At 37.6% G+C, this 144,179-nt stretch overlaps 6 protein-coding genes, 3 long non-coding RNA genes and 4 pseudogenes across 26 annotated transcripts; 9 read left to right on the plus strand and 4 right to left on the minus strand.

Moving 5' to 3' along the window:
* The first annotated feature begins 1,788 nt into the window (after positions 1-1,788).
* LOC111210628 lies at positions 1,789-2,478 on the plus strand. Its single transcript, XR_007328214.1, has 2 exons — positions 1,789-1,957; positions 2,033-2,478. It is a non-coding gene; the product is annotated as an uncharacterized LOC111210628 (long non-coding RNA).
* Positions 2,479-4,821: 2,343 nt separating this feature from the next.
* On the plus strand, positions 4,822-7,870 carry LOC106361524. The gene is made up of 4 exons (XM_013801273.3): positions 4,822-5,639; positions 6,074-6,852; positions 6,958-7,244; positions 7,326-7,870. Exons 1-4 carry the CDS (start codon positions 4,929-4,931, stop codon positions 7,667-7,669), a joined length of 2,121 nt encoding a protein of 706 aa, XP_013656727.1. The 5' UTR covers positions 4,822-4,928; the 3' UTR covers positions 7,670-7,870.
* Positions 7,871-15,128: 7,258 nt separating this feature from the next.
* LOC106359992 lies at positions 15,129-15,941 on the minus strand (annotated as a pseudogene).
* Positions 15,942-21,935: 5,994 nt separating this feature from the next.
* Positions 21,936-24,598, plus strand: LOC106359990 (annotated as a pseudogene).
* A 3,947-nt stretch (positions 24,599-28,545) lies between these two features.
* On the plus strand, positions 28,546-36,838 carry LOC106359116 (annotated as a pseudogene).
* A 2,745-nt stretch (positions 36,839-39,583) lies between these two features.
* Positions 39,584-40,645, plus strand: LOC106361523 (L-type lectin-domain containing receptor kinase I.7-like). The gene has a single exon (XM_048768094.1). The coding sequence runs from the start codon at positions 39,584-39,586 to the stop codon at positions 40,643-40,645; it is 1,062 nt and encodes a 353-aa protein (XP_048624051.1).
* Positions 40,646-41,605: 960 nt separating this feature from the next.
* LOC125592720 lies at positions 41,606-42,925 on the plus strand. Its single transcript, XM_048768095.1, has 2 exons — positions 41,606-42,287; positions 42,408-42,925. The coding sequence occupies exons 1-2, from the start codon at positions 41,606-41,608 to the stop codon at positions 42,923-42,925; spliced, it is 1,200 nt and encodes a 399-aa protein (XP_048624052.1).
* Positions 42,926-60,789: 17,864 nt separating this feature from the next.
* On the plus strand, positions 60,790-61,650 carry LOC106350498 (L-type lectin-domain containing receptor kinase I.7-like). The gene has a single exon (XM_022715013.1). It carries the CDS (start codon positions 60,790-60,792, stop codon positions 61,648-61,650), a length of 861 nt encoding a protein of 286 aa, XP_022570734.1.
* A 13,877-nt stretch (positions 61,651-75,527) lies between these two features.
* On the plus strand, positions 75,528-80,214 carry LOC125592348 (annotated as a pseudogene).
* A 1,532-nt stretch (positions 80,215-81,746) lies between these two features.
* Positions 81,747-87,934, minus strand: LOC106355942. The gene is made up of 10 exons (XM_048767319.1): positions 87,711-87,934; positions 84,189-84,781; positions 83,915-84,118; positions 83,767-83,856; positions 83,575-83,673; positions 83,235-83,489; positions 83,115-83,153; positions 82,731-83,036; positions 82,248-82,634; positions 81,747-82,155 (listed from the first exon to the last, which is right to left on the minus strand). The coding sequence occupies exons 2-10, from the start codon at positions 84,762-84,764 to the stop codon at positions 81,895-81,897; spliced, it is 2,217 nt and encodes a 738-aa protein (XP_048623276.1). The 5' UTR covers positions 84,765-84,781; positions 87,711-87,934; the 3' UTR covers positions 81,747-81,894.
* Positions 84,764-86,872, minus strand: LOC125592349. The gene is made up of 4 exons (XM_048767320.1): positions 86,218-86,872; positions 85,858-86,142; positions 85,667-85,772; positions 84,764-85,586 (listed from the first exon to the last, which is right to left on the minus strand). The coding sequence occupies exons 1-4, from the start codon at positions 86,811-86,813 to the stop codon at positions 84,981-84,983; spliced, it is 1,593 nt and encodes a 530-aa protein (XP_048623277.1). The 5' UTR covers positions 86,814-86,872; the 3' UTR covers positions 84,764-84,980.
* A 6,670-nt stretch (positions 87,935-94,604) lies between the features above and the next one.
* On the plus strand, positions 94,605-95,679 carry LOC106414519. The gene is made up of 3 exons (XR_001282895.3): positions 94,605-95,202; positions 95,285-95,391; positions 95,463-95,679. It is a non-coding gene; the product is annotated as an uncharacterized LOC106414519 (long non-coding RNA).
* Positions 95,680-102,567: 6,888 nt separating this feature from the next.
* On the minus strand, positions 102,568-109,554 carry LOC106411807. 18 transcript variants are annotated; one of them, XR_007328215.1, is made up of 14 exons: positions 109,194-109,542; positions 108,868-108,949; positions 108,676-108,768; positions 108,478-108,555; positions 108,238-108,402; positions 106,976-107,039; positions 106,802-106,888; positions 106,631-106,717; positions 106,247-106,315; positions 106,027-106,144; positions 104,146-105,242; positions 103,916-104,000; positions 103,597-103,776; positions 102,568-103,167 (listed from the first exon to the last, which is right to left on the minus strand). It is a non-coding gene; the product is annotated as an uncharacterized LOC106411807 (long non-coding RNA). The 18 variants fall into 18 exon arrangements; XR_007328217.1 differs by having other exon boundaries at positions 106,247-106,721; positions 107,139-108,402; positions 109,194-109,547; XR_007328227.1 differs by having other exon boundaries at positions 106,247-106,721; positions 108,868-108,931.
* Between the last annotated feature and the right edge of the window lie 34,625 nt (positions 109,555-144,179).

Genomic DNA, 144,179 nt, shown 5'->3' on the forward strand with positions numbered 1-144,179 from the left:
CTGCAACTGATGTGGACACACGTAAAGATAAGCACTTTGTCAAGTGGTTAAAATCACAGGTACGTAATATATCTCATACATTGATTAATTAAGTAAGTGTTTTGATACTTCAATATTAATTAAGAATAACTGCTTTTTGCAGGTTGATTACGACGATCCTTATTATCCCGTATGGTTTCACGAATTGGTTCAAGGTCCAGTTGCAAAGGTCACCACATCACCTATGTATTTCACACGAGGATTTACCTTTCACACATACGAGTATGGGAGACATCGGGCAACGAGTAACTACGGAATATGTGTGAAAGGTGAAACGGACTTTTACGGGATCTTGCAGGAGATTATTGAAGTGGAATTTCCGGGGTTATTGAAGCTAAAATGCGTCCTCTTCAAATGTGAATGGTTCGATCCTGTTGTGAACCGAGGGATTCGGTATAACAAATTTGGTGTTGTGGATGTCAATTTTGGGAGAAGATACAACAAATTTGAGCCTTTCATTTTAGCTTCACAAGCCGAGCAAGTAAGCTTCCTTCCTTATCCTCGGCTTCGAACTTCCGGGATAAACTGGTTAGCTGCTATCAAAATTACACCTCGTGGACGCATTGTCGCTGGAGAAGAACCGCCCTTGCAAGAAGAAGACGCTATCAATGAAGTTGAGGTACCAGAACAACCAACTGATGAAATCCTTTTGATCGACCCGCAAAACTTTCAATATGAAGATATTCCCGAAGATGCGACAGATGAAGCACGTGAAGACGAGTTCGAGAGAAGCGACGATGATGATTGTAATGATAGTGATGAGAACGAAAACGATTTAGAGTGATGTAATATTGATGAGAACGAAAACGATTTAGAGTGATGTAATATATGTCTCTGATGTTGTATTTCTCTATTGTAACGTATGTTTAAAGAAATATTGTTTTTTTACCATCCTAATGTATGTGTAACAAATGTTGTTTTATATAATATGTATTTGTGTTAATTTTAAAAAAATTATTTGGAGTTTTAGGGTTTTAGAGTTTAAGTTGGAGAAAGAGCACAAAGTAGTAGAGAAGAAGAGATATGATGTTAGATGATATGTGACTTTGGGGTTTAGGGATTTCATTCTCGGTGTTTAGGGTTAAGCGTTGTAAAATCGTCGTAAACCGATTTTTCGACGTAATTTCGTCGTAAATGGAAAAACGCGGGCCTGGTAACTTCGTCGTAAACGTGGGCCTTGTAAATTCGTCGTAAACCAATGTTTCGACGTAATTTCGTCGTAAATCGAAAAACACGGGCCTGGTAACTTCGTCGTAAATTAAAAAACACGGGCCTGGTAACTTCGTCGTAATGTTACGAGGAAGTTACGAGGAAACCGTTTTTATATATATGGGAGAAGTCTTTCAGACGAGCACTGCTCGTATCTTCCTCCCTAACTCCTCTCCCCCTCTAAGGTAACTTTCTCTCTCTATCTTTTTTTTTTTTTATAGTTTAGGTTGTTAGTTTAGGTGATTAGTTTAGGGAATTAGTTTAGGTGATTAGTTAACGGAATTAGTTTAGATGATTAGTTTAGAAAATTATTTTAAACAATTCGTTTAGGATATATATTAATTTAATTTTTTTAAATTTTCTAGATGGCTCCTAGACCGAGACCAGCAGCTCCTGCACCTACGTATGCGGATTTGTTTGGCGATGGATCTTCCTCTAGCGGTCCATCGTCTTCTTCCGGGACAGTTCCAGACTCTCACACATCTCGGAGAGTTCCTTCGACCCCTCCTCCTCTTCCATCTCAGATGCCTCCCCCACGAGCTCCACCTGTCGCCCCGGATCAGCCTGCCCCACCGGCTGCAGTTCATCCCGATTTGCGGGTGCCAGCTCATGCACCATTCGCAAGATACACCGTCGAGGATTTGCTTGCCCAGCCCGGACGAGAGGGTTTACACGTTCTGGACCCCGATAGACCCCCGGGTACTTATTGGTAAGTACATAAAATTATTAATTTTAAATTTAAAATCTTTGATCAATTTTTTTAACAAATTTGTTATATTTGCAGGTTTGGGGCTAACAACCGTGTTAGCCGGAGCGTTTCAGAGACGATGAAGGGATATTATGACGGCCCTTATCCCAACTGGACCATGACTCCCGATCACGTCAAGACGACGTGGTTTAAATGTTTTGCGGTAATTATATTTACATATTATTAATATTTATATTGTTAATTAAATAATTATTATTATTTTTTTTCTAATCTTTTAAAATGTTTGTTTTTTCAGCAAAGGTGGAACTGGTCCGTAGGAATCACCGAGAGGGTGAAGAGCGAATTTATTGCAAAGGCGAAAACTCGTCTTTGCAACACCGTCTCCGATTGGAAGGACAAGTGGGAGATTTACGGCTATGAGGGGAAGCCGAGCGGGGTCACAAAGGAAGCATGGGATGGCCTCATCACCTATTGGAACGAACCCAGCTCCATCCGCAAAGCCAACTCCTGCTCCGCTTCCCGAAGAACGAGGGATAAAGATGGCCATTTGCCCATGGTTCATAGATCCGGCCAAAAACCCCATGCCGGAATTCGTCTCGAAGCTGTAAGTTTTATTTAAATTTATAATTTTCATTATTTTAAACTTGTATTTATTAATTATATTTAATTTATTTATTATTGTTGTTTATTAGTTGGAGAAGACGGGAGTTTTGCCATCTCTCTCGGACTTATTCAAGATGACTCACGCCTCACCAGATGGGGTTTTTGTGGATCCTGCATCCGAAAACTCTTCAACGCTGTGGCGTCTCGGGTTGAAGAGCAAGAGACGCAACTTACCCAACAGTCTGCAGATGGATTACCCGTCAAGTTGTCAACCGTAGAGGTCGACCGGATCTTCGAGGAGGTAAAATTTAATAATTTTAATTTTTTTTCTTTATTTTATTATTAACTCTAAATACGGTTTTATATATATACATATAGGTGGCTCCTAGAAAGAAGGGAAGGACGGTTGGAATAGGTTCCGTTAACGAAGTTGCAAGGGCGACTTCGTCATACTATTCGAGACGGGACCAGGACAACGACCGGATGCAGGCTCGCATGGATACCCAGCAGCAGCGTTTGGACTCTCTCGAGGGTTTGCTGGATGTGATGGCGGTGGGAAATCCAACTTTGCAGAGAGCTTTGGCGGAGAGACGAGCAGCTCTCGGGATGAGCCAGCCGGATCCCGAAGCAGGAACGTCTACAGACCCGAACCCCTCAGCCAACTACTTCGATGACCATGATGTTGGCCTTTAGTTTCCTTTTTTAATTTCTTTTGTTTTGTATAAAAAATTTAAATTCTATTTAATTAATGAATTTATAGTTTTTTTAAAAAATTATTTGGTTTCATATTTAATTTTATTTCAAATATTTTAAATTTTAAAATTATTGTTTTATAAAATTTATATAATTATTATAATTAATTAATATTTTAAATATGGAGATGTAAATTCGTTGTAAAATTCCACGTTAAGTCCTCGTAACGTTTACGAGGAATTTACATGAAGTCGTTGTAAAGTCCTCGTAAAATTTACATCGACTTTACGTGGAAGCCTTAAGTGGCTTTTACAACGAACTATTACGAGGTATTTACATCGTCATTTACGAGGGCATTACGACGAATAGTTTCCTTCCGCTTTACGAGGAATTGACTTCCTCGTAAACATAACTAGGACTTTACGACGAAACCTCCGTTACGACGAGCGTTTAACAACGAAACGCGTATCGATGTTAATTCGTCGTAAAGCCCCTATTACGACGAATTTACAACGAATACCGCCCTCGTAAAAAATATGTTTTCTTGTAGTGAATTAGAGTTTTATAATGCCGATTTTTGGATTGATAAAACATAAAATAATAAGTATTCGTAAGATTATTATGCCCGCATGTGCGGGCTAAACACCTAGATCTTCCTTAAAAATCTAGTCTTAAATGATATTCTTCCTTAAAAATCTAGTCTTAAATCTCTAGACTATTTTCTATTGATTGTGAGCTGTCTTGTGACATTCACAGACATTACAATAAAGAAGGAAACACTGTTATTGGGTGCTCACTTTAGTCTTTATTCACAACATTCATAAACTCTTTCTCTTGTAGATTCATAAATTGGTTCCGCAAGAGCATTCGTTTCAGCACCTTTCCATTTCCATCTCGGTGCCATGGAATAAAACTGCATATAGCATTAAAAAATCAAACAGTTTGAGCATAAAACATATATAAATAAAGCAAAATATTAGCAGCCACAACTATTACACACTAGCATCATGCGGGCATTGTCTGTAACTCATGTTTCTAACAATTGACATACTTGGAAGAACCCAATTTAGAGCTGAATTGAACAAAGCCAAGAACTTTTGCGTTAAGAGTCAAAGGAAAAGTGCAGAGTCAGGATTATTATCTATTACAAGCAGAGAGGCATACATAGACACACCAATTTCATCTCACATAACATAGCATAAACACGCAAATTGCATCTTAGCGTGCCTATACATACTTAATTAAATGCACCAAATAAACTCAAACTTCATGGAGAGTCACTCACACTGTGATTGATTTGATACTTTGAAGTGTAATAAAATGAGCGGAATCAAAGGTTATTAATTACCTTGATTATCGTAATTTATTTTGATTTTCGAAAGAAAAACCAGTAAATTCTTTTGACGAAGGTAAGGCAAGAGGCGTCTTAACGTAAACCATTCGCAAAATTTCCGGTTAAAGTTTCGATTACAATCCAATGACGCCCGGCCCACACGTGCGTTGACTTACTCCACGTGCGGATTTTGAGGGTCTCCTCTCTAATCTCTCTATATTAAAAAAAATATGTAGGAGACGACGTAAAAGCTTAAAAAGCACTCGTCACGAAGAGAGAACAAAAAAGGGAAAGCAAGCACGCACAGTGTTTTTTGAATCGCTGCTGCTACCAAAGTAAGTTATGGAGTTCTTGGGAGGTCGCGATTCCGATTCCGATTCCGAATACGCTTTCCGATTGCAGATGGAGGAGGCACTCGCTGCTTCCCTCGCTTCCCGATCTCGTGCTCCGCCGTCGCCTCCCGTTGTCGCTAGGAGTGGATTCGCTATCGTGGTGGAGGATGAGGAGATCGGTTCCACGCCGAGAGGTGAATCTGAGAACGCGCGTCAAAGAAACACCGGCGGCGGAGAAGGTAACTCGAGAGGAAAAGGGAAAACCCACCACGAGACAGTCTCTGGTACACGGAGAGACGATCGAAACCCTAACAGTAAAGTCCAGAATGCTTCTGCGTACGTTGGTACTGTTACTGTTCTTCCCGCGCAATCTGTCGGTGAGGGAAGCTCGAAGAAGGTTGTTGGTGATGCCGTAAGGAGGGGGAGTTTCAGGGGAGACTTGATGTACAGGCTTTACTCCAAGGGTTTGGTGAGCGAAGAGACTGGGAATGGGAATGGGAATGGGAAAGGGAAGGTGGCTGATGTGGTGGCTGGGTTTGGGGTTGCGATTTGCGACCAGAGGGATGCTCTGTTGTTCGAGTCCAAGGGACAGCTGGCTGGCCGTGGCGCGAATCGTCAGGGAGCGGAGATTCAGGCGTTGACTCTAGGGTTGACCGAGGCGTCGAAGCTGGGGATCAAACACGTCGCTATCTTCTGCGATTCTTTTCCCATTTTCCAATTCGTTAAGTTTCCAACTCTTTCCCTTTTCTTCTTTGTTACGCTTCACTCTTACTTGCTTTTGTTGAATGGTGTGTTCGTTTTACTTTTGTTTACTCGATGCATCATGTAGAAATAGTGATGAGCTGATGAGTTGGAGTTCCCCTGTTCCTGTTACTATTTGATGTAGCTAATTTGTGTGTTTGAGGATGTGCCAATGTGATTGAAGAGTTGCATTGACTACTCTATCATTCTATATTCGTGAACCATTTTGTTAGCTATTGTTGTTTCTCTTTGCTTGGCGATAAAAATAAGTTGTTTGTTGCGCTACCTCCACTAGCTATATCAGAGAGTAGAGACTGTTTATTTGCTTGTGTTTTGTGCGATGGTTTAGAGTTCCAATGTGTAGTGCTTTCTTTACCTAGATTTTCATTTTCTGTTTATTTTATTTGAATGCAGGTCAGGGGAAGCTGGAAGCCTAAGCAAAAGAAGATTGCCATGCTAATGGATGACTTGCAACGGATCAGGCAACAATTCTCGTTTACTCAAGCTGTTCTGGTGGCTGGAAACCAAGTCAAATATGCTTATAAACTCGCTAGGGAATCAATTGTTTCGCAAGCAACCCCTCATGAAAACCCCCGCCAAGCTAAATTAGCTGCTATGAAAGAAGAGTGTCTTATCTGTTTCAACGATATCGATCCTGAGCGCATGTTTTCTATCGGTAAATGCACTCACCGCTTTTGCTTTCAGTGTGTGAAGCAACATGTAGAGGTGAAGCTGCTTCACGGAATGATTCCGAATTGTCCTCATGATAAATGCAATTCTGAGATGGTTATCGATGCGTGTGGCAAGCTTTTGACTCCGAAATTGGGTGAAATGTGGAAGCAAAGGATCAAGGAGAACGCAATACCTGTCACTGAGAGAGTTTACTGTCCTTACCTGAGGTGTTCGGCTTTGATGTCCAAAACCAAGATATCTGAATCCGCCAAGAGCTTACAGTCTGCTTACCCTGCATCTGGAGTCAGGAGATGTGTCGAATGTCGTGGCCTTTTCTGTGTGGACTGTAAAGTCCCGTGGCATGGGAAGCTGTCATGCGCCGAGTACAAGAAACTGCATCCTAATCCTCCCTCAGATGATGTGAAGCTAAAGTCTCTGGCGAATAATAAAATGTGGCGCCAATGTGGCAAGTGCCAGCACATGATTGAACTTAGTCAAGGATGCAATCACATAACTTGCAGGTATCTTCTTAACACTTTGATCAACCTAAGAAACCTAAGCAATTATTCAATCTTTCCTTGTTTAACCATATTGGGGGCGTATTTCCCTTTTGGTATTTGCTTTAGATGTGGGCATGAGTTCTGCTACAATTGTGGAGGAGGATGGAACAAAAAAACAGGGACTTGTGTTAAGCAATGCCCGACCTGGGACGAAGCGTACATCATGCGGCAAGATCAAGATCCAGGGCGTGCGTATGTGGCGCCTAACAACTACTTTGATGATCATGATGAGGAGGATGAAGCTGATGAAGATATTGAGTACGGCTATGGTGACTTCCCCTTTAATTTGGGGCAACATATGAATATTGTTAATCCTGAAGAGCCCTTTGATCCCTTCTTCGACCTGCCAGATGGTAATGTGCCAAATCTCTATATAAAGCCCCTTGAATCTCATAAGCTGTTCCTACTGAAATCACTCTCTGATGCTCCTCTAGGTGTGATCTTTCACCCATCTATGCTGTCTCCCAGGAGCCGTCAGCAATTCTACGACTCGGATGATGATTCTGATGAGGAAAGGTTGCGACCACCTCATTTGAGACAGAGTAATGCCCCGTCTGGTGATGAGACAACAAGAGTTAATGGTCATTTGAGACAGAGTAATGCCCCGTCTGGTAATGAGACGACAAGAGTTAATGCTCCTCCTGAGGAAGAAGAAGAAGTGGACGACTGCCCATACTTCGGAACGTATGGAAAGTACGCTATAGTATATGACTCGGACGGCTATGAAATCGAGGATTACACGAACCCTTTCCATCCAGATTACTATCCTCAGTTTTGAGGTCTAGTTTGGAACCGAAGTTCGACTCTGTTTTCTTTTTCTCCTCAGCTCCAAACACTTTGCTATATGACTTTTTCGGCTGTAATGTTTTTGGAGGTTCATATGTTTTCTATGACTTGTTGCTGCGTCTGAGTTTGGGAGATTGAGAAAAGTGTAAAACTTGGAATTTGGGTTTGAAGGTAGGGCTTTTGTTTCACCGTATTGTTCCATTGCTGAGTTATGTGATTGCCAGCTGAATCACAACCCGTAAGTTGCTAAAACGAACACGGACACGTTTAATCAATTTCTCATAATTAGTTAGTCACTATGGGTCGGATAAAACCCATCTTAGAATACCCACCCATTAGGTGAGATTCAGTAACTGTCCCAATCGTCACCGTCCAGGAGATTTAGCCGTCTTTCTCTCTCCCGGTGACGTTTATCGGCGATTGCTTTAGTTTCACGGATTTCCCAGTCTTCTACGAACCCTCAGGCGCAATTCCACACTTTGTCTATTGTCGTCGTCCACCCTGAAGATGCCTTAGTTTCTGTCACATGTATAAAATTAAGTCGAATGGTATATTGTTCTGTGTTGAGAAAGGTTGTATACTTTGTCGTTATGGTTTTATTCCTTGAATGTAGAGTTAAAATCTCTTAAATTTTTCTTAATGGTAATCACATAACTCAACAATGGATAAAATAAAATTTATTTGTATACTTTGTGGTTATGGTTTTATTCCTTGAATGTATAGAACTAGCTAGGGATTAGAGATGTCAAATAGGTTGGACCGTCCCATCCCGTCCCGACCCGCCGCGGGCTCAGCATCTCGTGGATCTAGGCGGTCCCGTCCCGCGCGGGCTGCGGTCTAGAGAAAGACGGCCCAGTCCCGTACCGCCTAATTGCACAATCCCTTACAAGCCGTCCCGCGGGCTGGACGCGAAAGGAGTGCAGCATGACGTTTCTCGACGCTGCAGGCTGCTCCAGTGACCACTACATACCTAACTGCACATAATGAATGATATATGAACACATGACCCATCTACTATTGGAGCTTAACAAAATTTTACATATATTAGTCTTGTTCTGTATTTTTTTTTTCTATTGAAGACTCTTCAAGTTTGGTGCAGATATTGGATGCAATCAAGTTCACTGTTAATTACTAGCCATTCAATCTGTTTCTTCAGATAACTTTGAAGAACTATAGTTTGTTGTTTGATCGTGAGTATAAAAAATTAAGTCTCAACAAAAGTAAAATTTAGAGAAACACCAAATGGTCCAAATCATAGTATTCAAAACCAAAAATCATGCAACTTAAACAAGAAATCTTAAATTGTAATTGAAGCAAAACACCAAATCAAGATAACATTTCAAACTTGCTCATCTACTCATCTTCATCTTCCCCATCAACAATGGACTCAAATGTTGGTAATTTCTCTTCTTCTCCATCACCATCGATTTCTTCATCTACAAATATCAGTGTACAAGTCAGTAATGTTACTGTTACTAAAACTATAATGTGAGTTATTTACCATGTGCGTAAGATTCATATCCTTTGATCCAATTCCTAGTGCATATCAGAGCTTGCACATTTTCTGGGAGTAGACGACTCCTATATTTATTTAGAACTCGCGATCCAATACTGAAGGAGGACTCCGAAGCCACTGTTGTGATTGGAATACTTAGCAGATCACATGCCATTGCAGCCAAGTCACCATACCGATGCGCATTATCTTTCCACCAATCGAGGATGTCCAAGCTCTGGAAATTAGTAATGTCCAAAGGTGGTTCTTCAAGATAAGCTTCTAGAGGTGTCTTTCCACTAACAATTCCACTGACTTTGCGAAATGCAAAGAAATCCTAGCAAAGTTAAAAAAAAAATATCAGAGAGGAAAAAAAAACTAAACAGCAAAGCAACGTAACTATAATTCTTTCACTGATGAATTGGAGGCCGACGACGGAAGGAAAAAAATTGAACAGAAGAAAAAAATGCTTGTGAAAGATAAACAGAAGGAAAAAAATTTTAAAACACTCACATTGTAGTTCCCAAACAGTCCCATTGATCCTGCCGCACAAGCTTTTTGCGGAACAGTGTCACGTGGCTCAGTGGAAGGTGAGTTATTCTTGGAGTTTTTGTCGTATGTCTCAAACAGAATACTGAGCTTCTCACGCAAGTTCTTCACCTTCGCATCACGTGTACTTATGTCAAGCTTCCCTAAACAACATTTAACAATTGAAAGCTTAAACCGTGAATCAAAGACTGCTGCCATTGCAAAAACACCACTAACTTCATCCCAATATTTGTCAAACTTCTCCTTCATCGGTGGCACCATGTATCTGACAATCTCATCTGCGCTTTCCTCATTTCTCCGAAGCCAATCATGGATCAACCAAACCTGATAGAAATACAGGTTTGCAGTCGGGTAATTCGAATCAGACATCAAGCTTGTGATCACAGCAAAATGACCCAAAAAATCGCAGATATTAGCGGCTCTAGTCCATTCCTCATCTGTGGGCGCTGTTTTATAACCCTTCTTATCAAATGTCTCCAACTTAACAAATGCTTTACGGTATTTGAGAGCTCTTTCAAGCATATAGTAAGTTGAGTTCCATCTCGTCGACACGTCCAGTATCAGCCACCCACTTTCTACTACACCCGCAGCATCCACACATTTTTGGAACAATTGTTCACGTGTTTCCGATCCTAATACATACTTAACACTCTCTCTTACTTTCTGCGAAGATTCTCCAATAACCTTCAACCCATCTTGCACTATGAGATTAAGTATGTGAGCTGCACATCTTACATGGAAAAACTCTCTTCCACACAACAAATCATCATTCAAATTCAGCTGCGACTTCACAATGTCCTGCATGGAGTCATTACTTGTAGCATTATCTAATGTGACTGAGAACACCTTCTTATCAATTCCCCACTCTTTCAGTGACGCGAGGAGTTGAACCGCAATAATCATACCGGTATGTGGTGGTGGTAGAGCACAAAACGTCAGGATCTTGCTGTTCAACTTCCAATTCCGATCAATGTAATGTGCTGTCACACACATGTATCCTTCCCGTTTCACGGATGTCCTCAAGTCAGACGTGAAGGAGACTCGTCCAGGGAGAGTCGCTAATTCCCTCTTGAGTGTGTCTCTCTCGCTTTCATATAGTCTATACACATCTGCTCTCGCTGTTTTTCGACAAATGGTTTGGACATCAGCATTCAAATACTTCCAGGTGTCTCTCACTCTTTCATACTCCACGTACGAGTAAGGTAGATCATGCTAGACTATTGTCTTAGCTACCATCTGCCTAAACACAGTATGATCATACTTTCGAGATACCACTTTCCCGTCGATATTGAGTTGTTGCTGCCTTCCTCGATTCCTTGGATACATTTTACATCTCTCCCGATGTCTTCTCAACCCACTGGTTCCATGCGAATGTGATTGCCATGCATACTCACGTTTGCAATGATTGCATGCAGCTTTCAACTTTCCATTGGGTTTTTTGACCACCTTGAAATCTTTCCAGACATCTGATTTTTGTCTCTCTTCCCTTTCCTCTTCACCGATTTCATCCTCATCAAACTCTTCTTCATCCAGTTCATCACCAAGCTCGGGTATGTCCTCTGCGACCTTCTCCTTCTTCTTTTGCGACTGAGTAGGCGAAACCTTCTTCATTTTGGACTTAGTAGGCGACTTTCTTCTCCCTCCACGAATCACAGACTTCATAGGAACAGACTTCCCCTTACTACACACCTGTCCAGACGAGCCAACGCCACCATCTATAGTGAATTGCAACATGGGTTTCCCCGTGGCTGTTCCGAAACTGGTCTGTCTGCGAGGCTTGTTTTTTTGGATTGGTTGACTGATTTCAACATCAGAATCATCAGTATCATCGACAAGACTGATAAGCCTTTTTCTGCTTCCTTGCTGCTTCCCATCAGCACGAGTTACACCAGCTTCCTGAGAAGCAATCTGATCATCAACCTCAGCTGCTGCAGCAAGAGTAGCTAAGACTTCCTGAGTGGCAAAGTCCACAGTATTTGGCGGGGAGTAATTCGGATCCCACGTCGACTGATCTTCGGACTGGCTCCTTGATCCCATGGTCTCTCTCGCTCTCAAGTTTTGTGTTTTTTTTTTCACGCCGTGGAATGAAATAACCTTTTTAGGGTTTCCTAAATTTTGTCTATTTTTAAAAATTTTTGTTAATATTTTTTTTAAAAATTTGTTACTTTTTTTTTATTTTCAAAGTTCTAAATTTTATTACACAAGTACACAAACACAAATCTCTCGTTCAAATTTACTATATCATCTACGCAATGCAAGCTAAACTAGACAGTGATCCGATAACCTAGTGATTAATGAATCTAAGTTTCACACGTTTAAGAGCTTACTAACCTGAGGTCCTTAAAGCTGCTATATCGGCTGAAGCTGGAAACTACTCGACCAGGTGGTGTATGTACTCATGCAATCCTTCATTGTTCTCATCACAGGACACAAAAAAAAAGACAGTTCAGTTCATAGAACACAAAAAAAAAGAAAAGACAGTTCAGGACACAAACCTTGGCACGCAATCTCCTTTGGCGCCAGCAACCGTCTTGGGGAAGTCGTTGATGAACATGAAAAATTGAAGCACGCAATCTACTACTCCGCATGATCTCTTCTCTGTATGTACAAAAGAACAAAAGATGAGACATATCAGTACTATCAATGCAAACAACTGAAACAAGACGCTACACTACTCAACACAAGACAATAAGATTCACCGAACTAGTCAACACAAGACAATGAGATAGCGAGTTCTCCTATCAATGATTAATAGTTCTGGGTAAGAGAGTGACTAACCTGATGTCCTGAAGCTGTCTAAGAGGAGAAGAAGATGACCAAGTCACCTACTTTCTCACCATCACTCCATCACCTCAACACAGAACACAAAACAAAGCGACAGACAAACATATCAGATACTGAACACAAGTTATTTTTGTTCTATTATATAGAATTTTTATCACTAAATAAAAGCAAGGTTACCTCAGACAATAAGCATTGTCGATCAACACTGTTGTTACCTGAAAGCAAAGCTACAATGAATCAAAGATAGAACACAAATATACAAACAAACGATGAAACAAAGACACGCTTATTGGTCTTTTTAATAGATGGATCTAACAGTACGCTTACAGATTTTGTTGTTCAATTTGTTTACATGGATCGCTAACCTAGATAAGACATAACACAAACTATAGATCGCTAAGCTAGTTCACTATCTTTCGGATCTTGTTGGTCTTCTTATCTAACAACCTGAAAAAAAAACAAGAGTTACAGCAGAGATTATAAGTCCAAAAGAACTTCAATTTTTTGTCTGAAATACATAACTCTGTACATGCATGTCCGTTCTGTGGAGTTTGGAAGCTCATAGGGAAGAACGGAAGACACATCGAAGAAGAAGAATCTACTTTGTCGAACCCTTGTCGTTTTAGCTCCTCTGCTGCAGACTGCAGTTCGAAGACGAAGTAGTGAGCAGAAGCAGTGTCGGGAGAGCGAACCGCCGTCGTCATCGGTGGAGCTCTGTTTCTTTCCATGGTGGAAGTCGCAACCACATCGCCTTTCACTCTATCTCTCTCGCATTTTTTTTTCAGGTGAAGAGCAAATGAGATTAGGGTTGCGGGAAATGGAGAAACCCGCGGATCACTGTGGGCTTGCCCGCTTTGGGTCCGGTTCCGCGACAAGCCTCTCCCGCTAGGCCCGCTTTTTTGCGGGACATGAAATCACCGGCCCAAGCCCGCCCCACCACAGGTTTAAACGGGCCTATCCCGCGGGCCAAACCTTCCTTTGACATCTCTACTCTTATGTCATTCAACTTGATTTCATTTAAGGTTTATCTGTCACATTTATTCATATTCAAGTCAACTTGTATTTTATTTTTAATACCAGGATAAGCCTTCGCTCGCGCAGGAATTTGTTTTTGTTTGCTTGTTGGATTTAATTGTTACAGTTTTTGTTCTGTGTGCATCAATATTTTTATTTTTCTGGGTCTGAATTGATTTTAAGAACTGTGAGAGAATGAAAGAGTGAAAAGGAGGTTTGTTTGATTCTTTTTAGATGGAGATAAAGCTCAATTTTCTTTGCAATACATGTCCAATTAAAAAAAATAGACATGTATTAAGCTCAAGAAAAAATGGAAAATTGAAGTCAAGAAAAACTTTTTAAATGCTTCGACGGCGAGTGGATTCTTTGATATTTTAAAAAAAAAAAATAATTATATATTTATTATATAACATTATTTATGTGAAATCGTTTTATATATAATTTATACATAATTTTAGGAGTTGACAAAAAAAATATAGAATTTTAGGAGCTTACACTTCAAAATTGTTGCAATTAAGTACATTGCATGATAGATGATGCATGATAGATGATTTGTTTTTTTTCTGTTTTTATAAAATTTTAAAATCACAAAAGAATAATAGTTGAACAAAATGAATCACATTTTGATCGGTTAAAAATCTGAACTAAAGTATTTATTTAATGATACAATTTATAACATAATACCATTATACTATGTATTTTACGTTTTATATGAATTCGATGTGTAATTTGTAGAAAACTACTTATAAATGAATCGACATTTGCTTTTACACAAAACAAAATATTAGAGTAGATAAGTGAAAAAAAACATCCTTTTTTCCTGCTTTTTCTTTTTCGGTAAGACTTTTATGGGCTAAGAAGTTATTTTATTTTTGTTATATTGTTCGTTTCATAATTTAAATATTATTTTGGATAAAGACGAATGAATTATTACTCGGAAATCACAGCCTATATGAGACTTTTAAAGCTGTATAAAAGAGATAAATTTTCATTATATTGATGTTCTTGGGTGTCATTGTTTACATGTTTCACATTATCTCTTGATTCTTCTTTGGTGTCACCATATATCTGAACTTCCCATGGAATTTTCATTTTGGTCACACAAAGAATTTTCTTCAATCCTGGTCATAACAAAGAAAGGCCCATTACAATTTGCAGGTCTTGGTACTAAAACATCAAACAAATCTTGTCTATCGAGATGATCTAATATTGGAAATGCAAAGGGCATGTATTGTTGGAGATTGTCAATACCCAATACAGTCAGCTACAACTTATACGTTTTTATTTTCTTTTGATAGCTATGCTCGATTAACATTATAACATATTTGGTCTGTCATTTATTTTTACTTTCACTTGTATGTGTTTTATTAGGAAGCGTAACGATGAAACCTAAAGGAAACAGTCAGATATTAGCACTGAAATATGGGCAAGCTACCAATTAAAAAAGAGCAAATCACCGTAGTCTAGAACATAACAATTCCGGTTAACCCTGTCGGTTTAGGTTCTACATTTTTAAAATACCATCTTAATTTCATTTTGCTTTGAGTTCTATCATTAGCAACAGAGAAAAAAATTGGTACAGATTCTGACAGTCCAGAGGGAGAGAGAGGAAGATCAGAGCGTATTATATAGATAGTTAAAGTATCCTTTCACCACAATAGTTTCCTTTCCACAGCTCAACTCCAATACAAACGGACTTGGAAGGTGTTAACAGAAAGTCATCAGATTAGACTCGTTTAGTAATTTATCATTTTGACAATATCATCACTTTCCCAAGCACCTGCAAGCCACAACAGACCCTTCCATGACCGTCATTGCCTTCTGAAACTTATGTAACTCTTACTTACTTCTTGTACTTTCTTCCAATACAAACTTCTACTCTTTTCAGGGGCAATCAAACAACTGAAACTACTTCTACATTCTTCAGTATCTGTCCAGGATTAACAATTGAGCAAAAGGCTATCGATGCAGCAGCTGACTACAGTAGAGCAAGCTTCAATGCTTTATCGGTATTCTTACATTCTAGGAAGCTTTCTACTCCAGATTATGGCTGTAACAACTCGAGAATCCGTTTAGCCTTATTTCTGAAAGAGCTCATGGCAACAACTTTTCCTATGCCACAATCACTGTCATTTGATTAAGATTCCATTTCAGACATAATCTTCATGGCTTTAGCTTTTGGATTTTCTTCTTTCTTCTGTTTCTACAATAGTTTCTTTTTTGCTTTCAACTGACCCAATCGCTGAACCAGAACCTATGTTGCTTCCTGCTTAATTCAAAACCCAATCAATATCCACCAATAAATCCAATCATTAGTTTATAATGTTGAATAACTCTTACCGATATTTTCTTGTTGTCATCTCAGCAACCAAACCCTACTCTTGAGAATATATTAAAGAACCTTAGCCTTCTTCTTATTCGACATAGAAAGATCATGAAATACTGGGTTACATGAACTTAGTTTAATTTAAAATTAAGTAGTATTTGAGCAGATGATAAGCTGCTTACATTTCTCACGTTGGTTGCTCTGACATCCAAATCAGCTGTGACCAATATAATTTTCAATGTTGTATTAGTGAGCAATGAACGAAGTGGTGGAGCTTGAGGGCATCACCAACATCTATATATGAACTAAAACCCATAATCTAAGCAATCTCACCTCCAAGGTGGAAGAACATCTGCCTGATTTCAAATCTGAAAAAAGGATTGATTTGTTAGCCTTTTGAGAGAAAAGTTTTTTTAACTGTTTTCACGAGTTCAGATGATATGTTCAAGGAAAGAAAGGCTTACTTTTTATAGGAGTAGAGGCACCGCCTTAGGCGAAACGTTTCCATTGATTAGATGAGAATAGAAAACGTCGGGATCGAAGATTCACAAAGCAGTCCTTCACTTCGATTGAAAATCTCAAATATCCATAGATGTATCAAAGAAGGAAGGAGAAGATTCATGGATTCAGTGTGGAAGAAGAAGATGAATCAAGTCGTGCGGCTGGTTTCGCGGTCTCTCAAGCTTGCTCACGGGATTAAACAAAAAGCTCACTAAATAACGAAAAAAACTCGTAAATGAAAAACACAGCTTTGATAGAGGGACACGTGTCAGCCTATAGTCATCCGAATTGATCACATGGCAGCTTCGTAGGAGAGAAAAACTTTTCTATGTATAATAAGATACTAGATTAAGATCCGCACCTTGCGCGGAATAAAAATTATATATATAAATTATTTTATGTATTATATTTTCTTACATATTATAAAATAATAAATATATATTAAATAATTAAAAGTCAGTAACTATTACATATATAATAAAATTGGTACGAACGTATAAATCAATTTTATTAATACAAACAATTTTTTTAAAAAAATTGATAGGATATGTAATTAAATTTAAATGATATTAACATACATAGTATATTTTTAATATTAATGTCTATTTTTTTTAATGGTGTTTTCTACTCATATGTTTTTTTTGATCATGTGTATCTTTAATAGCAAAAACTTTAAATTACTGATAACAAAATTTTCATTGTGGGACTAATAATTTTAGTAATTGATAATTTTAAAAATTTTATCAATGTTAGTTCAAAACTTTTATCAAAAAAATTATTCAAAGTAAATTTTGAAACTAAAATATTTATTTATTCAATATGGTTTATAGTTTAATTTAGAATGATATATATATATACATATATACTTTAAATCTTTAATTAAATTAGACTTTTACTTATATGATTTTGTAATCATTTGTATTTTGTCATAACAAAAATTTTAAACCATGGATCGCAAAATTTGAATGTGAGACTTTTAACAATTTTAGTAATTTATAGTCATTTTTTAAAATTCAAAATATAAAATATACAGAAAAATCTAAATTTTTATAATATGGTTATTTTGTTTTTTTTAAGTTATTTTAATAGTTTTAAATTAAACAAATTTGATAAAAGATACATTTTTTTTATCAGACCTTTTTTATTCAAAATCATTAATTGTCATATATACTTTACCCACATTAGGCAATTCCGTAATCTTTATTTAAGGAAATAATAATTGACATTAATAATGAATTTATGGTTAGTTTAATAAAAAGTTTATTATATAATTAGATGGACCAACCTATTTCTCTAGTAATTCTAAGAATCATCCTAGTGATGACATGTGGGTACAAAAAGAAGTTGTAATATTTCACAAATAATATATAAGGGATAATTTCTTTGTATAATAAGATATAATTAGGAGTTAGGACGGTTGTACTGTGATTATGATATTCTTCCTTAAGCATTTAGTGTTAAATCTCTCGTCTATTTTTTTTTAATTGATTGTGAGTCTTGTGACATTCACAGACATTACAATAAAGAAGGAAACATTGTTATTGGGTGGTCACTTAATTCACAAACATTCATACTCTTTCTTTTGATTTGGTTGCCTCCTACATAATGCTAGAGACTGATATGTTTGTGTTCAAACTCTAATATATGGGAGACATGTATGTTTCATCTCGTGAGAGGTAAGGTCATGACCTCTTCAATTTTGCCCCTTCAAACATCTATCTTATTAAAGTATAACTAGATTTTGACCCGCGCTTAAAAAGCGCGGGTTTGTTTGTTTTTCATTTATTAATCGAAAACTGATTTACAAATTACCATTATTTTTTATTTCGAACCATAACAATTGAGTTTTTAGGTTTTTATCATTTGTTTTTTTTTCTCTTCAAAATATGGTATTTGTTCGAAATATGGTAGCTGTTTTATAATAATGTTTGAGTTTTAAAATTTGTTTTCATATCTGACCTAGATTCATGTTTGAACCTATAGACCCGATACATTGTATATAATCCTGTTCGGATTTAATGAAAAATTTGTTAATTAAAAATCCGATATAACCCGGTAAAAACCTAAAAACTCACTATTAACCCGCGATCTAATACTATTGATCCGATAACAAAATATCTTATAGTACTTTTTTAAAAAATTGATTAAATTACTCATATATTTATTAATATTACATAAATTAGTGATTCCTTAGAATTTGATAAAATTTTATCATGTTATCTAAATAAAAAATGATAATATAAAATAACTTATTGATATGACAATATTAGTTTATTTTCGTTATTAATAACCTATTATAAGTTTGTGTTTGTATTTTAGATTTAAAAATTTATTTTAAGATAGTTTTTAAAATATTCTTGAACACTCGTAATTGTTATATTAATATTATGTATAAAGTGACATTATACACTGAAAAATGATATTCAAATATGTATATGATATATGGTGTAGAATATACGATTTTGGTTTGTATTGAAAATATGTATAATATTCAAATGATCTATTTTGAATATTGATACGTATATTTAAGAAAATAATATTTTCATGTTTCTTAATTCATTTATTGTTCATAATATATTTATACTTATATTAAATTTAAAATTAATATATCTTTTAAATATATATATAGGCCTATTATTTATAGATCCATTTAGGTGTATCTGTAGGCCCAAAACCAAAAGACTTAAATGCCATTAATGAATTTTATTAATTCTTTGTAAAAATAAGGATATTTTTGAGAAAACTGCAATTTTCATTAAGGATATAATTTGAGAATGATTATCTTTTAATGGTATTGATTACTTTAACCTTTTGTTTGGCAACATAGATAACACTTAAAAAAATATAGTATTGTTTGGAAACATAGATAACAATATATTAAAGAAAAAGAGTAATGGGGTTATGTTATAAAAAAAAATTGGAAATTCATTATATTATGAAAACTATATATATGGGTCAGCTTTAAAATATACGAAAATGACTGACCAAATCTAATTACCTAAAAACATATTTGTCTAAAATAATCATAAAACAAAATTTAAATTTTATACACATATTTCAAATCATAATATAAATTTAAAATTGATTTATATCAAAAATTGATTCAAAAATATACATATATTCAAAAACTGATTTTACTAAAATGTTTTTTATAACCATTATAAAAATGTTTTAAATATATTTAAGAAAAATACAATACAAAGCAATTTCAAACACCAACGTAAATTATGATTTTTCTATTTCATATTAAGTTTTAAAAATATAATATATATGATTATTTATGTGGTGGTACATATAAAATACTATTACTTATATGATGGTAGGTTAAAAACACGATTAATTATATGATGACACATATATGATATTTGATAGTGACATGAAAAATAAATAACAACTTATTTTTGCAATATTATATCTTCTATCTTATTAAAGTAGAAGTACTTTTGGGAATGTTTGGAAACAAGAAGGAAAATTGCCAAAAATACTATTTTCAAAATACCATTTTTCATGTTTACACTAACCACTTTTACCATCTTCTTTAATGAAGAGTAAAAGACATTTATAACCGTTTGATTACCTTTCACAAAAAAAACATATGGTTAACTAATCTAAACTTAAAACATCAACTCTAAACCATAAATCATCAACTCTAAACCCTAAACCATGAAACGTCAACTCTAAACCCTAAACCCCGAAAAATCAACTCAAAACCCTAAACCCTAAAACTTCAAATCTAAACCCTAAAACATCAACTCTAAACCCTAAACGTAAACCCTAAACCATAAATCTAAACTTAAAACATCAACTTTAAACCCAAAATCATCAACTCTAAACCCTAAACCATAAAACATCAACTCTAAACCCTAAACCCTGAAACATCAACTCTAAAACCTAAACCTTCAAATCAAAACCCTAAAACATCAACTCTAAACCCTAAACATAAACCTTAAACCCTAAACCTTATATTTTTCTGAAATTCGAACCCTAAACCTTAAATCTTCAAATCTAAACTGTAAAACATCAACTCTAGGGTTTTAGGGTTTAGAGTTTAGGGTTTAGGGTTTAGAGTTGAAGGTTTATGGTTTAGGGTTTAGAGTTGATGTTTCAGGGTTTAGGGTTAATTTTTTAGGGTTTAGGGTTCAGAGTTTACTTTATAGAGTTTAGGGTTTAGTGTTGATAGGTTTAGGGTTTAGAGTTGATGTTTTAGGGTTTAGAGTTGAATGTTTAGGGTTTAGGGTTTAGAGTTGATGTTTTAGGGTTTAGGGTTAATTTTTTAGGGTTTAAGGTTTAGAGTTTACTTTTTAGGATTTAGGGTTTAGTGTTGATAGTTTAGGGTTTAGTGTTGATGGTTTAGGGTTTAGTGTTGATGATTTAGGGTTTAGTGTTATTTTTTGTGCATTTCTTCTAATTTCTAATGTTTCTTTAATTTATGTTTTTTTCAAGGCGGAAGAAAATGATGGCGAGCCGGTTGATGATCTCGCCCTAATGAAGAGGGCGTATACCAACAAGAAGACCGGCCAGATTGATGACGGTCTTGTGAGGGAAGTGGTCACCCTGGTCCAAACTCAGGTGCAAGACGAAGTGTCTCAGCTTCAAACCGAGGATGACGCTTCGACAGCTTCGACCAACTTGTCCCGGTTTCGAATCAACGAAATCGTTGAATCCGTAAGTTCTTTTTTTTTTTAAAGTTCAATTCATTTATTTCTTGATTTAAATTTGGCTATTTTCTATTTCAGTCGGTTCCAAAGAAGAAGGGACGTTTGGTCGGTTTGGGTCGTCGCACCCGGTCGGTTCCTCCTTCTTCTGCACCACCGCCCTTTGTTGATCCAGACGTACTTACGGCTCAGTTGAAGGACAAGGATGATCGCATATCTTTGTTAGAGACCCAGATGGCGGCTCAACAGGCGGGCTATGAGGCACAGAGGAGGTTGAACCATCAAATGATGGAGATGATGCAGAGGATGTACCCGAACGAGGTGTTCCCGGACGTGCCAGACCCGTAGTTTTTTTTTTCAAAAACTCGGAATGTTTTATTTTTATTTGTACAACTTTGAATATTAACTAATATGATTTCAATTTTAATTTTAATTTTAATTTTATATTTTCGAATTTAAATTTCTAAAATTTTATTTTTTTAAAAAAAATTAATTTTTAAAAAAATTTCGAGGAAATGAACCCTCGGAATATACCGAGGGACATGTTCCTCGGAATATACCGAGAGACTCATTCCTCTGAATATACCGAGGGACTTGTTCCTCGGAATTTTCCGATGGTTCAAATTCCGAGGAAATGAACCCTCAGAATATACCGAGGGACATGTTCCTCGGAATATACCGAGGGACTCATTCCTCGGAATATACCGAGGGACTTGTTCCTCGGAATTTTCCGAGGGTTCATTTCCTCGGAAATTCCCGATGAAAATTCCGAGGAACATTTCGTCGGAACTTCCGAGGTAAATTCCGAGGAAGTTCTCCCTCAGTATATTCCGAGGAGCTTTCCGACGAACTGGTGGTCCTCGGAGTTTCCTTGGAAATTTGTTTCCTTGGAATTCCGTCGGAAAATTCCGAGGGATTTCCGAGGAAAAATGAATTTCCGAGGACTTGTTTCGTCGGTATGTCGTCGGAATAACGTTATTCCGACGACATACCGACGACTTTTTTCCTCAGTATGTTGCTGTTTTCTCGTAGTGTTCATGTTATTATGTAGTATATTAATGTCAATGAATATATTGCGCTTCATAGTTCATAGTACCGCTTAGAAGACTTATAGACGTGCTATCCATTAACTTGACAGTTTGAGTGTTTTGACCTCATGAAATCACCCGAACCCTTCAATTTATTAGTAACTTCGGTTGCAGCTTCACGGTCGACCTTTTTTCTCAATGATAAATCTTTTTGGCATATTCCTCTTAAATAATAGAAAAGGCCCATGACGCTACTTTATTACCAATTTCTTTTTGTCTTGTTCTGTTTCATTTCATGGAATTCTTTTTGTTGTCTTGACTAGAACAGGCGTCCTAAAGTTTTGCCCAGTGAAGAGTTTATACCATAAAGATTCTAAAAAGCTGTCGTATATATTGGACTTTGGTGTCATAGTGGGAATCATTGTGAGAAGATAAAAACAAAAGAAAAAAAACGATAAATCGTTCCCAATGATTCGAGGAGCATTTCTGGGAATCATCTTGATGATATATTGTGTTTCCACGTCATTCCAACGAGAGACTACGTTTGTCTTCAACGGTTTCCACCAAAGAGACCATCGTATTCACCTTGCCGATGGTGCAAGAATCCTTCAAAAAAAACATGTCCTGCAACTGACGAATGCAACGACAACCCAAATAGGTCGATCGTGCTTTCTTTGAGCAGCCTATTGAGTTCAGTCCATCTGAACCTGTCTCGTTCTCGACGCATTTTGTGTGCGCGCTGGTCCCTGTAAGTGAGGTGAGTAGCCATGGGATGGCGTTTTTCGTGTCTCATTCCACTGATTTCGAAGAGGCCCAGCCATCTCGGTATTTCGGGCTTTTCAACGCAAATGGATCTGCTTCGACACGTGTGTTGGCTGTTGAGCTTGATATTGCTAAGGCTGAAGATGTGCTCGACATCAATGATAATCATGTTGGGATTGATGTGAACAGCCCAGTGTCTGTGCAATCTGCTAACGCTTCTTATTACTCAGACAACGAAGTTCAGAAGATAGACATGAAACTCGTGAGTGGAGATCCTATCCAGGTTTGGGTGGATTATGAAGGAACAACACTCAACGTTTCAATTGCTCCTCTTGAAAACCATAAACCAAGCCAACCTCTTTTGTCATCAACATCCATCAATCTTACCGAGATTGTGCAAGGTAGAAGAATGTTTGTCGGGTTTTCTGGTTCAACGGGGTCAGGCGTGGTCAATCAGTATGTACTCGGGTGGAGTTTTAGCAAAAGCATGGCGTCGCTGCAGAAGATTGACGTCTCAAAACTTCCCAAAGCCCCTCATCCCAGCAGTAAAAATAACTATACATCTGTGCTCTTTGATGTTCTGCTGGGGTTACTAGCTTTCTTAGTTTTGGGGCTTCTCTTTGGAGCTTATATGTATAGGGGAAACTTGTATGCCGAAGTAAAAGAGGAATGGGAAAATGTGTATGGTCCACTCAGGTATCCCTACAAATCTCTATACAAAGCGACAAAAGGGTTCAGTAGAAGTGAATTTCTTGGGAAAGGAGGTTTTGGTGAAGTCTACAAAGGAACACTCCCTAAGAACATAGAGCTGAGAGAAGTGGCTGTGAAGAAAGTATCACATGAAGGTGAAGAAGGTCTGAAGCAATTTGTCGCAGAGTTTAAAACACCGGAGCTTAGTTCCACTTCTTGGGTATTGCAGGAGGAAACATGAGTTAATATTGGTTTCTGAGTACATGCCAAATGGTAGCCTTGATGGTTACTTGTTTAATCATGATAAACCGACTCTTCCCTGGTGGAGAAGATTTGCAATTCTCAAAGACATCTCACTAGCTCTTAATTACTTACATACCGAAGCTGACCAAGTGGTTATACACAGAGATATTAAAGCCTCGAACGTTATGTTGGACGCAGAGTTTAATGGAAGGTTGGGAGATTTTGGTATGTCGAGGTTATATGAAAGAGGGGCTGATCCAACCACAACAGCTGCAGTTGGGGCTGTTGGCTACATGGCACCTGAGCTTACAACATTGGGAGCTTCCACTGTGACTGATGTATACGCCTTTGGTGTTTTCTTGCTTGAAGTTACTTGTGGGAGGAGGCCTGTGGAGCTTGGCGTGCCAGTTGAAAAACGTTCTGCTCAAATGGGTTTGTGAATGCTGGAGAGGGTCCTCTTTGCTTGATGCTATGGATCCAAGGTTGACAGAATTCTCATCTGAAGAAGTGGAGAGGGTTCTGAAAGTCGGTTTGCTCTGTGCAAACCTTGCTCCAGATGCAAGACCGTCCATGGAACAAGTGGTGCAATACTTAAATGGAAACGTACTGATGCCCGAGTTTTGGCCATATTCTCCTGGAATTGGAGCTCTCACTCCAACATTGTTTTCACCAGAACAGCTCTCGCTCAAATCGCTATCAATGTCGTCTTCCTTATCAAACAACTCGATGTTTATTACTCATACAATCAACTACGGGAGTGGACGATGAAAGTTTCTAACAACCTCCCTTATCTTTGGCCTCTTGTCATCGACTGTTTCTCGACCATTTCTACTCGACTTTTGTTTCATTGTATGCTCAAACTATGTTCATTAATGACATTCTCTGAAAGAGAGCTGATCTTTTGTGAATAAAATCTTGTAGCATCTTTAATAAATACATTGACAATCGGTTGTTGCATTCTTTATTCAAGGCCTGAGCCGATTATGGATTAAAGACACTCAAAGATCCGAGGTTTTCCAAGCTTTAACTTTGTCTTAGGTTCATCGGTTGTTCCTCTGACAAAATTGTTGATATGCCTTGAATCTGGATGTTACATCTAGGCGATGGATGTTACATCACGTACATCATACCGACTCGGTTGCATCAAGAGCGTTGCATCAAGTTATTATGGATGTTACATCGTGGACTTAAGCCCATGAGTCCGTTTAGTCTAAGGTTTTAGATGCGAGATGTCACTATATATATCTTGTATTCGAAGTAACCCTGAACTTGCACTTTGTAAGCTCAATATCGCCTCCAATAATAAGATCTCTCTTTGCCCGTGGACGTAGCCCTAGGGGTGAACCACGTTAAATATCTATGTCGTAGCTACATCGCTTTTATTCATCTGTTTCCGCATCTGTTTCTTCTCACAATTGTCACAACAAACTGGTATCAGAGCTTCGGGTTGTGATCTAGTGAGAAGATGTCTGGAATAAGAGCGAAGATCGACAAGTTTGATGGGAGAAATAGCTTCAGTCTTTGGCAGATTAAGATACAGGCGTTGTTGAAGCAACAAGGCATCTGGGGACCATTGTCAGAGAAGAAATCTGAAGCAGCTGATTTGGAGACTCTAGAAGAGAAGGTGTTCTCAACAATTTTGTTGTGTCTAGCAGACGAGATCATCATCGAAGTGTCGGATGAGAAAACTACTGCTAGTTTGTGGCAGAAGTTGGAGAGCTTGTACATGACAAAATCTCTAACGAACAAGCTACTTCTGAAGCAACGCCTCTTTGCCTTGCGTATGCAAGAAGGTATTGAGCTTCGCGACCATCTTGACAAGTTAAATTCGATATTAGTGGAGCTGAGTAACATCGATGTTACGGTGGAGGATTAAGACGCTGCTCTAATCCTGTTGGTATCTTTGCCGAACTCTTTCGAGAACTTCGTGCAATCGTTCATTGTTGGCAAAGATACAGTGAGACTAGAAGAAGTTAGGTCGGCGCTTCACAGTCGGGAATTACGCCATAAGGCATCCAGGTCAGGGACAGACAATCAAGCTTCGGGATTGTTTGTCAGTGGTGTGAAGGGACATGGGAAGAAAAGGAAGTCGAAAGATAGAAAATCGTTTCCAAGAGGTCCTAAGCCAACTGATACTTGCAACTATTGCAAAGAGAAGGGACATTGGAAGTCAAACTGTCCCAAGAAGAAGAAGGAGCAACAGTCTGGATCTGCTGCAGTAGCTGAAGATGAAGCCAAGTCTGATAGTGACATCGCTCTTGTTGTGCACGGACACACACACTCTTCTGATGTGTGGGTTCTGGATACAGGAGCATCCTACCATATGACACTGAGGAGAGAGTGGTTTTCGAAGTACACAGAAGTACTTGACGACAAGATTAAGATGGCAAATGATTTTGTCTGCAAGATTGCTGGGATCGGCTCAATCAAGCTCAGGACACATGATGGTAGATTCTGCACATTGAACGAGGTTAGGCATGTTCCATCAATAATGAAGAATTTGATATCCATGAGTCTTCTGGACAGTAGAGAGTTCAAATATTCGGGTGGTGATGGAGTTCTGAATGTCTGCAAGGGTTCTGACGTGATTCTGAAGGGTTTCATGAACAGTACTCTATATTTTCTGAAGGGTACTACCGTTACAGGTTCAGCAAATGTTGCATCACCAGAGATCTCAGAGGAAGATATGACTAAGCTGTGGCATATGAGGCTTGGACATATAGGTGAGCGTGGGATGCAACATCTGTCGAAGTAAGATATGCTTCATTCTGATATTGGTTTGGAACTCTGCTCGAAAGAGTTTAAACAATTTTGTAAGGATGCAACATCTGCCAAGCATCTTACAGACAGGGGAACACCACAACGAGATGGTGTTGCAAAATGGATAAACCAGATAATGCTAGAGAGAGCGATGTGCATGCTCTCGAGTGCTGGTTTGGAGAAACGGTTTTGGGCTGAAGCAGTTAACACGGCTTGCTACTTGATAAATCTTGTTCCCCAGATAGGCATCGAGTGCAGGATACCTTCTGAGGTGTGGTCAGGTAGATCTGCTGAATATTCACTTTTAAGAGTGTTTATGGGCTACGGTGATGGAATCAAAGGATACATGGTCTGGTCTCCATCAGAAAACCGAATGGTTCTAAGCAGGAATGGTGTCTTCGATGAAGCATCTATGGTTAGAAGCTCAGGGTCCAGTTCAGAAGCAGAAAAGTGTAGCACTGATAAACAGGTGGAGCTACAAGATGATCATGAAGTGATCGATGTGCAGGCACACACAGAAAATCAAGAGGAGCGTGTAGAAGATGTTAAGTTGGAGTCTACGAAGATTCAACCGCTTGATGCTACAGAGCGTAGCATCTTGAAAGATCAACCAAGAAGGATTGATATCAGGCCACCAGAGAGATATCGCTTTGAGGATATGGTGGGTTATGCACTTCAGGTTGCAGAGGAAGTGGATTTACATGGAAGCTGTTTCTAGTCCCGAGTCTGAGAAATGGCATGTTGCAACGAGAGACGTGGAGTCTCATCAGAAGAATCATACATGGGACCTGACCACATTACCATCGGAGAGAAGGGATGTTACATGCAAGTGGGTCTTCAAGATTAAGGATGGAGCATCACTGGCAGAAGGAGCTAAGTATAAAGCTCGGATTGTTGCAAGAAGTTTCAGTCAGAGAGATGGAGTAGACTACAATGAGATATTCTCATCGATGGTTAGACATACGTCCATCAGAGTGTTGCTAACGCTGGTAGCACGTCAGGACTTGGAGCTTGAGCAATTTGATGTGAAGACAGTGTATCTTCATGGAGAGCTAGAGGAGATATACAAGACTCATCCAGATGGTTGTCGAGTTCCTGAAAAGGATGACTATGTGTGTACGCTTCAGAAGTCACTTTGTGGATTTAAGCAGTCTCTCAGAGGATGGTACAAGAGATTCGACAGCTATATAATCAAGTTGGGCTACATCAGAAGTCCTTATGATTGGTGTGTCTGCATGAGTGAGTTGAAGGATGCGACGTTCATCTGTTTGGTACTTTACGTGGATGACATGTTGTTAGCTGAAGAGAAGTGTGACATCGAGAAGCTGGAGCTTCTGGGTTTTGAAGTTGAGATGAATGATTTGGGTGCAGCAATGAAGATTTTAGGGATGGAGATCTTCAGAGATTGGGAGAAGGAGTTGTTCTTGTCACAGAAGGCCTACATTAATGAGGTGTTGACAAGGTTCGTGATGTCTTCAGATGAACCTATCAGTATTCTGTGCACTGCAAATGTTCATCTCACCATGTATATGGTTTAGCTCGTTGGGGCATCTGACCCATTGGGGCATCTGGCCCGTTGGGGCATCATGCCCGTCGGGGCATCTGGTCCGCAAGGACATCTGGCCCGTTGAGGCATCTGGTCCGCAAGGACATCTGGCCCGTTGGGGCGAATGGCCCGTTGGGGCATCTGGTCCGCATGGACATCTAGTCCGCAAGGACATCTGGCCCGTTGGGGCATCTGGTCTGCAAGGACATTTGGTCCGCAAGGATATCTAGTCCGTTGGGACATCCGGCCCGTTGGGGCGTCTAGTCCGTTGGGACATCTGGTCTGTTGAGACATCTGGCCCGTTGGGGCGTCTGGTCCGTTGGGACATCTGGTCCGTTGGGACATCCAGTCCATTGGGATATTCGGCTGATGATGAACGTCTGGCTCTAGTTGAGCATCTGGCCGTTAAAGGGCGTCTGGTTCGTCATAGCAACACATCTGGTCCGAAGGGACATCTGAGGCAAAGAGAGCGATGGTACATTTGGCGTTGAAGAACACATCTGGTACATTTGGCGTTAATGGCGCATCTGGCACTTCAAAGTGCATCTTGTACATCTGGCGCTGATGGCGCATCTGGTACATCTGGCGCAGAGAAACGCATCTGGTACATCTGGCACTTGAAGGTGCATCTGGTACATCTGTTATTGAGAGGATTCAAGTCAAGGTGGAGAATTGTTGATATGCCTTGAATCTGGATGTTACATCTAGGCGATGGATGTTACATCACATACATCATACCGACTCGGTTGCATCAAGAGCGTTGCATCAAGTTATTATGGATGTTACATCTGATCGTGGGCTTAAGCCCATGAGTCCGTTTAGTCTAGGGTTTTAGATGCGAGATGTCACTATATATATCTTGTATTCGAAGTAACCCTGAACTTGCACTTTGTAAACTCAATATCGCCTCCAATAATAATAAGATCTCTCTTTGTCCGTGGACGTAGTAGCCCTAGGAGTGAACCACGTTAAATATCTGTGTCGTAGTTACATCGCTTTTATTCATCTGTTTCCGGATCTGTTTCTTCTCACAATTGTTACAACAAAAATTGTGCGTTTGAGTTTGTGAGATTCAGAAAAGTGCATTCTTGGAATTTGTAGAAACCTTGGGTTTGAAGGTAGGGCTTTGTTTCGCGTTGTAATGAGCTTTGAATAACGATCTGAATTACACCCTGTAAGTTGCTAAAATATCATATAATCGACATTACTCCCTCTGTTTCTGTTTCGGTTTCCGATGTTTGTGAATAAGTGTGAATTTGACATTTTTTCCTTGTTACATAAAAAAATGTCATTTTATAATTTCAATGCAATTTATAATCAATTTCAACCAAATATTAATTGCAAAATGCTTTGATCTTATAAATAAAACTTTTTATCTCAAATATTATTAGTTAACTAGTTGTAACTAATAAAAATATAAATACATCTCAATTATTTTAGGGTGATTTAGAGCATGAGCATCAAAGGTTCATGGGGAAAGCTCTCACACATCAAAAAAAAAAATATTATAATAATAGAATCTGATGAATTCGTCTCGCAGGGGTACCTCCGGATGAACCCGTTTCATCACTGTTTCGCGGGCTCCACGCCACGTGGCAGCCCGCTATTGGTCCACTTATTTTTACTTTTTTTTAAATCAAACGGAAAAAAATAAAAAATTAATAAATTATTAAAGTTGTGAACCTTTCCCCTCCCCCTGATTCATTGATGCGCATGCTCTTAGGAAATTGTCCCAAATGTAGGTCCAAATCTTAAAAGTGAGAACTTACCATGATTTGACTGAAAGCGGTTGTCTTGTCTTATATCATTTGTGTATCAAACGGACGAAAATGTCCTTCACTCTCTCTCTTCAACCCATGCTTCTTCTCCCTTCTCTCCTGTACATTTTCTTTCCTCCGACCCCACACACCCACTTCTTTCTTCCTACACCATCTTTTTTTCTTATATTTTTTTCTCACCTAAAAATTCTTTCAGTAATTCACTTTTTTTTTCCACCACGACCGTCTAATAGAATGTGTTACTGGAACGGTCAAACAGGGTCCGACTCTATAACTAAAAAATATTAAGATATTTTTAAAAATAAATACATATATTTGGTTTAAAATTTTAAAATTTTAGATATATTCTTAAACTTATAGTTTATAATTTAAAGAGAAACTTCAAATATATATAGATAAGCTATTAAGTTTTAAAACTATTTCATTATATCATTAAATATATAGTTAATATTTTTTTGAACAGGGCCTTAAAATTTTTTGAGACGGCCCTGTTTTCCAGAATAAAACTATAGTAGTATGCTTATGAACAAACCTGATAAATAATTTTATCTGGGTTTACGATAAACTATATTATAATTCATCGATGATTTGACTACCAAACATGTTACAAAATATGTTAACGAGTTAACGAGTTTTATAAAATGATACAAAATTTGTTAACATTAAATATTACTTTTTAACGTGTTACAAATTTTGTTATCGAGTTATATTTTGTTATATAAACAAATCAACAACTCAATAATACACTTTATAATGATCAGCATTAATTGCCAAACTAAGACAATATTTAACAGTTAACATATGAAGTTAACTAACTAATTTTAAAGTTAACGTTCCAAATAAAAGAAATTAGCATGTTATAAATAAGTTAGAATGTTAGCAATAACAGTATCGTATACAATTATGTTATAGGGGGTTAACATACGATCCAAATAAAATAAATTAGCATGTTATAGGCATAGAAGCCAATAATCTTTATTAATATACGTGAAAAGTGTCCAAGGGAATTATTGGTAAATGAATTTTCATAGACTTTGAGAATTTTGAGATTCTATTGTTGTTGGTTCTTGGATTTCAATTTTTTTTTTAATATAATCCATTGTTATTGGTATAAGAATTTAAAAAATCTATTCAAATCTTTTATTATTCAAAAAGCTTATTTATTATTGATTCTCTATTCTAACTAAATATAGTATTATTGGGAGATGAATTCTATTCATTTTTACTCATAAGACTCAACTTTCAAAATATCATATGTATCCACGTGATTTTCAAAATCCATGTGATAGAAAATAACAAGAAAACAAAATAGTTATTCTTACCAAATATCTATTGCAAATTAAATCTAAATTATATGTCCAAAAATTATAATTCATGACATTTTATGTACTTTTACATTTTTGAATATATATTCAAAATACTAAATTGAAAAATATAATTCGAAATTATAAATAAACTTTTTATTTTTTATTTTTATTATTTATATATCAATAAAGTGAGGGGTAAAAATTCTTTTGCCTTTTATATGAAATCTATTTTGGTAATTTTCCTCTTTGAGATTTCTTTTTGTAACAAAAACTTAGAAAAAAAAATATTTAAGAGAATTTTCCAATTTTGAATGTATCACTATTATTTTTTTTTAGTTTGAAAGAAAAAATGTATAATCATGTTATATGATTTAGAAAAAAAATAAATTATATATTTACTTTACAAAAAATATGACAGAAAAGACATAATACAAATTCATGAAAATCTATACCAATCTAAAAATTCATGATCAAATTTCATAAGTCAATGTATATAAATTTTCACAGTCCACATGTAACTTTTAAAATCTATCAACGCTTGAAATTTATAAACTCTACACAAATTTGTCTCCCAATAACCAAATATCTATTGCACATTAAATCCAAACTATATGTCCAAAAATTATAATTCATGACATTTTATGTACTTTTACTTTTGGGCTTTTTTCAAATATGACCTAAAATTTCAAGTCAAACTTAAAAATAACCCTTGTTTTTTTTGAAACTTTCATTTTCCCTATTCACCCTAAAAGTTTGGATTTATTCACGAAAATGCCATTATATTTTTTTTTCTTTTTTTGAAAATGATTCTTTTACCTTATCATCCTTATCTTCACCAAGTATTTACAATATTTTCATTACCATCAATACACTAACCACCATGAACAACCAATTTGAAGCTCTTAATGTACCAAAGTTTCGATTTTTACTCTTCATATCTCATTACTTATGCACACAAATCACATCTCTTTCACTCTCTCTTAAAATTCATCCAAAAAAACTAAGATTTTGATTCCAAGCTTTGTAAGGTTCATAGGGACATTGAAGCTCATGATTCTTGGTCATTAACGACTTGGTAGCTTTTGTATTGAAGTTCTGGGTGCTTGGAGAAGCAAAGCAAGTAATCTCACAAGCTCAAGGTATGAAATCTTTTTTTTTTCTCAGATCTGTTCACGAAAACTTTCAGAAGACTTCGCTAGATGTATTCTCCATCAAGAAGACTTCCCTAGAAGTCTTCTAACTTTCCTTTAAAATCACTTAAACGCAATAACTGCACCAAGTGCTATTTTTATTCAGGGTTTTCCTGCTTCAGGTCTTTTAAACAACATGCCTCAGTCTGCAATATTAGTACCAGCTCTCCAGTCCCAGTGGTTAATGATGCACGTAAGTATGATGATATTCGGCTATGACGCTCTGTTATGCGAATCATTATTATCAATAGCTCTTCTAGTCTTCTAAAATTGGGTAAAACCTAGTATTAATTTATTAATTTTTAACAAATTTTTTATGATTTTTTCAATTTTAGAGCATATATTAACTCATATATCTTTTTCGGGCGTTTCAATTGTACTACTAATTTATTTTTTAACTTTATTAGTTAATTTAGATGAAATAATAGGATAATATGTTTTGATTCATCATATAAAGGAATCGTAATTACGTTTTTTGGTATAACAGGATAATATGTTAGTTTTGCAATTGACCAATAGTTTTGCAATTGACCAAAAGTTTGTTAGAAATTTGACTTTTTATAGAAGACTTCTCACTGTCGCAAGAAGTCTTCTATCAAAAGTCAAGTTTCTGACAAACTTCAGTCAATTGCAAATCTAACCTGATTATCCGAGAAGACTTCTCTCTCGCATTTCGATTTTTTTTCAAATTTAAAATTAAGCCAATATTTACAAATGAAGACTACTCAAGATGTCTTCTGTAGAGTAGACTTCTTAAGAAGTCTTTCTTCGTAAATTTACAATTGTAAAAATGACCTAAATAGAAGACTTCCTAAGAAGTCTTTTGGGAGAAGACTTTCGTAGAAGTCTTCTACTTCAATGTTTAATAAACTTTCATTTTCTCTACAATTAAAATGACTTTTTATTACTTTTTTATTAATTCATGTGTATTAGTCAATATTGAGACTCCTGGATGAAATTCACAACTTATTTGGTGATAATTATGAGATTTCAAATATTTATGTTTACTAATGTTTCTATCTAATCCCAAAGACTTCTTAAGAAGACTTATAGGGAAGTCTTCTACATTAGATTTTCAAGAGTGTTAAGTAACTTTAAGGTATGTTTTTAACTTTCAAAAGTGTTAAGTAACTTCAAGAATATCAAGTCATGTGGTTTAATGTGTCTTTTTAGATTATAAGGTATAATTTTTAACTTACATGAGATTTAAAATTTCAACTTTCACTCAAAATTCAAGTTTGATCTTTTGTGAATTTGACTAAGTTTTCTTGTGAAGTCTTCTCTCTTAATTTTAGTTAATTTGACTGAATTTTTGTTTTATTGTGTTTTGTTACGAGTAGGTAGAATGGTTAAAACAATTTCTTGGTATGTTGTATTAATAACTTCAATAATGTCAAAGTACTTTGGGAAAAACATGAACATATACACCAAATTCTTTTGATTAACATCTCTTCAAGTTTGCAAAAGAATTTATAACTAAAATAGTACACATTCAAATCATAAAACATACCATAAACAAAACTATTACACATGGAGCTAGATATCATTCCTCAACATAGATAAGCTTGGACTCTACTTGACATCATTCCTTGTACCACTTTAGGCAGAAGACTTTGGAAGACTTCCCGAAGACATCGCAGAAAGTCTTCTAGCATAAAATACATTAGAATACTTCCCTAGAAGTCTTCCGAGAGTCTTTTAAGAGTCTTTTGAGAGTCTTCCAAGAGTTTTCTGAGAAGTTTTTCAAAGTCTAACACAACACTAAACCCTAAACCATCAACACTAAACCCTAAACTATCAACACTAAACCCTAAATCTTAAACCCTAAAAAGTAAACTCTAAACCCTAAAACCTAAAAAATTAACCATAAACCCTAAAACATCAACTCTAAACCCTAAACCCTAAACCTTCAACTCTAAACCCTAAACTCTAAACCCTAAATATTAAACCCTAAACCTTAAAACCCTAAAACCCTAGAGTTGGTGTTTTAGGGTTTAGATTTGAAGGTTTAGGGTTTAGGGTTTACATTTAGGGTTTAGAGTTGATGTTTTAGGGTTTAGATTTGAAGGTTTAGGGTTTTAGGGTTTAGGGTTCGAATTTCAGAAAAATATTGGATTTCGAGTTTAGGGTTTACGTTTAGGGTTTAGAGTTGATGTTTTAGGGTTTAGATTTGAAGGTTTAAAGTTTAGGGTTTAGAGTTGGTGTTTCGGGGTTTAGGATTTAGAGTTGATGTTTCATGGTTTAGGGTTTAGAATTGATGATTTAGGGTTCAAAGTTGATGTTTTAAGTTTATATTTAGGGTTTAGGGTTTATGTTTAGGGTTTAGAGTTGATGTTTTAGGGTTTAGATTTGAAGATTTAGGGTTTAGGGTTTAGGGTTTAGGATTTAGAGTTGATGATTTAGGATTTAGAGTTAATGTTTTAAGTTTAGATTAGTTAATCTCATGTTTTTTTTTTGTCAAAGTTAATCAATAGGTTATAAATGTCTTTTACCCTTCATTAAAGATGGTGGTAAAAATGGTTAGTGTAAACATGAAAAATGGTACTTTGAAAATAGTATTTTTGGCAAATTCCCCTTGCTTTTGGAGCTTATAGGAGAAACTTGTACGCTGAAGTAAGAGAGGAATGGGAAAATGTGTATGGTCCACTCAGATATTCCTACAAATCTTTATACAAAGCGACAAAAGGGTTCAGTAGAAATGAATTTCTTGGGAAAGGAGATTTTGGTGAAGTCTACAAAGGGACACTCCCTCGGAACATTGAGCTGAGAGAAGTGGCTGTGAAGAAAGTATCACACGAGGGTGAGCATGGTATGAAACAGTTTGTCTCTGAGATCGTGTGCATGAGGAGTTTAAAACACCGCAGCTTGGTTCCACTTCTTGGGTATTGCAGGAGGAAACATGAGTTAATATTGGTTTCTGAGTACATGCCAAATGGTAGCCTTGATGGTTACTTGTTTAATCATGATAAACCGACTCTTCCCTGGTGGAGAAGATTTGCAATTCTCAAAGACATCTCACTAGCTCTTAATTACTTACATACCGAAGCTGACCAAGTGGTTATACACAGAGATATTAAAGCCTCGAACGTTATGTTGGACGCAGAGTTTAATGGAAGGTTGGGAGATTTTGGTATGTCGAGGTTATATGAAAGAGGGGCTGATCCAACCACAACAGCTGCAGTTGGGACTGTTGGCTACATGGCACCTGAGCTTACAACATTGGGAGCTTCCACTGTGACTGATGTATACGCCTTTGGTGTTTTCTTGCTTGAAGTTACTTGTGGGAGGAGGCCTGTGGAGCTTGGCGTGCCAGTTGAAAAACGTTCTGCTCAAATGGGTTTGTGAATGCTGGAGAGGGTCCTCTTTGCTTGATGCTATGGATCCAAGGTTGACAGAATTCTCATCTGAAGAAGTGGAGAGGGTTCTGAAAGTCGGTTTGCTCTGTGCAAACCTTGCTCCAGATGCAAGACCGTCCATGGAACAAGTGGTGCAATACTTAAATGGAAACGTACTGATGCCCGAGTTTTGGCCATATTCTCCTGGAATTGGAGCTCTCACTCCAACATTGTTTTCACCATCACAACACTCACTCCCTTCACTATCACTGTCTTCTTCCTCATACAACAACTCTATGTTTATTACTCGTAGTTTCGTTTCAGGGAGTGGACGATGAAAATATCTGACAACTTCCTTATCCTTGGCCTCTTGTGGTCGACTGTTTTTCAACTATTTCCATTCGATTTTTGTTTCAATGTAAGCTCAAATATGTTCATTAGTGACATTTTCTGAGTATATATACAACTCTCCTTAACCGACTTCTATGGCTAGGATAATCTTCTCAACTAATTACATCATTATCTTTTGTTAAACATTCTGGTAGCTACTTTACTAGATACATTGACAACCGGTTGTTATCACTCCTTTTTCAAAGGCATGAGCCAACTAAGATTAAATACACTCAAAATCAGAGATTTATCAATCTTTTAACTATTTCACCAGTTGTTGTTCTGAAGCGAGAGAGATAGGTGATGCATAATCTGATTACGTAATTGTGTCTTTTTTAAAGTGGTAGATTATACCAGAGAACTCACAAGCATCAAAGACACTACAGTTTAGTCTTCCACCTTACAGAGTTAAGTTTGGATAGACCAAATTTATATCTTTTTGGTACTAGACAGTTTGTTTAGGTATTCTGTTTGTGGACCCTAAAAAATGAAACAATTAGTTTGTCAGTATGGGCCGAGATGTCTCCGTTTTTCTCTCTCCAGGCGTCGTTTTGCGATTGCTGTAATCCTTCACGAATTTTCTGCGACTGAGGGACTAACTGGTTTAAACGCAGCAGTTGCAGTTGCGGGAGTTTGTGGATACGGATGGTTGCGGTTTCTAGCGGTTTTAAAAAATTTATACGACTGGTTTTGCGGTTAGAAGTTGGTGCGTTTGCGGGATACTTATGACTGATTAACTACTAAATACAGCAGCAGTTAAATAATAAATTAACAATATTATATTTTATATAATTATAAAAATATCAAAAATCTTAATATTATAATAAATATAAAAATTATATTTAGAAGTTATAGTTTTAAATTTTTAAAAATTATAGAAAATATTTTTATTTTTAAATTTTATAATATTAATTCCAATTTAAAATTATATTGTTATAAAAAAAATTTATATTGAATATTTTATTGAATATTTAGTTAGTATATTTATAATTCCAATTTAATTTTTTATTGAATATTTTTATTTTTGTATTTATATTGTTATAAAAAAAAATTATACTCCCGCAACCGCAAACGCTAGCTGGAACCAGCTTTTGAGTTTATGAGGTTTAGAGCGATTTAAAACGGTTTAAAGTGATTTGAGTGATTGTTGCAAAATACCAACAACAGCTACCAAACCCGCTTTACTGGTGGTACTGGAGAAACCAGTCATACCCTTGGTTTCCTGCAGCCATTCTCGTAATGTCCACCCTGAAGATGCCTTGGTGTCTCTGGCTACGGATTTACTGTTTTGTGTCTCTATCTATGTGATTTTCGGAAACGCAAAAGTGTCTTAGTGAAAAAAGCTTTGGCGGAGATGTAATGTGATTCATCTGTTTGCGTGATCATTCCACCAAATAACCTTGCAGGTTCGTCATTTCTTCTAGAATTATATATATCGAATTATTTTGCTGTTACATTTGTAAAATGGTCAATTCGAATTCTTCATTGTTCTGTGACGAGAAAAGGTTGTATACTTTGTGGTTATGGTTTTAGTTAATCTTTCTTAGTGGTAATCACATAATCAAGAATGGGCAAAAGAAAATTTGTTTGTTAATAGGTATAGATTGTACTAGCCACTAGGCTTCTCTCTTATGTCATTCTAGTTATTAATAGATACAATTCGATCTAATTTAAGGTTTATCTATCACATTTATTCTTATTCAAGTCAACTTGTATTTTATTTTTTATACATAGTTAGGAAAGTTGTCCTCTGCATATGATATTGTTCCTTAAAAATCTAGTGTTAAATCTGTTGGAAGCATTGCAGCACCGAATACACTCAAGAACTGGTTAACAGCTAATGTTAAAACATGATGATCTACCTCCTCTGGGATTAACAGATGATGCCCTTTTACCTTGGCTGCTTTGGGATCTGTGGAAAGCGAGAAACTTGATGGTTTTTGAGGGTAAATGCTTTCAGGTAGAAGACATCATCACCAAGGCTGTGGTAGATGCTCGAGCGTGGGAAATGGCAAATTTCCAGACTCGCATACAGGAGAAGAAGGCCCCAAGTAGTAGAATACCCTCATCAGCTCCTGCTTGTTGGATCGATGGAGCTTGGCCGGAAGCAACATTGACAGGAGGCATAGGTTGGATTATCAAGAGTGAAGGTGGAGAAGTACTATGTCGGGGATCCTCCAACAGATCTCATGTTGGCTCAGCACTTATGGCTGAAGCATTGGCGTTGCGTGAAGCTCTCAGAAAGGCAAAGGATTTAAATCTCCATAGCCTCCAAATATTCTTGGACTCTCAAGTCCTAGTATCTTCCCTGTGTAAAGGGTTGGATCTGAATGAGATAGCAGGTGTCCTACACGATATCAAAAACCTTGCCACTCTCTTCTGTCCGCTATCTTTTTCTTTCATTTCTCGTTTAGAAAACTCTCAAGATGATTCCTTGGCAAAATCAGGTCTTGATTGCTTTATGTTAGCCTAAACTCTTCATCTTAAGTAATGGTACTAGTGGTTTTGACAAAAAAAAAGTTAGGAAGGTTGTCCTCTGCATATGATATTGTTCCTTTAAAATCTAGTGTTAAATCTGTTGGCTATTTATTTATATTGATTGCGAGTCTTGTGACATTCACAGACATTACAATAAAGAAGGAAACACTGTTATTGGGTGGTCACTTTATTCACAAACATTCATAAACTCTTTCTCTTGTAGATTTGGTTGCCCTCTGCATTATGCAAGAGACCGATATGTTTGTGTTTAAACTCTAATACAGGGGGGACGTGAGAGGTAAGGTTATGACCTCTTCAGTTTTGCCCCTTGAAACAAGTTATATTATAAGAAAAGTATATTCTAACAGTTTGGTGCATCTTCGTTTCAAATGCTTGACTTTTTTTCTCGTTGTGGACCTCATCCTTAGCTGATCCTTTCAACCTGAGATTGTTATGAATTCGATATGAGGATATAATGATCACATTTGTTTGCCTAGTACATATTTAGATATTTTAGAAATAGCTATGATTGCAATGGCCGTTGTCCAATAAAGTTAATCATTGACATAAATAAATAGAGTACAATGTGCATATTATATAGAGAAAGTTGTCACCTTCATGTTATTCTGTAGTATATTAAGGTCAATATGTATCTTGCGACTCATGGTTCATGCCGTATAGAAGACTTTAGACGTGCTATCATTAACCTGACAGTTTCAGTGATTTGACCTCATGAAATCACCCAAACACTGTCACCGTCAACCTTTTCTTCTCAATGATAAATCATTTGGCATATTCCTCTTAAATAATATAAAAGTCCCATGAAGCCACTTTACTTTCCAATTTCTTTTTTGTTTTGTTCAGTTTCGTGGTATTTATTTAGATGTCTTGACTATGGCAGGAGTCTGCAAGTCTTACCTTACAATAAAGATTCCAAAAAAGCAGGCCTAAGTATTTGACTTTGATTGTGTCATATTCAGTGGGTCTACAACCAGAGGGGAGGAAGAGATAACTGTTAACCATTATGAGAGAGAAGAGAAAAGCAAAAGGAAAAAAACGTTAACTCTTTCTGGTCCCAATGATTCGAGGAGCTCTTCTGGGAATCATCTGGATGTTATATTGTGTGTGCAAGTCATTCCAACAAGAGACGACGTTCGTCTACAACGGTTTCGACCAAGGAGACCGTATTCACCTTCAGGGTGGTGCAAGAATCCTTCCAAAAAAAGATGTCCTGCAACTGACGAATGCCACAACAACACAAATAGGTCGTGCTTTCTTTAAGCAGCCTATTGAGTTCAATCCATCTGAACCAATCTCCTTCTCGACGCATTTTGTTTGCGCACTGGTCCGTGTAACTGAAGTGAGTAGCCATGGCATGGCGTTTTTTGTGTCTCATTCCACTGATTTCGTAGGCGCCGAACCATCTCGATACTTCGGGCTTTTCAACGCAAATGAATCTGCTTCGACATTGGCTGTTGAGCTTGATATATCTAAAGCTCTAGATGTGCTCGACATCAATGATAATCATGTCGGGATTGATGTGAACAGAGCAGTGTCTGTGCAATCTGCTAACGCTTCTTATTACTCAGACAAAGAAGGTCGGAAGATAGACATGAAACTCGTGAGTGGGCAACCTATTCAGGTTTGGGTGGATTACGAAGGAACAACACTCAACGTTTCACTGTCTCCTCTTAAAAACCAGAAACCAAGCCGACCTCTTTTGTCATCAACTTCCATCAATCTTACCGAGATTGTGCAAGGTAGAAGAATGTTTGTCGGGTTTTCTGGTTCAACGGGGTCAGGCGTGGTCAACCAATATGTACTGGGGTGGAGTTTCAGCAAAAGCATGGCATCCCTGCAAAAGATTGACGTCTCAAAACTTCCCAAAGCTCCTTATCCTAGCAATAAAAATAAGTACACATCTCTGGTGTATGATATTCTGCTGGGTTTACTAGCTTTCTTAGTTTTGGGGCTTTTCTTTGGAGCTTATATGTATAGGAGAAACTTGTACATTGAATGTAGGAGATGGATTACATCCCTCCACAAGGCCCATCGAATAACTGGTCCTAATCCAGCAAGTCGGATCGATTTGGTCGGCTCGGTAGTTAAACCTATTGGCTTGACCTTAGAGTATTTTTAGCCGGTCGAGTAAGTCGACTAAAAGTGCCCGGTTTGGAGGGAGCCTTGTTCAGGCCCGTATACTCGGCCTCTCGCATCAAGGCCCAAAGGAGCACGGAATTAAGGCATCAGGGGGGAGGAAGTCCTATAAGAAGGGAAAAGGAAGCAACAAGAAGGGGACTTTTGGACCATTGAACACACTGAGCGGCTAGATCTAGGGTTTTAGGCTATCTCTTTGATCTTGTTACTCTTCGATCTTGTTGCTCTTGAATCTTCTTGTCACTCTTGTAACCCTTCAAACCAAATCTAAATAAAACGTCTTTAGCCATCCCATTTCAGACTTCTTCCATCTTAGTCGACTGAATTTCGTTCAAACAATTGGCGCCCACCGTGGGGCTGACTAAAGTAACGTTCTAGATCTACATGGTTCAAGACGACACCACCTTCGGCGCTCCGGGCGGAGAACCGACACCAACGCCCGAAGCCGCACCACCCATTGCCGCAGATTTTATGAGCTCTATCATGGCTCGACTTGCTCGTCAAGACGAAGTCCAAAAGACGACCAACGACCAGTTAGCTGCTTTGGTCGCGGCACTCACAGCTCCCGATGGCCAAACAAGCCGTCCCCAGCAGATACGCCATCGCCTCTTTTACACCAACCCGACGGCGACCAGAGGCGACCACAACTCAGATGACTCCGAGCCTAATGAAACCCTTCTCGCCGACCACCCCCAGTAGGTTCTGATCTCGCAACCATACGCGAGCTCGCCGAGGTCAAACTCAGCTTCCAACAAATGAGCGAGAAGATTCACCAAGTAACCAGCGCGGTCCCGCAAATCGAGAGCGTCCTCGCCGCAACATCACGCACTCCGTTTACTAGCACTCTGACCAGTGTGCAACTCGGAAAATATAGAAGCTGTGTCTACCCGAGTACAAACCCGGCAGAGACCCAGTGGAACACATGACAACTTTCAACATTGCGATGGCACGGGCTCGACTCCCCGACGAAGAAAGGGACGCAGGCTATTGCCAACTGTTCGCCGAAACTCTCCACGAGCAAGCCCTAACCTGGTTTTCCCAGTTAGAAGAAAACTCCATCGGAAGCTTCCGCGACTTGTCAGCAACTTTTCCCAAGACTTACATTATGTTCACCAAGCGCAGCGCTACCGCCTCTAGCTTGTGGAACCTCAACCAAACCAAAGACCAGAGCCTCCGCGACTACATGGAGAAGTTCAAAGCTGTAGTCTCGAGGATTGATGTTCCAGACGGCACTGCCATCGACGCCCTGCGGAACACGTTGTGGGTTCGTTCTAAATTCCGAGAGGATTTGTACCAAAACCCAACTACGTCGCTCCAGGACGCTATCGCACGATCTGACAACTTCATCCAAATGGAAGAAGATACTAACGCCATTCTAAGCAAGATGAACGCACCCAAAGCTCCGGCGGCTAAAAACGCCAACACTCGACAAGAACCGCGCCAGCATGCTCTAATCGACAAAAATGGCCGCAAAGACGGATACATGTATGTCATCAACGAGAGCAACGTGCCGGTTTCAACTCTCGTAGTTCGCGGAGAAGGATGGAACAAGTGGGTAAGGGAGCTCGATTCATCCGACAAACCAGTCGATGCCGTTTGCTCGACCCACACTACAACAGCTGCAAGTTCAGCGGCATGACCTTCCAGGACCGTCGATCTCACCAAACATTGCAAGTATCACAATGTCAAAGGGCACGATACGACAGAGTGCAAGTCACTCTATGCGCACTACCTCTCATCCTTAGCAAGTGGCGACTTCAAGTTCGAACCCCTGAAGGCTAAGCCGAAGAACGGCAAGAGCTGGAGCAAGAATAAAGAAAGGAGAGCCCAGCGCAAAGCTACAGGCAAAGGTCGACATAGCGAAAATCAACAACGAGATGACGAGGAGGATGCTCCAAAGAGTAACGGCGAGGCAGACTCCTCAGCCGACGAAGAGCAACCAGCTAACCGCAGACGCATTGAGGTCATACTTTCTCAGCAAACCTTGTCGTCGGACGATGAGAACGATGACACACCCGTACTCGAAGATTTGAGAGATGTTCTGAAACGAAAGTTCGAATCCGAAGATAGCAACACCTCCGCGGTCAATGATCTCCGAACAACGTTGAATGCACGGAAGTCGCGGCGTATCTCGGCAGTTGATCCCGATCCCAAAGAACGCTTGAACGGCGACCTTAGGGATAAACTCAACGCAGGAGCATGCGATCTACGATTCCGCCTCAATCGTTCGAAGCCCACTGACCTCCAGAGGCGTTTGGAGTAAACTAAGACGTCAAGTAGTGACACTCCGTCGTCAAAAAACGACAGCAGCGTACCAACCGACTTACGCGCCTTCTTAGACTCCAAGCAGGTACAAACGCGATGTCAACTAAATGTCATCATGGGCGGTTCTCCTCCTTGCGGGAACTCTGTTCGCTCCGTTAAGGATTACCGCCGGCAGGTCGCGACTTCGCAGAGATGGCCGACTAGACCACCAAGTCACCCTTCGATAACCTTTTCGCCGGATGACGCTGAGGGGATTCACGTACCCCACAATGACCCTCTTCTTGTAGTTCTTGGAATTGGGGAGTACGACGTCACAAAGGTCCTCATCGATACAGGAAGCTCCGTCGACCTCATCTTCTGAGGAACCCTGCAGAAGATGGGAGTCGATCTCAACGATATCAAACCATCCTCCAGAACATTAACCGGCTTCAACGGATCCTCCGAAACAATAATGGGAACAATCCGCCTTCCGGTACGCGCATGTGGAGTCACTCGGACTGTCAAGTTTGCCGTTGTAAGCACGAAGGCTCCTTACCACGCCATACTTTGAACCCCCTGGATACACTCAATGCAGGCCATTCCATCTACTTATCACCAGTGCGTCAAGTTCCCCGGTACGGACGGAAAAATCAAAACACTGCGAGGAGATCAAAAGGCAGCTAGGGAACTCCTAGTCGCCACAGTTAAACTCCAACGATCGTCTTTATCGGTTAACTCCGTCACTCCTCCAACCTATAAAGTCTGCTCCCAAGAAGGTGAAATTCTCGAGTTACCTATTGACGATACCGATCCAAGCCGGACCGCAAGGGTTGGTGCGTATCTGTCTGAAGAAATGCAGCGGTCAGTTCTCGACTTTCTCAAGGCAAATGTGTCCACATTCGCGTGGTCCATGTCAGACATGAAAGGAATCGATCTGGCCATAACAACTCATGAACTAAATGTCGATCCGACAGTCAAGCCCATCCGACAGAAGCGACGCAAGCTCGGTCCAGATAGGTCAAAGGCTGTAAACGAAGAGGTCGACCGGTTGCTCGGCGCTGGTTCAATTGCTGAAGTGCGCTACCCTGAGTGGTTAGCAAATCCAGTAGTCATTAAAAAGAAGAACGGGAAGTGGCGCGTCTGCGTCGACTTCACAGACTTGAATAAAGCCTGCCCAAAAGACAGTTATCCTCTTCCCAACATCGACCATTTAGTCGAGTCCACGGCTGGAAACGAGATGCTCACCTTCATGGACGCTTTCTCTGGGTACAACCAAATCATGATGCACCCCGACGATCGCGAAAAAATGGTATTTATCACGGATAGAGGAACCTACTGCTATAAGGTCATGCCATTCGGTTTGAAGAACGCGGGAGCAACCTACCAACGGCTTGTGAACAAAATGTTCGCAGACAAGCTGGGCGTCACCATGGAAGTATACATCGACGATATGCTTGTCAAGTCGCTACACGCTGCTGATCACCTCTGTCACTTGAGAGATGCTTCGAAACTCTCAACAAATACGGCATGAAACTGAACCCAGCAAAGTGCACGTTTGGGGTTTCCTCAGGCGAGTTCCTTGGATACATAGTCACACAGCGGGGAATCGAAGCCAACCCGAAGCAGATCTCCGCGGTCCTAAACCTTCCGAGCCCAAAAAACAGTAGAGAAGTGCAACGGCTTACGGGTAGGATAGCTGCACTCAACCGGTTCATCTCCAGATCCACCGACAAATGCTTGCCATTCTACGACCTCCTCTGAGGTAACAAAAGGTTTATCTGGGATGAGAAATGCGAGGAGGCATTTATCCAACTCAAGCATTATCTGACAACTCCACACGTTCTCAGCAAGCCAGACGTCGGCGACGTTCTATCTCTTTACGTCGCAGCATCACAAGCAGCAGTCAGTAGCGTTCTAATAATAGAGGATCGCGGTGAGCAAAAGCCAATCTTCTACACGAGTAGGCGCATGACCGGACCAGAAATGCGATACCCAACTCTGGAGAAGATGGCACTGGCAGTCGTCGAAGCGGCGAGAAAGCTTCGCCCCTACTTTCAGTCACATTCGGTTGAAGTATTAACCGACCAGCCCCTCCGAACGATACTTCAAAATACAAACAGGTCCGGAAGACTAACGAAGTGGGCTATTGAACTCGGTGAGCTTGATATCACTTACAAAAACAGAACTGCAGCAAAATCTCAGGTCCTCGCAGACTTCTTAATCGAATTGGCCCCGAAGTTAGAGCAAGATCTCACGCTCCCAAACCCAAACTGGACACTGCATGTCGACGGATCTTCGACTAACAGGGGCGCTGGTGCTGGAGTTCAACTGCAATCCCCGACCGGCGAACTGATCAGGCAGTCTTTTAGCTTCGGCTTTCCAGCCTCGAACAACGAAGCTGAATACGAATCTTTGATCGCTGGACTCTGCTTAGCAAAAGCTGTCAAGGCCAAACGTTTAAGCGCCTACTGTGACTCGCAGTTAGTCGCCAGTCAGTTTAGCGGCGATTACGACGCCCGTAACGATCGGATGGATGCCTACCTCAAGATAGTACATGGATTAGCCGCAGAGTTTGAATTCTTCGAACTCGTCAAAGTTCCCAGAGGAGAAAACGTCTGCGCCGACGCCCTTGCAACCCTTGGAAGCAAGCTTCATGACCAAGTTAAACGAACTATTCCAATACACCGCATTGAGAAGCCGAGCATCGATATCTCGACGGACCAAACCGCCATCATAGCTGATGCGCCCTTGAGTAGCGCACCGGGCAAAACAGACATGCATGGCTTGATCATGGAAAGCAGTAATGATATATGTTCATTGTTTGACTCATATCTTCAAAGAAACGAGTCGTCTTCGCATGAAATCACTTGGAGAATGTTCTCAGCTCAATTACGGAGCTCCTTGAAGAAGAATCAGATCAAACGGAGTTCATATGTGATAGTTATGCTATTTACAAATCAGGTGATCTTCAGTTCTCGCGAATTCAGACCACCCGAGAAGCTCGAATTGGCTAACCTTCTTTCTGATGAACCAACGGTCAATTCAATCATGACAAAGGTTATTATTCATGTTTTAAATGTTCAAGAAAGCATTGGGCTTGATGGTTTTCAAAAAGATTCAAAAACGAACTTGTTTGGGCCAAATGGAGAAACCGATAAATATTGGCTAAGGGAAAAGATGGATTTCGACCAGGCCTCAAAGGGACATGTCTTGGCCCATATCAGGAGTATATTATTCACCTTTCAAAGTCCTGGTCGTGGCTATATGAAGAGGTAGTCCAAGTTTCAATCAAAGACTTTATTTAGTCAAGTCTTTGTTTCTATTTCCAATGTCTTGTTTTTAGCACATTTTTCTTTGGATCTCTACAACTTGTAATCCTATAAATAAGGCCTTAGAGCCACGAAATAAAACAGATTGTTTTTCCTTTTTTATGAGTTTCTCTCATTGTTCTTTGTTTAGAACACTTCTTAGTTTCTTGGTGAGGTTATCTCCAAGTTTCGATCCTTCTTTTGTTGGACCGGTGCGTCACATCCGGCAACGATCGAAGTCTGGTAGTATCTTTGGGCTATTCCGCAACCCTTAGTGTCACCCCTCGATCCATCAGTTCTCAATCCTCTCGGATCTGAGTTCATATCAACCTTACCGAAAGAGTGATCCATATTTTGGTCGTATCAAGTGGTATCAGAGCCACTCTTCCGGTATCTCTTTTCATTTCATCTTTCACATCTCCATCTTCTTCAAACACTTCTTCTTCTACCTTTCTTGAATCCGGGCCCCTCATTACCATCCATTTATAAAAAAAAAAAGATTTACGATTTGATTCAAAAAAAAGAAAAAAAAAAGTTCAAAGTTTGTTTTGTGGATTGGTGGTGGAAGAGAAAGCCTGCTGGCTGAGGAGAAATCCAGCCTTTGAGGTGGTTAAAACGGATTTCAAAAATCAAAAATCTCTTATCTATCTATCTTGAGAAAAACCCTTTGTTTGCTTTGGATCTACCCATTGGGATTCTTGATTTGTTCTCTTAGAACTTTGAGGAGACTCTTGAGTGACCACTAAAATCTTAGAGAAACACTTGTGTGGGTGAGATCAAACACTTGAGAGTGTGAGGATTATTTTATCTGTTAACCCTTTTGTGTTGAGTAATTTTTCAGGATAAAGATGTTTGGTCTTCACAAGGGAAGTAGCAAGAAGAAATTCCAGCGAGAGGCTAACTTTAAATCTTCATCTCAAAATTCATTGAATGTTTTTGATGATTTTGTTCCTGTGCAGGAAAGACTAGCCCAAAGAAGACCACATAAGATGCCGAACAGGAGGTGCAAAGAGCAGTTCAAAATGTCCAAAGGCGAAGCTGATCCAAGAAGGAAACATTTTCAGTTTGATGTCAAACAATTTTGTGATAACTTTGTGAAGGGTGTGGACAAAGCCCTCAAGGACGTCAGCAAGAGCCAAAAGAAGAGCACATCCACACGTGCCCCAGTAGCTGAGCCATCAATTTTCATCAGTGAAAAACCCAAAGGTAAATCTGAAAACAACGTTGAAGATCTAAAAGATTTTTCAGATTCTTTACCAATTTTTGATAAGTATGATGAAGAGCTAATGGAAAGTTGGATCACTTGTGAGGATGAATGTGATCTTCCTTCTCCAAAACCTGATCTTATGTTTGATATTGATAATGAAGAGACTAATGGACTAACCTGTTTTGAACCGGAGCATCCGAGTAGTCTTGTTCTAGTTTCACAGGTTTTTGAGGAAGAACCATTGAACTACCAACATCAAGGACCACGTCTTGAGACTAGGAGACCCTTGGACAATGATCTTAGTCCCATCTTTGATGAAGAAGACGAGCTTGATCCAATCTTTGATGAGGAAGCACCAAGCACATCATCCATCATCATAGAGAAACATCTTTGCTTTGATCCAGGCACAACTTCTACGCCTTTGCCTAAAGAGCACTGTGAGAAACTTTATTTACTTAATTCTGTGCCTGAAATGTTTGTTAAGATCAGTTCTCCTGTTGTAAATCGTTTTGGTTTTGACAAAGTTAAAAAATTTTGTGTTTCAAATTCTGGTTTTGATAACATGATTCATTCTTTTGAGAAATTTGAACTTGACGGAATTCTTGATCACAAACGTTTTCAAAATGGCAATGACATCCATTTTGGATTTGTTTTGAGTCTTGATCAGTTTTTGAAACATAGCAAAAGTTTTGATCATCTTGAAAAGTCATTTGAGCTTGATTTGCAACAGTCTGATTTTTGTGCTAGAAAATCGTTTGATTCATCTGTCTTCAAAGAAAATAACTTTAATCTGAGCCCTTATAGACATGAACTGATCACTGGTAATTTATTTGCATCCACTTGTGCCTTGGACGAATTTTTGGTTAAGAAGTTGCTGAAATAAAAATCACATAGAGCTGAAACCGATTTTATTTTTGATTCTGTTTTGAAGCTTGATAACTTGTGTGTTGAAACTGATAAACCTTGGCATAATTTGAAACCAATGTTTGAAAATTGTGTTGTCTTGAGCTTTGATGTCATCTTGGTTTACAACACATTCTTTGATGATTATCCTAAGAGCTTGGATCATGTTCTTGATGTCCTAAGGATAGAGAAACTCTTTGATTATTTCTCTTGCAGATTTGATGTGGTTTCCCTAGTTGTTTTGAATGTACAGGATAAGTATGATCAGTTCCCAAGGAGAGAAAGCACTGGTGAACGCCAAAGTTCTTTTGTATCAGGGACATGGAACTGGAAGTACTTGAGGAAAACAAGTCCAAAACTCCAAGGAAGTTTATGTCCCTACTTTTCCTTCATTGAATTTTATATGATTTTAAAATTCGTTTTCTCTTATTCATTTCCTTTTGATAGAGGTGAAATGGATTTGAGGTCAAATCCTTTTTAAGAGGGAGGGAATGATGCGCCCTTGAGTAGCGCACCGGGCAAAACAGACATGCATGGCTTGATCATGGAAAGCAGTAATGATATATGTTCATTGTTTGACTCATATCTTCAAACAAACGAGTCGTCTTCGCATGAAATCACTTGGAGAATGTTCTCAACTCAATTACGGAGCTCTTTGAAGAAGAATCAGATCAAACGGAGTTCATATGTGATAGTTATGCTATTTACAAATCAGGTGATCTTCAGTTCTCGTGAATTCAGACCACCCGAGAAGCTCGAAATGGCTAACCTTCTTTCTGATGAACCAACGGTCAATTCAATCATGACAAAGGTTATTATTCATGTTCTAAATGTTCAAGAAAGCATTGGGCTTGATGGTTTTCAAAAAGATTCAAAAACGAACACTACAAGAAATATCAACATTAGTAGCGTCGAAAATGTGCTACCGTATCGTTTTCGTAGCGTTTCGATGAACGCCGTGACAGCCGCAGCTATAATAGACTCTCCAGTTATCGTAGCGTATTTTCGTATGCTATAATAAATAAACATATTATAGCGTTATTCTTGAGTTATAGTTTCATGTTTTATAGCATTCGATCTGTGCTAAAAAATAAATTATACTAACATATATATAATGCTATAACTATATAAAAATAACCAAAATTAATTAATTAAATAATTTAATTATGATTAATTAATTAAATAAGCTAGTTATGAATAATTAATTAATTAAAAACTAAATAATTAGAAAATTAAATCGAAATTAATTTATAATTCAAATTGATTTATTAATAAAAATCAATAAACAAACAAAATCTGTTGAACAAAACTAAACCGAAATTTTAAAAAACTAAGTAAACCAGACCCGGTTTGATAATCTAAACATGAAACAACTTAACCTAAAAAAAAATTAACCCTGCATCTAAAGTAAAACTCATCGCCGTCAATTTCTTCTTCTTCTGCCTCATCGGCTTTGAATAGCCACCGTCAAACCTCACCATTGTCTCTCCTATTCCACCACCATCAAGCTTTCTCATCTGTCATGACTGCTCATGACCACCTTTCTCTTTTTCTTCTTGCTCAGCTCCATCTCTACCACCACCGCTACCTTATCTGTCATCTCCACACCACATCTTGTTCCTGCAAAAACCCAAACATGTTAAGTGTGAAGGAATATAATAAACACTAAATAAATCAGTTCACTCCCATTCGTACTAACCCTATTCGATTTAAAGACAAAAACTTTCAATTAGATTAAGAAGAAGAAAAAGGAACGAACTTGCAGAATGAGGCTTCAAGCCAGAGTAAATCTTGATGCTACAGCTACAAAAAAAAAACATATAAACAATCAGATGCAAGTGTGTATGTGTGTGTGTAGAATTAGAGACATAAGCATGTAAGATTTCAGAGAATCTAAGATTAACACGGACTCAGAGAAGATTGGTGAAGAGTTGTGTTAAAAGAGACCACCATTGTCGACATCGAGACCGCCACCATCAAGCTTCTTCAGCCTCCTCCAACTTCTTTAACTAAGAACCCAAAAAACAAAACCAGAATCAGAGAGAGAGGAAACAGAGAGACAGAGAAGAGAGGCGTTAGACCTGTGGAAGAGAGAGGGTTGGATTGTGTGGCCAATCATAAGAAAAAAAACACAAAATAATCTGGACCATTGATTAAATTGTGATCAATGGTCTATAATTGAGATCTTCATTATTATTGTCTCGACCAATAGAAAATAAGGACGAGGATAGATAAGGAGATTGATTTTGGGCCATTGATCCAAATAAATCAATGGCTCAAAAAACAATTGAATTTGTTTTTTTATTTATTTATAGTTATTATAATTAACTATAGAAACTTAAAATAATTTGACGAAAAAAACTTTAGATAATTTGATATCATAATTTCAAATTTTAATACTGAATTTTGTATTTAAATTTTGAAGTTGTGTGATTGACTAAAATATTTAAAAATCAAGATTGAATGTTTTATGATATAGGTTAATATGAGGTATGTGGTTTAGGGTTTAAAGTTAAGTATATGGTTTGAGTTTTAGAATATATTTGTTATTTAAGTTTAGAATTTATATTATAAGTTGAATATATTAGATTTATGACTTTGTATGCAAGATTTAATTTAGGGTATTAAAATTATTAAGTATACAGTTTAAATATGAATATATGGTTTGAAGTATGTATATGTAAGGTTCAAGTTCAGGGTTTGAGGTTTGGAGTATTTTTGGGGGTTTGATGTTTGAAATATATGGTTTAAAGTTTGAAATTTGGGGTTAGAGTTTGGAGAAAAGATTTGAAATTTAAGAAATTGTATAGAAATTTAGGAAAGTGTATAGAATTAATTATATGATTTGAGTTTTAGGATATACATGGAGTTTAAGTTTAAAATTTAAATTATAAGTTTGAAAAAACTACAAAATACAAAACTTTTTTTGTCATCTATACATTATTGTTCTAGTTATTAATTTCTACAAATGTTCATATTGAAATTTATCACAAGTGTTGGATATTGGAGTTTAGGGCATGTTTAGGGTCTAGAATTTGAAATAAAAATTTATTATTATTATTTTTTTTTCTAATTTATTACTGCCAAAATGTTAATTGACACATAAATTGTAGTGCTAAATGTAAATAAGAACATTGCAATTTGATCTATATATAAAAAATTATATTTCATTAAATTTTCAAAACATACATTATTTTATATATCATCCAAAATAAACATAAACCAAAACAATTCCTATGATTGCTAAGTCTAGGAACTTCATCTAAGAACCAATGCCTCAACAAGCTTTAACATATCAAAATAAAAATCAAAGAAACCTAAATCATCCTTTGAAGTGAATGCAAGTCATTGTGGTCTTCCTCTAATGGAAAGTTGCTTTGAGACTAACGCACTGCCAATACAAAAAAGTGATCATACAATCCCCAACGTGTTCTTCTTTTTAAGTACACTTGAAGTCAGGACAAACCGAGAGGATGATAATGAGAATTTGAATCCACAGCCGCAGCCTTCACAATCTCAACCCGACGCGGCAGTGAAGAAGCTCCGGAGTAAGGATTCCGTTTTTTGGTACTCTAGAACTCGCAACCCTTGATGCCTCGTCAATCATCAGGCTCTACACCATTCCTATCGAATCAATACATAGCAGCCTTTAAAATGGGTCCAGTCATCCGCAACAGATATGAAACTTAAACTCAGTAATAAGAGCTACGATCAGATCAGATAAAGACAAATAAGATCTCACCACAAGCCATCAAACTGTAGTTTCAATTCAGTCCAGTCACAGCAAAAGGCGATTCAGACACAAGACAAGCTCCTCTGATGCAAGTAACTCACCAAACAGCAACAAGTCTTGTGTAAACTCTTGAAGAAAGAAGAAATAAACATGCATACCTGATAATTAAGAGAGACATGAGCTTTAAAATTGTTCTAAGCTAAAGGAACGAACTTTGACCATCATCAACGAACCGAACAGCTTTACGCTCCCTAATATAAAAAATCAGCATAAGCTAATGCTTACAATGATACTAAAACTGTCTCTTAGACGGAGATATTCATACAAAACATAACTCATTTTCTCGGGCAAGATATATACGATCCCAAACGTCCATAGAAACAGAGACGAACACAATGGAAAGCAATGCCAAATGCTTTGGCCTTTTGAGATAATACGCTGGATTCATATATCACCATAGCCCAGAACCAAATCGATCTACCTCTTGCAAACAAATCCAATTTCCCCTCAGATACAAACATCATAAGCCAGAGACTGTGTTCATGCTTAGAGGGTCAACACTCGATTTTTTTTAGCTTGACTCTCTCAATCAAGCTCAAGAGCCAAAAGAAAAGAGTCTTACCTCAGAGGCAACAGGTTCCCTGAAGTTAAACTTCTCAACGATTTCCTTAATCTCATCGTCAAAACCATCTTCAAACTCGGGTTGCTCTGGAAACAAAGATCATGAATCACAAACCCTAGAAATCACAAAGATCAGGAATCAGAAGCACCAGAAATGTCCGCTTCTTCTCAAAAGAAACAGAGTAACTAAAAGAAAAGGTGAGACCAAGTCTAAGGGAGCAAAACTAAGCAGAGCTTCAAAGGTACAAGCTTTAGCTTATAAACATACAAGAGACGTTACCGTCACTAAAACTCCGGCAGCATCTCCGTCGTGGCTTCGTCTCCTCCTCCGCTAATACTCTTCAATCTCTAGATTTAGTTTTGCTACTTCGATTTCAGTCAATCGATTTAAGGGAAACTTAGAGAAAGATGACCCATAATAGAAGAAGATGGAGGATGAAGAAGCTCGATTGAAGTGGATAATGGAGAAGAAGATAAAATAGTGAATTGATGTTTTTTTTTCTGAACAAGAAAAAAAATGAAAAGACTTAGAAAAAAAATAGTTTTACTAAAACCAAATATTTTGGTGGCAAAAGTGATTTTTCACTAAGTATTTGGCACTCATGAATGTTACAAGTATAAAAATTGGATTTTTGACTTCCCGCTTCCTAAAATCCCTGTAAAATACTATGTAACGTTGATTTAACGCTACGATAGAGCTAGACATCCAAAATAACCATTTTTAGTAGCAGTTTGTGAATTCGTGCTACCGTGATGTGCTACCAATACTCATATTTCTTGTAGTGGAACTTGTTTGGGCCAAATGGAGAAACCGATAAATATTGGCTAAGGGAAAAGATGGATTTCGACCAGGCCTCAAAGGGACATGTCTTGGCCCATATCAGGAGTATATTATTCACCTTTCAAAGTCCTGGTCGTGGCTTTATGAAGAGGTAGTCCAAGTTTCAGTCAAAGACTTTATTTAGTCAAGTCTTTGTTTCTTTTTCCAATGTCTTGTTTTTAGCACATTTTTCTTTGGATCTCTACAACTTGTAATCCTATAAATAAGGCCTTAGAGCCACGAAATAAAACAGATTGTTTTTCCTTTTTTATGAGTTTCTCTCATTGTTCTTTGTTTAGAACACTTCTTAGTTTCTTGGTGAGGTTATCTCCAAGTTTCGATCCTTCTTTTGTTGGACCGGAGCGTCACATCCGGCAACGATCGAAGTCTGGTAGTATCTTTGGGCTATTCCGCAACCCTTAGTGTCACCCCTCGATCCATCAGTTCTCAATCCTCTCGGATCTGAGTTCATATCAACCTTACCGAAAGAGTGATCCATATTTTGGTCGTATCAATAGCCCTAGTCACCGAAACCTACACTCTTGTTACTGATGAGTTGGCCCGGACTGGCGAACTGAGTTCATCGACTATCTCTCAAAGAGGGAACTTCCAACCGAGAAATGGGAAGCCCGCCGACTAAAAATGCGCAGTGCCCATTATATCGTCCTAGACAACGAACTCCATCGATGGACTGCGAGTAAAGTACTACTCAAATGTATCCACGGCGAAGAAAAGGCCAGGGTTATGGCCGAAACGCACGAAGGCGCTGGAGGAAACCATTCGGGTGGACGAGCATTAGCAATCAAAGTGAGAAGCCTAGGCTTCTTCTGGCCGACGATGAACGCAGATTGTGAGTCCTACGCCAGAAGCTGCGACAAGTGCCAACGGCATGCACCAAGCATTCATTGTCCAACTGAAATGTTATGAATGACAGTCGCACCGTACCCGTTCATACGATGGGCAATGGATATCATTGGACCTCTTCCATGCTCCCGCTAGCGGCGTTTAATTTCGTCCTCACTGATTACTTCACCAAATGGATCGAAGCTGAAGCCTACGCTCAAGTCACCGACAAAGAAGTCTGCGGGTTCGTCTGGAAAAACATCATCTGCTGCCATGGTCTACCGTACGAAATCATTACCGATAATGGATCACAGTTCATGTCGGGCAACTTCAAGGAGTTTTGCAGCAGATGGAACATTCGTTTGAGCCCCTCTACCCCTCGTTACCCACAGGGAAACGGCCAAGCGGAGTCCTCCAACAAGCTCATCATCGACGGCATTAAGAAACGATTAGACCTAAAAAAGGGTCATTGGGCCGACGAACTCGACGGAGTTCTATGGAGCCACCGCACAACACCACGAGGGTCAACCAAATCGACACCATTCTCTCTTGCATACGGTGTTGAGGCTATGGCTCCCACAGAAGTTAACGTTTCAAGCCTCAGACGCTCGAAAATGCCCCAGTATGTCGAACTCAACAAGGAGATGCTGCTTGATGCCCTCGATAAAATTGAAGAACGACGGGACCAAGCTTTGCTGCGAATCCAAAACTATCAACATCAGATAGAGAGTTACTACAACAAAAAGGTCTGAGCCAGACCCCTTGAACTCGGCGACTTCGTCATGCGCAAAGTGTTGGAGAACACTAAGGAGCTGAACGCCGGCAAGCTCGGCGCTAGGTGGGAAGGACCTTACAAAATCATCAAAGTGGTGAAACTAGGAGTCTACCGACTTCAAATGTCAAGCGGAGAAGAAGTGCCCAGAGCATGGAACTCAATGCATCTAAGCCGCTTCTACCCCTAAAAAAAAAAACCGAGTAGATGCACCTCCGCGGTCACTTCTACTCGACCGAGTAAATGCGCTTCCAACGGCCACTTTCACTCGGGAAAAACGAACTATGAATGGCTTGATCCTCAACCGAGGTACGTAGGCAGCCTTAACCGGTCCAGCTGTAACAAAACCAAAGTCAAAATCTTGTTCTTTGTTCCGACTCCGATCGAGTAAATACCGATTGTCGAACCCAACGGCTCCCGTACCTCCAGCAGGAGGTACGCAGACACTCACGTTCCATCTCCTAGCTATGTCCTGATCAGACACTTAGCCTAAGGACCAAACGGTCGCGAGTCACCTGCGCCCAAAAAGCACTAACCGACCAAACGGAGTGAATCTTTGACCTTTTCTCAACTAAACGCGTAACGGATTAGCTACCCATTTACTCGATAGTCTTTGAGAAAACGCATAAAAATAACCTTCTACTCTTAGACTCAGTCTCTTGTTTTCAAAGTAGAAAAACGCGTCTAGACGTTATCTCAATCGAAACACCACAAGAACTGAGCAAAGTCTCTTAGTGAACTGAAATTCACTTAGAAAAATCGCAAGTACAGATTGGGAACACAACAACCCGCAAATCTAAAAGTCTGCTTGAAAACAACGACTTGCCGATAAAATAAGAGTACGCCTAGTAATACAACAACAGGGTCTATCAATACCACAAACACAAAAGGAAAAGAGAAGACATAGATAAAGCTTCAAGTTGCAGTATCTTGACTGACCCCCTCTGGCGTCCCAAGAGCAGAAGGACCGACTGGGTCTTCGGTAGCAGCAACAGTCGGGTCTTCCACCGAAGTAGAGACAAGAGAGTCCACAGCAGGAGGCGGAGGAACATCTCTATTCCTGACTTCATCGGTCTTCTCTTCCTCGACGGGCTGCAACGACGACGTCTCCTCGGCTCTATTCTATCATCCTCTTCGCCTTCTCGTCCTTCAGAAGAAGAATCCAAGACAAGGACCGGTTCCTCGATGCCTACGTTCCCGGTCTCTTCCTCTCGAACCGGAGTGTTGCCCATCTCAGGTTTGTCCTTCCCGGGGACCTCCTCCAGGTTCTCGTTCTCTGGCTGTCCACCAGGGCCACCTCCCTCCGGGACCCCGACATGCTCAGCCGGGACTGATGTGACATCGACCAATGTCTCCTCCGATGGCTCCTCGGTAATTTTGAGCGAGGTGATGAGCTGAGAAATCGTCCTCGGTCCAATCAAATCTACGTTTGATCCATAAGGATCAAACGACGCTCTAAACCTGTCCTCGACGAAACAAGAAGGGAGAACCAGCGGAGAAAGAGTGAGGTTGCTATCAGACAGCGGACCTACACAGAACTTCGTAGCCTCCGCCTCGTAGAGTTTCTCCTGCTCGGCAAAAACGTCGATCATTTCTTGCGGAATCTCCGTCCCACTTGCCTTTATCATCTCGAGGCACTTCCTCGTCCCCGAAGCTTGACCGTACAGATTCTTCGCTTTCCCAAAGGCATCCAAGCGAGTTAAATGGTCGCACACGTGACCAAAGCAGCGGTTTGCCTTCTCGGTCATAGCAGCTTCGACTCTTTCCCTCTCACGAGTAACCTCGAGTCCCCGGGAGTCTCTCAAGCGTTGCCTCTCCAGGATCAATTTCTCAACCGCAGCGTCCCTTTCCTCAAGCACCTCAGTCTTCTCCTTTTCAAGGGTCACAGTCTCTTGCTCCAGACGAGTGTTCTCTCGGGCAAGCTCTTTCTTGGCCGCGCAGGCGGATTTGAGCTTACCATCCAGCTCTTCGAACTTCACCCGAAGAACTTCTTTCTCCTTCGCAGCCTTCAATCTTGCTTGAGCGAGCTTCTCCGAAGATCCCAACTGAATCATCGTCTGCTTCAGGGCGCTGTCGTATTTCTCGACAAGGAAGTTCATGCTCCCGTCGCTCTGTAAAACGACAAACACGGACCACATGAGATGGACGAACCCAATAAATCAAAGAAGGAGATGAAAGGTGAAAGGTAGCGCAGATACCCGCGCTCTCGAGGAAGCATCATCGATGTATTCATTCCTGAAATAAAGGTCTTCCAGTTGCGGCATCTCCTTCGTCCCACCACGAATTTGACGCGTCAGCTCCGCGCACCTAAGGGGATTAAGGATCAGGGGAGTCATCTCGTTGTAAGAGAACTCGACGCGATCAGGGAATTCAACCCTCTTTCTCTTCGCTACGGAACCTTCGGATCCAGACCTTTTTCTCGCAGAAGAGTCTGGAGTAGACCTCGCGGGCTCACCACTAGAACCTCCTTCTCGCGAGCAGGTTTTCCTCCTTTCCTCTGACAGTTTTCCAGGAGTACCACTGGCCTCCCCAAAAGTGTCGACTATGGCCACGTCAGCAGCGTTCGCGTCGGAGGTAGAAGGACGGGGCTCTGCCTCAACAGACCTCTTAGTCCTCTTCCTCGGGTGACCATCTGATGCCACCCCGACTAAAACGGCCTCTTGTCCTTCTGCCCCGCCACGAGACCTTTTTCTCCCATCCTTCTTCTTTTTGGACTTCGAACCTTCGGAAGTCGCATCGAGGGGAGCAGACTCTTCGGGAGGAACCTCGTCAGTCGCTCCCACCTTAGTCCTTTTGGTCTTTTTCTTCTTCTTGGGGCCAGAAGCAGAAGTCTCTGCCGTCCCCGCCTGATCGGTTGCAATAGGGCCCTCCTCTCTGGAGGCTCCTTCTCTGGAGGCCCCTTCTCGGGAGGTTCCACCACCTTCAGAAGTGACGTCAACTCCAGAGTTAGACGGTCCCTGAGGATCGACTGAAGTCGACTTCTTCGTGAGCAATTGCAGCTTTCCTTTTAACAGAGCGCTTAGATCCGGAAATCCGTCCATTTCTCTGGCTTTGTCAAGAAGTTTCTGTTGTTTACGAGTAAACAAAGGGAGGCGCGATTTACGGGGACCGAGAACGCAAGGAAGCCTCGACTCCCAATCAACTGCAAAAGGGGAGAATCAACGTGAAAAATCACAAAAAGAAACTCGAGTAGGCCCTAAAAACAATCAGCATGCTTACCTCTAGCGATCCTAGCTTGTTGGCGACGTATCCAGTCCCGACTAAGATCCAGCTAACGAAGTTGACTATGCGCCGCGATCGCTTGAGCACTTTCGAAAAACTTCTCGGGATAGGCGATCGTATTCGGATGACGAACTGCAAATACAAGGATAAGAAAAGTTAGAACTAATGACTAAAACAAAACTCCAACATACGAGTCTCTACCTAGTTGCTGGTTCCACAGAACGCGGTAGTCGTCCCCCGGCGGCTCTTCGAAAGCACGTTCATCAGACTTCACGAAGAAATACGCGCGTTGCCAATCCTGCGTCTTATTTTGATGACCGGTCAAGACATTGTAGTTCGAACGCATTTTCACCGAGAAGATCCCGTTCGGCTCCGCCTTCGTGAAAGTCAACTCCTCGAAGACCCTCACGCTCATCGAGATGTCCATCTCAGCTACCATTACCATTAGCATGACGGCTATTCGCAGTGACCCGTTCAAAAGTTGAGAGATGGCGATGTCTCGGCGGAATGCGTAGGACGTCACTAACCGGGGAATCGGTAACCATAGCTTCGTATGATCCCCAAAATAGGACTCATACACACATTGGTAACTGACCGGAGGCGACCAGGGACCCTGCTCGGCAGACAGGATGATGTAAGTAACGCCGGCACCACCGCTCGCCCTTAACAGATCCCTCACGGTATGATGAGAAGCAGAAGATCCAAACACGTTCCCCCACGACTGAGCCCACGGGTCCCGTAGCAGTCCGGGTGGCAGCGGGGCAAGCTCTTCGAAGATCCCACCAGGATGGTAAACAGTTGGGCGACAGTCTATCTGGTCGAAACAAACTCTCTCGCGGACCTGTCTCGAACGAGTCGGAGACCGATCAGACTCATCAGTGTCACCACGTTCGGAGCCAGTCGCAGTATCGCCTTGATATCTCCCTCTATCCTCGCTTCCGCTCACATCACTGCTCCCGGCTTCAACACGATCGGCGTCTTCATCACGAATCATCCTATGAGCATCAGCGACCAAAAGACGCTGAGATAGAGTCATGTTTTCCGTGTCCCGAACAGCATCGCGATGAATCAAGTCGAAATCGTCCAGAGGACTGCCGGGCGCTGACACATCTCTGGTCGGACTCGGAGAATCTGCGATGTCCTTCCCTTTCTCTTCTCACGACAATCGACTTCTCGGAGGCATATTCCTTAATTCAGGGGATGACTACAACCGCCGAACTATACCAACGAGTCTATACGAAGAAAAACCTATCTAGAGAGAGAAAGCAAAAGTAGAGAGAAAGGAGAGAAAACGGGATACCTGAATCTGCAGAAAAGAATGACGAAAGCAAAGGAAAGAGGTCTATTTATAGCAAAAATCAAGGCACGTTCTCCGAGCACAATCATTAGGTCTATGCAGGCCTAAATAGACCTCAAAAGGCCGCCTAAATGCCCAGAAACCTACTCGCGATGGTTCGGTTTTTCGCTCGAACCAATTTTCAATTAGGTTGTCAGGCCGGAATCAATTCCTGGTCTTGATTTAAACCGATCCCCGGTTAACCAACAAAACCGATCCCCGTCGCTTTATCCGAAATGATGTATCGCCCGTGTAAACTGCATCTCATCGTAAAGATTGAGAAGTGAAAGCACGCATCAACGACTCAACATTACTCGAAGCGACTAGAGACGCTCACGGGATGTCATGCGACTAAAAGCACATACTGACGACTAAACGGGAAGGGTTATCCTTTGCATTAGAGCATGTTATCCGAATAAACCTGACCCACAAATTCACTGTAGGAGATGGATTACATCCCTCCACAAGGCCCATCGAATAACAGGCCTTAATCCAGCAAGTCGGATCGATTTGGTCGGCTCGGTAGCTAAACCTATCGGCTTGACCTTAGAGTACTTTTAGCCGGTCGAGTAAGTCGGCTAAAAGTGCCCGGCTTGGAGGGAGCCTTGTTCAGGCCCGTATACTCGGCTCTCGCATCAAGGCCCAAAGGGGCACGGAATTAGGGCATCAGGGGGGAGGAAGTCCTATAAGAAGGGAAAAGTAAGCAACAAGAAGGGGACTTTTGGACCATTGAACACACTGAGCGGCTAGATCTAGGGTTTTAGGCTATCTCTTTGATCTTGTTATTCTTCGATCTTGTCGCTCTTGAATCTTCTTGTCACTCTTGTAATCCTTCAAACCAAATCTAAATAAAACGTCTTTAGCCATCCCATTTCTAACTTCTTCCATCTTAGTCGACTGAATCCCGTTCAAACACCGAAGTAAGAGAGGAATGGGAAAATGTGTATGGTCCACTCAGATATTCCTACAAATCTTTATAAAAAGCGACAAAAGGGTTCAGTAGACATGAATTTCTTGGGAAAGGAGGTTTTGGTGAAGTCTACAAAGGAACACTCCCTAAGAACATTGAGCTGAGAGAAGTGGCTGTGAAGAAAGTATCACATGACGGTGAACAAGGTATGAAGCAATTTGTCGCAGAGATCGTGTGCATGAAGAGTTTAAAACACCGGAGCTTAGTTCCACTTCTTGGGTATTGCAGGAGGAAACATGAGTTATTACTTGTCTCTGAGTACATGCCAAATGGTAGCCTTGATGATTACTTGTTTAATCATGATAAACCGACACTATCCTGGCGGAGAAGATTTGCAATTCTCAAAGACATCTCCTTAGCTCTTAATTACATACATACAGAAGCTGACCATGTTGTTATACACAGAGATATCAAATCTTCTAACGTTATGTTGGACGCAGAGTTTAATGGAAGGTTGGGAGATTTTGGTATGTCCAGGTTATATGAAAGAGGGACTGATCCAACCACAACAGCTGCAGTTGGGACTGTTGGTTACATGGCTCCTGAGCTTACAACATTTGGAGCATCCACCGTGACTGATGTATACGCTTTTGGTGTTTTCTTGCTTGAAGTAACTTGTGGGAGGAGACCTGTGGAGCTTCGTGTGCCGGTTGAAAAACGTTTTCTGATCAAATGGGTTTGTGAATGCTGGAGAGGGTCCTCTTTGCTTGATGCTGTAGATCCAAAGTTGACAGAATTCTCATCCAGAGAAGTCAAGCGGGTTCTGAAAATTGGGTTGCTCTGTGCAAACCTTGCTCCAGATGCAAGACCGTCCATGGAACAAGTGGTGCAGTACTTAAACGGAAACCTAGCATTGCCCGAGTTTTGGCCATATTCTCCTGGAATTGGAGCTCTCACTCCAACAACGCTTTCACCAGAACAGCTCTCGCTCGAATCAGTATCACTGTCTTCTTCCTTATGCAACACCTCAATGTTTATTACTCATACAGTTCTCTACGGGAGTGGATGAGGAAAGTTTCTAACAACTTCCCTCATCATCTTTGGCCTCTTGACTCTTGCCATGGACTGTTATTCAACCATTTCTATTCGATGTTTGTTTCATTGTATGCTTGCACATGTTCATAAATGACATCCTCCATCAAGTTTCACTGGTAGAACGATGAAACGGAACTGGTTTTGTGAAATTTTTTTATAGCTACTTTACTAAATACTTTGACAATCAGTTGTTATTGTCACTCTTTATTCAAGGCATGAGCCAATTATAGATTAAAGACACTCAAACATTAGAGATTTTCCGAACTTTAACTTTGTCTTAGGTTCATCAGTTGTTGTCTCTTTGACAACCGTTGGTTCTGTAGTGAGAGAGCTGGTACACAATAGGGTTATGTTTCTATGACTTGTTGCTGCGTTTGAGTCTGGAAGATTCAGAAAAGTGCAAAGTAGAAACCTTGGGTTCAGAGGTAGGCTTTGTTTCGCCTACTTGTCATTGGTTTTGTCTTGCTTCTGTTAATCGATTTGAATTACACCGACAAGAGTTTGGTTGACTTAAATCTCTTATATATTAATTGAGAGACATTATAACATTTTTTCGTAGTTACGTATTACTAGTAGGATGATTTTTAAAATCTTTAGAAAAATAAGTAGGTCTAAACATATATTATACGTTTTATTAAACTAAATATCAAATTGATTAGTAGTGTACAAATGAATATTCTTCATTTTTTCCTTAAATAAAAACTATGAAATTGTCTAATATGATTACCATATATATGATAATTAATGATTATGAATAATAAAAATTTGATAACAATTTTTGTATCATCTCTCATTTTCTTAATTTTATATTACTAAAATATATTAAACAATCACATCACTACAAGAAAACAGCGGCATACTGAGGGAAAAAATCGTCGGTATGTCGTCGGAATAACGCTATTCCAACGACATACCGACGAAAAAAGTCCTCGGAAATAACTCCTCGGAAATTCATCTTTCCTCGGAAATCCCTCGGAAATTTCCGACGGAATTCCGAGGATTTTTTTCATCGGAAATTCCTCGGAATATTCCGAGGAATATGTCGTCGGAATATTCCGAGGGATACACTTCCTCGGAATATTTCCAAAATTCAAAAAAAAAATTATAAATTTATTTTTTAAAATTGAAATTCAAAAATATAAAATTAAAATTGAAATAGAAAACATATTTAAAATACAAAAAATAATAAAATAGTTTTTATAAATAAAAAAATATTTTATAAATACAAAATTAGTTTTAATAAATATAAATATTTTTATAAATATGAAATCATCTTTTTATAAATACAAAATAGTTTTTATAAATACAAAAAATAATAAAATAGTGTTTATAAATAAAAAAATGTTTTATAAATACAAAATTAGTTTTAATAAATATAAATATTTTTATAGATATGAAATCATCTTTTTATAAATACAAAATAGTATTTATAAATACAAAAAATAATAAATAGTGTTTATAAATCAAAAAATGTTTTATAAAAACAAAATTAATTTTAAAATATGAAATCATCTTTTATAAATCCAAAAAACGAATTTATATACAAAGAACGTTTTGTATATTTAAAAATAGTTTTTATAAATACAAAAATAAAAAAATAGTGTTTATAAATCAAAAAAATGTTTTATAAATACAAAATTATTTTTAATAAATATAAATATTTTTATAAATATGAAATCATCTTTTATAAATCCAAAAATCGAATTTATATACAAAAACGTTTTGTAAAATCGAATTTATATAAACGTTTTGTAAATACAAAAATAATAAACAATTTATAAAAAAAATTCTAAATCAATTCAACACAACCAAATCACAATTCTAAACCTATTACACAACAAATCACAATCCTACCCAATCACCCTAACAAAAATCTATCAAAAAACTTCTAAAATCATCAAATCTACTTAAAAACCTAACAAATAGGACCTAAGAGAGTGGGATAAGGCCCTTACATGATTTGTAAAGGAATGGAAAGGATTTGCCGGAGAGATCGTCGCGAGAGAAGGTGGAGAACGCCGGAAGGAGAGAGAGATCGCCGGAGAGGAAGAAGAGAGAAATGGGGAAGAAGAGAGAAATGGGGAAGAAGATGCGGTTCGAGTTTATAAAACCTTGGGTCTGACGGATATTTTCCGTCGGAATTTTCTCAGTATTTTCAATTTCAATTTTCGCAAAATATTTGGCGGCTTGTTTGCCCGGTTAAATGAAAATATTCCGAGGAAATTACGACGGCCACTTAAATATCCGTCGGAATTTCCTCGGAATATTTTCATTAATTCGAGGAAAAAGAATATCATGTGCATGTATTTCTATTAATTTATATTGTTCCTCGGAATATTCCGAGGAAATACCTAGGAACTAGTGTTTGGGGTTTCAAAACATCAATTTTTTTTGCCGTATTTCATTTCTTATACAATTGTAATGCATACCATTGAAGATTCTTTGTATAGATGAGCATAAACCATGAAATAACAAATTTCAAAACGAATTGTATGTATTCCCTTTACCGTTCATTAAAGTGTATAAGTGTTTCTCTTATGTTGTGGGGATTTCGTTCATACAATCGGAAAAGTGTTTATTATAGGGTAATGAACAAATTTTTGACTTCATAATGAACGTAAGACACTTAATAAGGGTTATATAGGTGTTATTCAAACCGCAAAACGTTGTTTTCGGTTTAAAAACCCTATTTCCTCGGAATTTCCTCGGAATATTCCGAGGGAATTCCGAGGAAACCCTTTTCTTCCCCAGAATTTCCTCGGAATATTTCGAGGAAATTCTGAGGAACTAGTGTTTGGGGTTTCAAAATCTCGAATGTTTTTTTATAAACGGATCGATCGATGTATTTATGTCCAAAAACGCATCGATCGATCACTAAGATGGACCAAAGCGTAACAATGTGATCGATCGATGAGATTATCCCATCGATCGATCAAGGATATCAAGTGTTCCTCGGAATTTCCTCGGAATATTCCGAGGAAATTCTGAGGAACTAGTGTTTGGGGTTTCAAAATCTCGAATGTTTTTTCATAAACGGATCGATCGATGTATTTATGTCCAGAAACGCATCGATCGATCACTATGATGGACCAAAGCGTAACAATGTGATCGATCGATGAGATTATCCCATCGATCGATCAAGGATATCAAGTGTTCCTCGGAATTTCCTCGGAATATTCCGAGGAAATTCTGAGGAACTAGTGTTTGGGGTTTCAAAATCTCGAATGTTTTTTTATAAACGGATCGATCGATGTATTTATGTCCAAAAACGCATCGATCGATCACTATGATGGACCAAAGCGTAACAATGTGATCGATCGATGGGTATATGTCCAAAAACGCATCGATCGATCACTAGTTCGTCGGAATTTCCTCGGAATATTCCGACGGATTGATGTTTCCTCGGAATTCCGTCGGTATATTCCGAGGAAATTCCGAGGAAACTCAAATTTTGGGTTTCCTTGGAATTTCCTCGGAAATTCCTCGGGAAATTCCGAGGATTTCATTTTCCGTCGGAATGTCCGTCAGAATACCGATGTTTTCTTGTAGTGCATTAAACATATAATAAAAATTTTAGATTTTCACATAGAAATTTTTGTGATCAATCGTTTAATTTTTTTGTTATAACATGATGGAAATGAAAAATTGTATGAATATGAAATTCATTTAATAGATACTCATATTAAATATATATATATATATATATATATATATATATATATATTAATATCGTTTAAATAAAACTATATACCATATAAAAATATGCTAATTTCTAAACCTGCATTGAAAAAATACAGAGACTTTAATATCTTAATTTTGAAATTTGCATTGAAAAAATTCAGATTGAAAATTTTGTGATTAATGATTTTAAATTTATTGTTACAACAAATAAACAAATGTTAATAAAATTATATGAATAGGGAGTCACAATAATAAATATTTATATTAAAATATATTATATATCTATGTAAATATCATTGAAATTTAATTATATCTCATATAAAATAAATAAAATGATTTTTTTATTTGTTTTCAAAAATTTATTGTAAATAAACAAGATGTATTGTTTTGATATATATATATGTATACTCTAATTCAATTATATATGTATTATGTAAATGAACATAAAATAAATAATAATATGTAAAAATTATTTGTATACACAATGTTCATCCCGCGCAAAACATATATATTAACCTAGTTAAAAATTAATACTAATGCAGCCTTGTTCTAAAAATCGCTACACTCTAGCAATTTATTTATTATTTAAAAAATCAGGAAATATTCATGAACTTTTTTGTATATACATTATTGTATAAAGAAAAATATTTTTAAGATTCATAAATTTGTAAATGAATACCAAACTAAATCGGTTTTACTTCTTTAAATCCTTTATATACTAAAGCAAAATTCATATTACCAATTATAATTTGCCACATAATTCATATTTACAGAATTAAGAAAAATAAATTAAAAAAATATAATGCTAAAAGAGAAAAAATAACAGAAACCGTGGAACTGTTTGAAAAAAAAGCAGCCCACGACCCATAATTCTTTCTTTGTCCACGATCCTTTTCTTTTCCAAACTATGAAGATCCTAAGGTTCAATAAACAAACAGCAGAGAAATTTCCAATTGGATTATGTATCATAGGGGCAGGAACATGAACTCTTGGAGATGGCAAAAACAGTGCGGACTTGGGAACGTTAATTAAATCTAAGAGAAAATTAACATAGACATATATTAGCAACTACATTTTTGTATTATTACAGTCTGCAATACAAAATTTATTTTCAGATGTTTGATATTCAATCACATGCAATTATGAAAAGAAATTACGTTTAACTCTATGCATCACTGAGGCAATCAAATATGTTAATGATTTTCGTGATATCTTTGTTCTGTAAGTATATATACATCATGCATTTCGTTCTTAGTTATGTATAACTGATATTTATTTTATATGTAATCAAAAATATTTCGATGTGTAGCATGGAATCAATACTAGTTTACATCTAATACGTAATGCAAAACATAAGAATATAATTCATTCAAAAGAGAAACAAAATATATTGTTTTGATCTTGATAATAAAATATAAGTGTACTTATTTCTTTGTTGTGTTAGAGGGACCTGTTTCTATGAGATTCCCCTTGGTCTAATTCCACGCCTTATGACGCAAGGAGAGTCGGCGTGGCATCAAGTAAAGATTTAGGGAAGTATAGAAAAATTTCCTTCTGGGGTATTCCGAAGGTGTAACCTAGGCAACGAAAAGGGGCCCGATACTTCAACTAGAGGAGCGACCAGTTGATTCACCAAATCCCGATCCAGCGTCACACGTTCTTCAGGTCCAAAGGGATCCAGTGCCCAACTACCGACTCCTCCCGGAATTTCGTTATCGGAGCTGAGCCTGGAAAGGCCGTTAGTGGACACCCACTACTTTTCACCGGTTAGAGAAGCCCTCTTTAATACATTAAGAAAAGATGTTCACAGATCCTATCAATGCAATGAAATAATCATCCCTTCCTATTAGTTTGTCCTGTCAAATAGAAAGAAAAATAAGACCCCAAAAGAGAAAGAGCCCGTTGGAGGGTGAAGGGTGGAGGTTTACATTCAACCGAGACAAAGTGGTTTATAATTGAATCTCAGAGGCATTCTTATCATTTGGTAGATCCAAGTCCATGACTTAGTTCGGGTTCATTCGGAGCTTTGGCAACCACCGTAGGAGAGGTGTGATGTATGTACATGCACCCATTTCAAGGGGGTGCAGATATGTCAATATGTATATAAATTAACTGGTTTATAACTTATCAAGTTTCGACTGAGTAAATGGATGAATAACTGTAAATTTGGGCCAAAATGGGTTTATAGCGGGAAAGTAACGATTAATCGGTTAAAAGTTTTACTTATTATCCAGCCGTGTTTTTCATTTCTTCTATAATTATTATAATGCGCTTATAATTTTCTTTCACATTTATAAATGGTCAAGACGAATAGTATAATTGTTTTGTGATGAGGAATTGTTGTATATTTTATGGTTATGGGTTTATTCCTCATGTAGAGTTAATCTTTGTTAATGGTAATCACATAACCCAACAATGGACAACAGAAAATTTGTTTGTTAATTGCTATAGATTGAAATAAGCTTCTCTCTTATGTCATTAATTCTAGTTATGAATAGATTTATAAGATGTCCACAACTTGTTCTCATTTAAGGTTTTATCTGTCACATTTATGCATATTCAAGTCAACTTGTATTTTATTTTTATATAGTGAGGAAGGTTGTACTCTGCTTACAATATTGTTCCTTAGAATTTCAGTTATTTTCTATTGATTGTGAGTCGCGTGACAGTCACAAACTGTTGAATCCATTAATAGCCATTAGGCTTTAATGAAATGTGTGAAAAGCAAATGACTTGGGCCTGTGTATTTAACGGTCCAAAGAATCATTATTTATGATGTAAAGGGATTTGTCCCACATCGCTTAGAGGAAGAAAAGTTGAGCAATATATATATGTTCACTTACCATGAAAGTTTAAACAGTTTGGAGAGAGAGCAGAGCTCCCGCGCCGCCGCCGCCGTCCGGCCGGCTCGGCTGGGCTTGGGTCTTGGTGGAGGTTTTGCCATTTATTTTGAGAAAAAACAGTATGCAATTTTATTTAAAACGACAAGTAGTTTGTCTAGAAAATAAAAACGTCATGCATTTTATCCTCTCGAAAGTTTTAAACGAGATAAGAAAGAGTCTTGAGGAAAAAGTTTCGGAACTCAACTTCCCTCGGTCTCCGCGAGATTCTCGCCCACGTGCAGCAGCTGTTGCGGGAAGTGGGTCTTCTCCGTCTCTTTATATTTCACCTCTCCTCTTCCTTCATTGCTTAACGTTTTTACACATCAAACCAACAGCGAAAATCCCTTAGCGTAAGCCTTAAATGCGAGAGTGTTTCGTAGAGTTTATAGTTCGATAGGGAGATCACGAGTGAGGCGTGATTCGTCTGCCATGGTTGTATCCTGGGACTATATTCGTACAGTCCCGTCTCACTAACGGAGCGAATATTTTGAGTTAAGGAAAGAGATCATATCTCGACTCCATGTCTCTTTGCGAATACGATTTCTTATCGTTCTTGTATTCGCCTATTACATTCGTCTATTTCCTTAACATAGCTTTTATTTTATCGTTTATGTCAGTCTGGTTTTCTGGTTTCAACAATCTTAACTCAAAATTGCTTTATGTCTAAAGCTCAAATCGGGTTGAAGAATGATTATAAAAACAGGTTTTGGAACCGTGTTTGCGATTTGCTTTCTAGCACTTCCGCGAAACGTTTATTCTTATTTCATAACGGGGTTTGCGATTTGCTTTCTAGCACTTCCGCGAAACGTTTTTTCTTATTTCGTAACGTGTTTGCGATTTGCTTTTTAGCACTTCTGCGAAACGTTTATTGTTTATTTCATTACGCTTTGTGGATTGCTTTGTAGCATTTTTTGCAAAATGTTTTTTGATAATGGTTTCTAAGTGAGTTTATGAAACATTCTAAGTCTATAAAAATGGTTTCTGCGAACGCTTCTAAGCGAGCTTGCAAAACGTTTTCTCAAGATTTTCTCAAGACTTATATCGATATAATTTGGTTCAAACACCAAAAATGAACATCGATTATAGACTATTATTTTCCTTAAAATAATATATTATTTGTTGAATGGAGTACTAATCCGTTTTTTCATGTTTTCTCTACAGAAAAATGACAAATGATAACAACACCCCCATTGACACCACGGATGTCATTCAGACTCCACTCAACGCTGCAGCAACTGATGCAACTGGCGTGACAACCGCTGCAGCAACAACGAGCACTATCCTCCCTGTGGGAAATGATGCTGATGAAACCACTCGCCGTAGCCTATTCGGTGCTGGTCTTTATCAGACGGGTTCAGTATCAGCAACTGCAAGTGGTCCGGTGGCAGTTCAAACTCCTCCGGCTGTACCTAGCTTGTTCACTCAAGGGCTGATGCCAGACAAGTTTGATGGCAAAGGCTTCAAAACGTGACAGAAGAAGATGATGTTCTTCCTGACAACGATGAAACTGGACAAGTTCATCCAGGAGGACAAGCCCCTGATTCCGTACGGGATTGATGATGTTCACAGTCTTGCAACTGTTGACATATGGGTGCATTCCGACTTCATATGCAAAGGTTACATTTTGGGTCGTCTCATTGACCCATTGTACCGTGTATACTGTGAGATCCCCACGGCGAAAGAGCTATGGAGATCACTGGACAAGAAGTACAGAGGTGAGGACGCTGGCTGCCAGAAGTATGTGGTCTCAAAGTTCCACGACTTCAAAATGGTGGATTCAAAACCCATCATGGATCAGGTGGAAGCGCTTCAGCTCATTTGCCATGAAATCGCTGCTGAAAGAATGTCCATCTGCGAGACATTCACAGCTCTCAGCTTCATTGAAAAGCTTCCTCCAAGCTATGCGGATTTCAAGAACTACTTGAAGCACAAGAAGAAGAAGATGGGGCTCGAGGAGCTCATCATGAGGCTTCAGATGGAATCCAGAAACCGAATTGCTGACAAGGTCACTGCTAAGGAGCACAGTGTCAACATGGCTGAGCACAAAGGCAAAGGAAAGGCACACGCCCATTCTCCTGCCAAGCCTTCCAAAACTACTGCAGCCCTGAAGACTTCTGGAAAAAAACTTCAAGAACAAAGGCATTGAAATCAATGCGAATGCGAATGTGGAAAAGTTCAAGGGGAAATGTCACTACTGCCACAAAGTGGGACACAAGACAGTTGAGTGTCGCAAAAAGATCAAGGATGAGAAGGCTCAGGCAAATCTCACAGAGGAGGATCTCGTTGCTGTGGTGACTGAAGCCAACATGGTTGAAAGCAGCAACCCCAAGGAATGGTGGTATGACACTGGTACAACCACCCACATTTGCACCGATAGGGCGATGTTCAGCACCTATCAGAAAAGCATGACTGAGGAGAAGCTCAAGATGGGAAACACTGCAGTCTCCAAGATTGAAGGACGCGGCAATGTGATTTTGAAGATGACATCTGGACATGAGGTCACTCTGACGAATGTGAAGCATGTGCCTGACATGAGGAAGAACCTGGTCTCGGGAACCTTGCTCAGCAAGAATGGATTCGCCACAAATTTTGAGGCGGCCAAGCTCGTGATTAGGAAAAATGGGATGTATTTGGGAAGAGGGTATGTTAAGGGTGGACTTGTCAAGTTGAATGTAATGACAGTCCCTCCGAAAGTTGTAGCTTCAAAAGTTTCAATGAATAAGAAAGAGCCAGTTGCTTATTTGGTTGAGTCTTTTAATATATAGCATGAAAGATTAGGCCATGTAAACTACAAGTCTATACAAAGATTAATGAATTTAAATCTAATTCCTAAATGCAAAACAAGTAAACAAAAATGTGAAGTATGCGTACAGGCTAAGCTCACGAAAACGCCATCACCTCGTGTTGAAAGAACAAATAAACCTCTAGATTTAATTCACACAGATTTATATGATTTAAAATACTTACAAACTAGAGGTGGTAAAAAGTACTTTGTGACCTTCATAGATGACTGCACAAAATATTGTTATGTATATTTATTACATAGCAAAGACGAAACCTTAGAAAAATTTAAAGAATTTAAACTCGAGGTCGAAAATCAGCTTAAAACAACTATTAAAGTAGTTAGAAGCGACAGAGGAGGCGAGTATGATGGTCCATTCAATGCATTCTGTAAAGAACATGGAATAATCCATCAAACTACAGCTCCTTACTCACCAGAATCTAATGGAGTTGCTGAACGTAAAAATCGAACTCTAAAAGAGATGATGAATGCAATGTTGCAGGAATCTGGGTTACCCCAGAACATGTGGGGGGAAGCATTGCTTACCACTAATTATATCCTCAACAAAATTCCACACAAAGTAACTGACAAAACTCCATATGAATTATGGAAAGGTAATTTACCTTCGTATAAATACCTCAAAGTGTGGGGGTGCCTGGCAAAAGTTGCAAAACCGCCACCAAAGAAGGTCACTATTGGACCTAAAACAGTGGATTGCATCTTCATCGGATATGCACATAACAGTAATGCTTATCGATTTCTGGTACATAAATCTGAAATATCAGACATTCATGAAAATACAGTCATGGAATCAAGAAATGCATCTTTCTTCGAAAATATTTTTCCATATAAGGAAAAACAAGGTTCAAAACGAACTCGAGAAGAAAGAGACAATGACAAAAACTCAGAAACTGAGACAAACGTCGAGATTTCTATAAATGATATTTCAGAAAATGAAGAAAAAGATGAACCTCGAAGGAGCAAAAGAGCTCGAAAAGAAAAATCTTTTGGAGAAGATTTCCTAATGGCATTTTTAGTAGAAAATGTTCCAAAAACTTTGGCAGAAGCCATGGCTTCACCAGAAGCTCCATTCTGGAATGAAGCAGTCAGGAGTGAATTTGATTCGATCACGCAAAATTATACTTATTACATAACGAATTTACCACCTGGCTGCAAAGCATTAGGGAATAAATGGATAATGACACGAAAACCTGGTGGAAAATACAAGTCTAGGCTTGTAGTTCAAGGATTCCGACAAAAGGAAGGCCTTAACTATTTTGATACATATTCTCCAGTGACGAGAATAACATCAATAAGACTGATGATAGCAATCGCAGCCTTAAGAGACCTAGAAATCCATCAAATGGATGTAAAAACTGCTTTTCTAAGTGGTGATTTAGAAGAGGAAATTTACATGAAACAACCTGAAGGTTTTGTCATTCCCGGACAGGAAGACAAAGTATGTCGACTTGTAAAGTCACTTTATGGGCTTAAACAAGCTCCTAAACAATGGCACGAAAAATTTGACAATACAATGATGTCAAATGGTTTCAAAATAAATGAATGTGACAAATGCATATACTACAAAACTACCAAAAATGCGTATGTTTTGCTATGTCTATATGTAGATGATATGCTCATTATTGGAAGCAATAAAGACATTATCAATCAAACAAAGAACATGCTCAAAGGGACATTTGAGATGAAAGACTTGGGATTAGTAGATGTAATTCTCGGGGTTAAAGTCACAAGAAATTCAAACGGAGTTATCTTAACCCAATCTCATTATGCTGAAACAATATTAGAGAGATTTAAAAATTACTCTAAGAGTACGGCAAAAACTCCGTTAGATCCCCAAATGCACTTGACAAAGAATTCAGGTGAAGCGGTTTCACAAAACGAGTATGCACGTGTGATTGGAAGTCTCATGTACTTGACCAATTGTACTAGACCAGATCTAGCGCATGCAGTAAACGTACTTAGTCGATATACAAGTAATCCAGGTCATACACACTGGAAAGCTATAACGAGGGTACTCAATTACTTGCGCTACACCAAAGATTTTGGGCTTCACTATGGTACAGAACCATCAGTTTTAGAAGGATACAGTGATGCTAACTGGATATCAGATTCCAAAAACTTAAAATCCACGAGTGGATATGTCTTTACACTAGGAGGAGCAGCAATATCATGGAAATCTACCAAACAAACAGTGTTAGCCAGATCTACCATGGAATCTGAGTTCATAGCCTTAGACAAAGCAGCAGAAGAACCTGAATGGCTTAGAAATTTTTTGGAAGATATTCCTATGTGGGAGAAACCTGTGCCAGCCATACGCATACATTGTGATAGTCAACCAGCAATAGCTCGGGCTGAGAATAATCTCTACAATGGTAAATCTCGTCACATCAGAAGACGACATAAAACCATTAGACAACTTATCTCAACTGGTGTAATCACAATAGACTACATCAAATCGACTGACAACCTAGCGGATCTATTTACTAAAGGTTTGCCACGAGATGTTGTTGCTAAATCATCAAAAGAAATGGGTTTAAAGCCTATAACGAATGAGGATGCTTGATTGCAACCCTACCTATCATGACTGGAGATCCCAAGACGTAGGTTCAAAGGGAAAACAAAATCAAGCAGAATCTAACCAAAGCACTTGAGACAAAGTAGTCTCTTCCCAGCTCCTAAGATGAGAAAAGTGCTAACAAATGTGTAAAGGATAAACATAAGCTTTTAATGATTTCATAGCTTCTAAGCGGAGTATTACTCAATACTTTTCATGGTCAATCACCTAATGAGTGTGAAATGGGGCCGTTTCTAGGAGAATGAATGCAAGGCTATATTCTCTAAGTTCACTCATGAAAACCATGAATAGTTCAGGGCCACAATGAACACAATAGAGAACTAAGTTCTACGAGAAAATGAAGCTGTGTTATGCTTGTTGTCTCGGTCTACATAAAACACTGGTTGGTTCAAGACATCATGTTCACCTTCTGGTAAAGTAAACCCGGCAGATATTAACAATGAGTGGTTCAAGGCTTAAAAACGCCACCAACTCAAACACAGTGAATTTTTCACAAACACTCTCAATAAGTTTGTCTAGTCTAGTAAGGATTAGAATAAGTATAGTTTTTTAGAGTCTATCGAGTCTGCATTTAGTCTAGAAGAGTCATTTCTATTCATGTGGGGGATTGTTGGATCCATTAATAGCCATTAGGCTTTAATGAAATGTGTGAAAAGCAAATGACTTGGGCCTGTGTATTTAACAGCCCAAAGAATCATTATTTATGATGTAAAGGGACTTGTCCCACATCACTTAAAGGAAGAGAAGTTGAGCAATATATATATGTTCACTTACCATGAAAGCTTAAACAGCTTGGAGAGAGAGGAGAGCTCCCACGCGCACGCGCGCCGCCGCCGTCCGGCCGGCTCGGCTCGGCGTGGGCGTGGGCGTGGGCTTTGGGTCTTGCATCTTGCGTCTTGGGTCATGCGTCTTGGGTCTTGGGTCTTTGGTCTTGGTGGAGGGCCTCCGGCCCAATAAGACTATTCTTTTTGGACCAAGTTAAGCTCAACGTTTTGCCATTTATTTTGAGAAAAAACAGCATGCAATTTTATTTAAAACGACAAGTAGTTTGTCTAGAAAATAAAAACGTCATGCATTTTATCCTCTCAAAAGTTTTAAACGAGATTAGAGAGAGTCTTGAGGAAGAAGTTTTGGAACTCAACTTCCCTCGATCTCCGCGAGATTCTTGCCCACGTGCAGCAGCTGTTGCGGGAAGTGGGTCTTCTCTGTCTCTTTAAATTTCGCCTCTGCTCTTCCTTCATTGCTTAACGTTTTTACACATCAAACCAACAGCAAAAATCCCTTAGCATAAGTCTTAAATACGAGAGTGTTTCATAGAGTTTATAGTTCGATAGGGCGGTCACGAGTGAGGCGTGATTCATCTGCCATGGTTGTATCCTAGGACTCTATATTCGTACAGTCCCGTCTCACTAACGGAGCGAATATTTTGAGTTAAGGAAAGAGATCATATCTCGACTCCATGTCTCTTTGCGAATACGATTTCTTATCGTTCTTGTATTCGTCTATTACATTCGTCTATTTCCTTAACATCGCTTTTATTTTATCGTTTATGTCAGTCCGGTTTTCCGGTTTCAACACAAACATAGAAGGAAACAATGTTATGGAGAATGATAGATACTATTACGGGGTGGTCTCTTTATTCACAGCATTCATGAACTTGTTCTCTTGTAGGCTTGGTTGCCATCTGCATAGTGCAAGAGACCAATATATTCGTGTGCAAACTCTAGTACATGGGCGATAGAGAACTGTAAACCGGGCTCGTCCACGTCCATTAGCGCATCTTTGTTTTTTTCTCGTTGTGCACAGTGCACCGCTGCCCTAGCTGATCTTTTGAACCTAGGATTGTTATGAATTGGATATGATAATCACATTTGTATGCTATGAAAGTTCGCATTCTTTGTTGTTAAGAATGGCTTTGTCGTTGTCCAAGAAAGTTGACCTTTGACATAAATAAATAGCGTACAGGATGAATATTATATAGAGAAAGTCAGTCCCTTCATGTTATTCTGTAGTATCTTAATATCAATGAGTATGTTGCGCCTCATAGTTCATACCGTATGGAAGACTTTAGACGTGCTATATCCATTAACTTGTCAGTTCCAGTGATTTGACCTTATGACTCACGCCCGAATACTTCAATTTATTAAGGTTGCAGCATCACCATCAACCTTTTATTCTCAATGATAAATCTTTTGGCATATTCCTCTTCAAATAATATACATGTCCCATGAAGCCACGTTATTTACCAATTTCTTTTTGTTTTGTACTGTTTCATGGTGCTCATTTATATACCATAAAGATTCCAAAAGGCAGTCGTATATAACTCTTTGGGTCTACGGAAGAAATAGCTGTTAACCAGTTTGTGAAGAGAGGGGAAATTTAAAAACAAAAAAGAAAAACTATAACTCTTTTATGTTCCCAATGATTCGAGGAGCGCTTTTGGGAATCATCTGGATGACATATTGTGTTTGCATGTCATTCCAACAAGAGACGACGTTCGTCTTCAACGGCTTCAACCAAGGAGACCATCGTCTTCACCTTGACGGTAGTGCAAGAATCCTTCCCAAAAAGAGGTCCTGCAACTGACGAATGCGACGACAACTCAAATGGGTCGTGCTTTCTTCGAGCAGCCTATTGACTTCAAACCGTCAGAACCAGTTTCGTTCTCCACACATTTTGTGTGCGCGCTTGTCCGTGCAGCTGAAGCTGGAGGCCACGGTATGGCGTTTTTTGTGTCTCATTCCACTGACTTCGAAGGCGCCCAACCGACTCGATACTTCGGGCTTTTCAACCCAAAGGGATCTGCTTCCACACGTGTGTTGGCTGTTGAGCTTGATATAACTAAAACTCTAGATGTGCTCGACATCAATGATAATCATGTTGGGATTGACGTGAACAGCCCAAAGTCTGTGGTATCTGCTAAAGCTTCTTATTTCTCCCATAAAGAAGGTAGGAAGATAGACATGAAGCTCTTGAGTGGAGATCCTATCCAGGTTTGGGTGGATTATGAAGGAACAACACTCAACGTTTCATTGGCTCCTGTTGAAAACCAGAAACCAAGCCGACCTCTTTTGTCATCAACATCTATCAATCTTACCGAGATTGTGCAAGGTAGAAGAATGTTTGTCGGGTTTTCTGGTTCGACCGGGTCAAGCGTGGTCAACCAGTACGTACTCGGGTGGAGTTTTAGCAAAAGCATGGCGTCGCTTCAGAAGGTTGACGTATCAAAGCTTCCCAAAGTTCCTCAACCTAGCCATAAAAACAAGTTTACATCTCTGGTGTTTGATGCTCTCTTGGGTTTACTAGCTTTGTTTGTTTTGGGGCTTCTCTTTGGAGCTTATATGTATAGAAGAAACCTGTACGCTGAAGTGAGAGAGGAATGGGAAAATGTGTATGGTCCACTCAGGTATTCTTACAAATCTCTGTACAAAGCAACAAAAGGGTTTAGTAGAAATGAGTTTCTTGGGAGAGGAGGTTTCGGGGAAGTCTACAAAGGAACACTCCCTCGGAGCATAGAGCTGAGAGAAGTGGCTGTGAAGAAAGTAGCACATGAAGGTGAACAAGGTATGAAGCAATTTGTCGCAGAGATCGTGTGCATGAAGAGTTTAAAACACCGGAGCTTAGTTCCACTTCTTGGGTATTGCAGGAGGAAACATGAGTTATTACTTGTCTCTGAGTACATGCCAAATGGTAGCCTTGATGGTTACTTGTTTAATGATGATAAACCGACTCTCCCCTGGTGGAGAAGATTTGCCATTCTCAAAGACATCTCCTTAGCTTACTTACTTACATACAGAAGCTGACCAAGTTGTTATACACAGAGATATCAAAGCTTCTAATGTTTTGTTGGACGCAGAGTTTAATGGAAGGTTGGGAGATTTTGGTATGTCCAGGTTGTATGAAAGAGGAGCTGATCCAACCACAACAGCAGCAGTTGGAACTTTTGGTTACATGGCACCTGATCTTACAACAATGGGACCTTCAACTGGAACTGATGTATATGCCTTTGGTGTTTTCTTGCTTGAAGTAACTTGTGGGAGGAGACCTGTTGAGCCTCACTTGCCTGCTGCAAAACGTTTTCTGATCAAATGGGTTTGTGAATGCTGGAGAGGGTCCTCTTTGCTTGATGCTGTAGATCCAAAGTTGACAGAATTCTCATCCAGAGAAGTCAAGCGGGTTCTGAAAATTGTGTTGCTCTGTGCAAACCTTGCTCCTGATGCAAGACCGTCCATGGAACAAGTGGTGCAGTACTTAAACGGAAACCTAGCATTGCCCGAGTTTTGGCCAGATTCTCTCGGAATTGGAGCTCTCATTCCAACGGCGTTATCACAGCTCCCTTCACTATCACTGTCTTCTTCCTCATCCCACAACTCAATGTTTATTACTCATTCACTCCTCAATGGGAGTGGACGATGAAAGTTTCGAACAACTTCCCTTGTCATCTTTAGCCTTTTGTCATCGACTATTTTTCAACCATTTCTATTTGATGCCTGTTTCATTGTAGCTCAAACCATGTTCATTAATGGCATTCTCTGAAAAAGAACGGATCCTTTGTGAAAAATTCTTGTAGCTAATTTAAGGCTGTATAGATGATATAACCAAGCTTTTTAAAAAATAGTTAGAGAAATCTATAAGGGTCGAATTAGAGGGGTAATCGGTGTTTTACTACTAATGACAAGTTTTTTGTTGTAAGCAGACTGTAGTTTTGTATCTTTCTAAGTGTGAAAAGAAATGATAAAAAGATAGTGAAACATTATTTGGTGGAACACCTCTAATAGAGAGACAAAGAGTAAATTTTGAAAGAATGTATTGTCAAACTCTTTCAGATATATATATTTCCAATTCAGAAGAGTTGTTATTGCACTCTTTATTCAAAGGCATGAGCCAATTATAGATTAAAGACCCCGAACATCAGAGATTTTCCAAGCTTTAATTTCTCTTAGGTTCATCAGTTGTTGTTCCTTTGTTAACCATTGTTCTGTAGCGAGAGAGCTCACAAACATCAAAGACACTGCAGTTTAGTCTTCAACCTAATTCAGATTTCAGGTTCCTAAAATGTATGACTGCAGAACAAAACTCTAGGAGACGCATGATTCAGCCCATTGAGTGAGCAATAGGAGAAGGAAAAGGATAGCCACTCAATATTATTCATTTTGAGGTTTGTTCTAAATTAAACTAAATTAGATGTGTTGTGTTTGATTTACATGAATTAAGAAAACTAATTTCAAGCTAACAATTTAATTTACATGTGCCACGCTGAATCCAAGGAGAGATGAAAAAGATGGGAACCCTAACGCCAAGCCAGTTAAAACTTATACGGTTCATCAAGTCCAAGAAACCGTCCGGATTAGGGACTCCCCCCACCGGAGTAGCTACATGGTCGTAAAACCCACCGTGCTCATCATGTGTTATAATGAGTAAAATCTCGTTCCACCTACGACTAGATCTCAAGGCCTCATAGACCTCTTTCACGAGCTTTAATTTGACCTTAGGAAACATCATGGGATGGATGATCGTCAATGGCTGGAGTTGACAAAAGATCGAACCAACGTTAGTTCGGCCACAGCTTAGTTTGGTAACTTGCCTTCTTTACAATCTTTCTTAAATTTTAATCCTTACTAGATTTTGATCCGCCGACAGGGCCATTGTTTGTTCTTCATAATCATATGTTTTTAACTTTTGAAATTGAGATAAATGTAATTATTTATACTTATTATGTTATAGATTCATATGGTATTCAGGTTTGACATTGGTGTTGTCTTTGTTCAATATGATTAGTTTTCATTTATAAACGATGAGATTGTGTTATTTTTTATTTAGTTTATTTGTAAAGTCAACACTAAAGTATTAGAGGTATAAGTATACTTGTGGGTTTTATTAAATCATATTATAAATTATTTGTTTTAAGGACAATTATCTCAAATAGCATTTTTTAAGTTTTTGTCACAAAATAGTCTTCAAGAAAGAAAATGATCAAAATATCCTCTTTTTATTTTGAAAATTTTAATTTTAATTTTAATTTTTTTTTTTAATTTAAAATCTTATCCCTAAAACCACACTCCTTAACTCTAAATTCTAAATCTAGATTAGTTAACCCTAGGGTAAAAATGTATTTTACCCTTTAATAAAACTTATTTTGGTCATTTTCTTCATTGATGACTATTTTTGTGACAAAAACTTAAAAAGGGGTTTTGAAACACCCCAACCCGGAAATCTTTGAAAACACGTGAAAATTTTTAAGTAAAAGATCAAGTCGAATTTTATCGGATGATAATGAGAAATACTGCAACTTTAAAAATGAAACACGAGACTAAGTACTTGAAATCATGTAGTTTACAATAAAAATATCTTTTACAAAACTTCCCAACATTACCCAAACACCCTTCCCGATGGTCTTTGTAGCCTCGCGCTCCGGTCCACACAATCAACCTTACCTGCATCGTAAAAGGAGGCATGAGCATACAAAAATACTCAGTGAGGACGCTCAATACCGCCCACTACAGCCCAAGAATCAAACACTCAATCAATACTAACACCCTAGCATCCGGTTCTATCATTCCTTTACTTAACTAGTTCCATTACTTTTACATTTCTTAAACTTTCGACCCGAAGGGCCATAATCATGCGGCCGAAGCCAAACCAGCGGCCAAAGCCAAACCAGCGGCGGAAGCCAAACCTGCGGCCGAAGCCAAACCTGCGGCCGTAGCCAAACCTGCGGCTGATGCCAAACCTTCGGCCGTAGCCAAACCTGCGTAGCCAAACCTTTGACACCGAAGGTCCATTACATCATCTTAACCAGTTCCCTTAATTAACTCAATTCGATTAAACTTTCCTTAAACGCATTACAATTCTATGACTTAGATTTTCAAGATCAAACATTCATTTCTTATATAAACATCCTAACATAACTCGATTATCAATTCATCAATTCTAGCATGCTTTTCCTAAGAACATAATGAACAAAGTTTCCATAAACAATTACTATCATACATTACTTAAGAACATGATGAATGAACTTTCCATAACAAATCCTATCATTCATTCTCCTGAGAGTACGATGAACGAACTTTCCATAAACAAATTCAATTCAAGCATAACTCGATCATATTGAATCAAACCAGACAAAACAGTTCTTACTGGACTGCCACGAATCACATCCTCACCTGGACTGTGATTAAGCGTTTAAGCACACACCAATTAACCTAATGTGCCAAAAATACCACAATCGAATGGTATGTCATTGTAGCATTTTAGGATCGAATCCACAGAGAACTAGAGACTTATAACACCAAGAATACACAAACCTTCCTAATCTAAGCAAACAAGAAGATAGATGATTTGTAACAAACTAATATCCTAGAAATATAAACAAGTGAATCCATGGGCTAAGGGAATTGATTTCAAGTAACTAAGATCCAATCTAGGTGACAAGCTTTCAATCAAAGTAATCTCTTAAGTCTAAACACAATTCTAGACAAGTCCTATGTCTAGGTAAATGCCCATTTGCTTAGAAATCATTAAACATCAAATGTCTTTGGCTTAATTCAATCAAGCAATCTTTAAGTTCAAGTTCAATAACTACACTACAACAAATATGGCTTTTAATAGCATACGGATAACGCTATTATATGGTATCCATAGCGGTTTTACAAATGCTATGAAAACGACCGCTATAATAGAGTCCCTATATACGATAGCGTTTTCGGATGACGCTATCGTAGAGTAGCCTTTAATAGCGTTATGTTTTCGCTGTGTTACGGTTATTTATTACACACAATTTATGCTATAGGAAATTGTATAACAGCTATATTTATCTGCTGTATTAAACCTATTAATAGCTATTATTTTGTGCTGTTCTAAATTATGTAATAACTTTTTTATGTTGCTATATATTTTTGTAAAATAGCTATATTCTGTAGCCATCAATTACGTTGTAGTAGCTTTACATTGGTGCTACTTTATGATGTGTTGCAGCAGTGGTATTGAGTTATGTTCATATGATTTATAGCATTTTTTTCGTGATATCAAGTGAGTGTATCATAACTTATTTTATATGCTATTTCACCCATTAAAATATGCTATTTCGCCCAATAAATGGTTCACTATAAATACACAAAATGCTCAAAAAGAAGTAAACAAAGTCTGAAATTTCATAATAGAAATACCATATCATAATTAAGTTCAAAAGTAAGAACACAAGTGTCATTTGCACTAAGTACCATAAGTTCATAAGTTCTAAAGCAATGAAAATAGAAGACCATACGTTCTTATTCATCCTCACACGATGACAACCTTGTCTTCAGGCCATGCTATAGTGGTACCAATAGCATCCTCCATACACTCGATTGCAGATGTAGGCCTCCAAACCATGGCATCATCCACCTTGACTACATCAACCCACACACGAACTGCATTTTTTCCCAAAGGAACAAAATGCACTAACTGTTCTGGGTTGTTTGAAGACCAGCGTCCTTCTGCAACAACAACTTTCTGACCGGTAATGTCGAGCAGTTTGCACTTCTGACCTTCTTTCACAATCTGTGTATGAGAATGATGTCCATTAGTGTAACACATATGAAAGCATTACCAACTTTATTAGATATATCAACACAACCTACACTACTACTTACCTTCCGAGAGCTTGAAGGAGTTTGTGCCACTGGTTTTAAAATATTAGCAGGAGCCGGTGGAGTGTGTACTTGTGACTGCGTAATAGGAGATTCTGTAGCTGGTGACTCAGAGTTTAAACTGTCGAATGAAACTCTGCTGAGAGGCCATGCTACATACGACTTCAAACAATCACCGAGGGTTGAGTGTTTTTCTGTTGGCCTCCAAAGAAAAGTCTGAGGTAACGTCACCGCATCTACATATACTTTCACAGCATTTGGTCCAAGAGGAAGGCCATCCACCAAGGCTTTGGGATCACGACTCTCCCAACGACCTTCAGCAACTGTTTCTTCATCCTGTGTTAACCAATGTAGAAGTTTGCAGTTGTTCTTCTCTACTGTCTCAGGGCTCTGTCAAAACAATAAATTCAACACGTGAAATACATTACTAGATTTTAGAAAACAGAAACTTAGACACCAAAGTGAGATGAGGACTGAAAACCTTACTTTACCAAGAATGTGATCTGGATCGATCTCCTCGTCAAGAACAAGAAGAGAATCTTGAGGCCACGCAACTGTTTCTCCTACAGCCTGACCAATAGTGTAAATTTTTGGCGCCGGTCTCCAAAGAAATGCATCTACTTCAATAGCCGTCTCAACTACCACCTTAACTGAATTAGGGCCCAATGGCACATTGTTAACAAACTCCATTTCATCCGATGACAGAAAACGACCCTCGGCTACTTTGCATTCCTTGTCACACCAATCATATAGGATACACTTAGGCTGTGGTGTCCAATTATTCGTCACACTCTACAAAGATTAATCAACACAACAGTTACATTCCGTTCAAGTTAGTTGAGCATGAATCCGATTTGCACAAGTACTTACTCTTGGTGCTGAATTCTCACCCTCTTCCGATTCTGGCCTCTGTAATTAGAAAAATAAATAAGGTTTGTGTTCTTTAATAAGAAAAAAAAAATCACAGGAGAGTTGCTCAGAAACACTTACTCGACTATTCATTTTAGCAAGAGCCTCTTGCAATTCTTCGACCTGCTGCTTCAACTTATTTTGTGTCTGTTGCATTTCAGTCACATACTTGTTCTTCACTTCGAAAAAAGCCAGTTTGCTCACACTCATTCCTCTACCCATAGCCCTCAATCGTCCAGGATTGTCAGGTCCCAAGATCTGAGTAAGAGTATCTTCTTTTGGGTTTGATGATGATGATCCTTGATGGTCAGACCGAATAAACTCAGTAGCCTTTTCCTGTCACAAGTTCAAATTTTTATGTGAGATTTTTAACTCTAATTTTAAACATCACAAATGAATAAGAGAACAACATAAGAATTACTATTTTGTCAGCAGCATCTGTGTTTACTGCAGTGCCATCCTTTTTAGTTCGTGACTTCACCCACACATTCAGTCTCGTCACTTCAGTGCCATCCTTTTTCTGCATAATGATTCAGGTTTATGATTCAAGAACAAAAAAATTCCAAAAAAATTCCAATAAATACACAAATCAGGCTCCTGTATATATACTTACTAAATCTTCTGCCAATCTAACCATTCCTTTACGGCTACATGTGTGAGGAATCTGCTTACGTCTTCTTTCCTTGTACGACTCCCTAACAGCCTATATAGAAGTGTTAGAAAGCAGATGTAAGATAATATAACTAATTAAGATGTCATACCCTGAACTCTTTACTAGTCTTCTCTTTCACAAACTTCTTCCACTCTGCAAGTTGAATATTATCTGGCCTCAACTTCAAACGCTCTGTGTGATTTTCAGCATTCAGAATCTGATTAACCAAGCGTGATTTAGAGGCCCTCCATATGCATCCCATCTGTTTCATAACTGCCGCTTTCTCGTACTCTCCATCCAGTTCAAAACGTAACTACAAGAACATTAAAAGTTGTAAGGCAGAGTTCGTTAATTTAGTTATAGTGTCAACAGAAACAAATTACCTGAACAGATTTCCATAGAACAGTTTTCCGGTCGTCGCCTATTTTTCTCCAATCATCTATCACCACAGGAACATGTTCCCTCACCAAGGGACCTAAGTACGAAGAGAGCTTAACTGATCCTTCTCCACAGGGTTCTCCAAATGCTGTGAAATCCACCTTGATCCGTGCATTAGGATCTCTCGCAATATCTTTCATCTTCGTTGGTCCTCGTCGTTTTTTATTGTTCGGCTGAACAGTATCAGTACCCTCATCAGTAGACTTAGCACCATCGACATGAGCCTTTGCACCTTCGGATTCTTTCTCTTGTGTGTCTTGAGGCTGCGATTCCTGCTGTGTTTCCAGAGGCGGAATCTCTTGCTGTGTGTCCCAAGGCTGCATATTCGGCTGTGTGTCCAGAGGCGGAATCTCCTGCTGTGTGTCCCAAGGCTGCACTTCCGGCTGTGTGTCTTCAGGCTGTGATCCCTCTATCTGCTTCTCATCTTGCGTTTCTTTAGTATATATGGTGCGGATAAATTCAGGCTCATCATCGTGCACAATCATCTTCCTTTTCTTTGATCCCCTTTTTCCTTTAGCCATGGCTTTCCTGCAACAAACTAAAGGGAAACTCAAAAAAATTAATCAAATGTCAAACCAACTCAACACTATATGCAAACAGAAATAAATATAGGTAATCAGTGAAATCAATCATATATTGCATTGGAAAGTAACCAACTAGAATGTCATGGAAAACCCAAAAAAAAAACGTATATTCCTTCACAATCATCTCTGACATTCTCAGACTCATCTGATATGTCAAACGTATATTCCTTCACAATCATCTCTGACATTCTCAGCCTCATCTGATATGTCTTCCAGACACATATCTATATCCGAAGGCAATGGTCCTACATCTGCATGTCCATCTTCAGGTTTCTCATCACTGTATCTTCTACATGGACCCTTCATAACTACATACCAACTCGATTCATCAGTGTCCCTTGAGTAAAATATTTGTCTCGCTTGAGATGCTAAAATGAATGGATCCTTTGCAAAGGATATGTGGCTGTGATTAAAATTAACCAGCGTAAAGCCATCCTCTACCTTCACACCGTTACCTTTAACTGCCCACTCACACCTGAATATTGGGACGTAGAAGCCATTGTAGTCTAGTAATATAATATCAACTACTCTCCCATAGTAGGATACAACGTCGACCACCTGAGCTGTGTCCTTTGCACTAGATCTACACATTGCTGTTGCTTCATAGTAAACACCACTATTCTGACTTAGCCTATGCACCACATTTGTGTGAAATCGTAGCCCATTCACAATGTAGCCTGTGTAAGATCTGGCTATACTACGAGGACCATAAGCCAGCCACTTCAGAGTGTCTTCCTCATCAGGTGAATCAATAGATATCTAAAATTTATTCCATTAAAAATTGTTAGCTACACAACATGGTATAAAATCGGATTGAAACATATACAGTACTAGCAGACCTGTTGCTTTAGCCACGCTGCAAATTTTTCAGTGTGCATACGCCATAAATATGTTGCATCCCTTTGACATCTACTATTCGAGTCTTGTAGATGTTGTAAATGAGCACTTGCAAATGGAAAAAGCAAACCTCAACACTGAAATCTTATAAAAGTCACAATCAATACTTTTATATATACTAAGAGAAACTTACTCAACATATGGATCCACCATGGCCGTGTTCTGTATTACAGCAAGATGAGCTATTTTCAACTCTGCTTCTGAAAATTGGAATGAGCGGGCGGCTGATATAGGACGACCTTCGAGGATGGACTTACTCTCATACTCAGTGTTTCTGTCCTCTTTTTCTTGCACATTTGTTGTAGTAGTCAAGAAAGCCGAGCAGAACTTCATGCACTCATCCGCAAGATAAGACTCAGCTATACACCCCTCTGGTCTTGCTGTGTTTCTGACATAGTCTTTCAAGACTTTCATATACCTGTTTTAAAAGAACATAGGTCATGATTAGTAAGTCCATTAGGAAGATTAATAATTTTTTCAGTGGAGAACATACCTTTCAAATGGATACATCCATCGGAAATGGACCGGACCACCAAGTCTAGCTTCTCTGCCTAGATGCACACACAAGTGAACCATGATGTCGAAGAAACTTGGTGGCCAAAATCTTTCAAAAATGCAGAGAGTCTCCACGATTTCAGATTCCATTTGCTGAAGTTGTTCCATATCGATTACTCGTTGGCATAGAAGGTTGAAGAAAGCGCATAAGCGGAGAATGGCTACCCTAGGACCCTTAGGTAGTAAGCCCCTGATTGCTACTGGCAGTAGTTGTTGCATTAGGACGTGATAATCATGAGATTTGAGTCCCAACACCTTACACTCCTCTAATGATACACAACTAGATATATTAGCACAGTAGCCATCAGGACCTTTAAAATCATATAGCCGCTTACAGAAGATGTGTTTCTCTGACTTTGATAAAGACCAGGGAGCTGGTGGAAGTAATGTCCTTTTACCCTGAGCTTTTGGATGCAAATCTTTCCTGATACCAAGACTTTCAAGATCCTTTCTAGCCTTTAGACCATCCTTTGAATTGCCACAATGTAACAATGTCGCAATCAAGCTTGCAGCCACATTCCTCTCCACATGCATAACGTCTAGATTATGCCGAACAGGGAGCTCCTTCTCATGACAAAGCAAATAAAGAAAAATATCAGAACAGCTCTTACAGACTTAAACAGTTAGTAAATGTTTAATTTTAAACATATTTGGCAATGTTTGCAGCAAGTCATCAAAGCTCTTGTCTGACCACCCATTCTGAGACTTAATCCTAAACAAAGAAACTACAGCTGATAGCTTGCTATGACTAGAACACGTCGGATACAAGGGGGTTTCAGCCTCTGCAAGTTTTGCTAAAAACTCATCTTCTTTCCTGTCCTCACCCTCAACTGACTCACGTAACTGTGAACCCCGGTTGGCTAAATCCTCATCTACAAAGTTTGCAGCTTCATATAAACTAAGAATCTCAGCATTCCAGCATCTATCTTTAACATCCACTACATCAACAGAGCTACCATCTCCATGGTGAAACCAATCCGTCCGTACCTTGTAAGCATCATCCATTCCATTTATAACCAAATGAGAGACAACCTCCTCACTTGTATGGCGATACAGATTACGACATCGGGCGCATGGACATACAATCTTCCCATTAACTCCTAACTTATCAGTAACACCATTGACAAAAGCTCGGGCAGCTCTCTCGTATGCAGAATCAACTCTTAAGTTCATGAAAAAAAAAGTTATGACGCGAATTTTTGGAATTCTATAACCTGAACACTTAGGGAAATGTACATACCTACTTATATGAACCCACGACTTGTCCAACATTATTAGGACCCTTGCCAAAATTCCAAAAAGTGTACATGGTTCAAGCAACAATGACAATATAAATTTTGCTTCAATGTCTAAACCGCAAACAACTAGATAAATGTCTACAAAAGTATACAAACTATTAGATAATGTGAATAAGTGATCGATGTGTCTAACCTCGACAGAATATAGAAGACGCAAGCTTGTGAAGTCACGAACCCGCACCTGCAAAACAAAAAAAGAACTGATTAATGGAAACAAATATGAACCGATAACAATGAAATTAATCAGAACTTGAATCAATCGAATCTAACACCTATTTACTTTCACAACTTCAATCAATCAAAACTAAGACCTATATACATGCACAACTTGGATCAATTGAATTTAAGACCTCACTCTTAAATTAGAGTCTCGGATTTGAAATTGGAGATGATGATGGCTGAATCCAATTGTATACTCTGTTAGGATGAGCGACGAGATTACGGATGGTGAAAGATGAGAGATCGAGGCGGAGATGGTGGAGAGAGGTTGTGGAGAGGAATGGAAGATGGAGAAAACGCGGCGGAGATGGTGGAGAGATGATGTGGGGAGGAAGGGTTGGTGGGCGATGGAGTCGTAGATGGTGGAGAGAGGATGTAGAGAGGAAGGGAAGATGGAGAAACGAGTCGGAGATGGTGGATAGAGCTTTGAGCTCGATGGAGGTGGAGAAGAAAGGGAAGACGGAGAGAACGAGGTAAGTAAATCCGATCCCTTTCTTTTTTTTTTTTAATGCTATGAAAAGTATATGTTCTTAAAACATACCGCCTAAATCCATTTTTTTCACTAAGTGTTGGCGCTTATTCTAAAAACTTGGGTGATTAGTGAGTTTTTTTTTTCACTTTACCGAATTTTCGGCATAGCATAAGTAAAGTGCTATAACTTTGCGAGGCAGACTTCCAAATACCTTTCCATAGCAGTTAGGAAAATTGTGCTATCTTAATCTGCTATGAATACCTATATTTGTTGTAGTGCTATCTAGCAATTTTAACATCAAGTGTCCTTGGCTAATCTCACTAGAGCTTAGTTGAGTTGATTCAAACACTTCATCTAATCATGTCTGATGAGAAGTGTTTAGAAATCAGGTTTAGAGTGATCAAGACTAAACAAGCATTAAGAATACTCAACAAGCAAGTTCATACAAGGATCTAATACAATAACACCATAGATCTTCACTAAGTTACTCTAATCTCCCTAACCCATGAATTCTTAAGGAAACTACTCACTAATCTCCATGAAAACACTTAATCTCATAATAGATTGAAGCATATTCAAGTAGATACAACAGAGAATAAAGATAAACAAGGATTTAAACAAGCAAAACGAAATTAAAACTCAAGAACAGATGATGAACAATGAAGAACACTCAAGAACACCAAGAACAATGGTATTTCAAAGAGAGAGAGTTTTGACAAGTTAAATTATTACAAAGTTAGATTCTGATGATTCTTGCCCACTCTTTTGATAATAAGAAAGCAAATATTATACAGAAAAGTAGGAAAAATCGTGCAAAGGAAAGGTGGGTGGAAGATAGTGGGAAGTTGGTTGATCCCATCAACTTTCAAGTGGTCCCCGACAAGGATTGATACACCTATAGTAAATCGATCATAACGTGTCCAATACAGCTTCAAATGACTTGAAACCACTTCCATTGGAAAGCTAACTCAATTTCCAGTGTCTCCACAAATTTTGAGCTTCAGAAGAGATTTTTAAGGCTTTCATCCGTGTTCATCTTTCACTCTCCGGATTCGGGAGCGACCTCGCTGTGTCGCTGTGAGAGGTCGCTCCGGATTCGTTGTCTCCGGGTGATCAATACGCGAGCGACTCTTCCCTGTCGCTCTAGTAAGGTCGCTCCAGTAGGGTGATCAGAGCGACTTGGTGGTGTCGCTCCGGACTGGTCGCTCCCATGCCTTGCTCGCCCAATGACCACTCTAAACACTCCTTTTTGAGCTCCAAATGCCTCTGAAAATCCCACCAATGGTCCTCTAACTCATCCATGGTGCTCTCCAACACCTGATATGTACAAATGCAATGATATGCAACCTAAATGTGCCTAAATGATGCTCTAAATGACCAAACCATGCAGGAATAAGAAGTTAAAAACATGTAAATTCACAAGATATCAACTCCCCCACACTAGTCCTTTACTTGTCCTCAAGTAAACTTTCAAGTCCTAAGAAGGAAGAAGTTTGAAAAAGGGAGCTCATAGCCAAAAGACACACATCCTAGCTCTTCTACAACATTCCAAATGATCATAGCAAACAATCATTGGTCATTCTTTTATCAGTCTAGCTTCTCAATGCCTATCAACCTCTTTTTATTTCTTTATACAAAGTGCAATGCTCATCAATCAACAAGTAACTTCAACCAATTCTCACATTCATTCACACACACACACAAGGTGGATTCTCACAAATGGGCACATGATCTCAATCACTTGGCTTGGTAGATTAATGGTCTTTTATGAATAAAAAGAAAGGTTCAAATACAATCTTTTTAATGGTGGCAATCACTCAAGAACAAGGAGCATGATCATTATGCAAAATTTATCTAAGACTAGGAGCAATTCATGCATACATAGCTCATTCTCATCATTCTACTCTTCTTCCTAAGTGATTACAAATTCTACCCATCTTTTATATTTCAAAACCCAAGTATATACACTTCACTCATATTTCTCACCAAGTGAACTCTCTCTTTTTTGTTTTTATTTACATGATCAACCAACTAAGAACTTGACACTCTTTTTCTTTCCCCATTATGATCTTTCATTCATTTTTTTTTTTTTACTTTGGGGAATTCTAATTGACACACTTAAGAGTTTTTCTTCTTTTATTTTCTTGGTTCCTATTGGTTTTCTTTTCTTATTGACACTCTTTGATCTTTTTCTCTTCTCTCAAACCTAAGATATAACAACTTAAAAACACACAAACTCACTCACCATCCTATATGCTAGTTCAAATGAGGATCTTATGCTAGCAATAGATGAGAACAAACATATGTCGCTCCCAATACTCTCAAGATTTTGCACATGACAAGCTATCAATAAGAGACCTCACTCAACAAATCGATATTGGTTTCAAAGAATGGCAAGGGTTCAAGGGTAGGGGAGTGCTATTTGGGTTAATCAAAGGATAAGACATGGAATAAGATAACCCAAATGTGTATGAAATCCATGATCAAGTATGCAAGTGCCCATATGCAAGAGAGATTAAATTCATTATGCTCAAGTTCAGTTTGTAATTGGTTTCAAGAACAATGTCAATATCATATGAGCAACATGTTTCAAAAAGAGTTTTCAAGGCTCAAGAGATGCTTGTAGATATGTTCTTTTCATGGCAATTTCAATCATGGCTCCCTATGCATAATTCAAAACACATAACTCTTTTTTAAATTTTTTTTTTTTTTTTTTTTTTGAAATTTTCTATGCAATGCAATGCATGAGACTCATGACAAGTAAACAAAACAAAACACAATGTGAGATAGTAGACTCTCCCCCAAACTTACTTCACACAGTCCCTTGTGTGAGAGTAAACTCAAAGAAGAGATCTAAAAAAAAATAAAATAAACATGAAAACTAAATATGTACAAGGTTGAGTGACACTTACTTGGAGTTATTGGCTGGTTCAGAGGAGGGTAGACAGAGAAAGCATCGTCTTTTGACCTCTAGCGATTTTGATTGACCTTTGAAAGATAACAGAGGACTGCCTCCCCAGTGCGCTTGTTTTAAGTCTTTAAGCTTGACTGCAGAGCCTTTTCAGGCAAGAGGTGGCCCACAGAAGGCCTTATCGAGATAACCATGATCACCAGGATCATACTCGTCGTAGAACCATCCCCTGAATTCGTTCATCCTGATTTCCTCAAATGGTATCTTCCTTGGATCATCACGTTTCAGTTCTTTGGTGGAGAGAATACCAAAGTGATTCTGAAAGGGCTTTTCTACTGGAGACTCTTCTTCTTGTACCTCTTCGGAGGATTCTTTGATGTAATTCATTTGATTCTCCACAGACTCTTCACCCTTTGCTTCTTCCTTGGCTACAGGGATCACACGCGTTTCTTCTTCACTCAAGAACTCGTTTATAAAAACCAAGCTCTCTTTTGTCTCCTCAACGCATTCAACAACCAAATTCTCATCACCCAGATCTTCAAGAGTGTTCTCAACAAAGCCTACTTCTTCTTCATCGATGTTTGCATAATGACTCATGAATGTCATAGTCTTGGTTTGTTCTTCAGATCTTATAATAAGATTCTCATCTACCATGCATTCAGAGAGTGATTTAAACTTGTATATAGGCTCTTCAGCTTCATGTTGAAAATCATCCTCAAGCTGAGCATCCTCTTCAAAATCACATTCCATGTATGTGGTATGTGCTTCATAAGTGTTGGCGTTGTGAAGAGGAGTGGCGCTTTCTTCTTGGTCTTCGATCATGTGAGAGATGTTGTTGTTGAAAGACTTCACATGTGCTACAACTCTATCCAACCTTGAGCTAAGAGTTTTGCCATTAGCATCTATCTTGTTAGAAAGAGAATCAAGTTGCCTTTCCATCTCAATCCTTCCCCTTTCTTGATTCTCCAACAACTTCTCAAGCATGTTGGTGATGTCTTCTTCATTTGAGTCTTGGGGGAAGTTAGTTTCTTCTTCTTCTTCATACTCTAAATCCCAAGGTTGGTGTCTCTCACCATATCTATATTGGTGTCCTTGACCAAAGTCTCCGTGTGGTTGATACTCCAATGAGGTGGTTGGTTCATAAGCTCTTTCACAAGATGTGGAGTTTCTAGATATCACCCTTTCTTGACTCTCTAAAATAGCCTTGAGCATTGATTCCAAGTCAAGAGACATGATCTTCCTCTCTTGTGGATGTATCTTGCAAAAGAGCAATCACTTGAAAGGGAATTAGTAACCAAACAAAGCAAAATAAAACATATGAAAATAAAACTTAGTCTCAAGAAAGTTTGAAATCCTAATGACAAATCCACTAGTTCCCCGGCAACGGCGCCAAATTGATTAAGCGTTTAAGCACACACCAATTAACCTAATGTGCCAACAATACCACAATCGAATGGTATGTCATTGTAGCATTTTAGGATCGAATCCACAGAGAACTAGAGACTTATAACACCAAGAATACACAAACCTTCCTAATCTAAGCAAACAAGAAGATAGATGATTTGTAACAAACTAATATCCTAGAAATATAAACAAGTGAATCCATGGGCTAAGGGAATTGATTTCAAGTAACTAAGATCCAATCTAGGTGACAAGCTTTCAATCAAAGTAATCTCTTAAGTCTAAACACAATTCTAGACAAGTCCTATGTCTAGGTAAATGCTCATTTGCTTAGAAATCATTAAACATCAAATGTCTTTGGCTTAATTCAATCAAGCAATCTTTAAGTTCAAGTTCAATAACTATCTAGCAATTTTAACATCAAGTGTCCTTGGCTAATCTCACTAGAGCTTAGTTGAGTTGATTCAAACACTTCATCTAATCATGTCTGATGAGAAGTGTTTAGAAATCAGGTTTAGAGTGATCAAGACTAAACAAGCATTAAGAATACTCAACAAGCAAGTTCATACAAGGATCTAATACAATAACACCATAGATCTTCACTAAGTTACTCTAATCTCCCTAACCCATGAATTCTTAAGGAAACTACTCACTAATCTCCATGAAAACACTTAATCTCATAATAGATTGAAGCATATTCAAGTAGATACAACAGAGAATAAAGATAAACAAGGATTTAAACAAGCAAAACGAAATTAAAACTCAAGAACAGATGATGAACAATGAAGAACACTCAAGAACACCAAGAACAATGGTATTTCAAAGAGAGAGTTTTGACAAGTTAAATTATTACAAAGTTAGATTCTGATGATTCTTGCCCACTCTTTTGATAATAAGAAAGCAAATATTATACAGAAAAGTAGGAAAAATCGTGCAAAGGAAAGGTGGGTGGAAGATAGTGGGAAGTTGGTTGATCCCATCAACTTTCAAGTGGTCCCCGGCAAGGATTGATACACCTATAGTAAATCGATCATAACGTGTCCAATACAGCTTCAAATGACTTGAAACCACTTCCATTGGAAAGCTAACTCAATTTCCAGTGTCTCCACAAATTTTGAGCTTCAGAAGAGATTTTTAAGGCTTTCATCCGTGTTCATCTTTCACTCTCCGGATTCGGGAGCGACCTCGCTGTGTCGCTGTGAGAGGTCGCTCCGGATTCGTTGTCTCCGGGTGATCAATACGCGAGCGACTCTTCCCTGTCGCTCTAGTAAGGTCGCTCCAGTAGGGTGATCAGAGCGACTTGGTGGTGTCGCTCCGGACTGGTCGCTCCCATGCCTTGCTCGCCCAATGACCACTCTAAACACTCCTTTTTGAGCTCCAAATGCCTCTGAAAATCCCACCAATGGTCCTCTAACTCATCCATGGTGCTCTCCAACACCTGATATGTACAAATGCAATGATATGCAACCTAAATGTGCCTAAATGATGCTCTAAATGACCAAACCATGCAGGAATAAGAAGTTAAAAACATGTAAATTCACAAGATATCAGACTGATCTTAAAAGATCAAAGACTCTGAACCTAGCTGGCGTTTCCAAGTGATGAACTCCTTTGTTCCTCCTTGCTGAATCCTTCTTCTCGGACTTCTCTCTTTACCAACTCGTTTCTGCTCTCTAACTTCTCTCTAATCTTCCTTTCTGAATTGTGTGAAACAAATGAGAGCTCAAAGAATCCTTATATAGGATTTCTAAAGCTTTCTCACCAAGTCGGGCACTTTATGCCAGTTTCCTTATTTGGCTTTGTCAAAGATCACTATCAATGGGTTGACTTGATATATTTGATTCTTACCTTAGGTGACTCCCGCAGATCCGACATTCCTTTTGTATTATCCCGCAATTATGGCTAGTCAAACTTTCTTTACTTGGAACTTGCATTATCCAATAGCCGAACATTCTTTAATTGGTCTTGCGTCTTGATCTCTCCGTATGTATGCTCTGATCGTTCCATGATCAGTTTACCATCGCTCAATCCATTCTGAATATTTTCCATGAGCTCACTGAAGATCCGGCACTTAGCTAAAAATACATTTATTTTTCCAATCTTCACGAATACAAAGTGTCTCCACACTTAGAAAAATACTCTCTTTGTAGAATAAAACCTCGCTCGTTCTATTTTCTTCAAAATTAAAAATATTCTGCGAGCGGGTCGTTACAGCTATCCTACGGAATTTCTTTTGTTTTAAAGTTAATTTTTTTTTTGAGATTTTTAAAAACAAAAATGGTATGTTGACAAACAAAAATAATAATGAAGCCAAGTTAAAAAAAAAATCAATTAAAAGAAGAGATTTAATGTAAAAACAGTTTTTTTTAAAACATTATTTAGCAAACCTAATTTATGTTAATAAATCGAAGCCCATATTTTTTCCGAAAAAAAAACAGAAACTCTTTTCGCACTACCAACTTTTCTAGTTCCATCGAAAGTTCTATATTCTTATATGTTTCTCTGCAGCCGACGGATGCCTTGCGCTTGCTTTCTAAACAATCGAGGGAAAATAAGTTAATGTCTTCAGTCTAACAACTGCAGAAGATGGATCTATTGTTAATTTCAGCGTTTGGCATAAAGGTTTGAGTTTCTTAATTGAGGTTTAGTTGAGTTACTACTTAGTTTTTTTTCTAATCTACATTCTTTATTTTTTATTTTTCAGAGACCAGCTAAGGTATGGAATACCAAGACCCTTCAATCGGATAGACAGAGCCCGGCTTCAGTTTTAAAAACAGGGGAAAAACCCTTGCAAGCCTTTGATCGGTAAAGGTGTGGTAAAAACTCTCCTTTGGTTTCTTTAGCAGAATGATTTTAATTCACTTTTAATTTATCTATCTCAGGAACAGGGTGGAATGAGTAACAAATTGGATTGATTGTAGAAGGTCTTAATAAATGAGAAGCTAATAGACGATTTTTCATAAGAGAAGTCGGATTGACTTGATTGTCTCAGCACTATTTAAGTGCTAGGTTGATAAATATTATTGTTCAGAGCATATATGATATTGCTGTTTCAGCTCTGTTTAAATGGTAGATTTATAAATATTATTTTTCAGAGGATGTAGGATATTTGAAATATTTATTACTTTTCAGGCATGAAGTATTAGCAATATAGACCAACTACTCTGTTGTGGAGAAAGATAGACCAGCAACAATGGATCTTGTTACCCTAAAAACACACACGGTCATATTAGATTCAAGTAATAATATGTAATATAATGAATTGAAAAAGCTATAAACAAAAAGATATTCATCTGCTAAAATCATCTCGAAGGAATCACCTCCAAAAAGTGTGTTTTACTTCCATAAATGTAAACATTCCGCTTGAATACGCCAATTGTTTTTTAAGGTCTTAGTTTTGTGAGAGGGGCAAAATTCGTCAGCTTAGATATATTTATGTTTTCTGTTTGCTTTGATATTTTTTTGATGAATGATAGATGAAATATATATACTTGGCTTTGGCAAGGGTAGGTTAAATAGGAAAAAAGTAACTCAAGATTTTGGTAGTTATCATTTAAAAGCAAAATCAAACGAATAGATGTTTTATAATTATTAAATATACATTCTATTTTATTATATCATAGTAAAACATAATATACGTCTTAAATTCTAAAGAATACTTGTTGTGAATAAACGAACGGATAGCTCACTGTATAGTATGGAAATAATGGTTTAGAAAAAGCGTAAAACTACTGTGTTTTAATCAGTGGCATATGATTGTAATTATTGAGAAAAACTCATGGTCAACATTTATTTGTACTCTTGTTTTAGTAGATTAGATCGGTGAAAATGAGTCAAATACTTGAGTTTTCTCAAATTTCTGAAACAAACAAAATATTAATAGAATTATACAATTTTTATTGTAAGGATGTTAAACTGTGAACGTAAATCATTTGGTTATAGTCGTAATGAACGAAATATATAAGCCTATAGAATCGTGTAGAAGGAGGGAACTGGTAATAAATGCTAAAGCTAAAACCAGCTTCATCCAGCGACTCGAATATCGTATTTGTGGAAACTCCTCGATCAGCAGTTTCATGTCGTTACTCGTTGCTCCATGTGATGTTACCGAATGCACGAACCGGTTTGGCTGCGTCGAAGCTGGGACCACTAAACACTTAGAAAGATCACTAATAGTTATGGACCAAACCGAGATTAGATGATACTAACCGATCGAGTTTTGATTATGATAACCAGAGAATAGATTAAAAGAAACTGAGATAATCGATTGTCATAACTTAAAACAGTTGAAGGAAGTTAATCCCGCGTAAGCCATGTCATCAAATTTAGAGAAGCTTAATGATTAATGTCATGTCACCATAGTGAATTAGCTGAGTCACCATTGAGAATTAGTGAGTCAATCGAATTATAACGTTTTCAGTTAATCGGGTTCTCAAATAGTAGTACGATGTTTCATATGTAATAATCTAATGGTTTTTTTACACTCGATTGTATTATTAAACTTTCTAGGCAAAAAGTTCTAAACAATGAGAACTAGCAAAAAAAAAAGTAAAAAATGGATACATCACTAGGAATCCAAAGTAAACCAACACACATATATTTTGCATATGGATGACTAAAGATTTTCCATATAAAAACTTCATATTTGCTTCTGGAATAGTCGAATCTCAAGGGATATAATCGACATATTAATCCAAAAACACCAAGCTTCTGACTGAATTGAGAACGATTGCCACTTTCTATTTAATACTCCAGTAGGAGTCATCGAGACAAGACAACTCTTTATATTGCTCTATTGATAATAACAAACTCAAAGAGATTACCGTTCCATAGAATTTCATGATGTCTTTCGAAGTAACCATATTTTGCAGCAAGAACTCCATCACCATCAAATGAAGAACCATCAACTATTGAAGCCGGTAAGACCCGTCACCACCATCTGCAGTAGATCTGTCAATTACCTTTTCCAAACAATTCAATTGAACCGAAGTTTTTGTTTTACCAAATCCATTGGAAGCAACATACAAAAGAACAATAAATTTTTTTGCCAGATTTAAAATAAATTGACAATCAAACAAACCAAGTTTCTGGAAGTAAAACAAATCAAAGAAAAAGAAGCAAAACGAATCAAACAAGCCGATGTCGGAGCTATAGAAGCCACCAGCCATCGGCTTGAAACTATATAAAAAAATCACTATTTCTTTCTTGACGGCTAGGGTTTGTGCTCAGGATTTAAACCCATAATCTAATGGTTTGGCTTGCCATTAATTGTGATACTATTTTTCTCAAGTTAAGGTTTTAATTTTGTTTAAATTTTATATTTTTAATTTAAATTATAAACAATAACTGTTTTAATTATTTAATAACATGTGAACCAAAACAAATTTGTTTTATCTAATTAATTAATAATAGGCTTCAATAAGCATTACGATTGAAACTATACATGCTTTAATTATACTCTAGATATTTTATATTAAGCATTAGGATTAATATTTGTAAGAAATGAACATGTAAATATTTTAGGGAAATTGCCACAAAAATCACATTTATAGTACCACTTTTCATGTTTACACTAACCATTTTTACCATCATTTTTAATGAAGGGTAAAAGACACTTATACCCTTAGAGTTAACTAATCTAGACTTAGGGTTTAGAGTTGAGGGGTGAGGTAGGATTTTTGGAATGTGAAATTTAGGATTCTAATAAATACATAAATAAATACTTAATTTTTAAAAAAAAATAGTTTCAAACATAATTCTCAATTTTCAAAAAGAAATTTGGAAAAAAATCATAAAAAAAATTCAAAAAAAGAAAATTAATAAAAAAGTTCGAATTTGAAAAAGTATAATCCGAAAACATAAAAAAATATTTTTTAATTTTTAATTTTTAATTTTTAATTTATTTAAATAATGATTTATTATATATATAGAAAACAAGGGTATAAGAGTCTTTTGCCACTTAATGAAGAATGTATTTTTGAAAATGTCCTTTTAGTGGTTGTAAAGATGAAAAGCGATATCAAGAAAGTGGTAAATTTCCCCAAAATTTTATTGAGTACTAGGGTAGGCCCGCCATACGGGCGGAAAGTTAGGAAAAAAAATATTTTATATGAATTTACATTACTTTTATGAAACATTTTTCAAAAAAAAATTGTAGATTGAAAACAATATTATAAACAAAAATAAATAAATAGATTTCGGATATCATGTTGTTATTTTTAATACATATTTTTGGACTGAATTAAAATGATAATAATTTTCATTATTCTATGAAGAAAAAACTAATATAATAAGATTAATAATGTCCATATACAATTATGCAATGATCATGCCAGAGAAATATGTTAAGGAAAAACTTATATGATCTAAGTCAAAACAACATTTTGTTAGCGTGAGTAGTTTGGTCTGTGTATGTTTTAATTAAAATGTGATAGTTTTCTATTAATGAAAGTCATACTTCAACTTCCCTGCCACTCTTTAAATTGATTATTGTCTATCGTTATTAAATAAGTTTAGAATTTATTAGATAAGTTTTACTATTAATTTAGAATTTATTAGTACCGTGGAAACTTGCATTATGAATTAACCATATATTTAAATTAAATTATAATATTGCATGGATGTTTTTTTTATAGAATCTATGCTCGTATGTAATAAAGAGCTTATGCAGCAGATGCGTGTAATTATCTTGCAAAATATATTTTTGCCTTGGTATATTAATACTTTGAAATAAAACTGTTTACCTTATAAAAGGAATCGTTTAAAATTTTCAATTATCAGAGTGTTCATTTATTCAAATAACTAAGTAGGAGTAATATATAATAATATGTTTGCTGTATTGTATGGAAAAAAAAAAGTTAGGAGCACTATTTATCGTGAAATTATGGACCTTAAAAAATAAGTTGATGTAAATGGGTAAAGAAAATAATTATAGGAGCACTATTTATCGTGAAATCATGGACCTCAAAAAATAAATTGATGTAAATGGGTAAAGAAAATAATTATTCCTATGTTTTTTTTTGCTTAAACATTATTTATATGTTAAATGTTCAGTATATGTATATCAAATTAGTAAATTCAATTTTGCATTCACTATATAATATTATACATTTTATATGTACATTCACTAATATACTATAAATCTATTGGTTCATCTAGTTTTTTTGGTTTTTAAGGGGTATTTTACACAGTAAAATAAATAAAAACATTTTATTGTATTTTTGACACATGTAAATCCAATTAAAATCATTGTACCCGGTTATGTTGATTTACATTAATTTATCATATCGGTATGATCAAATTGAATATCAACAATATCATGAGAGTTGTTTTTATGACGTATTTATAAGACGAAGAACACGATATTATTTGTTTACTAAAATATAAAAGTATATTGTTAAAAGTATTATTTTTAATTTGATCTAAGACCCAAATGGCAATATTCTCGCATGTTTATGAGTTACACCAAAAGCTGACACGATCTCCAATTCCAACTCCAAGTTAATGAGACGCCATGTTTTGGATGCGGACACGTGTCGACTTCTCAAGACTCGAATTAGTGACGTGAAACGCCATTTTTTTCATATTTTTTACTATTAAGTTCTTATTTATTTTTTTAAAAAATTATAATACTGTTCGAGATATCTTAATGGTCGTGTCGTGACTATAAGAATGATATTTTGTTGATTTATTTTTGAGAGCAGTTAAACAATGTAAATTATTGTTCTGGTATTTTTAAAATTTAATTTTATGTATGAGTAGATATTCAGGTATCAGATCGAGTTCAGTTTATGTCTTTTCAAATTATGGGTTTTAGAATCTAGAGATTTAAATTTTATTTTGATATTTATTAGTTTTGGTTCGGGTTCGGTTCAGCGGCCTTGGCTACCCATTTAAATTATGTTTATTTTATTGAAACCCAAATATATTTTAAGATCTTCAAATTCCAAAATAAAAGTAATATATATATGTAATAATTATGTATAACTAAATGCATAAAACTATCATGAAAAATGGTTCGTTTGAATATTTGAGTGGGAAACCATTAAATATTTTAATGTTTTGAGTTTTTTTACTGGTTTAAACATTTTAAACATTTTAAACATTTTAAAAGGTTTAAACAATTCCGAGTATTTTTGAGTATTGTAAATATTTTGGATATTATATTTTAAATTAATTATTATATTTAAATATATAATTATAATTTTCAAAAAAATTGGGTACCTAAAATATTTTGATTCGTGTGAGATTCAGTTTCAGTTCTTCGGATAAAAATTCCGAAACCATTCCAATATTTTACCATTTTCGTTCGAATTCGGTAGATATTTTTTAGGTCGGATTTTGGATATTTTGCTAAGCCCTAGTTTAGTGTATACTTTTTATGTTGTTTTTCTCATGACTTATTCTCTTATTTCTTATAATATTATTCCATCGTAAACAAAAAATATATTAGTGCGTTGTATTAGTATAGATTGTACTTTTCAGTTCCGAAGCATTCTGTTTACCATCAATGGAGTATCAACAAACCAATACAAAGGTAAAACACCTCAAAAATGAAATTGTAGTCATTGCACTTATAGAAAGCAAAGCATATTTTTGTAGAAAAAAGAGAGTATCATTTGGTAAAAAAAATCCTCCATGTTTTGGTATGAGTTTGTGGTCAGAGATTTTTAAGGTTGAAACCAAAATGTGTAATATTAAATCTCAAACAGAGACAAATATTTCTAACAACTATGATAAAAAATACGAAAATCAAATCCTGAAATTTGTTGATACCAATGACGCATGCTCTTTTTTTTTTAACACTGAACTAAGCGGATATGAATTTTCAGTTTTTAATTACTTATTTTATTAAACGATGTATTTGTAATATTCGTTCATATTATATTCATTAAGTAAATATTGTTTTTTTGCATCTTAAACTATCTATTTTTTTTTTTACGAATGTGTGATATCATATAAAAAAATGAGTATAGAGTTAATTAGATAATTTTAAAAACAGAAATTTTTCTTTCGTGTGCGATATCATATAAATAATGATCCGCCCAGTTAACAAAAATCATGATTATTTTATGTGTAATTTTTTTTATTTTGACTATTTTCTTAAAACTGTATTAAATTTTACATATTTTAATTAGAATATTTTAAATATCCTTACCTTTTTATTTGAAATGTAACTCAATATTTTTTTAACAACTATAATAAAATATTTAAAAAATATTTTTAGAATTTGTTTGAAAAATATGAAAATTACATTTTAAATTAAAATGATCCTAAAATATGATAAGTTTTGATGTAAAAGAAAACTCAAATTATGTCAAAAATAATGATATTCAATGATAATAACAATTTTAATTGATTATTTTAAAAAAAATAAATTTACAAAAATATTGTTTGAAAGAAAATTCATTTATCTTTCAAATATAAAATGAAAATATTATAATTAAATAATAAAAAATATAAATAAAAATCATAAATTTAGCAAATGACAACTGAGTTATATTATGCTAAAATTTTCTTTCTAACAATTTATCAAATGACAAATGAGTTATGAGCAAATAATACCATATAATTTTTAAAAACATAGCAATTCTTAAATATTTTTTGAATAAATAATTATTTTTAAATTTAATCAACTGAAAATAATATCCGTATAATTGTGTGAGTCAAATTCTAGTTTTATTGATGCATGTTAAATATTAGTGCTGCATGTTTTAGATAACATTTTAATGATGCACATTTTTTAAAAATCTCCATTATTAAAATTATGCACGTAAGGATAACTCATAAGGTTTGTTTTTTGGTTGATTAAATGACATTATGTCCAAATTTATTTAAAGATATTTCACTAATGTAACTGAAAAAGACAAACAATAAAATATGAAGTTTAAATTCATTTAAGCATATTTCATTAATGTAACTGAAAAGACAAATAATAAATTAGGCAGTTTTATTTGTTTTAGAATATTCATAAATGCAACTGAAAAAGACAAGAAAAAAAAAAGGAGTTTAATTAATGAAGTAAGAACATTTTCAAATGGGTACTTTTCTCTTTTAATAATAAAGATGCTTTCTTTTGATAAATTCAACTGTTTCCATACAAAAAAATTAAGAAAAACGAATAAGGGACATGAAAATGGAAATTCACCCTTAATCCCTTCAGACCATGCTAGTCAAGAGCTTCAGTTAGCAGATGTTGTTGTAGCCAACTTGGGCCAAACCTTGCAATATAAGATTGGAATCTGTGCTCTCTCGTCACACTACCTGCAATTTCCATCGCTACTCTGTTTTTGGATACCGGAATTTGAGCACAGGACCAACTCCGAATGTCACCAAGGTTCCATGACACTTGAATGACACATGCTCTAGTTAAATAGAATAGCGGTGATCCTTAGAATAGTCCCAGATCCATCGTCTCCATGTCACTGGTCGACGAACCATTCCACATCTTTTCGATGCCTCGCATTCTTCTTCTTCTCCATGCCGACATGGTCTTCATGACCACCACCACCGCGACCCCCTCCTCTGCCACCGTGATCACCACCGCTTCTGGAAATACTATTTTAACTTTTTAGCGAGTAAAACTATCTGCACAATATCATTGGCCAAAGTGCATTTTGTTAATACATAATAAACTCCAGATGTTTCATATGTTTGGAATTTTGTTATCATGTCAACCAATTTATTTGAGCATGATAAAGGCATAGTTGTGAATAAAATCAGACCAATGAATTCAAGAAAGCAGCTGAGTTAGAGTAAGACAAAAACTTATTATTTCCAATATTCTCTTTATTATTTCTGTCTGGAAGACAAAAAACTTTTGACCAAGATCAAGAGAAATATTTTTCAATTAGACTATCGCTAATGCTTTTTGCGACAATATAGAAGACATAGGGGAAAAAACAGGAATGAATAAAAAGAATATCTTTACTTGAAAGAGCAGTAGTAGTAACCTCTGTTCCAAACAACTAAACATTGATTGTACTGAAGCAATGAAGTAATGGCATGAAAACTTACAGTTTTAACATCAGTGATGTGAATGAGCAATATGGCTATCACAGTAACACTGGGACCAGCGAAGAAAAAGAAACCAAAGCCATGAGCACAGCCGGTGGAAACTCTGAAAGTAGTCTCGATATTCAGTGGTCTTCCAAGATAGCCTGACCGACGAACAGGTTAGATGATTTCATTATATTCCTGCAAAAGCAATTGTTCCCAGAGTATATAGACTATCTAGTTAACATCTCAATCAGACTGAAAACATCATCTACATTAATAGAAAAAAACAGAATCATCTGTTCCAGAAATCTGATGGAGCGAATTAGATAGACCCAACCTTTATGGGAACAATTGGATGTACAGATGAATATGAACATTTTGGTGTTGATGGATCATGTGAGAGAACCTATAGAGCAACGATCCTGCGAAAAACAAAAACCCATAAGAGAAAGAGAGAGAATAGCTGCCAGCCGAAAGATGGATGAATAAGCCATTAAACAGGAAAATAAGATTCTAGTTTTTTTTTTAATGAATTGAGAAGATGACGTTTGGGAGATGAGGTCTGACCTTTTTATAGGAGGATAAACATTGAATGTTTGATTGTGGTAGTTGTGGGTCGTAAATTGCTTCTTAATGGCGATGAATTGATGAATCCGTAACGTTTTGGAGGACACGAATCTAAGACGAACCGGCGCGAACGAAACTTAATCCAGGGACTTATCAAAAAAAAAAAAAAAAGCTCGATCCAGAGATTCATCAGGAAGATACATCTCACACATCCTCCTAAAACTCAGATAATGTCGATGGTTCTTGATGGCGAAGGATTCGTATGATGATGAACTTGGAGATGACGAATTCGGATGGAAGATGACGATTAAAAAGTATAAAAGAACATTCTGCTCAAGGCGGATAAACTTTAGAAAGAGAAGAAGAGAATGCGACTCAAAGGTTTCAGCCCAAAATTATATTTTTAAGCGTACAGAATACACAGACGTGTAAAGCCCATTAGAAACAAAAAAAAAGAAGCTCGAGACTTAGTTCAATAGGACACGTATCACTCTCTGCGCCCTTTATCTGATGACATGGCAAGAAGAGAAGACAGTGGAGCTCTTCTTTATAGTATATAAGAGCATGTTTACAGGGGTAACCTCTAAATGAGTTCTTAGTCAATATTTAAGTATTTATATTATTAAAATTGAAGTACCTTTTGATACTGTTTGAAAACTTAGATTGTAGACTTTTAATTTTTTTTAACTGTTGTTTGGACACAAAGTTAGCAGGAGAAAACGTTTTCTTTGCTTCCTTCATTAATGTCATTTTCGTAATTTCACTGTCGCACAACTTAAACCAAAATCAAAATCAATAACATGCACATTATCGATTAACTTACCCAGTAAATATCTTAACCAACTGGTTCAATTAACCAAACTATGAAAGCAAAAAATATTCGTGAGAATATCTTAATAAATAGAGAGTTTGAATTAATTGGTAGACAGAATAGGCTAGATTCTCGGTTGCAATCTTGAAATATATTATTACCTTAATTTTCAAAACTAAACTTTCATCCCAAGTCTTTTTTTTCTCCGAGCTATATATGTTTTCACATCTCTTATATTGCTTCCTAATCTCCTTAAAAGCCATCGAATGCCTCCACAGTTAGTTACCTAAATCATCACAAACAAATATAACAATATTTATACCACGATCCAATATATTTTGAGGTATACAAATTATAATTTCATGAAAATAATAATATGCCAATAACTAATCTACCGTGATTCTGTATGAATCTAACATTCCAATTTAGATTTTTATTAGTTAATATATTGATGTATTTCAGAAGAGAAAAGGGAATATACCCAAATATATATACCATACAATCAATAAATATCTTAATGGTTAGATTTTCCTTGTGATATTTAACCGCCCAACAATTTTCATAACCATATATATTGAAATCCCTCTGCGACTCAATTTCTTCATTCTCATCCCATCACCAAAAAAAAATCACAAACAAGAAATGTCGTAACGCGAGTTATAACCTGCTTAAGGATGTCAAACCTTACAAAACCGGGTGGAGAGTACGTGTGAAGATGTGTTAAGAGTAATTTATAAGACCTGACTTAGAAATTTTGTTGTTATTGCAAATTTCAGTTCCTCAAGAAAGTGGAGTTTATTTTAAGAATTCTTGAACACTGTTGTTATTAATAAGATGGATGTTCTTTTATTGTTATTGATTTATTTATCAACAATCAAAACTATGCATTTCTTTATGTTTTCTTTACTACATCAAACACAATCATTCAAGTCAATCAAGAAATGGAACAATCAAGCGTAAGGCAAATAAAAAATACATGCCATCAGCAATCACGCGTACATCTACCACAATCCTAAATGACAAGGTTTTTCTATTATTGTATGAACTAATCATTTTTCAATTATACTAACCTTGGTTTTGTCCGCAAAGTTCGCAATTATATTTGGTATTTGAGCTTCTCCCTTGAATGATCTTTCTTCTCCAACATCTAGAATTCTTATCAATAACACCTACATAACCTGAAAGATACTAAAACAAAGAATAAAAAAGATTGATTGTTGAACATGTAGTAGTCAAACATGACAGTTATTTTTCACAAATAATTACTAAATGAAAGTGAAGATACACTACCTGATATGGAAGACAAGTTTTTACTATTTCCTTCGTCTGTTTCAGTCTCTTTTTTTCTTCACTATGTGTCTTATATGCAACCGTGTAATCAGTCAATAAATAAAAGTTAGTACATGCCCGAAAAACACATAACAAGCCAAGTCAAAATCTAAACAAGCAAAATTAATGGAATAGATACAATATATTAATTTGGTTTGTAAATTATAGGCTTATCTAGTGTAGTTTTAAATCAAAAACATAACTTATTGCAAACGAATGCAAACTCATTAACCAATAAATCCTATCTCGACCACATTCTAAATAAGTTATACAACCAATGAATATTCAAAAAAAGAACGTAGAAAATAACAAGCAGAAAGTGTTTAAGAAAAACAGAAACCTAACTTTGCTTCTTCCATGTCGACCATATTCATCGCTGGTAACATAACAGGAATCAAGAGCACATCAATTTGATCAAATCATCTCCTTTTTCTACCTTGCAATTATTCCAATTTCTGGTCATCATATAATTGAATTTCGAAGTATACAAAGACTGTAAATTAAATATGAATTTACCTATTACATGCGTTGAGAAATTGAAGATTCGTTTACAAATTTTGAAACACTTGGGTGATGGCCAATCTTCTATTAGAGATGACAGATCTAAGAAAGATTGGAACAATGTTTAGGATTAAAAGAACCTAATCATTTACAATCAAAATTGAATAAACAGAATATAAACAGTCTAACCTTTTATACAATAAATCGATGAACAAACTGGTGAACATGAATTCGTCTTTAGGATTAAAAAAACCTAATAGTTTACAATGAAAATTGAATAAACAGAATATAAACAGTCTAACCTTTTATACAATAAATTGATGAACAAACTGGTGAACATGAATTCATCTACCTCATATTCGGTATTTGATTTATCTTTTTTAAGTTATCATTATGAAGATCAGATAAAAGAGAGAGACACCGAATGGCCAACAGAGAAGATTAGGAGAAAGCAAAAAGTAGTTGACTTTTCTAAGTAACATGTTATTTTCCCTGAGTAATTAGTTGGACAAATCGACAAAAGGAAAAATATTAATATGGGCCAGCTTTTATGTATAATTTGGATACATGATTACTAGCCCAATTCTGTAAATAATTGACATATTAATTCTTTTATTATATAGTCTAGCCCAATTTTTTAAATAATTGACATTTTAATTTTTTTTTTAAATAAAGTGAACTACAGTAAATTTTATTTAGCAATTTATGGTTGTTGTTCTTTGCGGTGAAAATAAAAACAGAAACTGTAATATATAATATATATATATATATATATATATATTATATAAAACAATATAATTTTCAAAAATAAAATATCACAAAATTAATAATAATTCATAGAAAACTACTGCAAAAGATAAAATCATTTTTAAATAAATAAACAGAAAGCAAGAGGTTAATATATGAATATTATAATTACGTCAACTTGCATCAAGTTATAAAATTATAAATATACTATTATGCATAGATAAAAAAATATTATCAAACATCTATATTATAAAATAATATATTCTACTCTAAAATGTAGTTTACGAAACATAAAAATATACATGGACATTTTGTAAATCCAATGATTTATGAGTTTACATTTAACACAAATTAAATTCAACACCCGCGCAGGGACGCGGTCAAAATTTAGTTAAAATTAAGTTAAGAGTTTATGTTAAGAAACACCTAATTTTAGTTCTTCAATGGTAGTTTTTTAAGTTAAGGATTCTTAAAAAAAAGTGATGAAAGAAATGTTTAAGATTGTTGATTGGATTGATAAATAAAAGGAAGAACATGAAAGAGAACAAGATTTTGTGATGAAAGAAATGTTTCAGATTGTGGTTTGTGATGGAAAACAATGCTATTCAACACTTCATGGAAGTCATATGATAGCTGTGAAGATCCCTAAGCTCAATCCATTCCTTAAGACTCTCAATCGCTTGGAACTGGTTTAAGAAATTTACCGTCAATATGAGGCAAGTTAGCTAAAAAAGCTAACAATGCAGGTGGAGTAGTCTTTGGTATTTCATCAAATGTGTTGGCTGAGACATGAGTTGCAGTTGCTGTCACATTACTTTGAAAGGTGTTCGAAGCAGAAGCCGCCATTGGTTTTACCGAACTAGAAAACTCTACAATTAAATCATGAATGGTTCAGATTTAGACTAGTTCACAATTCTACTGATCGTGCGAATGAAAATCAATACCTGATTTCTTTGTTGGGTCATAAACGATCATCTGAGCTGTATCTGGATAAACAACTTTTGACGAAGAAGCTACACTACCTGACAAGTCCACAAGGAGATTTATTTACTTAAATCATCAACATAATCTTATCCACGCCAGAAAGTGTAGTTGCAGATCCATGAGGTAGGTTTGTCTTCTCTACTTTCAGAACTACAGACCTGAAACTGATATAACCCACTCCACAACACCACCGAGATGAAACCATAAGCTCCACCTTTAATTGTTGCTGCAACTGAAGATCACCAATTATACTGCCAAAACCGTGAAGAAGGATTTAGCAAAGATCTTCAGAACTCTTTCAAAACATAACAACAAATCCTTGATGATGGTAAGGATCATGATAATCATACCTTAGTTTCTTCCACCTTATAATCATCAAGCGTCATCAGTCAGATAAAACGCAGGATGCAAGCTCTGTAGAATCAAAACTAACTACAAAAGTTGAAGACTTGAATGAATCTCGTTTTCATCAGTGTGATAGCTTCTTGAATGATCACAAACATAATACATAAACGCAATCTCAATATGAATGCCAAAGATGGATCAATAACAAGAGTTAAGAGACGGGATCATGGATTAAAACCTAATCAGATTGATCCTCTCAAAGCGATAAGAAGACTGCGTGAAATGAGATATGAAAGAGGCAATCAGAGACTTAGGTTCGAGTCGGGATCACCTGGGTGAAACGGAGGCGGAAATTCTGGTGACAAAGTTCGGCGAGGATTGATAACTCAGAACGGCGAGGTTCTTTAGTACCTCAGGGAGGTGAATCGCGGTGGATCGTCTTCGGAATCTAGGTCAACAGAGGAGGGGAGGAAGCACTCGACTTCGTTGCGGCGGAGCACTGGTCTTCCGCTCGTGGTCACCTCCGCGTTCGTAAACAATCCGATTCTGCTGCTTTCACTGGCCATGGAAGGCAGAAGATACCGATCAAAGCTTCGTCGAAGCGAGAAAGAAACACCTATCCCACAAGAAACGTTTCTTCCGGCCCACACGTCTCTCAAGTAAATGGCTATTTTCTTCTTAATTTAATTACTTATTACACTAAATACCACACTTAAGATACCCAATAAACACGCTCTTATGAGATAATACAATCTTTTATGGGATTGAGTCATGTTACATTTTTCAAAATAAATTTAAACACATTTGGCCCAGAAAATTAATTGATAGACTTTATAAATAGAACACATAAGAATTTTCTACAAAAATATATGTTATTGAATACTCTCAATAAGTTAAAGATATACATTCACTTATTGATTTAGCCTTTAATACCTAAGAGTTACACAAGGCAACCCAAAAACCATACAATAAAATTGTCAACATTTTAGTGTTTCCTCTCTTATAAAGAATCCAAAAAAAAAATATTTTCGTTTAAACTTTTTCAATGACACTTTTGCTTAAAAAATATATATATTTTAAAAATCCTACTTAAACTGTTATTTTATTTTTTTTGTTTGCTTAAAAATCCAAAACTTCTTTTTGCTTATAACTTTGTAATGCTCCCCCCCCACACATGTATAACGTAATAAGTTTTATGGCTAACTATCTACCTGACTTTTCAAGTGAAAATATATGTGCTAAAAAAATGTGAATCTTCCAAATCCACAAATTAAGGAAACCAGGGTTTTTAACCGCGCTATAGGCGGATTATGTATTTTGATTTTTTTTTTAGTTTTTTTTTGCATTTTTACTACTATGTTATTTGTTTGTTTGAGTTTACATTTAATTTATAAAATCTTAAGTAATTATATCTTGACCAATTTTGATTGAATATTTCTTTTAATGTTTTGTTGGTTGTTTTATTGAAAAATAATTTTTAATTATAAGTTATGTGTTTTAATTTTTGATAGCCAAATATAGGGTTTGAGAATAATATTTGCATCCGAAAAACTGACCCGGAACCGATTCAAAAATTAGGATATCGAATCTGATTGGATCCAGCCTCAATATCCGAACATGTCCATTTTTCAAAACCCCAAAATTGATACCAAACCGGACCCGTACCAAGAATTAAATGAGTATTCATACATAACCGAACATATAAATAAATAAATAAATAAATATATATATATATATATATTTGTTATAATTATACTTATAATAATATTAATACCTAAGATTAAAATTATAAATCAAATATATTATTTATTTTTGGTATTTTATGGATATATTTGGCTGCTTTGGATACAAAATATCCGAATCAGATTGTATCCATGGTTATTTTCGGATAGTATCCATAACTATCTTTAAGATAATTAATACTTTTATTTAACTATAAATATAGGAGTGGTATGGCTTTATAAATAACTCCAAAAACTAAAGACATAATCATATTAGAGATTCTGCTTTAATAATATAAATACATTATTTACAAACAATATAAAACCCTTAAGAAAAGTAAAACCTTCCAAGCTAACTGAACACGGCCTATATTTAAGCCAAAATGATTTTAATTTTAATTTTAAGTTTTAAAATTTTAAACTTAATTTTAATTTTAACGTTTGCATAAGATATTTAAAATACTTATTAATTTTAAACTTATTGCATTTTTATTATATTACTTAATTCCAATTTGTCACAAAAAATGTTTAAATGATCTTTTTAACTTAGACTAAAATGTTATACTAAAGAAGAAGAGAACAGTTATACCCAGGGTTAACTGATTGAAAAAATATATTTCAAAATTTTTTTTCATACCTGTTCCGTTACTAATTCTAACTTATTGTTAAACCAATATAAAGCTATTTAAGATATGTTTTAATAAATACCTAATCTAAAAACAATTCTTGTTCAAGTGGTCAAATATTTGACTTATTATTCCCTTTTTTTGGTAGGAATATGGGAGAATGATTCCCAATTTATTTAAAAAAAAAACCCAAACTTCAGCTTACAAGACGAGTTTGTCGTGGCCGCAACGGTCCAGCAACATCCTCATGAACTAAAACAGCGACCTCAATCGGTGCCACAACAAAACTATGAAAATCAAACGGAAGAGAAAATGCAAGGTTAGCCAAACCATCAGCTAAGCGGTTTGCTTCCCTATACACTTGAACGAATCGAACCAGCCAGTCCTTTGTCAAGAAGCCATGGCACAAGCGTACCAGGAAAGACAGCGGATGAGTATCCCCAATCCCTATAGTAAGAAACTCCATCACCATCATATAATCGACCTCTACCTTTAGCCTTCTCACCCCTTTCTCCCAAGCAACCACTAAACCATAGTACACACCCCATAACTCCGCTAATGTGTCGTACAACTACCTATATTAATCGAAAAACCACCACACCACTCGCCTTCTCCGTTTCGCAGTGCTTCCCCTGCAGCTGCCGGCCCCGAGTTCCCATGTGATGCCCCGTCCGTGTTCAGTTTCATCCACCCCACAGAAGGTGGCTTCCATCCCACCATTATCTCAACCATATGTCTCTCCTTTATGTGAGCATTCTCTGCTCTATTCGCTGCTATAACTCCCTTAGCCAAGTCACGTAAGAACTTGACTCTATCTCTCCAAAGTCGGGTATCACCAAATACATTTCCACATCTCCACTTCCATCCCCACCACAGAGTCAAAGCGAATATAGTAGCCCACAGAATACCACCACCTGCATTGTTGTCACATAGGTTCTTATATAAGCATTCCAGTAACTGCATTCTGAAGAAAGCATTCCTTCTCGTTCTCGGAACAAATCTCTCCCATATACCTTTTATCGCAGGACAATCACGTAACACATGTATTATAGTCTCAACTCCTCCTCTGCAGACCTGGCATAAGTCAGTCCCACTCAGGTGTCTTCTATGTCTCTCTGCATTCGTCATGATTGCTTGGTTTGCCACTAGCCAGAGGAACATTCCCTTATAGAGTTTACTTGTTCTTTTTTTTAACAGCATAGAGTTTACTTGTTCAAGTGGCCAAATATTACGTGAACTTTTCGAATCTATAATAATGGTATTTGATTTTGTAAGGGATAAAAATATGGGTTTTTTGCAAGATTGACTCAAAACTCAAAGTAAAACTTAAAACTAACTCATGCTTTTCTTGGATTTTTCTTTTCTCATATTCACCCCACAAGTTCATATAATTCACGAAAATGCCATCAATTTTTTTTTTTCCGAAAATGACATTTTTACTCTCTCACCCTCATCATCTTCAAGTAATTACAAGATTGCCATTGTCATCAATACTCCAATCACCATGAACAACCAATTTGAAGCTCTTAATGCATCTAAAATCGATTTACACTCTCTCTTTCTCACTTGTTATGAACTAAAAACAACATCTCTTTCACTTTGCCTCCATATTCATCCAAAAAACTCAAGCTTTTGATTCAATTTTTTTTTATGGTTGATAGAGCCATTCAAGCATACTATTCTTGGTGGGTTACTTTCGTTTGAGATTCTGGGTGGTTGGAGAAGACTTTGTGTGCTAAAAAAGTCATCTCACTAGTTTAAGGTATGAAATTGAAATTTTTTCCAGATATGTTCGTGTAGAAGACTTACCCGTAAGTAGTATGGCTGTAGAAGACTTACGGGTAAGTCTTCTGGTCAAACAGATGACTTACTTGTAAGTCGTCATCTTTGTTTGTTAAAAAAATCTAGAGAATACCCTAGACGACTTACTGATAAGTCGTCTAGGATAAACAGGTTAGTTTTGCATTTGATCGAATTGTGTCAGATATTTGACTTTTCCTGGACGACTTACCAGTAAGTAGTCTCTGGGAAAACAAAAATTTCAATATTTTATTAAAACTGAACGACTTATCTGTAAGTCGTCTCAGGTTAATTTTGCAATTAGAAAATAAAACTTACATATTTAATTTTTCCCAGACGACTTACGAGGAAGTCGTCAAATAAGACGACTTACTTGAAAGTCGTCCAGGATAAGCAAAGTCGTCCAGATTTATTTCCTAGATTATGGTCAAACCTTGCTTATCTCGGACGACTTTCTCTTACGTCGTCTACCTGGACGACTTTCAAGTAAGTCGTCTGGGTAAAGTTAAATATTTAAGTTTCTTTTTCGAATTGCAAACTAACCTGAGAAGACTTACAAATAAGTCGTCTAGCTTTAATAAAATATTGAAATTTTTGTTTTCCCAGAGACGACTTACTGGTAAGTCGTCCAGGAAAAGTCAAATATCTGACACAATTCGGCCAAATGCAAAACTAACCCGTTTATCCTAGACGACTTACGACTTACTTGTAAGTCGTCCTATTTAAAATTCAATTGCAAAAATGACATGTTTCGACGACTTGTAAGTCGTCCTATTTAAAATTCAATTGCAAAAATGACATGTTTGGACGACTTACTGGTAAGTCTTCCAGACGACTTACTGGAATGTCGTATGCGTCAATATTTAGTAAACTTTCATTTTTTCTATGTTTACTAATGTGTTTTATTTTGAATTTTTGTACTCAGTTACATGCGGTGTATGAAGAATGGTTGTTGAAAGATTGTCATCGGGATTTTGTGGTTGATAATGTCAAAGGAGCGAGAATCATTTTTTTTGGGGAAAGGTTCGACACATGCTGAACTTCTTGCAATGGCTCAAGAAGATTATAACCTGGACATGAGCACATAATCTGTGGAGATAACCTACTCATTACCAGAAGAAATGATGCAGTCTTTAGACATGTTACAGGCTGGAAGCTGGGTCGCCCAAATGGTTGTTGGAGGTTTAAATCGGATCAACCAAAGATGTGATCTATTGGTCGATATGTATAGAATCTTACTTGATAACCTGAAACCAAATGAAGAATGAATGAGATGAGGATTATGATATGAATAAAACAAGAATAATAAACTGAAAGAAAGGATAGCATTGGCGGAATCAAGCTGCTGGATGTGTATCACTCTCAGCTTGATCTGATGATGGATTGAAGTGGATTTGAGGATGAGGGTTTGAATGAATCTCTCAATCTGATGGAATGATGGGGCGATGTGATTGACTCTCTCAATCTGTGTACTGAGATTATTTGATTTGCACAAATAAACTAGACTCACGAAATCAATAGAACAACAAAGAATCTCTCTTTGAATCCTAAAGACCGATATTTTATACAAAGAACAATCTTTGATAAAAAACTGAATAAACTTTTTATTAACTTGATGATTGAGGGTGCTCTTTACAATGCACGTCTAGGAGCTTATATAAGGCTCAGAGACAAATGTCCTAACGTTCTAAACAAATAGAAAAGGAAACAAATCAAGCAAAGTAACAAAATCGGAAACTAGCCGTTGGAGCCTTTTATGGGATTTTGGCTCCAAGTGAGAAACTTGATTCTTGGGGATAAGAGAGCTTCCTTGGATCTTCCTGGGTGCTTGATAGGTACTGATGTCGTGCCTGATCTGAAGAGAAAAGAGCTGTTGGACATTAATGTCGGTTTACTCCAAATAAGGCAGGTTTGAGTAAATGAGGATCCTTATGATCCAATGGTTGCTGGTGCATGGTATGAACTTGTAGAAATCCTCCTGGACGCCTAGAATATCTCCTGATTGGTTGAAATGATCTCCTGGTCGCCAATTTCTGGTTTAAAGCTGATTGAATCGGTTAGCTTCCAATTGAGGCAAGTGTAGAACTGGTTTGACCGGTTTTGGAGATTGGATCATAACTTCATAATTACGTGGTAATTTCTCCTGATCTTAGGCTTTATGGAAAGCTGATAAACTCCTCTTGACTCCTATGATGGGATTTTCTTCAGGCCGCTTCTTCATTGGGCTTGAATCTTCTTCTAAAGTCAGGTACTCGCAGATGGACGGGCTGAGAGACCTCCGACTTGTAAAATTCATAACTTCATGCTCCGTGAATATTGTGGCCCGATTCCAATTGGCCTGGACCCCTTATTGAGTGTAGAATCCATAACAATTATTATCGTCATTTAAGCCCTCCTGGTTTTTAAGATATGGCATTTTTAGTGCACACATGTCCTTGTTGGCGCCTTGGCTGGTTGAGTAGGGCTTTGGGTTGACCTCCGGTTCAGCTACTGGTTTGATGGCCGCATCATACCCTCCCCCTTGAAAAATTTTCTTCCTCGAAACTGGATAACCTGCACTAAGATAGAGCAAGTCAGGTTTCATTCTCTCTTGAGAGTTTAGAACCTTACCTTGGTATAATTTCGGTTTGGTGATGCATGGTGCATCTGGTGGCTCTTCTTTGAGAAGATGTGAAAGTATCACGCATCTCCTATGGTTTTGTACATTTCATCTCTTCTGGTGTGGATGGTCCTTCAAAGTTTTGGTGGCCAAGTTTCTGGTCTCCATTAGAGTTGATTCTTCTAGCAACAAAAGATTATCCGGTGGGATTTCTTTGAAGGTTTTTTCGTTGCAACCTGAAAAATTCTCAAATTTTTGGACAAAAAGCAAGTACATTATATCTGTGTTCGGACACTGATAAAAATAATTTGAAATTTCCAGACTTACTTTGATAGCTTCCACAAGTTGAAGAATGGTTTTCTTCTTTGGACAACTTGTTTTTGTTTGCTGCCTTCTTTGCAACTTTTGACCATGGTTGTTATGAACTACTTCTTGTATTATTCCTGGATCAAAAATTTTTGGCAAAGAAAAGTGCATTATACCTGGATAATCAAGTGTCTTGGACGTTTTAAGATCAGAGAAACTTACCTTAAGCCTTGGCTTTTGAACAACACTTAGTTCAATTTTAGGCTTCCACTTGGGAGGTGGTTCATGGCTGAGCTTATGGTCTGTTTCTTTCCTTGGAACTTCAGTAAGCATATAGCTTTCATTTTTACTCCCTGTACCAAGAACACACATGTCAGTACTAGTATCTCTAGGTGGTGTTAGACACTTACCTTGGTGGGATACTTTTATGACCGGTTTTGCTTCTTTAAGCAATTTGGACAGCTTGGTGTCTTGAACCTTCTCCTGGTTCATCACTAGTGTGGCGCCTGGTGGCTCCTCTCCTTTGAATTCATGCTCTTTAATTCCTGTTACAACACCTTTTGACAAAGACAAGTGCATTACACAAGAATTTGGAACCAATAAATCAGATTGAATAAAACTATCACTCTTCATAGATAAATCTGTTTTCTTTTCTAGTGATGTTTCTATCAATACTTGCTTAGTAGAAAAAACTACAGAATAGTGTCCTTTCTTATGACATCTATAACATGTCTGATATTTTAAATCCTCAGAGTTAGAAGACTTACATTGGTTTGATGGCCCTTCTTTCTTTGGGTTTAAAATCTCCTTGTCTCTTGAAATTAAATCATGGACAACTTTTGATCTCAACAAGGATGTGGAGATCGTATCTTCCTGGACCACAGGATCTGTCTTAACATCCTTGGACATAGACAAGTGACTCATACCAGTAGGAGATGATTTATAAACCAATTTATCAAGTATAGGACTTACCTTGGCCTTTTCTTGTAAAATCGGTTTGTCTGATTTTTCTTTGTGTCTGGTCAATTTGTCTTGGCTGACAAAGTTCTTCTTCTCCATGGCCTTTGGGACCTCATAAGGTTGGTATTGATCATATAAAGCCGTGGACCTCTTATTTGGCCGAATCTGGTCTTGGTGGATTAAGCTTCTATGGCCTTGTTGTGGCGCCATTCTCTTTGCCTCTTTGGAACCATGAGTTGGATACCTCCTTGGATAAAGTTCCTGGATTTCAGAACTTGTAAAATCTGGTGCAAACTCATATCTCATGACTTCCTTAAGAGCTCTCCATGTTTTGATAGTTGGCTCCTTGTAAAACCGCCTATCATCTTCTTATTGTACCCACCATTTAAAGGCATCATCTTTTAGTTGATCAATGGCATAAGACAACCTTTCCTTTTTCTGGATGTTTTTGTAGTGAAACCACTCATCAAGGTTTCTTTCCCATCTAAGATAACCTCTTTTCCCTGAAAATTTAAAGAGTTCAATCTTATCAGCAAAAGAGTTATAATCAAACCAAGAATTAACAACATGAAGGTTGTGGGTTTTAGAAGTTGGAGTTTGATTGATCCTTGAAGGATCTGGTGGGTTGGGCTAGACATAGACAGCCCCTGGTTCATTTCCAAATCTCATTTCTCCTTCATGTGGACGTTGGCCTTGTGCCTTGCTTCTTTTCTCCAACCGAGCAATCTGATTTTTAAGCTTTGGTAGAGCTTCAAAATGCTGGCTCAGTGTGGCTTCTAGGGCTTGGCCGTGTTCTTTCTCTTCCATTGCTTCCTGAAAACAATCTCAAAGAGCAAGTGAAGGTATGGGAAGCTCTGGTCGAACCAAAATAAAAAAAATGCAATATTGAAACTTAAACTAAACCGAGAGAATATGCAATTATGAACCGAAATGAAATAACCTATGCAAAATGATTTTTCTCTTTGGTTTTCTGAATTTAAACTCGAATGAAACTATATAATATGATAAGAAACACAAATGGAAAGAAAATATGAAAAACAAACTATCTCTGAATTTTTTTTTTGACTTTTTCTTAAGATGCAACAATTAAACTAACAATATGCAAATGCTATAAACTACAAACAATGCTCTTAATTTATTTTATTTTTAATGCAGGCACGAAATGTATCACTAATATGATATGAAATAATAAATAGAATGATTTTTTTTTGAAGGATGGATATGCAAAAAAAGGAAACATATTCAAAATGATTTTTATGGGATTTTTGATTATGAAAACAAAACAAAAAGGAAACTAACAAGAATTTCGAAACTAAATGCAAGTAACATGAATCAAACACATCTTTCTTTTTCTTTTTCGTGGTGTTAAAATATGATGAACAGCAAGAACACAAAATTGAAGAAACAAAACTTGAAACAAAGAAACTGTTTTATGGGTTTTTGGTTTATAAGATGGAAAAAAAATGCAAGCAATATGAATGATTTTGTTTTTTTTTTTTTGAATGCAAATAACAAACTTATGAAACAAATATGGTATGCACGAAATTAATAAAATGCTAGGCCTTTTTATTTTTATTTTTATGCAAGATTCAACCAAGAAACAAATATGGAATGCATATTATTTTTTTAAAAATGAGTGCACACAATCTAAAAATGGCAAGTGGAACTGAGGAATGAATGCAAACACAATATGAGATTTATTTTTCAAATTTTCGTGAATCAAATGCAAGAAACTTCTTCTTTTCTTAAGAACAATAACATTGCCAAAACTGTTTTTATGGCTTTTTGATTTACTGATGAAACAAATGCAAGGAAGATGAATGACGCAAGGATAGAATGGACCTGACTCAAGAACCTTTCGGCTCTGATACCAAATGTTACAGGCTAGAAGCTGGGTCGCCCAAATGGTTGTTGGAGGTTCAAATCGGATCAACCAAAGATGTGATCTATTGGTCGATATGTATAGAATCTGACTTGATAACCTGAAACCAAATGAAGAATGAATGAGATGAGGATTATGATATGAATAAAACAAGAATAATAAAATGAAAGAAAAGATATAATTGGCGGAATCAAGCTGCTGGATGTGTATCACTCTTAGCTTGATCAGATGATGGATTGAAGTGGATTTGCGGATGAAGGTTTGATTGAATCTCTCAATCTGATGGAATGATGGGGCGATGTGATTGACTCTCTCAATCTGTGTACTGAGCTTATTTGATTTGCACAAATAAACTAGACTCACGAAATCAATAGAACAACAAAGAATCTCTCTTTGAATCCTAAAGACCGATATTTTATACAAAGAACAATCTTTGATAAAAAACTGAATAAACTTTTTATTAACTTGGTGATTGAGGGTGCTCTTTACAATGCACGTCTAGGAGCTTATATAAGGATCAGAGACAAAGGTCCTAACGTTCTAAAACAAATAGAAAAGGAAACAAATCAAGCAAAGTAACAAAATCGGAAACTAGCCGTTGGAGCCTTTTATGGGATTTTGGCTCCAAGTGAGAAACTTGATTCTTCTTGAACCTGGACGGTTTGAGGGGATAAGAGAGCTTCCTTGGGATCTTCCTGGATGCTTGATAGGTACTGATGTCGTGCCTGATCTGAAGAGAAAAGAGCTGTTGGACATTAATGTTGGTTTGCTCCAAATAAAGCAGGTTTGAGTAAATGAGGATCCTCCTGTTCTAATGGTTGCTGGTGCATGGTATGAACTTGTAGAACTCCTCCTGTACGCCTAGAATACCTACTGATTGGTTGAAATGATCTCCTGGTCGCCAATTTCTGGTTTGAAGCTGATTGAACCGGTTAGCTTCCAATTGAGGCAAGTGTACAACTGGTTTGACCGGTTTTGGAGATTGGATCATAACTTCATAATTACGTGGCCATTTATCCTGATCTTGGGCTTTATGGAAAGCTGATAAAATCCTCTTGACTCCTATGATGGGATTTGCTTCATGCCACTTCTTTATTGGGCTTGAATCTTCTTCTAAAGTCGGGTACTCGCAGATGGATGGGCTGAGAGACCTTTGACTTGTAAAATTCATAACTTCTTGCTCCGTGAATATTTTGGCCCGATTCAATTTTCCATGGATTCCTTCTTGAGTGTAGAATCCATAAAAATTATCCTCGTTATTTTAACCCTCCTAGTTTGTAAGATATGGTATTGTTTTAGTGCACATATGTCATGGTTGGTGTCTTGGCTGGTTGAGTAGGGCTTTGGGTTGACCTCCGTTTCAGCTACTGGTTTGATGGCCGCATCAAGACACCCCTCCTATTCATGTTACAAATGATAGACAAGTTCAAAACTTGCTCGAGATAACCAAAATGCATGGAGTACGGCTTTGTGTATCAAGCCGTAGCAAGGTGGAAACGGTTTCAGAGTTCAGGGAATAAGATGATGAAGCTGATGAATGTTTTGAAGATGATGATGCTGATTTGGAGGATGATGGAGAGGAGGATGATGGGGAGGAGGACGATGGGGAGGAGAATTCTGGTATCCCTATTGTTGCTGAAGCGGATGAGAATGGTAAGGATTACAGTGTTTATGGAAAAGTTGAAGATGAGGATGAGGAAGATGATGATATGTGTTTTGAAAATATCAAAAAGATTGAAGGAGGAAGATCAAATGGTAATAGTATCTATGTCAACCAGAGTTTTGTTAGCAAGGATGCACTGCTTTCAGAGCTGCAGTTGACAGCAGTGAGGTTTAGGTTCTCCTTCAGAATATACAAGTCAACGAAAACTCTCCTTGTGACAACATGTCCGGTTAGTGGTTGTCAATGGAAGGTCAGAGCGAGTGTGAAACATGGGACAAACACGTTTTGGGTAACAAAGTATGTGGAAAAACATACATGCTCAGTGGGAGACCGACTCGCTCAGCGGAGACACTGTACTCCGAAGTATGTTGGTAGGCTTTTCATTGATCATGTTGGAATCATTGATGAGTTGAATCCGCAGCATATCACTGATGAAATGAAGAACATGTTTGGCATGATGCTTGATTACCCCACTTCATACAGAACACTTTTATATGCACAAACATTGGTGAGAGGATCAACAGAAGATGGGTATTCGCGTCTGCCATCATATCTCGAGCAAATCTCCTTAGTAAATCCCGATACTATCACAGTTATAGAACTTGATTCAATCAATAGATTTAAGTATTTATTTCTCTCTTTTGGAGCTTCTATCAAAGGTTTTAAGTATCAGAGAAGAGTCATTGTGGTGGATGGGACTCACCTAAGTGGGAAGTATGGAGGTGTTTTGTTAGTTGCAGCCGCACAAGATGAGAATTTTCAGATATTTCCATTGGCTTTTGGGATCGTAGATGCTGAAGATGAACCTTCTTGGGAATGGTTTTTCACAAAATTGGCTAGTTTCGTATCTGATGAGCAGCCTCTGGTGATAGTCTCCGACCGGCACGCGGCCATTAAAAGTGCGTGTGATAAGGTGTTTCCTTGGGCAACCCGAGGAATATGTTATTATCACCTTCAAGATAACATTGTCAAAAAGTATAAAGGGAAACATCTCTTGTACTTGGTGAAAGGTGCTGCTTATGCTCATACAGTTTCAGATTTTGACTGGTACATGGCTGAGATACGGAGTGCAAACCCGGACCTTGCAACGTATTTGGAGAATGCCGACGTCAGCCTATGGTCAAGGGTTTATTGTTAGGGGGAAAGGTACAACATAAAGACAAGCAACATCGCTGAATCTATTAATTCCGCTCTGAAGCGAGCTAGAGGATTTCTGGTTCAGTTCCTGTTGGAGTTCATAAGGGAGAAGCTAGGAAAGTGGTTTTGGAAAAGGAGAGAAGATGCTTTGAGTCTCCCAACTCAACATAGTCGAGGTGTTGAATACTTGCTTTCTGTTCGATCAGAGATAGCGGATATGATAACGGTACAACCAATTGATGGATGGCGATTCTTTGTGAAAGGTGGCAAAGTGGACTGTGTGGTTGATTTGGAACATGGAAAGTATGATTGTGGTGTCTATGCAGTGGAGAAAATACCTTGCTCTCATGTTATAGCTGCTGGAACATCTGCTGGTTTGAATATCTCCACACTTGTATGTCCAGTGTACTCAAAGGATTTTCTGTTTGCAGGATACTCAGAGAATATATATCCTTGTGTTGGACAACAAGTTGGAACGCACATGCTTTCCTCCGGATGAAAAGTGTGGTCCGGGAAGACAGAAGAAATCAAGATGGCAATCTTGGTTGGAGCTATCCAGGATGAGAGGACGCACACCCCGGAAGCAACACATGGTTTATAGATTCTCAAAATGCAAGGAAACTGGTCATACGAAACCACAATGTAAGAAATGATGTGGACGACCTTCAAGTAAGTCATCCAGAAGGTCGTCCAGTTAGTCGTCCAGGGTTTTTTCTTCCAAAAGACCTTCAAGTTAGTCGTCTAGTGTTTAGTCTTCCAGAAGACCTTCAAGTAAGTCGTCCAGAAGGTCGTCCAGTTAGTCGTCCAGGGTTTTTTCTTCCAGAAGACCTTCAAGTTAGTCGTCCAGTGTTTAGTCTTCCAGAAGACCTTCAATTAAGTCGTCCAGAAGGTCGTCCCCAGAAGACCTTCAAGTTAGTCGTCCAGTGTTTAGTCTTCCAGAAGACCTTCAATTAAGTCGTCCAGAAGGTCGTCCAGTTAATCGTCCAGGGTTTAGTCTATGTATTAAAAATTTGTGTTATGAACTTATCTGTGTCAACTTCTTTGTCAAATTGCACTACCAAACAAATTTGAGATGGTCTTGCCCTTTATATTATCCGAAATATAGTTACAAAAGGTCACTGCTCAGAAGACTTTCCAGACTACTTATAGTTAAGTCGTCCAACATTCCAGACGACTTAACTGTAAGTCTTCTGCGCAGAATATAGTTACAAAATAGGGATCAAGTTCAAATACACACATCAGTCTAATCTATCGTACAAAATAATCTAATGAAGCCTATTTACGCACCCAGGTTGGCATTCGCACTCATGTGCGTCCGGAAGCTCTTGAAATATATCCACCACCATCTTATCCCTCATAGTCTTCCCGTTGGCCTTAGCAAAGTCTTTTTTACTAAACTATATCCCAAGAGCATGACATTCAATGTACTTTAGAGTGTACACGCCACAATCACCAGCTCGGGCCGGAGGTATATTGGTCGGTCTCTCATATGTGAATGGCTCCAGGCTGTATTGGGCACGTTGTTCGTCTGAGGAAGCCCATTCAACAAGCAGATAAGGGACCATGTAGAGAAAATGCTCCATTACTACATCGAGTTCTTCTGGGGAGATAGTGGAACAAATGCTGTCCCAGACGACTATGTGCCTCTTAGGGATCGATATCCACATAGCAATCCAATGAGTGTCGTTTTAGTTCACTAGCGCATAGACATCATCAATATCCGTCCCCCAAAACTTGTTCGATTGGCAAAATGATGGTATAGTGCTTGCATAATAATTTCACGCCCCACCAGGGAGTCTTCTTCCTAAACCGTTCTGATCGGGTTCCGAGTCCTTAAAATCCTTGTAGTTGAATCTCCATTGCTGAGCAAAGAGATGATCAAGGAAGCACATTCTCTCGCTCTTGAAATGTTGTGGGTTAGCGTAGTACCTCTTCCTCAGCACATTAATCCAAGCATCAATATGCTGCATATAAAATAGGGTACAAGTCAGAAGATATCAGACGACTTACTGGTAAGTCGTCTACGTAGAAGACTTACCAGACGACTTACTTGAAATTCGTCTGGTAAGTCTTCTATGTAGACGACTTACCAAACGACTTACTGGTAATTCGTCTGGTAAGTCTTCTATGTAGAGGACTTACCAAACGACTTATTGGTAAGTCGTCTACAAAGAAAACTTATCAGTAAGTCATCTAAGTCATACCAGAAGACTTACACAGTCCTCCAGCCACTCTAAGGAGGTCCGGAGGATTTGATACCACCAAGTTCTACTTGTACATGGTTTTTTATCGAGAGGTGTTCTATAATGACTGCAAACACAAAATGTTGAAAAACAATCAGTTTTTGTAGACTAAAGCAAGCTACTATGGGAAAAGCAAACACTTACGGACAAGTTTTCAACCAATCAGCGAGCTCCTTCAACTTCTTTTTGTCAATTGGTGCAAAAGGATTATAGTCTGGATAAAGCTTTTTGTTTGGAATGATCACTTTGGCCGTGCTGTTTGTCGTATAAGGAGATTGCTCTGAGGCAGCAAGTTTCCTTGTTCGATCACTCTTTGTACGGCAAAGTGCCAAAGCAGCATCCCTCTTTTCCAGATATCTAGCATCTTCCTTCTGTAAATCCGAAACAGTGGATTGATTTTGTCCAATAGAACAAGGCTCGGTTCTGGAGCTTTATCTTTCGAGGAACTAGCATCTGCGGGCACATCTGGACCTTTATCCTCCGGCAAGCTCTTCCTTCCCGCGTTCGTCCCATTAACACTTTCACTCTGCAATATACAAGATGGGTTTATACAATAATAACCAAAGATCCATTTCAAACAATAATAACCAATGAATTTGTCCAAAGATCCATTTCATACACTATAAACAAAGCACACATGTTCTAACATACAAGAAACAAAGCAAATGCAACTTTTCAGTTCTTATTCTTAAGACTTTGTCTAGTCAATCTCTTGTTGGGAGAGGATTCGTTACTAACCCCAGGTTCGAGTGTCGGTTTAGGTGGAGGGGTAGTGTTTTGAGCTGATGTCCCTTTCCGTTTTGTGGTGATACCAACTTTCTTCTCCACAGCTTCCACCCTTTCCGACAGATACTTGATCTTCTTAAGGCACGTCCCAAACCCTTCCCTCATGGCATCAACTATGTCCTTGAACATGGTTTTAATATCCTCTTTGGTCAACCCACCAACAGTCATATGAACCTCTTCACTAGCCTCTGCAGCTGCCTCTTCAATAGCCACTGCAGCTGCCTCTTCACTAGCCTCTTCACTAGCCTCTTCACTAGCCTCTTTACGAGCTTTCTTCTGAGGTCTTGGACTGTCTTCTTTCACTACCTTTTTCTTCGCTGGACTCACAACTGCCGGCTTTGTATTGACCCAAGTACCGGTGACTTCCCAGCAATCCATGGTCTACTTCCACGGTTTCTTCACAAACATGAGTTTAATTATGTTCTCCGCGGGCGTGTCCTTAACATCAAACTCCCATTTTGGAAACATTTCACCAATGTCCTTCTAAACAAAGTTGATCACCCTAGTCTGCAGTAAATAGAAGATATGAACTTAGATATTTGACGGATTAAGAAAGATGGAAAGAAAAGACTTCGCAGAAATAAGTCGTCTGGAAAGTCTTCCAGCTGGAAAACTTAGTAGAAGACTTATAATTAAGTAGTCTGGGTACCCAGACTACTTAATTATAAGTCTTCTACTAAGTCGTTTAGTTGGAAGACTTATCAGACGACTTAATTATAAGTTTTCTGCGAAGTAGTCCAGATTGCAGTAAATACCTGACTGAAGATAGCCTCTTTAAACTGTATGCGTCCTTTACGACCCTTGTAAGCCAGTATCGGTGGAGACGGATTGTTTGGGAGAGGATTACCATAATTAGCACCCAATTCCAGCAGAGCTGTGTACACCCAGACCTGGAGAGCTTGCACAAACCCATTAATAGTGTAACAACCCGAAATATCTCTGCCCTTCACAGAGTCCATCAGCACCTTAAACGCGACTCTCCCCCATGGATAATTCTCAAACCATTCTAGCTCCATCACTACCCTTGCCATACTAACCCGTGTAGGGATTGAATAGTTTTTCCCTTCAATGTATCCAGTGAAGATGGCAAGGTACGCGAGCCGCTTGCAATCATCCCGATACCACCCTTCGCATCTCTCAAATGCTGTTATTATCTCCTGAGTAGATGGCCCAGCTTCAACATGAACTCCAAACATCCCCCAGAAAGAAGTCAACTCCTTTGTAACAACACAGTGAGGTCTCTCAAGGTCCTCGATGTACTCGTAGTTTAGACCAGTGAGGTTTTCAAACTATAACAGTGAAAACTTCAGAGGTTCTGGACCAACGAGACTCCACAGCTCATACTTCTTCTTTATGTCCAGCTGGAAACCGAGCATGTAGTGAACCAGCCTTGAAGCCCAATCAAATCCCAACTCTTGGAACTTGATGAAAACTCCCAACTTCAACTCCTTCAGCTCTTCATATTCGTCATCATGAAGAGCTTTCTTTAAAGCAGTATGCAACGTCCAACAAGTATGATATGAAATGCTATGCACTGCGGGGGGGCTCTTCCCTTAATGTATGTATCCTACGGGGGAGTTCTGGTATATCCATTTTTTTCCTGCAAAACAATCAAAGACAACCATCTTAAAACAATCAAAGACTTATAATTAAGTCGTCTGGCAAGTTTTCCAGCAGAAAGAATAATAATTAAGTCGTCTGGTGAAAGACTTTGCAGACGACTTAATTATAAGTCTTCCAAGACTTCCAACTGGAAGACCTTGCAGACGACTTAATTATAAGTCTTCCAAGACTTCCAGTAGAACATTTTAAAGCAGATCTGAAAATTCGGAGAAGATATAGTCGCCTTCGACATAACGGTTATATATCTGCAAAAATAGACGTGAAAAAAGAACGAGTGTATAAATTGATAGGGACAATGTTTTATGTTCATATTTTCCTCAATCAATCACTCGACAGTAAGAGATATAACTTACCGGCGGCGGAGTTCAACGAGACGCCTCTGAGAGAATGTGCGCTAGGGTTTCCTCTCAGATCTTATATAGAGGAAGCAGCTGTGAGAACGGTGGTGAGAACGGTGGTGAGAACGACGGTGATAACGGCGGAGAGATAACCGACGGTGATAACGGCGGAGAGAAACGGCGTTAGGGTTTTCTGAATTTCGCGAAACAGTGAATAAAAAAAACACCTTATATATGTCCGGTAAATAATCCGGTTAGGTTTAAAAGTACATTGAAAAATTAAAGGTTCGGTCCGGTTTGGACGACTTACTAGTAAGTCGTCTGTTGAATACTGTACATCAGACGACTTACTAGTAAGTCGTCCCATACCCTAAATTTAACCCCTAAACTAAATTGACTAAATTAACTAACTAACCACGTTATAAAGCCGTAGTTATACTTAAATAGTGTTTACTATACACAGAAATAAACACACTTAGGTAAATTTTAAAGTTTTCAAAAAAATATTTATGCATTCCAAAATCTAACCCTAAGAACACATACAATACTACAACATATGTTGGCAAAACCTAAACCAAAGAATATCATGACTCACTACTTTTACTCATCTATGTTGAAAACAATTAACTTTTGTTATATCTTAATTTATATCTCTTAAAATATATATTAATTATATGATTTCAATTTTTCACTTATCAAAATATTTTTTACAAAAATTTTAAATTATTTTTAAGTAGAACTAGTCCAGACGACCTTCCAGTAAGTCGTCTGGACAGACGACTTACGGGGGTTAGAAACGTAAAAAAAATTCGGTTTTTTTGTTTGTTCACAGGGGGCTGGTTGTAATTTCAATAGTCTTTTAGGTTAGTTGTGCATTTGATTCAAGTTTGAGTTTACTTTTGCATTTGAAATCAAGTTGTGAATCATATTTGATAATTTTTCCTAAAAATATTCTCAAATATGATTTTGTTACTAAGTGCAACTTAGCCTTCAAGTTAGTTATATTTATGTTAAGATTTAACAACAACATAATCATAATGATATTTACTTGTTCAAGTTGTTATGATTTTTGAAATCTCATATTTGTTAAGTCCTATATTTACTAGGATTTCGTACAATTGTATTTTGACTTATTCTTGGGTTCACCCCTTAGGATGAACTTCTAGGTTCACCGACCAATAGGATTGTGTTATTTCATATTCGATATCTTTTAAAAAAGAAAACAAAATATTGTCAAATTAATATTATCTTTTTAAAATTAAAAGGTAAGAAGAAATAAATAAAAAATAGTACTAATTACAAAAAAAAAAAATTTAACGTCGTCAGCAAAACATTAAACCCTAAATCCTAATTCCTAAACCCTAAACCTTTGGGTCAACCCTAAACTCTAGGATAAATCTTAAACTCTAAATCAAAATCACTAAACATCAAAACACTCAAGGGTTTAGGGTTTAGGATTTAGGGTTTAGAGTTTTAGGGTTTAGTGTTTTTATTTAGAGTTTAGGATTTATCCAATGGTTTAGGGTTTACCCAAGGGTTTAGAGTTTATCCAAGGGTTTAGGGTTTACCCAAAGGTTTAGGGTTTAGGATTTAGAGTTTGGAGTTTAGGGATTAGGATTTAGGGTTTAGTATTTTGCTGACGATGTTAAAAAAAATAAATTTAATTTTTTTTTCTGTAACTACTATTTTTTTATTTTTTTTTATTTTAAAAATATAATATAACTTGCTAATATTTTGTTTCATTTTTTAAAAGATATCGAATTTGAAATAATGAAATCCTATTGGTTGGTCCTAGGGGTGAACCCAAGAATAACTCATACTTACATATTTCTTGACTGGTTTTAGTTTGTAAAGAACATAAAGTTATCAGCTCTAAAACTTGATTGAATTGAGCTTTATTAAATCAAAAATATGGCGGAAATAAACTTACCACGTGTTGTTGTTGATGTGATATAGATTGAAAAGTTAACGACTTCTGTGATTCATGCTTACTCTCTGAAGCGTTAAATTTGAATCAGATTTCGGAAAGTTGTAATACTTGGATTGAACGACTCGCAACATGTTATATAGGATGTAATGTTTCAATGAAAGATTGTTTGATTACATTAAAAGAAAACTCATTTCATAAACAGGTACATAGAATCTTATAACTCAAAGTTTGATATAACCAAATATATTAAACTTCGCAGGTTCAAGAACAACAACTCGTTGTACATTTGACCGAAGTATCAATACTGGAAAGAAGAATAACATATATAGAACAACTTGTTCTTCAGGATGTAATGTTTCTCAGAAACATTTTGTTTCTCTATATGCTATCAACTTTCCTTTATTTCGAAATAGACGAATTTGATGTAAGTTTGGTCGAGATGGTAATGTTTCTGTGAAACATTCTGTAATTGATTTTTCTTCATTTCGAAAAATATAATTTGATGTTAGTTAGGACGATTTTAAAATTTGAACAATTTAGTCTATATACTTAGTGGTTAATAGCAGGGCCGTGCCTGAATAGAGGCAGATAAAGCCTGTGCTTTGGGGCCAAACAAGATTTATATATTTAGGGGGCCAATTACAACAAAAAAATTTCATAGCTCTAATGGTATGGACCTCGGGATGCATAGTGGAGGTCCTGAGTTCGATTCTTAAATCTACAACTGTAACCATTTTCTTTGTTTTTTTAATTATGAAGGGCCAAAAAAGTTTTTTTTGCTTGTGGACCGAAAATTTTCGGGCTCGGCCCTGGTTAATAGTTAACTAGGTGTTTTGCCCGCACATGCGGACATAATCATCTTACGAATAATTATTTTATGTCTTATTAATCCAAAAATCAGCATTATATTCTAATTGGTGAACATGTTGAAGGGAAACAAATTATGGTGAATTCTTTGTTCCTCAAAATTTATACCATTTATGTTAAAATTTTAGTCAAATTATTGAAAGATAGATCCCACTTTTTTCTTCTAAATTTCCCGTGGAGGAATGATTTTTTTTGTTTTTCAATTTCTCAAATGAAATTTTATTTTTTATTTTTTTCATTATTCTAGTGGTCACCTGCTGAAGCTATAGTGTTTCACGGATTAAACTTAAACTGGTTTAAAGTAAAAGCATGAAAATTTGTTTTGAACTCAACCAAAAGTTAAGTTATTATTTATGATTTTAAATAGTTAAATGAAACATCAAATTATTTATATATGTCAAAAAAACGTTCATCAAACTATGTACTTATTATTGTGTTAAATTTTTTAAAACACTCATATATTAGAAATAGTTTAGAAAATATCTTTATATAAATATTTTTGTTTGACTAATATTTAATTATAAACTATTTTATATCTTAGTTTTTTAACTTTATAATAAAAAAATATTGTTTTCAGATAGCAATACAATATATATAAAAATTCTCTTAGTTTTTAAATATATTTTCACAATTTTATTATCTTAGTTTATAATTAATTATTTAATATAACATATAAATTTAATATTATTAAAATAAAATGCGTGTTTTATTTTATATAAAATCACTACAAGAAAACAACAAGGATACTGAGGGAAAAAATCGTCGGAATTTCGTCGGAATAACGTTATTCCGACGACATACCGACGAAACAAGTCCTCAGAAATAATTCCTCGGAATTTCTTCTTTCCTCGGAAATCCCTCGAAATTTTCCGACGGAATTCCAAGGAAACAAATTTCCGAGGAAATTCCGAGGATCACTAGTTTGTCGGAAATCTCTTCGGAATATACCGAGGGAGAACTTCATCGGGATATTTCCTCGGAAGTTCATCGATCGATGCGTTTTTGGACATATATCCATCGATCGATCGGAATATACCGAGGGACATCTTCCTCGGAATATTCCGAGGAACATGTCCCTCGGTATATTCCGAAGAAGATGTCCCTCGGTATATTACGAACGTTTTTTTATAAACAGATCGATCGATGGATATATGTCCAAAAACGAATCGATCGATCGAGTAAAAAATATAATTAATTTCCGCGGAATGTAAAAAATATTAATTTTTTTAAAAAAATAAAATTTTTGAAATTTAAATTCGAAAATATAAAATTAAAATTAAAATTGAAATCATATTAATTAATATTCAAAGTTTCACAAATAAAAATAAAACATTCCGAGTTTTTGGAAAAACAAAAACTACGGGTCTGGCACGTCCGGGAACACCTCGTTCGGGTATATCCTCTGCATCATCTCCATCATTTGCTGGTTCAGCCTCCTCTGTGCCTCATAGCCCGCCTGTTGAGCCGCCATCTGGGTCTCCAACAAAGATATGCGATCATCCTTGTCCTTCAACTGAGCCGTAAGTACTTCTGGATCAACAAAAGGCGGTGGTGCAGAAGAAGGAGGAACCGACCGGGTGCGACGACCCAAACCGACCAAACGTCTCTTCTTCTTTGGAACCGACTGAATAGAAAATAGCCAAATTTACAAATTTAAACCAAGAAATAAATGAATTGAACTTAAAAAAAAAAAGAACATACGGATTCAACGATTTCGTTGATTCGAAACCGGAAAAAGTTGGTCGAAGCCGTCGAAGCGTCATCCTCGGTTTGAAGCTGAGACATTTCGTCTACCACCTGTGTTTGGACCAGGTCGACCACGTCCCTCACAAGACCGTCATCAATCTGGCTGGTCTTCTTGTTGGTATACGCCCTCCTCATTAGGGCGAGATCATCAACCGGCTCCCCATCATTTTCTTCCGCCTTGAAAAAAAACATAAATTAAAGAAATATTAGTAATTAGAAGAAATGCACAATAAATTAAAATTCTGAAACTCAAATAATTGAAGAAAAAGCTGTTGAACTTACCATGCGATCTCCCAGAGTGGCAATAGATTGAGCACCCAAGTTATGCTTGTAGGTGCCCTTCCTTTTACGGTCGCTCCTGCGGTTGGTGGAGTTGGTGGAAGAAGTTTCTTTCGTCTCTTCCTTATCTCAATGCGCACACAACTCCTTCCAGACCGTGTCGTTCATCGACTTTGGGACCTTTTAATAAAAAAAAAGAAAATGGTTTAATAAATTAAAAAATAGTTTAATAAATTAAAAAATTGTTTAATAAATTAAATCGAACCTTATTGATTTTCCACTTCTTCTTTCACTCGTGGATCTGCTTCCCATAGTTGTCCATAACTTTATGGACGAAGTGGTGATAGATAAAGAGCGTCTCATCGGAATTCCAGTTGAACTCTGGCTGAAAAAAAAAACACAATTAGTAGAAAATTTATATTAAAGATTAAAAATATAAGTAAAAAATTAGAATACTTACCGCAAACTGACGAAACCACATAACCTGCTTGTCGGTAGGGAAGTGAGTGAAAGTCAGATGTCCCCTGTCGAGGGCCGAGTACATCATACGGTTGATCCATGCGTTGATCCCGTTCCCGGATCGGTTGAACCTAATAAAAAGAACAAACGGTTAATAATGAATCCAAATTTAAAGAAAAAAAATGTTTAATTACCATGTTTGACCCCGTCCATGTGGATACGGAGTGAGATACGGAAGATGGTCACGACCGGGCTGTTGAACCAACTCCGCAACACTCATCACTCCCGGAGGACCCGGAGGAGCAGGAGCGGATGCAGCAGCGGGAGCGAGAGGAGCAGGAGCGGGTGCAGCAGAGGGAGATGTATGGTTGGAGCTGTGGGGCGAAGGGGAATCCTGAAACTGGCTAAAAATAGTTATAATAAACAAAAAAATAGTTTTAATAAATAAAAAATAGTTTAATAATTACAAAAAATAGTTTTAATAATATATATATATATATATATATATTAAAAATATTTTTAAATCCCAAATAATAGTTTTTAATCACAAAAAAAAGTTTTACAGATATTAAAAATGTTTTGTAAAATCCAAAAAATCAAATTTATATACAAAAAAGATTTTGTAAAATCCAAAAAATCGAATTTATGTAGAAAAATCGTTTTGTAAAATACAAAAATCGATTTTATATACAAAAATTGATTTTATAAATACAAAAAAAATTAAAAAAATTAAAAAAAAAAATTCTAAATCAATTCAACAAAACAAATTATTCAACCAAATCACAATTCTAAACCTATTATACAACCAAATCACAATCCTAACCAATTACCCTAACAAAAATCTATCAAAACTACACAAAAACCTAACAAATAGAACCAAAGAGAGTGGGATAGGTTCCTTACATGATTTGTGTAAGAGAAGGGGAGATCGCCGGAGATATCGTCGGATTTCAGGGGAAAATTGCCGGAGAGAAGAGAGGAGTCACGCAGAGGAAGAAGAGAGAAATGGGGAAGAAGAAGGGGCTCGTGGTTATAAAACCTAGGGTCCGACGGACATTATCCGACGGAATTCCGTCGGAATTCTAATTTCAATTTTTGCGAAATATTTGCCCGGTAAAATGAAAATATTCCGAGGAAATTCCGACGGATAGTAAAATATCCGTCGGAATTTCCTCGGAATATTCCGGGGAAATACCGAGGAACTAGTGTTTGGGGTTTCAAAACATCAATTTTTTTTTGCCGTATTTCATTTCTTATACAATTGTAATGCATACCATTGAGGATTCTTTGTATAGATGAGCATAAACCATGAAATAACAAATTTCAAAACTAATTGAAAGTATTCCCTTTACCGTTCATTAAAAGGTATAAGTGTTTCTTTTATGTTGTGGGATTTCGTTCATACAATCGGAAAAGTGTTAATTATAGGGTAAGGAACAAATTTTTGACTTCATAATGAATGTAAGACACTTAATAATGGTTATATAGGTGTTATTCAAACCGCAAAACGTTGTTTTCGGTTTAAAAACCCTATTTCCTCGGAATTTCCTCGGATTATTCCGAGGGAATTCTGAGGAAACCTTCTTCTTCCTCGGAATTCCGTCGGAATATTCCGAGGAAATTCCGAGGAACTAGTGTTTGGGGTTTCAATACGTCAATTTTTTTTATAAACGGATCGATCGATGTATATATATCCAAAAACGCATCGATCGATCACTAAGATGGACCAAAACGTAACAATGTGATCGATCGATTAGATTATCCCATCGATCGATCGAGAATCTCAAGCGTTCCTCGGAATGTCCTCGGAAAATCTCGTAGGTTTTTTTATAAACGGATCGATCGATGTATATATATCAAACAACGCATCGATTGATCACTAAGATGGACCAAAGTGTAACAATGTGATCGATCGATTAGATTATCCCATCGATCGATCGATAATTTCAAGTGTTCCTCGGAATGTCCTCGGAAAATCTTGTAAGTTTTTTTATAAACGGATCGATCGATGGATATATGTCCGGAAACGCATCGATCGATCACTAAGATGGACCAAAGCGTAACAATGTGATCGATCGATCCGTATTTGTACAAAAATGCATCGATCGATGCGTGTGCGGGAAACAGAAGTATAAGGCAAAACCCGAACTTTTTGGATCAAAAACTCAGAACTCTCATCCCCTCCGATTTCCCCTATAATTCGACCCCCCCCCCTTTTCTCTCTCTATAATCATCCGATTTGAACAATTTTGGGCTCTATTCCCCTTGATTTTTCGAGCTCTACCTGATTCCTACACTCGTTTTCACCCTAAGACAGGTATACTCCACGAATCTCCACATTCTCAAATCGTGTTCTTGAGCAATTTTTTTGGTTTTGTGAATTTCTTATTTCCGTGTTGATTCCTTGATCAAATATGCATGAAACAGATGTTTAAACATGAAATAGAACACAATTGTCTGTGATCAACGAGTTTGGAACAGGATTTGAGATGATTTAGGGATTGAGAATTTTTTTCAATTTGATTTTTTTTATCACAACTCGATTATGGATTGATGTTCCTTAGCTGAGTCGCTAGTGTTTACTGAACTCGTGTTAGTATTGCGCTGCTTTGAAAAACATATACTGCATACTCACTTGTTTCAAAGATTCTATTTTGTAGAGAATGAAGCGCACGAAAACATCAGCAAAGAAGAACACACAAGAAGAGGGTTCGTCTCAGCGAGAGAACCGAATGCCAAAGAAGTGGGATAAGTCTGATACCACCCACTATAACAACATGAAGAAGGTAGCCGTTCCAGCTACACAACTAGCATGTCCTGAGACGATGACAATATTGGGAATCAAATCAGACATTGAAGGGCTGTTCCAGAACATGGGCCTAGGCCAACTATGCAACCTCAACGAACCCAATTATCCGAAGTTGGTACGCCAGTTCATAGCATCCGCATACGTCAGCCATCCCGATGATAGCCATCAGGAAGGTTTTCTGGCATTCGTAGTGCAGAAAGTATACTTTGAGGTATCTTTCACAGACCTCTGCGGACTATTTGGATTGAGTGCAGTGGAGAGGACATCTGGTCTTTATTGCACTTCAGAGCTGTTGAACTTCTGGGAAACGATTGGCACAGGGGTTTATAGATCTTCTCAGGCAAAGGAGTCACTTATCCGGAGCCCAGTACTGAGATATGCCACACGCCTCATTGGCTCATTGATATACGGGACAACCATAGCCGCATCAGTCACGCAATGGGAGTTGTGCCTCCTGTACCAAGGTGTGAGGCATTTGCTACCGGCATTTGGAAACTCTACATTCCCACCTGCTACTGCCTTCAACATGGGAGCGGTGCTGGCCGCAAACTTAGCAGGATACAAGGGGAAAGTAACCAAATCCAAGAACAGTGCATGTGGATTTGGTGCAGTAATTACTCAGATCCTTACACATGTGGGTGTAGACTGCGAGAACCATCAGGTAGCACTGGACAGATCGAACAACATTGCTTGGAACTACCTGGATGTCATTTCTCTAGTAAGTAAGGAGTTCATAGCTGGTCCCCACTCGAGGATCGATCGGGATGGTCCTTACGTCTACGTATTCCACGACCGAGCGAAGAAAACACTCTACTGCCACCTGCCTCAGATCGGTCTGACTGCTCTACTTTCAGAGGCTACAGTTGAGTTCCTACCCCCTGCTACCGCACTAGTAGACAAGCCATCCTTCTTCACGCCAAAATATCAGACCAAAGGCAAGGCCGTGGATGATGAAGAAGGAGAAGATGAGGCTGCACAAGCCATTCCAGATGATTCACAACCCCATCAGCTACTCCCATCAAACTCCAGCCAGTACAAGCTGCAAGAGCTTCCACCAAACGCCACTTCGCGCCAGCAACAACATTGGAGAGATCAGAGCATAAAGACAAACAACGACATGCTACACAAGATCTGAGCTGCCATTTCACATATCAGGCCGTGTCGTTGCCAAAAGGATGATGTAGTTCATCGGGACAACTCTCCATCCAGCTCTGGTTCGGGTTCGAGTGGTACACACAGGGTAAGAAAGAGGTCCAAGAGACCCAAAGATGCAGGAACATCTGGAGCAGGAGACGAGGAGTAGGAGCTATCACCGGCCAGTATTGCCATTTGATTTCCGACCGCGCTATTTTATTTTCTTTTCTATTCTAACGTTTTATGGTCTTATTTAGGAATCTGCCATAACTTTTTCGGTTAATTTTGAACTTAGTTTTTTTTTATTTTTTTTCTTAATTATGAGTTCGTATTTCTTTTACATGGTTTCTTCGTTTTATTTGGTTGTGTTTTGAGTAGATTTTAATCCGTATTCAGCTTTGCCTTGCTAGATAAACCAAATAACTAATATCCGAGGAAAGAGGTTATATCAAGTGTTCCTCGGAATTTCCTCGGTATTTCTTAAAAAAAAAAAAATCAATGGTAGTCTGTTTCCGAGTCATCATCACCAGATGAATCTGAATCTGGATCTTGGTGAAACTCTCCAATCACTGGTTCATCCTCTACGTGAATGACGTCTTCCTCTCCGAAGTCGGTTAAATCGACTACAAGGCCAACTCCAGCTAAATCTTCTGCTGCACTTAAGTTGCCGGATGTGCTTGGTTGTAGTGGGTCTTCCAGCTCAGAACTTCCCTGAACTCGGCCTCTCGGGTTGAGTCTTGTAACAGTAACCCATGGATCATCTATGTTCCTTACCCGGGGGTACTTGATATAACAAACCTGTAACATTTAGAAAAATTATAAATTAATACACATGATGATGAATCATTCTGAATAATTAACATTTAATTACCTGATCGGCCTAAGAAGCAAAAATGAAAGGATCATAATATTGCAGCTTTCGCCTCGAATTTACTGATCTAACACCAAATGCATATGTTCTCACACCTCGATCTGGAGTGTTGTCGTGCCAATCACAATAGAAAACAGTACAGTGCAATCCAACCATGCCCAAATACTTGATTTCCAAAATCTCATGTATGTGTTCGTAGTATACATCATCTCCTGATGCAGAACAAACGCAAGCATCATAAGTCGTACTTGAACGTCTCCTATTCTGAGTTGTGAATGCATATCCTCGAGTACAAAATCTCGGATATGACTTCACAACAAAGTTTGGTCCAACGACTATCTCACGTATCCAATCGTCAAAAGTTTCACCTCTGGCCAAACCAGCAGACACCTATTAATAGCACATATATATATGTTATATCAATAAATGTGAATTAGTATAAATATGTGATAAAATTTATTTTAATTTGTTTAAAGCACTCACATAAGTAAACATCCATCCAGTAAATTCTCTCTGCTTCATTTCTTCTAGTTCGTCCTCTGTGGCGTATCTATACTCGAACCGCTTTTCTGCCATGAAAATCTTGTATATGATGACAATAATGTAATTAATTAAGATTTAAATTTCAACTTGTTAAAATAAAAATTTGTAAGCTCATTTATTTACCTCTCATATTGAAGAATGTCTTCGCAGTTGGTGAGCAAATATGTTTGCAAATGACTGCGCTCCTGTTCAGTAAGTCGACGGTTCTTTGGTTTTCCGCTATGTAGTCCAACGTCTGTGAAAATGTCTGGAACCGTAACATGATATGTTGCCCGTTCGCCTCTATCATCATGACGAGCAGGTCTTCTGTTTTTGGTCTGAACTTCTGCTGGAAAGTAGTACTCGGCAAAGTTTGAAGTTTCTTCATTGATCATCTGTGCGACTATAGAACCTTCCATCCTACTTAAATTTTTCACCATCTTCTTCAAATGGAACATATACCGCTCATACAGATACATCTATCTATACTGCACAGGACCACCAAGTTCCAATTCTCTTACCAGATGAATAACAAGATGCCCCATAACATCCAAAAATGAGGGAGGAAATATCTTCTCAAGGTTGCACTGAATCACGGCTATGTTAGTCTTCAAATTTTCAATACCTTCAAGAGTCACTGATCTCGTGCATAAATCGCAGAAGAAACCACTTATCCCTGCAATTGCTTCATGAACATTTCGTGCTAATAGTTCCTTGAAGGCGAACGGAAGGAGGCGCTGCATCATTACATGGAAATCGTGGCTTTTCAAGCCAGTAAACTTTACTTCCTTTCTGTCGATACAGTTACGCAAATTTGATGCGTAACCGTCTGGAAATTCCACATCGTTTGAAATCCAATCAAAGAATGCATCTTTTCCCTCTGCATCATGTCGGTATATGGGAAAAGGAGCCCTACCATTCTCATCAACATGAAGTTCTGAACGAGCACATATATCGACTAAATCCAGTCTTGACTTCAAATTATCCTTTGTTTTACCTTGAACATTAAGGATCGTGTTCATGAGATTGTCAAAAAAGTTCTTCTCAATATGCATGACATCTAAATTATGCTTTAGCAGATGATCCTCCCAGTATGGCAGATCCCAGAAAATATTTTTTTTGTGCCAGTTATGTAGTTCTCCAACAGCATCTACCGGAAAACGCTCATGTCCACCGACGTCTGGCGTCCTTTCTGCACCAAAATCTCTTAGTTGTATCTTCAAATCTTTCCCACAAATTTCCGGAGGTGGACTGTCAAACACCCTCTTGTTCTTCGTAAACAAATTCCTACTCCTACGATATGGATGATCAGGTGGTAGGAATCTCCTGTGACAGTCAAACCAACACGTTTTCCTTCCGTGTTTTAGTTGGAAAGCATCAGTGTTATCTTGACAATATGGACATGATAGCCTTCCATGCGTTGTCCATCCAGACAACATACCATATGCTAGAAAATCACTTATTGTCCACATTAGTACTGCCCGCATTTGAAAGTTTTCTTTACACGAAAACGATTGGCACAGGGGTTTATAGATCTTCTCAGGCAAAGGAGTCACTTATCCGGAGCCCAGTACTGAGATATGCCACACGCCTCATTGGCTCATTACTATACGAGACAACCACAGCCGCATCAGTCACGCAATGGGAGTTGTGCCTCCTGTACCAAGCTGTGAGGCATTTGCTACCGGCATTTGGAAACTCTACATTCCCACCTGCTACTGCCTTCAACATGGGAGCGGTGCTGGCCGCAAACTTAGCAGGATACAAGGGGAAAGTAACCAAATCCAAGAACAGTGCATGTGGATTTGGTGCAGTAATTACTCGGATCCTTACACATGTGGGTGTAGACTGCGAGAACCATCAGGTAGCACTGGACAGATCGAACAACATTGCTTGGAACTACCTGGATGTCATTTCTCTAGTAAGTAAGGAGTTCATAGCTGGTCCCCACTCGAGGATCGATCGGGATGGTCCTTACGTCTACGTATTCCAGGACCGAGCGAAGAAAACACTCTACTTCCACCTGCCTCAGATCGGCCTGACTGCTCTACTTTCAGAGGCTGCAGTTGAGTTCCTACCCCCTGCTACCGCACTAGTAGACAAGCCATCCTTCTTCACGCCAAAATATCAGACCAAAGGCAAGGCCGTGGATGATGAAGAAGGAGAAGATGAGGCTGCACAAGCCATTCCAGATGATTCACAACCCCATCAGCTACTCCCATCAGACTCCAGCCAGTACAAGCTGCAAGAGCTTCCACCGAACGCCACTTCCCGCCAGCAACAACATTGGAGAGATCAGAGCATAAAGAAAAACAACGACATGCTACACAAGATCTGGGCTGCCATTTCACGTATCAGGCCGTGTCGTTGCCAAAAGGATGATGTAGTTCATCGGGACAACTCTCCATCCAGCTCTGATTCGGGTTCGAGTGGTACACACAGGGTAAGAAAGAGGTCCAAGAGACCCAAAGATGCAGGAACATCTGGAGCAGGAGACGAGGAGTAGGAGCTATCACCGGCCAGTATTGCCATTTGATTTCCGACCGCGCTATTTTATTTTCTTTTCTATTCTAACGTTTTATGGTCTTATTTAGGAATCTGCCATAACTTTTTCGGTTAATTTTGAACTTGATTTTTTTTTATTTTTTTTCTTAATTATGAGTTCGTATTTCTTTTACATGGTTTCTTCGTTTTATTTGGTTGTGTTTTGAGTAGTTTTTAATTCGTATTCAGCTTTGCCTTGCTAGATAAACCAAATAACTAATATCCGAGGAAAGAGGTTATATCAAGTGTTCCTCGGAATTTTCTCGGTATTTCTTAAAAAAAAAAAAAAAATCAATGGTAGTCTGTTTCCGAGTCATCATCACCAGATGAATCTGAATCTGGATCTTGGTGAAACTCTCCAATCACTGGTTCATCCTCTACGTGAACGACGGCTTCCTCTCCGAAGTCGGTTAAATCGACTACAAGGCCAACTCCAGCTAAATCTTCTGCTGCACTTAAGTTGTCGGATGTGCTTGGTTGTAGTGGGTCTTCCAGCTCAGAACTTCCCTGAACTCGGCCTCTTGGGTTGAGTCTTGTAACAGTAACCCATGGATCATCTCTGTTCCTTACCCGGGGGTACTTGATATAACAAACTTGTAACATTTAGAAAAATTATAAATTAATACACATGATGATGAATCATTCTGAATAATTAACATTTAATTACCTGATCGGCCTGAGAAGCAAGAATGAAAGGATCATAATATTGCTGCTTTCGCCTCGAATTTACTGATCTAACACCAAATGCATCTGTTCTCACACCTCGATCTGGAGTGTTGTCGTGCCAATCACAATAGAAAACAGTACAGCGCAATCCAACCATGCCCAAATACTTGATTCCAAAATCTCATGTATGTGTCCGTAGTATTCATCATCTCCTGATGCAGAACAAACGCCAGCATCATAAGTCGTACTTGAACGTCTCCTATTCTGAGTTGTGAATGCATATCCTCGAGTACAAAATCTCGGATATGACTTCACAACAAAGTTTGGTCCAACGACTATCTCACGTATCCAATCGTCAAAAGTTTCACCTCTGGCCAAACCAGCAGACACCTATTAATAGCACATATATATATGTTATATCAATAAATGTGAATTAGTATAAATATGTGATAAAATTTATTTTAATTTGTTTAAAGCACTCACATAAGTAAACATCCATCCAGTAAATTCTCTCTGCTTCATTTCTTCTAGTTCGTCCTCTGTGGCGTATCTATACTCGAACCGCTTTTCTGCCATGAAAATCCTGTATATGATGACAATAATGTAATTAATTAAGATTTAAATTTCAACTTGTTAAAATAAAAATTTGTAAGCTCATTTATTTACCTCTCATATTGAAGAACGTCTTCGCAGTTGGTGAGCAAATATGTTTGCAAATGACTGCGCTCCTGCTCAGTAAGTCGACGGTCCTTTGGTTTTCCGCTAAGTCGTCCAACGTCTGTGAAAATGTCTGGAACCGTAACATGATGTGTTGCCCGTTCGCCTCTATCATCATGCCGAGCAGGTCTTCTGTTTTTGGTCTGAACTTCTGCTGGAAAGTAGTACTCGGCAAAGTTTGAAGTTTCTTCATTGATCATCTGTGCGACTATAGAACCTTCCACCCTACTTAAATTTTTCACCATCTTCTTCAAATGGAACATATACCGCTCATACAGATACATCCATCTATACTGCACAGGACCACCAAGTTCCAATTCTCTTGCCAGTTGAATAACAAGATGCTCCATAACATCCAAAAATGAGGGAGGAAATATCTTCTCAAGGTTGCACTGAATCACGGCTATGTTAGTCTTCAAATTTTCAATACCTTCAAGAGTCACTGATCTCGTGCATAAATCGCGGAAGAAACCACTTATCCCTGCAATTGCTTCATGAACATTTCGTGCTAATAGTTCCTTGAAGGCGAACGGAAGGAGGCGCTGCGTCATTATATGGAAATCGTGGCTTTTCAAGCCAGTAAACTTTACTTCCTTTCTGTCGATACAGTTACGCAAATTTGATGCGTAACCGCCTGGAATTCCACATCGTTTGAAATACAATCAAAGAATGCATCTTTTCCCTCTGCATCATGTCGGTATATGGGAAAAGGAGCCCTACTATTCTCATCAACATGAAGTTCTGAACGAGCACATATATCGACTAAATCCAGTCTTGACTTCAAATTATCCTTTGTTTTACCTTGAACATTAAGGATCGTGTTCATGAGATTGTCAAAAAAGTTCTTCTCAATATGCATGACATCTAAATTATGCCTTAGCAGATGATCCTCCCAGTATGGCAGATCCCAGAAAATACTTTTTTGTGCCAGTTATGTAGTTCTCCAACAACATCTACCGGAAAACGCTCATGTCCACCGACGTCTGGCGTCCTTTCTGCACCAAAATCTCTTAGTTTTATCTTCAAATCTTTCCCACAAATTTCCGGAGGTGGACTGTCAAACACCCTCTTGTTCTTCGTAAACAAATTCCTACTCCTACGATATGGATGATCAGGTGGTAGGAATCTCCTGTGACAGTCAAACCAACACGTTTTCCTTCCGTGTTTTAGTTGGAAAGCATCAGTGTTATCTTGACAATATGGACATGATAGCCTTCCATGCGTTGTCCATCCAGACAACATACCATATGCTAGAAAATCACTTATTGTCCACATTAGTACTGCCCGCATTTGAAAGTTTTCTTTACACGAAACATCGTATGTTTCAGCACCTTGAGCCCATAGTTGTTGCAACTCATATATTAGTGGCTGAAGAAACACATCAAGTGATCTCTTAGGATGCTCTGGTCCGGGAACAAGAATCGAGAGAAACAAAAACTCTCGTCGCAAGCTCAAGTTTGGGGGTAGGTTGTATGGTGTAAGAATGACGGGCCATAGAGAATACTGTCTTCCACTCTTGCCAAACGGACTGAAACCATCAGTACATAATCTAAGGTAGACATTTCTTCTCTCATACGCAAAGTCGGGATACTTTGATTGGAAATGCTTCCACGCTTTTGCATCTGAAGGATGTCTGATCTCACCATCTGTTGAGTGCTCCGCATGCCATCTCATTGGTTGCGCTGTGCGTTCAGACAGACACAACCTTTGCAACCTTTCCGTCAAAAGTAAATACCACATCCTTTTATATGGCATTGGAACTCTTCCACTCGTATCTTTATAACGAGGCTTTCCACAAAATTTGCATGTAACCCGCTGTTCATCCGCCCTCCAATAAATCATGCAGTTGTCGCTGCATACATCTATTACCTGATACGATAAACCAAGATCAGCTACGAGTTTCTGAACCTCGTAGTATGAACCAGGAGCTACATTATCCTCGGGTAGAATACCATTTACAAAATCAGCAATCGCATTCACACAGTCTTCAGCCAAATTATAATCTGTTTTAATGCCCATCAATCTTGTAGCAGATGATAAAGCTGAATGACCATCTCTGCAACCTTCGTACAATGGTTGCTTTTCAGCATCCAACATATCATAAAATCTCCTAGCTTGTGCATTGGGTAAATCTTTCCCTCTAAAATGATCATTTACCATCTGCTCAGTACCTACACCATAATCTACATCCGTTCTAATTGGTTTTTCTAATCTAACCGTTGGCTGAGGTTCGCTAGTACTACCATGTTCATAATCAGTGATGATACCAAATTTTGTAACTTCGTGTAAACCCACTCAAATATAGATGAGTCCAAACATCCCACTCTTTAATAACCTTTCTATTTTTACAATTAGAGCAAGGACATCTTAACATACCTGTTTTTGCTTCCGGTTGTCGGTGAACTAACCCCATGAATTCGGTTATACCTCGTTGGTATTCTTCCGTAAGCAATCTCGTGTTCGGATCCAAATGAGGTCGATCGATCCAAGAACGAAAATAATTTGAAGAAGACATATTTTTTATGAATCAAATTCGTGTGTAAATAGAGTAAGAGGGAGGATGAAAATATGGAGTGAATGAAGAGGAAGAGGAGTGCTTGTATTTATAGTTTAAATCCTGCCGACAGACCGAGGAAATTCCGACGGAATTCCGACGGAAAAGGCTAGTTCGTCGGAATTTCCTCGGAATTTTGTAAAATCCCCTAACGGCTCTCCAACGGCTATAATATTTCCTCGGAATTCATTGGTTTTTTCCGAGGAACACATTTTTCCTCGGAATTTCCTCGGAATATTCTGACGGATTGATATTTCCTCGGAATTCCGTCGGTATATTCCGAGGAAATTCCGAGGAAACCCAATTTTGTGTTTCCTCGGAATTTCCTCGGAAATTCCTCGGGATATTCCGAGGATTTCATTTTCCATCGGAATGTCCGTCAGAATACCGCTGTTTTCTTGTAGTGAATTCATTACGGGTTTTGTGAAAATTAATAAATATGACAAATAAGAAAATAAGAATTTTAATATAACATATAGATTTAAATATTATTAAATCAAAATTCGTTTTTAATTATATATAAAATTCATTACGG

The sequence above is a fragment of the Brassica napus genome, chromosome C9 (genome assembly GCF_020379485.1).
Source record: "Brassica napus cultivar Da-Ae chromosome C9, Da-Ae, whole genome shotgun sequence".
Lineage (NCBI taxonomy): Eukaryota > Viridiplantae > Streptophyta > Magnoliopsida > Brassicales > Brassicaceae > Brassica > Brassica napus.

What these genes read in the sequence shown, in the direction of transcription:
- LOC106361524 (XM_013801273.3), top strand. Translation starts at nt 4,929, where the DNA reads ATGGAGTTCTTGGGAGGTCGCGATTCCGATTCCGATTCCGAATACGCT. An exon ending in CTTTTCCCATTTTCCAATTC is followed by an intron (nt 5,640 to 6,073) that starts GTTAAGTTTCCA and finishes ATTTGAATGCAG; the next exon opens with GTCAGGGGAAGCTGGAAGCC. An exon ending in TGCAATCACATAACTTGCAG is followed by an intron (nt 6,853 to 6,957) that starts GTATCTTCTTAA and finishes TATTTGCTTTAG; the next exon opens with ATGTGGGCATGAGTTCTGCT.
- LOC106361523 (XM_048768094.1), top strand. Translation starts at nt 39,584, where the DNA reads ATGATTCGAGGAGCTCTTCTGGGAATCATCTGGATGTTATATTGTGTG.
- LOC125592720 (XM_048768095.1), top strand. Translation starts at nt 41,606, where the DNA reads ATGGCACGGGCTCGACTCCCCGACGAAGAAAGGGACGCAGGCTATTGC. An exon ending in CCACACTACAACAGCTGCAA is followed by an intron (nt 42,288 to 42,407) that starts GTTCAGCGGCAT and finishes TCTCATCCTTAG; the next exon opens with CAAGTGGCGACTTCAAGTTC.
- LOC106350498 (XM_022715013.1), top strand. Translation starts at nt 60,790, where the DNA reads ATGAAGCAATTTGTCGCAGAGATCGTGTGCATGAAGAGTTTAAAACAC.
- LOC106355942 (XM_048767319.1), bottom strand. Translation starts at nt 84,764, where the DNA reads ATGGCTAAAGGAAAAAGGGGATCAAAGAAAAGGAAGATGATTGTGCAC. An exon ending in TTCTATGGAAATCTGTTCAG is followed by an intron (nt 84,119 to 84,188) that starts GTAATTTGTTTC and finishes ATGTTCTTGTAG; the next exon opens with TTACGTTTTGAACTGGATGG. An exon ending in AGACTAGTAAAGAGTTCAGG is followed by an intron (nt 83,857 to 83,914) that starts GTATGACATCTT and finishes ACTTCTATATAG; the next exon opens with GCTGTTAGGGAGTCGTACAA.
- LOC125592349 (XM_048767320.1), bottom strand. Translation starts at nt 86,813, where the DNA reads ATGCATGTGGAGAGGAATGTGGCTGCAAGCTTGATTGCGACATTGTTA. An exon ending in TGGATGTATCCATTTGAAAG is followed by an intron (nt 86,143 to 86,217) that starts GTATGTTCTCCA and finishes CTTTTAAAACAG; the next exon opens with GTATATGAAAGTCTTGAAAG. An exon ending in ATGGTGGATCCATATGTTGA is followed by an intron (nt 85,773 to 85,857) that starts GTAAGTTTCTCT and finishes TCCATTTGCAAG; the next exon opens with TGCTCATTTACAACATCTAC.